This window comes from Bos javanicus, chromosome 11, assembly GCF_032452875.1.
Source record: "Bos javanicus breed banteng chromosome 11, ARS-OSU_banteng_1.0, whole genome shotgun sequence".
NCBI lineage: Eukaryota > Metazoa > Chordata > Mammalia > Artiodactyla > Bovidae > Bos > Bos javanicus.
The window spans coordinates 60,566,885-60,711,063 of record NC_083878.1 but is presented as its reverse complement, the minus strand read 5'-3'; the positions used below and the strand labels follow the sequence as shown (position 1 = coordinate 60,711,063).

Genomic DNA, 144,179 nt, shown 5'->3' with positions numbered 1-144,179 from the left:
CCTCCAAAGAGCTGCTCCAGATAAGGTTCACGCTTTCAAATGTCAAGGACACTGCTGGCCCAGGAGCTCCACAATTAAAATTCAGATTTTTTTTTTTTCCTGAGCTAAAAGTCACATTTCACTATGCTCTCAGTTTGAGAAATGTCATGAGTAGCAGCTGCTTGTCTCAGGAATTATGCTGAAAGAAAAAGGAATGCTTTGTCCCATCACCCTTGATACTACAATGTAAATGTAGGTGGGAAAGAGGGTAGGAAGGGCTGGGGGTGAGACTGATCAGTGGGCTTGAGGAGGAGCAGCACTGCCGGCCTGAATGTCTCCTGGGTCCTTCCTCCACCCCTCTCCCTCTCTTTGAACTCATGGTCTGTCCTGTACATTCCTTATTAAAGATCGTCTCAGGATGGAATTTAACAAGCACACTTGTGCTGAGTGGATGGGATTACCATAGTTTAAAATAAAGACTTTTTCAAGACCTAGGAGATCTTTGAGCACAGAACAAAGCCTCAAAGCAAAGCACTCATTTCTCCTCTTGATTTAAAGATCAGTGAGCAGACAGGAGAAGTGTTCTCAGAGGGGCATTTGGTATGCCTGAAATGGTCCTTCCCATCCCACCCACCAAGAGCTGGTCTCATTCTCACTTGCCCTTTCTATTCACAGGTTGCCTAGTTACATTACTGTAATTGAGTCTGTTAATAAAATCTTCTATTCCTCTAGGATTTTATTTATTTATTTTTGGCCTGCTTGATTCTTAGTATAAAGAAATGTTCTTAAATCTCTCACCATAATTATAAATCCAAATTTAGAGGATAAATTACTAGTTGCTCTACCATTATTCACTTAGATTTAGGTATACAAAGGCATAGACTTGCCAGGTGGCGCAGTAGTAAAGAATCTGCCTGCCAACGCAGGAGACACAGGAGATGTGGGTTTGATCCCTGGGTTGGGAAGATCCTCTGGAGAAGGACATGGCAACCCACTCCAGTACTCTTGCCTAAAAAATTCCATGGATGGAGGAGCCTGGTATGCTACAGTCCATGGGGTAGCAAAGAGTCAGACAGGACTGAGTGACTTCACTTTCCTTCTTTTTTTCTAGCGACTGAGTACACACAGAAGCACAGCAGGCTTATTTCTCACTGTTACTGTTCCCTCTCTTCTTCATCTTCCCCTATCCTGAGATGTTTGCTTTGATTCATTTGTTGCTTCAAAAAGGGCTCTTCATTTCAATAAACTGCTTAAATGATGCATGTGGGTGATATACTCTCTGCAGCCCATCATATCCACCCTAACAGGAAAGACTTGCCAGGTGAGGTTACAGAATTCTTAGGTCAAGGTCCTCTTCTTTCATTAGATGTTACTGATAGTCTTCTGATTTCCAGTGTTGCAGATGAAAAACTTGATGACAGTCTGGTTCTTTATTATAAGTGATTTATTCTTTCTTTCTGGAAGCTTATAGGGGGTTCTTTTTATCCTGGGAGTTGAAGAATTTTACAGGCTATTACTACATGTGTGCTTTTCCCCTCAATCCCAGCCTGGAGTTCACTGAGCCCTTTTCTTTTATTTATTTTTTATAATTCATTTATTTATTTTAATTGGAGGCTAATTACTTTACTTTTTGCCATACCTTCACATGAATCAGCCATGGATGTACATGTGTTCCCCATCCTGAACCCCCCTCCCACCTCCCTCCCCATCCCATCCCTCTAGGTCATCCCAGTGCACCAGCCCTGAGCACCCTGTCTTATGCATCTAACCTGGACTGGTGGTCTGTTTCACATAGGATAATATACATGTTTCAATTCTCTCAAATATTCTCTCAAATTATCCCACCCTCGCCTTCTCCCACAGAGTCCAAAAGTCTGTTCTTTACATGTGTCTCTTTTGCTGTCTCACATATAGGGTCATTGTTACCATCTTTCTAAATTCCGTATATATGCATTAATATACTGTATCGGTGTTTTCTTTCTGGCTTACTTCACTCTGTATAATAGGCTCCAGTTTAATCCACCTCATTAGAACTGATTCAAGTACATTCTTTTTAATGGCTGAGTAATATTCCATTGTGTATATGTACCACAGCTTTCTTATCCATTCATCTTCTGATGGATATCTAGGTTGCTTCTATGTCCTGGCTATTGTAAACAGTGCTGTGACGAACATTGGGGTACACGTGTCTCTTTTGATTCTAGTTTCCTCGGTGTGTATGCCCAGCAGTGGGATTGCTAGGTCATATGGCAGTTCTATTTCCAGTTGTTTAAGGAATCTCCACACTGTTCTCCATAGTGGTCACTGAGCCCTTTTAAATTGCAAATCTTTCTTAAACTCAGAAGCATTTCCCTGTATCATTAATTTAATGCCTACACCTCCTCCAACAATTCCTTTTCTCCCTCTTAAATTTCTTTTTCTCATATTCCTTTACCTTGAGTCCAAAATGAAAAAGGTATAGGCAGAGTCAGAGCCAGCTCACAAAGGAGAGGTATTATAACTGAGAAGCAAACCTTTCTTTTCGAAAGCCATGGCATTTCTGAGGTTGGTTGTTATCACAGCATTACCCAGCAAAAGCCTACTAATACTGGTGAAGGTTAATTTTTGTTCAAACATTACATGTATCCTTCAGCAGTTATACTTGGCTCAGAGCCATTTATTCTGAGTCCTCTCCTAGATTTCATTTTCCTGGTTGCTGGGTCTCTCTGAGTGTATTATTCTTATTTGCTTACATGGCTCTAGTCACCTTTAGGGCTCAGGTCCACCTGGCTAGGATTCCTTAGGTGTCGCACACTTGCAGTCTCCACTACCACTATCGACTGGTCATCCCCTGTCCAGGCAACAGGCTCTGACACTAAAGGTAGATTTTCTCTCCCTGTTCTTTTCTTCTGCAAAGGCCAGTGCTCACCCAGCCTCACAGGTAAGGAGGAGTCTGCTTCCTATTTAGCTTCACCCAACACAGAGCCAGATACCACCACCATCTCTTCCTCTGGATTCCAGTCAGTTGCATTTCAGAGCCTTTGATAGTGTCCCACAACTCTCTCTCTTTTTTTTAAAACAAACAGCTTTTTTTTAGCATTTTATTTTTTAATTTTCTTGGCTGCTGCATGCAGGACCTTAGTTTCCTGACCAGAGATCAAACCCACACGCCTTGCATTGGGAGCTCGAAGTCTTAACCACTGGATCACCAGAAATGTCACCCTTATGACTCTTCAATACTCTGTTTTTCACTCTTTATTCTGTGTTTCATTTTGGATAATTTCTACTGGTGTATATTCAAGTTCGCTGTTTCTGTCCTCAGCTATGCGGTGTACTTATCAGAGGCATTCTTTGGCATTCAGCTCGTTTTGGTTGCCTTGTGACCTTGGCTCTCTCTGGTGGATTCAGGAAGACTTATGATGTATAGACTTTTTCCTCATTGTTTGGGTAGGAGCTATGTTCTTTATTCTCTTACAGCTTTCTACATCCTAAGTAGAAACAGAACGTTTTCTGTTAGAATTTATGTGGGGCCTGGAAGGGAGGTAAGAAAAGGCTGTGTTTGGCTAGATTCCCAGCCAGGGGCTAAGTTCCTGGTGGACAAGTGATTATCTCTGGGGGTTGTGACTCTTTTGTTCTCCTTTTAATTTGGTTGTAATTTCCCAAATTGTTTTTACAGTGAGCCTACCTGACAAAAACCAGAACACTAAACTTTGAAGCAGTTCTTTTAAACAATTGTTTTAAATGACAGTGAAATAACTCCTGAGCGCTCCTTCCCTGGATTTACCAGAGAAAACAGTATACTCAGAGGCACCATGGGTTACTGTGCAGAAGGTACAGACACCAAGGGAATAGAGCTCTGCTGCTCAAGGACACAACTCCCTCAGCCCCCACCTAGGCTCAGAAGGCAACTCTGGGTATTTCCTTTCAGAGCCACCACTTCCTCGCAGCTGGGGAGGGGGCCAGGATGCCACCCCTGTTCCTTCGCTCCTACTCTGCCCAGTGGGAAAGGGCCAGATGCCAGCCCAGGGGGTAGGTGGTTGTTCCATGCTTTTCTAACACCCTAAGATGTTAGATGCCAAGATCTTAGTGATAAAACCACAGCACGGTGTAAGAACGCTACTCAGGGAGTCAAAGTCTTACTCTCTGCTCTGCCACTGAGCCTGTGACTTTGATTAGTCACTGAGCCACTCTGAGCCTGTTTCCTCACTTGTAAAATAAAGGTCACAATCACAACCACTTCACAGGACTTCATTTTAGGAGGATCACATGTGATGATGTTACCCAGAGCATTTTGTAAACTCTAAAGAACCATCATCATTCATTTTGTTAAGTAAATTAGGCCTGGGAGTAGAAGAGGGTGGGAGAAAATAGGCTCCCAGAGTCACTTGCAAATCTCACAGTCTGGGGCCAAATTTGGAGATACAAATAACCTCTCTCTGTTCTCTTGTCTCTTAACCACCTTCTCCCCACCCTCCTTCTGTGGACTCTCTCTGTGTGAGTGCGGTTGCAGCTGCAGGTACCCCTGTAATCACAATACTCAGGGGGCCTCCTTCCTTCCTGTCATCTCTACCCTGGTTCAGGGGTATGTGTGCTGCAGGAAAATCTTACGTATATAAGAGCGAGAGGAAATGATGAAGTATCCCACAAGTGCTTCTCTGCCGGCCCATCACTAATCCTTTAATTGAAAAGGAGGGTGGCCTTAGTAACAATGGTGTGACGGTGGTGTCTGTCTCTGCCATTGTGTGCAGTGAAGATGCTGCCTAGCTGATTTCTCTGGAAGGAGGGGGAGTTCCTCCCTCTCACACGAGGTGTGCTCCAGGCCCCAGGCCATAGAAACACCCTCCCTCTGCTGTTCAACCAAACATGGACTCCCAGATGGCACTGCCCAAGAGCAGGAGGAAGCACAGCCAGGTTATGCTGTGATGGGAGCTATCTGAGGGAGGGCTGAGCCAGAGATGGAGCTGACACTACTGGCTAGTGGATGATCGAGTACATTTTTTTTTAAGTATTTATTTCTTTTTACTTATTTGGTTCTGCCAGGTCTTCTTTGCAGCATGTGGAATTCTAGTTCCCTGATCAGGGATCAAACCCAGGTCCCCTGCATTGGGAGCTTGGTGTCTTACCAGTGGACCACCAGGCAAGTCCCGACAGAGCACATTTTAAAAGAAGCTTCCCTTTGGTTAATTTTTCTTGGTGTCATAGAGTCTGACCACTCGATCATTGGCAGATACTACCCTTTTTGTTTTTAACATTTGAAAAGGCTTTTTTTAATCTTAGTTTATTAATTCATTTCAAAACTATACATATTTTAACATCTGTAAACATGTCTCAACCCAAGATATAAAATATTAACAGTAAGTTACTTCACCTATATGTTTCTCTTTTGGGTTGTAGTTTCCTTGACTCATGAGGCCAAGATGGAATCATGAGGCCAGGAGGCAGGACCATGCTGCCCTTCAATGAAGAGGACCAGGCAGAAGTTTTACTGACACATCTGCCCAGCTATGGGTAGAAACAGAGTCAACAGTCCTGACACACGAGCCTAAGGTTTGGTCTAGTAGTGCAACATTCTGAAGATCAACACTGAAACTTCCCTTGCGGGAATTCCCCCTTCACAACCCAGAGAATAGAAGGAAGATGTCCTTATAAACATGTTTTCCGTGGAAGATAAGTTCACAGATAAAAATTACAAAACCTACAAGGAAGACCAACAATACTAAAGTCTTTAGACCCCCAAAACAAAATTTAATCTTGTATAATATCCCACTGTGAAAGTATCAGTTTATTTATCCATTTACCTGTCAGTGGGCATTCTAAGATATTTCTGGGTTTGTTTTTTATTATTATGTAAAGCCTGGAAAATCCCATGGATGGAGGAGCCTGGTGGGCTGCAGTCCATGGGGTCGCGAAGAGTCGGACACGACTGAGCGACTTCACTTTGACTTTTCACTCTCATGCATTGGAGAAGGAAATGGCAACTCACTCCAGTGTTCTTGCCTGGAGAATCTCAGGGACGGAGGAGCCTGGTGGGCTGCCGTCTATCGGTTCGCACAGAGTTGGACACGACTGAAGCGACTTAGCAGCAGCAGCAGCAAGGATCTATTAAGAATATTCTTTTACGTGTATCCTGATGTACACATTGACTCATGGAGAATGAATATTCAATTTTATAATATATTTAACCAGATCAAATTTATCAATCTTTCTTCTTTTTGGCTGGTTCTTTTTTGCACTTTATTAAAGAAATTACTTCTTTCTCTAGTGCAAAAAAAATAGTCATTTATCTTTTCTGCTAAGATGAGCTTATGAAGACATGCTTTGATGCTGTCCTTGATCCATTTAGAGTTGATTTCATGTATGTGGTGTTAGGTGGGTATCCTGTTGCAGTTTTATCCATGTGAATGTTTTTCTAGCTTCAGTTATTGAATAATTACTCTTTTCCCCACTGATACGACATAACTATTAATATTATATTTCATACTGATTCTTCACAAGAGAAATTTTTTACTCATAGTCTTAGGAAAACAGTATGTCAACATATTACCATTTTAAAAAGTGGTTGAAAAATTATAAGTTCCAGAAAATGTACTCCCCACTAGCTATGCTTCCGGTCCTTCCCTCACAGCATCAGGCAAGTGCCTGCTTGGTCCATCTCTCTTCAATGAGGTGCTGAGGGCATGAAGCCAGAAGAAGGTTCTGCTGTAGGGCGCAGGGGACTCTGGTTTGCCTGAACAGAGACGGAAACAATTTACAGGCCTGAGGGAACCAGGTCTGGGGACAGGAATGGGCTAGCTCTGAATAATTCTGAACAATAAGGCACTGTTATGAGCTGGGTTGAATTGTCTTCCCTCCAAAGATACGCCCTAGCCTCTGAACCTGTGGACAAGAGCCTATTTAGAAACAGCATCTTTGGCGATGTAATCAAGTTAAGATGCGGTCATACTGGATCAGGGTGGACCCTAATTCAGTGACTGGTGTCCTTACAGGAAGAGGGAAGTCTGAGTACAAACACACATGGGAGAAGACACGTGATGACGGAGTCTAAGACCAGTGATGAATCTACAAGCCAAGAAATGCCAGAGACTGCCAGCAACCATCAGAGAAGGCAATGGCACCCCACTCCAGTACTCTTGCCTGGAAAATCCCATGGACAGAGGAGCCTGGTAGGCTGCAGTCCATGGGGTCGCTAAGAGTCAGACATAACTGAGCAACTTCACTTTGACTTTTCACTTTCATGCATTGGAGAAGGAAATGGCAACCCACTCCAGTGTTCTTGCCTAGAGAATCCCAGGGATGGGGGAGCCTGGTGGGCTGCCGTCTATGGGGTTGCACAGAGTCGGACACGACTGAAGTGACTTAGCAGCAGCAGCAGCAGCCAGCAACCATGACGTGGGAGGAGGCAAGGGAGGATCCTCCCCTGGCGCCTTCAGACAGAACGTGGTCCTGTCAACACCTTGATTTCTGACACGTAGCCTCCAGAACTGTGAGGGAATCCATTTGTGTTGTTTTGAGGTGCCCAAAGCTTGTGGTACTTTGTTAGAGCAGTGCTAGGAAACGAACATAGGCACCTTGTCCCTTACCAAGCAAGGGCCAGGCAGTGTGAGGGGACACAAGGCTGACGGGTACCCAGCCTTTCCCATCCCCAGGAAAGGTGGCTCCATACCCCTCCGGCTCCTCTGGACCCCATCCTCCAAGGGAAGGAGCCCGGCTCTGCCAGCCATTCTTAACATAAAAATCCAGGGAAGGAAGGAAACAGCCAGGGGAGGATCTGAGAGCCAGGAAGAGGGCAGGGACACCTGCAGGGAGAGCAATGGGGGCAGGGCTGGGGGAAGTGAGAGAAGCTCTGTGGGTCTCTCATTTCATTTAGCCGTATAGGAGAAACGCAAGTGAAAGCCGAGTATAGGAGAAACGCAAGTGAAAGCTGAGTTATTTTTAAATGACTTTTCGTTTCATGACCTCTTGGCTGCGCTGGGGCCCTAGCATGGAGCTGAGCCCCACAGCAGAAGCTCTGGGAGCTTTGGGGCTGAAAGCTTGGTGGACACTCCTCTCTTGCTCCAGCAGCACTCTGAGGAGGGCGCTGAACTCCGTGATAAAACTGAGGCTGTGGAGCCTCTGCTCAATGGCCAAATTCAAACAGCTCAGATGGCCCTGTGCCTAGCTCAGACCTGGAAATGGCCAGGAGCCTTGGGGAAGCTCGAGGCCAGCCCTACCACTGGTCTGCACCCCCGGCACAGCCTTACGTCCTACAGTGATGGCAACTTGGTTTCCCTTGAGGAGACTGAATGACAGTGTGTTTCTGGCACTGAGGCTTGACCAGGCAAGACGTGCAGAGGTGGAGGCCACAAAAGGGGCTCTGGAGCCAAACTGCCAGGGTTCCCCCCAGCTCTGCCTCTTCCTAGCCATATGAGCATGTTATCCAACTGCCTGGGCCTCTGTTGCCTTATCTGTAAAATGGACATGATAATAGCTCTCACTTCAGGGAGACTAAGTTAATACAGCAAATGATGTGCTGGGAACAGTACTGGCACAGAATAAACACTTGATAAAATCCAGCTCTCCTAAGTGTTAAAAGCATGATGCTCTTGTCAGACTGACCAGACCTTAGCTACAAATAATATATATTATCAAGAAGAAGACTGATAGGTTGATTACATTCAGTGTAAGAATAAATTTCTCCCTAAGTATACATGTTATACCATAAATTGTACATATATATACATATATATATCTTAAATTGTACCTTAAAATATTAGCTAACTGTAACATTACATATATATTTAAAAATACAAATACTGACAAATCTCTCCAAGCCGGAGAATTCCAAATAATTTATGCAGATACTTCACCCTGGAGGGGAACATAACTCCTTAAAGAGTCTCTAAAGAGCTGCAAGTCGTGATTTCCTTCCAAAGAATACAGTATGGAAGAGACTGCAGGTAATTTCACAGTGGAAAACCTGCCCAGCACTGCCTCAAGCAGAGGTCAACCCAAGGTCAGCACCAACAGTGGTAAGTCATGTTGACGGATATACCCTCGACCTGATGTGATGAGGTAACACTTTACCTCTGTGTTCTTCTCCCCAGAATCCTAAACACCAGTTTTCAATGAGAAAAAGCTCAGACAAATCCCAGTTGAGGAACAGAAGCAATCTACAAAATACCTGCCCAGTACTCCTTGTAAATGCCAAGGTCATCGAAAACAAAGTCCGAGAAGCTGGCACAGTCGAGAGAAGCCCAAGGAGACACAACAACTAAATGTAATGTGGTGTCCAGATGAGACCCCAGAACGGAAAAAGGAAATTTGGTAAAAATCAAGGAACTATGAATAAAGTCTGCTGCTGCTGCTAAGTCGCTTCAGTCGTGTCCAACTCTGTGAGACCCCATAGACGGCAGCCCACCAGGCTCCACCGTCCCTGGGATTCTCCAGGCAAGAACACTCGAATGGGTTGCCATTTCCTTCTCCTATGCATGAAAGTGAAAAGTCAAAGTGAAGTCGCTCAGTTGTGTCCGACTCTTAGCGACCCCATGGACTGCAGCCTACCAGGCTCCTCTGTCCATGGGATTTTCCAGGCAAGAGTACTGGATTGGGTTGCCATTGCCTTCTCCAGAATAAAATATGAACTGTAGTTAATAGTAGTGTGTCAACATTGATTTGTTAATTGGGACAAATGTGTCATACTGAGGTAAGATGTTAGTAAAAAGGGAAACTTTTTTCCTTTTTCTTTTTTTTCAAACTTTTTTCCTTTTTCATATGGGAGTTTCATATGGGAACTCTCTGTGTGGTGCTGACAAAAATTCTATAAATCTAAAACTGCTCTGAAAACCAAAGTCTGTTTAATGAAAATACTGGGAACACATGCCTTTGATGATTGTTAGGACGTTTGAAAGTCTACACCACTCATTTGTAACCCACACTGCCGCATGGTCCCTCCTATGGTTTTGTCATGCCATTTAATGTGGGAAACCTAGCACAGAGATGGCTGTTTGGATCTGACTGTGCCATAGTCTGTACCTGTGTGACCTTGGGCATGTTCCTAATCCTGAACCTCCCCTTTTACCTGTGAAGTGAAGGAGGCATGCCAGACAACGATGATGATATGAACAATAATTAAAAATATTTACTCAGCGCTTTCTAGTGCCAGGTCCTGTTCAAAATGCTTCACCTGAATTAACTCATTGAATCCTTACAATGATCCTATGAGAAAGGTATTAGCAGGATCCCCATTTTTCAGAGGAGGAAATGGACTTCATTCCATGGAAAAGGACTTCATAAAGTCCTTCCAGCTCATATGAACCACAAGACTTCGGTCCCTTTCTCTGAAGGCATCTCTCAAGGCAAATCACATGAGCTCTGGAGAGTGGCCAGCACCAGCTGAGGGACAATCAGCACAGTCACCACCCCTCCAATCGCAGTTCCTGCTTCTGTTGATTGGGGACTGCATTCCACCTACATCTACAGAGATTTTGTGAGTGTGAGAATACAACACAGAACTCACAGCAGTTGATGAATACATTTACCTCCTTTGTTTAAAATGACCAAGCTCATATACCCCCAAAATAGGTGCAGGGGTGAGGAGACAACCAGTAAATGTGGAAGGAACAGGTGGCCTGAGTCCAAGGCCAGTCAGGAGAGGGTTACTGCCCACCAGCTGCATGGCAGTCTGGGATGACTATGGGGACATTGTGGCTGATTACTAACCAGCCTGCTAACCAAAGAGCTGGACCAACCCAGCTTTGCTGCAGTGGGTGGTGCACCAACAAACAAGTTTGACACCCGCTGGGTGTCCTACAATTCAACTCACTTCTGACACTATCTACCTGAAGACAGTGTCAGATCCTAGAGGTTAAGGACTCAGCCCCACAAGGCTGCCCTCATCCCCCCTCAACTTCAGATGCCAAATGCACACCCAGACTGTCACCTGTGCTTCTGACCAACTGGCTCTAGATTAGAGATTCAATGAAACCCCTCTTTGGGTTTGATTAATTTGCTAGAGTGATTCACAGAACTCAGAAAATCCATTTACTCACTTAGATTACAGGTTGGCTGCTGCTGCTGCTAAGTCGCTTCAGTCGTGTCCAACTCTGTGAGACCCCATAGATGGCAGCCCACCAGGCTTCCCCGTCCCTGGGATTCTCTAGGCAAGAACACTAGAGTGGGTTGCCATTTCCTTCTCCAATGCATGAAAGTGAAAAGTGAAAGTGAAGTTGCTTAGTCATGTCTGACTCTAGCGACCCCATGGACTGCAGCCTACCAGGCTCCTCCGTCCATGGGATTTTCCAGGCAAAAGTACTGGAGTGGGGTGCCGAGGATATAATTCAGGAACAGCCAGATGGAAGAGATGAACAGGGCAAGGTACAGGGAAGGGGCCCTCTCTGAGTGCCCACTCTCTTCAAATCTCCACATGTTCACCAGAAGTGCTCGGTTCATTTTTGTTGTTTGAGTTTCACAGCTAATGATGATTATAGGAAACATGAGATGGTAAAAATAGTAAACCTGGGAAGTTACAAAGTCCTCCCAGGCTGGGCCTTGACTTTCTATAAATAGGAAGTATCACTCCTGAAGACTGTGGCAACTCCCAGGATGTCTGCATTGAACATGAGACCCAAACACAGAGGAGTGGGTCACCGACAGAGAAATTTCAGCCCGTGCCAGCTGCCTGCAAGGAAAGACAGAAGGGAGGCAAATGGCTTCCACTCTTCACGAAGGACATGGAATGAATTCCATATTATAGAAATGCCCAAACCCTCTCAGTTCCTGGCTGAAGGCAGCCCAGGCAAATGGTGGTCTCAGGTACCTGGCCTCTTCCTCAAGGACAGCAGGCTGGACACCAAAGGAAGACTTATTGCCTAGTGCAAAGATGGGGGAGCAGAAAACTAAGCCAAGGAGTGCTGTGCTTAGTCACTCAGTCGTGTCTGACTCTTTGCAACCCCTGGACAACCTGCCAGGCTCCTCTGTCCATGGAGATTCTCCAGGCAAGAATACTGGAGTGGGTTGCCACACTCTCCTCCAGGGCATCTTCCCAACCCAGGGATCGAAGCCAGGTCTCCCACACTGCAGGAGGAGTCTTTACCATCTGTGCCACCAGGGAAGCCCAAGAATACTGGAGTGGGTAGCCTATCCCTTCTCCAGGGGCTCTTCCCAACCCAGGAATCAAACCCGGGTCTCCCTCATTGCAGGCAGCTTCTTTACCAGCTGAGCTACCAGTATCTTCCCCGAAAGTGTTTACTTGAAATATTCACCAAAATGAGTCACAAAAAGAAAACAGAGAAACCAGTGAGATGTGTAACCAGGCTGTCCTTTCTGTTCACGAACCAGGGACAAGTGATGGCAAGAATATCAGTGAGCAGAGCCTGCTCTGCAGAGGTCCTAGCTTGAGAAACCTGCGCGCCCCCACACTTCCGGCCTTGGACCAAGATTAAGAGGGGCAACCGAAACTGTGCACAGGCGGAAAAGCCCCCACGGAAACCAGCCATTGATCCAGATAACCACAGCTGCTGGCCGGCCAGTGCTCTCCTCCCTTGAAAGAGAACAGGCTTGTAGAGGCCACGTGTGTCCTGCTCCCTAATCCCAAATAAGAGGCCCTGACCTTTGACAGCATCAAATAACAGCACTTCCTGAGCATTCCCAGCTCATTTAATCCACCTCTCAAGGGAGTTAGATCCAGGGTGTTTGAAACTGAGGGTTAGAGACATGAAGTACCTAAATTTACATGACCAAGAAGTAGCTCAGATCCAACCTGAGACTTTAAACACCAAGTCCAGGATGTATCCTCTTGCGCTGCTACTGTTGAATCAGTAGCCAGTGGCTTTTTCAAGGGTTCTCACATCCGTGAGCTTATACATTCTGGGTGAGAAATACCAGGTGTGGATCACTCCCCCTCATCTCCCACATCACAGCTGAGAAAAGACCCTGCCGGGAGGTGGGACTGCAGCAGCTGCAGTCTGTGCAGTTAGGTTAGCCAGCCTCTGTGCGTGCGTGTGTGCTCAGTCGTGTCAGACTCTTTGCAACCCCAAGGACTGGAAACCGCCAGGCTCCTCCTCAGAGTGAGCTGCCAGTTCCTCCTCCAGGGGATCTTCCTGACCCAGGGATCAAACCCGAATCTCCCAAGTCTCCTGAATTGCAGGAGGATTCTTCACCAGTACGCCACCTTGGAAGCCCATCCAGCCTCTGACCGAGACTCAGATCCAGGGTTTCTTCCATGATACCAGCTGGCTGCCTCCTCCCCATCCCACCCATGCCCCCCACCAGTCCTTTCCCACCACCACATCTGGAAAATTGACTCAGGTGACAGTGGGCGCCTCATCCCCATGTTGGAAGATGCCACAGCATTTATGAGGCTCTTCAAAGTGGGAACACTTGCCCTGGCTTTTCCCCAGTCCTGTGTTAAGTAAAGGTCATGATGTTTATTAAAATGTGAGCACACGGGTGCCTGGCTCACAGGAAAGTGTTTCAGAGGCTGTGCCTGAGATAAGGCTGACTACTGGAGGCTTCGCCACAGATAGGCACAACTCCCCCAGACCCCCACCCCTTGTTAGAGAATAAGACTCAAAGCTCCTGCTCAGTCCTCCTGCTAGACTTTGGGGAGCCCTAAGTCTGACGGGTGGAGAAGGCGATGGCACCCTACTCCAGTACTCTTGCCTGGAAAATCCCATGGACGGAGGAGCCTGGTAGGCTGCAGTCCATGGGGTCGCACAGAGTTGGACACGACTGAGCAACTTAGCAGCAGCAGCAGCAAGTCTGACGGGACTGCCCCTTTTCTCACCCACCTGAGGTCTGTGCTACAGAACATTCCAACCACTTAAGAAAGGTAGGAACAATGAGGCGTTCAAGTGCAAAGATGGTTTCCAGTCTCCCTCTGGAAGAGCAGTTTTTCTGGCTATGAAGAAAGTTTTCAATCCATCTCCGCAGAGGATCCTAAAGTCGTTCCTCATTCTGTGAGGCTCTTGATTCCAGACCCAGGGTCCCAAGGATGCCTGAAGCCCTCACTTGGTCATTGCACTAAGACATGGCTCATGTATTTGCCCAGCACAGAGGTCAGAAGAGCTGCAGCAGCCTCTCCAAGGTAGTGACTGGAAATGATCCTCCCAACGACCCCCTCCCTCCACACCTGTCCCAGCAGGTGAAAATCATAGAGGCGCTAACAAATAGCGGGGAGTGAAGTGAGGCTGGAGCTTTAATTGGTCTTGAAACACCCACTGCTCCTGCCTTTCTTGAGTGGTTGGAATGTTCTACAGCACAGACCCCAGGTGGGTGAGAAAAGGGGCAGCCTTGTCAGACTGCTCACAGAAGCCAGGCAGGAAGGACCAAGCTGGGGTTCTGAGACTTGCTATCCAATAAGAAGTGGGGGTCCGGGGGAGTTGTGCCTGTCTGCAGAGAGGCTTCCAGAAGGCAGCCTTATCTCAGGCATGACCTCTGAAACTTTTTCCTGTAAGCCAGACACTAGGATGCTGAAAAACAAAAATAATTTTGTTAATTAAGGCATTTATTAAGAGCAATTTTAGGTTCACAGCAAAATTGAGGGGCAGATACAGAGATTTGCTATATATGCCCTGCCCCATACATGCATGGCCTTCCCTGTTATCAACAGCCCCCACCAGAGGGGTATGTTTGTCACAAATAACGGACCTACACAGATCTATTGTAATTACCCAAAGTCCACAGTTTACTTTAGGGTGCACTCTTGGTTTTGTCTAGTTTTAACCATGTCAAACAGCACTTGCAATCAACCAGACATAAGGCAAGCAGCCACAGTCGTTCTGGAGGAAACCCAGATAGGATGCTCTGTTCCAAGAAATGATAGGTCCTACTTGGGAACCCACATTGAGGATAGGAGCAGAACTGGCCCAGACAAATTAGACACATGTTTTAGTTTCCCTCTTTCCTTAAATACAGGTGTAGACTGCTCTATGGCTGAAAATAATTGTTGGTTCCTTGGAGATGTAGCTATTGAATTGTTCAGGATGTGTCTGTGGGAGATGAGGTGACCAGAGGATGGCAGACTGACCCTCTCCATATCCCACGAGAGAGAAAAGGCTGTGACAAGGCACTGGACAGAGACTGTTGCTTCTTGGACTGGCCTGTGGCTGAGACCAAGACCTTCAGACTGGAGACTATTATGGTTATCTTCTCTGAGCCAAGGAGATCAGGCCACACCTTTACCTAAGTGGTGGGAGGGGGCGGGACATGGGAATACTGCACTTACCATAACCTGTGTTCTCACCGTCATTCATCCTGTGGCAGGCAAGGGAGGATGCCTTAGGCTAGGGGAGGAAAGGATTTCCCCTCCTCTCCGTTTGGTAAGTGGGCTTGGAGACTGCTGTTGGTAGGCCCTTGTGGGTACCAGACACTCCTCTTCTAAGGCGGGTAGAAAGTACTCTCAGGAGCCTATTGTCAGAGAAGCTGTAGGGCTGAGAGCAGGGCCATGTCCTCTCCCCTAGGCCTGGCAGAGTCACCAAGGGACCAGTCTCATGAGCACCGAGGCAGAATCAAGGCAGCAAGGTGAGAAGGCTGGATGAGAAAGGTTTTGTGGAGCTCACGCCAGGCTGTGCCTCAGGAAACTCAGAAATCCTGGAGAAGGAAACTCGACGTTTTGAATGTAAGAAGGAAGTATAATTTCATTTTGGATACAGTGAAATTTAATGAAAGATGAACAGCGTAACACAACACACTCACTTCACAGATGGAGAAAGCAGGGGTCAAAGGGCCTGAGAGAGAGACTGAGAGAGTCTGCTGTCTGAGGAGAATGAATCAGTCTCCGACGGTAGCAATAACCCTGGAGTTCCTGGGATCCTGTGCGGCATTCTCGACAGTGGCATCTGCTTAGACTTTGGGTAAGAGTGTACAAGTGATGCCGGATAGCACAACCTCCTTCTAGTTCACTCATTTTAAAGTGATTGAAAAATAATTTGGGGGGAAAAAGCCAAACATTAATCAGAGTCAATCAAATATGGAAAATAGTACAACCTTATAAGACTGAAAATGTGTCAAGAGAAATGAAACAGAGAATTCTAGCATGGAATGTTAGTTGTCACTCTCCCTCCACACCCCTGGCACTGAATGAGAAGAGGAGGTTAGAGAATAAAACCCCAAGGAGTATCACCAGCACCTCATGATTTAGCACAGAGAGGGCTAAGAGGGTGAACAGCCAGCCTGGGGAAAGTTGACGAGAAATCCCAGGGAAAAACCCATCAGGGAGGCCAACAGGAGCTGGAGGAGCAGCTGCACTTGTTTTTTTTTTAAGGCTCTGTGCTGCCTTCCAGGAATGAGCCAAAGCCCCAGGAAGAGGCCACATCACTGCTAAGTAAAGAGGACCCTGGTGTGGGGCACTGAGCGCATTTCAGGAAAGAGAGCTGAGCCCAGATCTGTCATCCACCTGTCACTGTAACACTCAGACCTCAGTGAAGCAGGAAGTACTCTCATCCTCCAAACTCTAGGGTCAAAGGAATGACAGGTAGGTAGAAAGGTGTCATGAGGGCCCTCACACTTTCAGAGCATTGGATGGTCTGGCCAGACTTACTCATGCAAAATTAAAAGCAATGTTAGGGGAGCTAGGCCAACATGCAGGATGTTTTTAAGGAACAAAAAGAAGGCAGAGGAGGGGAAGAGAAAAAAAAAAGAAACAGAATATGAAAAGATAAACAAAGCAAGTCTAGAGGTAATCACAGTCCGAGTTATAGAAGAAAACTCCTGAGTGCTTCATACTATAGAACCAATATGAATATTTAATTATATTAATAGTTAATTACATTAATACAACATTTAATAAATTATATCCATTTAGTGTATAATTAAACATATTTGGTATGTTTTTGAAACAATAAAAAAGAGCCCAAGGATGAGTGGATAAATCAACTAAATAAAAAGGAAATTGAGAATGAAGGCAAAAAATTAAGGACAAAAACAAGAAATTTATAGATCTATTAGATAAGTTAGAAACATCAAAGAAGCTAACAAATTTTCTGGCTCAGAGGGAAAGCCTGAGATAATTACAGTGAAATGGAGGAAAATGACAAAGCAACTAAAGCAATTAAGAACATGTTGCTCTATGGAAGACAAGCAAAGCCATCCAACACAGGGATAACTGGTATTGAATTTAAGGTCAAATTGATGAGCACTAGTCCCCTACAGCCCTAACTTCCTATTGCAAATACATAGAAAAGCTTGATTTTAAAATACAAAAACACCATTTTAAAATGTTATTCCAAGCTCCAAGCAAGCAAGGCAAATCTTTAAGGACAGAGTAGGAATATTACCAAACGGAATCTGGATGTGCTTGTCTGACACATAGCAAAGCCAATCTACTGACAGCACGTTGTGGTGAAAGAAAGTACAGCTTTTATTATAGGGCACCAAGCAAGGAGAACTGGCAGCTCATGTTCAAAAGACCCAAACTCCCCAATCCCTTCCAGGGAAGGGTTTATAAAGACATTATGAAGAGTAGGCAGAGAAGGCAATGGCACCCCACTCCAGTACTCTTGCCTGGAAAATCCCATGGACGGAGGAGCCTGGTGGGTTGCAGTCCATGGGGTCGCTAAGAGTCGGACACAACTGAGCGACTTCACTTTGACTTTTCACTTTCATGCATTGGAGAAGGAAATGGCAACCCACTCCAGTGTTCTTGCCTGGAGAATCCCAAGGATGGGGGAGCCTGGTGGGCTGCCGTCTATGGGGTCACACAGAGTCCGACACGACTGAAGCGACTTAGCAGCAGCAGCAGCATGAAGAGTAGGGTTGTGGGGTGTGTGATCAGCCCAGGCACAATTCTCTGGTTGATGGTGATGCTTTGGGAATCTCAATTATCAGTTTTCTGGCTCTAACTAGTCTGGGGTCCATGTGATGATGGTCATCATGTAGTTAACTTTTTCCTCCTGGTGGGTGTTCTAGTATTTGCAAAAATATTCAAAGATATGGCTTAGGATATTATTTATAGCCCTTGAGGGGGAACTAAAGGTCCTTGACTTTGTTTTATGGCCAAACTATTATTTCATCTTGCTTGACTGTTCTTATTTGTTTCTGTATTTTCTCATGTCTCTAATTAAAATTGCTCTTTGTAACTCAAGCAAGGCCTAGGAGGATAAAGCTCTTCTACAAACAACAGGCAGGGGACCCAGGGGAAGGGGGTGGTCTGTCCCTGGGAAGGTCCCACAGGGTCATGCTCAGTGTCAGGGACAAAGATGTAAATAAGAGCTGAAGCAGCAAGACCCACAGGGGACTCAGACTGGGTGACTGCAGTTGTGGTTTCAGTGAGTCATGAGCCCCAGATGTAGCAGAATCTTGAGGTCAGGAGATAGGACCATACTGCCCTTCAGTGAAGAGGACCATTCAGTACAGCAGAGGCTGTACTGAGTACACCATCAGCCCAGCTATGGGTAGAAACAGTCCTGATCCACTAGCCTAAGGTTTGGTCCAGCAGTGCCACCCGTCGTGTCTGACTCTTCGTGACCCCATGGACCGCAGCCCACCAGGCTCCTCCATCCATAGGATTTTCCAGGCAAGAGTACTGGAGTGGAGTGCCATTGCCGTCTCCAGCTGGGAGGGGGCAGAGAGAAGTTATTGTCATTGTTTAAAGGGTAGTTACTGAGATATCTAGACATAACCTTCTTTGTGTTCTATAGGTATGTGAGTGCTTTTTATACACAAGCACTCACAAGTCCATACATAGAAGATTTGGAAGAATGTATACATCAAATTGTGAATAATGGTTAACTCTGAAAATGAACTGTGGTATTTTTAATTTTCTTCTTTTTGCCCATCTGTATCTTTTAACTTTTTTTTTTTTACAGTGAATGTGTAATATTTTATCAAAAGAAAAATCAATAAGGGAGATATTTTAATCTTAGATGGGGGAGGTTTGCAGGGCTTCTGAATCAGCCCATAATCATGAGTTAAACTGTGAGAAGTTAATACAATTGTATTATCACATGAAAACAGTTGAATAATTTCTGAGCAAATGTTTAGAGTATATTCAGTATTGTCTAACATTATTTATAGACTAAGTTTTATGTCCAAAATAATTCACTTCAAGGAGAAATAGGCAGGCATCTTCCAGAGTGGCTATAGCTGAGGTCCACTGAGAGGTTGGTATGACTGCAGAGAAGGGAGACCTCCCCTGTATTATCAGACCCTGTGGACAAAGAAAGCAAGTTTTGAGTGTGAGCCAAGCATCTAAAGTCACGAGAGCAGGTGCTCAGAATTCCGGGCACTGATTGGGGTTCAACCTGCTTTTCACATGGGGAAACTGATAACTTCTGGGTGAGGAGGAACAAAGATTATTCATTTAATGATGAAGGGTGAGTCTCCCTGAGCATCAGGTAAGGCCACCCATAGTAAATTTACATTATTTCAAGAACATGGCCTTTAAAGCAGCTTTTCTAACCCCAGAGCAGTATGTTCTCCCCAGACACAGAGTCCTAAGGGAATGGGTCACAGCTGCAGTGTGGCAGAAATATCTTTGACTCCAGTCCCCACTCTGTCCTTTCCCAGGCAGGACTTCGGTATCTTATCAACACCACCTCAGCCAATAAACCCTTTCTGTGCTTCTCTTTGGTGCCATTCTCCTCTCTGCTTCAGTGGGATTTGCTGGGGCTTTCGCCATGATTGCCAACCTAGCCATCACAAGGTCAATGACGTTGATTCCACATATCACTGCCAGTGTTGGCCATTAACCACACAGCTCCCAGGTTTCTGTTGTCATTGCCCAGTAAGGATGTCATCATCCTGTTCTCTGACCATGGCCACCACTACTCCATACTGTGCCCCTGGGCCACTTAGACCAGAAGATGCCCTTTCTCAAGATGTCCAGTCTCTTCCTCTACCAGGAACTGTCATAATTTCCTGATTTTGTTGGGATGCACACTTGACTGCCATTTGCTGTTAAGATTTGTCCGCAGTGTCCGTTACGTGAATGCGCTTCCTTCAGTGCAGCAGAGCACAGACTGCACAGCCTTCTGACTGCCCTGAGAAGAGTGGGTCACAGTATTCACAGCTTCTTTGTAGGACTCCAAAAGGAAAACCCCAGCTATATTCACTTACTTATGGCCTCCTGGCCTCTTCTACCCAGAGCTGGGTCAGAGGTCCTCAACCATCAACCATCCAAGGGTACATTCAAGAGAATCCTCCCCATCAAGTTCAAGCCAGAGCCTTCAACATCGAAGTGAACTCTGTCGATGTGGGCATACTCTTCAGAGGTCAAGGTCACTGTTATTTTTTCCCTAGAGATGTCAACCTGCTCTCCTAGGATCTAGCAGTTAAGACTTAAAGGTTCTTTTCATTTCTTTCAGCAGCCCTAGCAGGTTGCTAAGTCTATGCAAAGCAGAGACCTGAAATCCCACTTGGATATCCCACAAATACACCTTCCCTTGCATACAGCTATGGTCCCAGGGGATTCTGCCACACGATTGTGACTTGTCAGACATGCCCTGTGCTCAGCAGCCCAATCCTGAAAGGGTCCACTCCATATTATGGGGGCCCTGCTGTCTCTTTGTTTATTCACAACTCTTAACAACCAAAGCCATCCCAACCTACATTAAGGTATTTGAACTAAACTGAGAAGTCTCTCCCTCTAAATTTGCCCTGAGTTAGATTTCCTGGGAGGTGGACACCAGTCAGTGTTCACTGAGCATCCCTGTGAATTTAAAGCTCTGGGCTGGATACAGATGGGACTCTAAGATGGATAGACAAGGCTTCTTCATGGAAGAAGCTCCCAGTTTATGCATAGTCCCAGTATAATCAGTATTTGCATCCCCTTTCACTCTTAAAAATGTCACGGTTTGGAGGCTAAAAGTTTCACAGTCACCCTAGAGATGAAGCACAGTCATATGAAGAGAACTTAGAAATCCAGAGTGGAAATACCATCAAATGTTGAGTAAAGAGTTGTTATAGTTTCTGAGAAGGGAAACCGAGGCTCCGGGTATTTAAGTGGCTCCCCAGGACCATGAGGCCTTTGGGCATCACTGGAACTAGTATCTGAGGTTCCTTCCCTTACCAGCCCCATCACACATCTCTCCCCATGGGGAAAATGAGGCTTCCAAAGAGGGAGAGAGATACCCAGCAGTAGAGACAGCACATCCCAAGAAAGTCTACTTTCATTGCTCATCAGTTCAGTTCAGTTCAGTTGCTCAGTTGTGTCCGACTCTTTGCGACCCCATGAATTGCAGCACGCCAGGCCTCCCTGTCCATCGCCAACTCCCGGAGTTCACTGAGACTCACATCCATCGAGCAGTACTACCCAAAGTACAGTCTGTAGACCAATGTCAGTTCACAAACTTCATTACAAGTCCCCAACAAGGTGACTGTCAGATCAGATCAGTCACTCAGTTGTGTCCAACTCTTTGCGACCCCATGAATCGCAGCATGCCAGGCCTCCCTGTCCATCACCAACTCCTGGAGTTCACTCAGACTCACATCCATCGAGTCAGTGATGCCATCCAGCCATCTCATCCTCTGTCATCCCCTTTTCCTCCTGCCCCCAATCCCTCCCAGCATCAGAGTCTTTTCCAATGAGTCAACTCTTCGCATGAGGTGGCCAAAGTATTGGAGTTTCAGCTTTAGCATCATTCCCTCCAAAGAAATCCCAGGGCTGATCTCCTTCAGAATGGACTGGTTGGATCTCCTTGCAGTCCAAGGGACTCTCAAGAGTCTTCTCCAACACCACAGTTCAAAAGCATCAATTCTTTGGCACTCAGCCTTCTTCACAGTCCAACTTTCACATCCATACATGACCACTGGAAATACCATGACAAACAAAAGGTTCAAAAACATTTTAAGGGGGCACTAGGGAGAGTTATGGATTTTAGACTTGTGGAAACTACTTGGCATTTACACACACCACAGTTTCTGAATGTTGAATGGAAAAGAGTTCAGGGTCTGTGTGTGTGTGCTGCACAAGGGGAAGGGGCAAGAATGTGTCTAGCTGACTGCATTTTAGAGGCCCAAGTATATTATTAGAGGTTTTGTCTGGGGCCTTGGCCCTGCACTGGCCCTGCATCTCCCACACAGGCTCATTCCCAGGCTTGCCAAGCTCCTCCTGTACCCACGTTCCTGATTCTCCTTGTTGAGGAGGAAAAAGGTGAAGGCTCCCTTATCGTCAATGTCTTTTGCCTTTGTCTGAAGAAAGGAGCTAACTGAGGGACGTCTGGCTTGAGTGCCCATGTTTGGTTTAATTATTCACCCTTTGTGTGGTTAACCCCACCACCCACACCCGGAGATGTCCCAAAGCACCCTGCTGATCGGGGAGTTTTCTTCTGTCGAGTTTAAGTGCAGCCTGCAAGGGAGGGCAAAGCAGTGGGGCAAGCAGAACAGAGACCACTCTGAAACCCCAAGACTTTCCCCAGGCTTGACAGAGGGGGCAGAGAGGGAATCCCCACAGCCTGGGGGACTGACAAAGACAAGCCAGCAACATCCCAGTCACTGACATCTTTTTGCATCTTGTCAGAGAATAATTTTCAAAACATCAAAAACATGGTTCAACACAGATGACCCTTGAGAACATTATGCTAAGTGAAATAAGCCAGTCATAAGCGGACAAACACTGCAATGATTCCATTTAAGTGATGTGTCTGAAATAGTCAGATTCACAGATCTAGAAAGTAGAATGGTGGTTGCCAGGGGCTGCTGGGAGATGGCAGAGAGAAGTCATTGTTCAAGGGGCTGCTGGAGGGGGCAGAGAGAAGTTATTGTTTAAGGGGTATAAACTTTCAGTTCTGCAAGATGAAGGGGTTCCAGAGATCTGTTTTACAACGTAGATATCCTTAACGCTACTGAACTGTACGCTTAAAAATGCTTGAATTTGATGATTTTTTTTTCCAGTTTTAACCATCAACACAAACATACACAAAATCAAAAACATGACTGTAGGGATGGCACAGGGAGTGTCTCAGGGAGGATGAAACTGTTCTGTATCCTGATTGTGGTAGTGGTTTCACTCTTTAAATGGATTAAAGTGCATAGAACTGCATATGAAAAAATTACCATATACCAATTTCCTATATGGTAATTTTTTCATTAAAAATTTTATTATTTTTTTGTGTGTGTTACATTTTTGTTTATTAAAAACTGCTACAAACAAACAAAGCCTGTACAAAAAACTTGAACATTCTTCCCTGTGAAACAGTAAGCTCCAGCAACATTATTGCTTAGGACTTCTGCCTTGGTCTTAATCTTCCTCTGTCAGGTATCCGTCTTCCTGCCCCACTACTTTGAGATAGTAGTCTTGAGAGACATTATCGCCTAGGACCCCCTCTGCCTCTGCCTCGGCCTCGGCCACGTCCTCTTCCTCGGCCTCGGCCTCTTCCTGCAACAGCTTCCCTTTTCTCAGACTTCACCTTTGGTTCCACATCCACGAGTAGTGTATCCAGAGGTAAGCTGTCTGGCAGAATAAAATACCGAATGTTATTTCCTCGAATACTCAGTGTTTCCAGCTGTACAGGTTCTCTGTTCTTCAGGGTCATTTTCACTGCTTTAAGATGTGTGTTCATACTGACATCTACACCTGTGATTGTTCCGTGGACTTGTGTTCCATTCTTTAATTCAATGGTTACAGTTTCGTGACTCAATTTCATCAAAAATCTCACGAGCTTCATCCTAGAGGCGCCGTCACCCTTTCGGCCCGATAGGACACGAAATCCGACCACCGAGAGCCGAGGTTGGGCGTATGAATGGCCGTAAACACTTACTCTCCTTTTTTCATTAAAAATTTTAAAACATAGCTTTTATACAAATGTACCATGAACCTATAACAAAAATGTATTTCATTAATTAATGAAAGAACCAGAAGGAGGGTTCAAAATATGACAGGAGATACTGAAATATTTATAATAACTGAAAGGAAGAGTATTGAAATGATTGCTAAATTATGGTATATAAGATAAAACCTTGGTCACTTGATTAAAATATTATCTGCATCACTGTATAATAGTCCTGCATTGCTATTAGTTTTCTACACTTTCCTTATAAAGTTGTAAAATACCCTAATTAATAGTAAACACAAGTTAGACAAAGATCTGTGGTGGTGATTTAGTTACTAAAATCGTGTCCTCTTTGCAACCCCATGGACTATAGCCCACCAGGCTCCTCTGCCCATGGGATTTTGCAGACAATAATAAAGGTCTGCTCCCACAGACAACATTGTAACTCCGATGGTAAAGTATCTGACTGCAATGCAGGAGACCCATGTTCGATCCCTGAGTAGGGAAGATTCCCTGGAGTAGGAAATGGCAACCCACTCCAGTATTTTTGCCTGGGAAGTCCCATGGACAGAGGAGTCTGGCGGGCTACTGTCCACTGGGTTGCAGAGTCGCACACAGCTGAGCAACTGACAGTCTCACTTTGTTTCCCGTAGACAGCCAGATAACCCACCGAGGGCAGCACTGCTGGGTGACTCCCACATCCAGCGTGACTCCAGGGCTTGCAGGAATCCCTCTGGTCCCATCCGCTAGTCTTGGACAATTTTTCCTGTCTAGATGAAGGGAAGCAGGGGGCTATCAGGCCCAGAGCTGAGCCAGGGAGGAAAGAGTGAATGGTGCTATCAAAGAAGTGAGGGCCAGAGATACTGCCCCAGCTGGTCCTCGTCTTAGCCGAATATCAGTTTTCAGGAATATGGGCCTTGAGAGGAAGGACTATAGGAAAGAAAACCAGGAAGTGGTTGTTGGCTCCCAGAACCACCAGATCACCCTCAGACCCACCAGATGCATTCTTGCCCAGGATTCTAGACCCAAGACAGAGCGGCTTCTGCTTGGGCCTGGCCTCTCTCCCTCCAGGTTTCACAGGCACCATCTGATCTTGACTTCGGGTGGATCCCTCTACCTCCTTCCCCAGGCACTGGAAGTGGGACTGTTATGGGGCTTCCCTAACCCTAGCTGCTCAGAGGGCAATGCCAGAGTAAGGCCATAGCAGACCTGGGAGGATCTGGCCTCCCTGCTACACCTATGGCCGAATGGGGGTCAAGGTAGGAGGGGAGGGTGGTCTTCCCAGCCAGCCCCAAGCTGACAGGTGAGTGCAGGTGGACCCGGGAGACTCCATGGCCCCTGGTGGCTGCAGGGGCCTTCCTTTGCAGGGAAGGACAATGTGGAAAATGTGTGTGGCAAAGGTCAACTGGAGCCTGTAAACAAACGGCTTCAAGAAACCTGGGGCCTGGTGACAGGACTGCCTGGGCCAGGGTCCCTCCAGGCCAGCCAAATGCCCTTTTACAACTCTGGTCACAGTGGGGCCCTGGAAGCAGCTGACTTCTTCACCTCCCAGGAGACTGTGAATAGAGGTGATAAGCTCCCCTCAGCACTAGGGCCAGAGGCCTTTCTCCCAGGGCTTAATAATTCAGGCCTCTCAACCTAGCGGGCCCCGCCTACACCAAGGCTGTGAGCCGAGGCCGTGGTGTCCATTTCCCCAGATCTTCCTGCACACGATCCCAAAGCCAGCTTCCCTCACCTCTGAGGTTATGGGGGCAGGGGGAGGGGGCGGGGAAGTCTTAGGCCAACTCTGTCACTGATAAGACCCTCCTTAGCCCCATCCGCCAGCTCTAGTCATCCTGACCGACCTTCAGCCTTGGTCTCAGCTGCGGTCCACCAGGCCCTGGGGGCCATCCCAGGTCTGGTACTGTTCTCAGGCAGCCACTCAACCCTTCCCTTGGGAGGCTGGAATCACACCTCACTGGACACAGTTCAAAGAAGGAACGGTCTCATTACCCTTCCTCCCTGCCCTTCTCCTTGGCTCCCCACCCTGTTTTACTCCCCCCCACCCCACCCCACAGCCCCCACAAACCCCACGCACCCCCCACCCCTGCCTCATCCCAGCCCTGCCTCATCCCAGCGCTGCCTCATCCCAGCCCTTCTGTTGTCTCCAGACCTGAATTCACTGCTGTGGAGGAGGGCCTGCATAATGGCAGGTCTCTGGCCCTCCCCTCCCTTGAGCCCCCAGACTCTGTTCTGCTGCTGTCAAGAAAGCCCCAGACCACTGAGGGAGAGTGGGGGTGGGGTGACAGCTCTGTGGCCTGAGTGTGGGGCAGCAGGGAGGGATCCTATGAACGTCAATCCCTCGGGGAGGGCAGAGGAAGGGGTGGGTTCCTGGCATTCCTGTCAGGGGCCTGAGACAGGGAAAGTGGTCACTGAAACAGTGTCCACCGCAGACACAGGCTGGTGGGGGGTAGGGCCCATCACTGATCTGGGTGCTGGGTCTCCCCACCCCCACCCCCAAGCAGGGGTGTGAACAGATCAAAGAGAAAGGATCCCTGGGGGATGAAACTTTTCACAAGGAGCTGAACAGAGGTGTTGCTGTAGCAGCAACAAAAAACAGTCAGCTCACTCACGTGGATCAGGTAAGAAGCCTTCCGCCTTGGCACGTGCAGCTGCCAGCAGAGGTCCTGGCAGGGGCAGTTCAGGGCTTGTAGAGAGATTGGGAGGGACCTGGGTGGCAACCAGGAGAAATCTGGGAATGCAGAGAGGGGACGGGGTCCCTAGAGGACCCCCAGGGAGCCTCCTCTCTGGGAGAGCAGGAGCCGTCTGGGTGGGGCGGGGGCTGAAAGTTTCTGGGCCTCTTCAGTGAGAAAGAGCAGCGCGCTGCTTTGCTGACTTTGGCACCCAGACAGGGCCTGCTGAATGAGAGGCAGAGGAAACACCACTTACACAACCTTAGTTCACAGTTGAACTTTGGGAATGCCACAGCATGCCACCAATTCATAATAAGATCACTTTGATCTGAGGCTGCTCTATAGTTGATCTTCTCACTAAGCCTCCTTTTCACTACAGAGAGTCCCCACCCCTGACCAGCAGGGGTGCCAGGCCTGGGCTGGCGGTTCACATTCTCACTGCCCCTTGTGAAAGGGGGAATTAGCACCCTGAGACAAGGGAGGCTCAAGGTCAAGTTACAGTTCATATAATCTGTGCCCATCTTGAGTTTCTGCCAAGCATGTTTTGGACCCAGATATAGGTTGTCACATTTCTATTCCATTCATATGAAATGCCCAGAATAGGCAAATCTATAGAGACAGGAAGCGGATTAGTGGTTGCCTGGGGCTAGGGGAGGAATGAAAGGATGGGGCCCTAAAAGGCCCAGGATTTCTTTTTCGGATGAAAATGGTGTAAAGTCGATTGTGAAGATGGTTGCACAACTCTGTGACTATCATAAAAGCCATGAATTATATAGTTTAGATGGGTGAGTTGTATGGTATGTGAATGATATCTCAATAAGCTAGTTAGAAAAAAAATTAATCTTGGCAGATTTTGACTCAAAAGATGATCTGTCATTTGGCAATGGTACAAAGGGCTATTGTCCCTCACGCTCACCCTCCACCCTCTACTCATGACCCTCACAGGAGCCAAGCCTTGGCTGCAGCAGGGTCCCACGGAACCCCATCGATGATGCCATGTTTACTCAGGTGGAGAAGGTTACAAAGGCCCAAGGGGCTTCCAACCTGCCTGCGCTGCCTGTGAGTGTGGAAGAAAAGTGAGCTGTTTAGGTTAAGAACGTGATAGGAAGAGAGGATGAGAGGCTCCAGTTGGAGGGAGGACAAAACTATGGAAGATGCCCTTGTACCACCCCAGGCTCGGCACCCAGAGCTCTGGGCTCGCACTAGGCTGGTGGTAAACAAGGCCTTCCTTCATTTCCAAAGAGAAGTCAACAGAGGACCTCTCAGAGTTGCACCTGCTTCTGTCTCAGGGTGGGTGCAGGGCCTTTGCATGGTCTCCTTAGAGGATAATGAGCCTTAAGATACTGATTCCCTGGATTTCCCTGGTGGTACAGTGGATAAGAATTTGCCTGCCAATACAGAGGACACGGGTTTGATTTCTGGTCCCAGAAGATTCCACATTCCTCAGGGCAACTAAACCGGTGTGCCACAACTCTTGAAGCCCGCAAGCTACAACTACTGAAGCCCTTGCGCCCTAGAGCCCGTGCTCTGCAACAAGAAGCCGCCACACTGAGAAGCCTTCGTTCATGGCCACTAGAGAAAGCTTGGCGCAGCAAGGAAAACCCAGCTCAATGAAAAATAAAAAATTAAATTAAAAAAAAATTTTTTTTAAATATTGGCTGAGGCCTGGGATGGCCACAGCTCCTGGGCAGGTAACCTCAGGCTGTCAACACCCTGGGCCAGGGCTCCAAATTTCCTGCAGTTCACCCGAATGACTGAACCAGGTCGTGCCAAGAGGTAAAAATGGTTGGGTGAAATGGTTGTCTGGACCAGGGGTTCTCAAAGTGTTATTCCAGGACCAGCAGCATCAGCATCACATGGGGACTGAGGAATGCAAATTCTCAGCCATCCCAGACCTATCAAATTGGAAACTCCAGGGATGGGGCCTAGCGATCTGTGTTCTAACAAGCCATCCAGGGGAAGTCTGATGTGCATTAAAGTTTGAGAACCATGACATAGATTCCAAGGTTCATGAGGCAGAGGGACATGTGCCTTGTTCTGGAGTGTATCCTCAGCTCCTTACTAGGTCTACTGGCATAGAGTTAACAATCATGGACATTTTTACTGAATGAATGAATTGTTTTAGCTCCACTTGTCACTAACTGCTTCTCTCCAACCATGTGCCAACCAGGACATTTGCAAGCTGATAAAAAGAGAAGGGTGTGGGTATATCTGATAATTCACTCTACCTTCTTGTTATTTCAGTTTGGTCTTTGAATTATTAAGGAGGACTCGCAGCCCATTTCACGTTTTCTTTTTACAGATGAGGCCTTGGCTCTTTGACAGATTTTCTTTTTTTCCTCCCTCCTGATATCCAGAAACAAAAGCACTTTCCATTTGATTTCAGAACCAAGCTCTCCCTCTACATTATCCTGACTCTGAAGGAAAAGGAGGATATAGCCAGAAGGATGTTTTTACCTTTTCAAGTTAAAATGTACCCACATTATTATACATCTGGTCCCAGGAGAACCAAGAAATAGAGACCAAGTATTTCTTAGAAATCTTGGTGTGGGCAGGCTGCACACAAGGAGCCTATCTGCTTCATTTCAGTGCTCAGTATGTGGTCAGAGGCTGGGTGGGGTCTGTGCCTTCCCTCATCTGATTCCGAATCACCAGCCAACTTTCAAATTCTCTGCTACTGCAACCTCCTCCTATTGCCTCAAGGCCTGGATTTCTCTGGGCTCAGACCTCCTGAAACCACCCACTTTGTCACCCAATCCAGTTCCCTTTCACCTGTAACCACACATATTTCAACTGGCAAGACGCTGACCTCAGACCAGCCAGGCACAGTGCCAGGACACTGAGATGCTGTCTGTTTCCAGAGCTGTGGCTATCTGCCACTGGCCCTCCCCTTACCAGGTTACACCACACTTGACTGACACACACTGACCACTGTCTGGGCCATCCACTGGACATCCAGCACCTTCTCTGTTTTGTAAACAAGACCTCTGCAGCAGTGTGTAACAGCTGACCATGTTGAGAAACTAACTGGCCCTTGTTTTTGGCCAGCTCTAGGCTCTTAAGAAAAAAAGTCAAGTACCCTCCTTCCTCCTAATGGATAACCCGTGCTTAAGTCCTGGGCTCTGAGTTTCCCTTGCCCAGAGAGGTGAGTCTTTGCTCTTATTGAGTGGCTAATGAGCTGGTGGGAGGACTTACAAGGTAGCTGGGGAGGGGAACGGCCCATAGTGCAGAAGGGAAGAGGGGCCTGAGTCATCATCAGGTGCTCCTGACACATAGGCAGCAGCACCCCAGGAGAGGTGGTGCCTTGAGGATGAGAGAGGGTGGCACCAGGGGCAGTGGCCGGAGATCCTCCAACAAGCTGCGTCCTCAGAGTTCAAAAGATGGGGAGCCAAGAGCCCAGAGGAGATTGTGAGGGCTGTGGAAAGAGGGCACTTGGGGACGCCACCAATGTCAGCCTGAGACAGGGACTCTTCTCAGGCCTGTGCAAGCCTGTGGTTCCTCTGCACTCCCACAGGCTGGGTGGAGAATGGACGGTAGGGAGATGGAGTGGGAGGGAAAGGAGGGAACCCCAACAAAAGACAGAGACTGTCTTTCCTACCAAGCCTAGCAGGTGGGGCCAGGTGAGATGTTTATCATTTCTCACACTGGAGCGGGGGGATCTTGAAGAAAATTTCACCTCTCCAATAGACGATGAGCTCCTAGAGACAGGGGTCACTTAACACCACCGCAGTACTTAACAGTGACAGGCACCCATATTATCCAGCAATCCCACTCCTGGGCATATACCCAGGAGTATATATACTATACTTCAACTATAATTCAAAAAGATATACATACCCTTATGGTCACAGCAGCACTATTTACAATAGCCAAGACATGAAAGCAACCTAAATGCTCACTGAAGATGAATGGATAAAGAAGATACAGTGTGTGTATATATACACACACACACACACACACACACATATATACAATGAAATATTACTCAGCCATCAAAAAGAATGAAATAATGCCATTTGCAGCAACATGGATGAAACTAGAGATTATCATACTAAGTGATTAAGTCAGAAAAAGAAAAACAAATACTATATATATCACTTAGATTTGGATTCTAAAATACAACATGAAAAGAACCTTTTTTAAAAAAGTGGGTATGTGCATGTGTATAACTGATACTTTGCTGTACACCTGAGACTAACAGCATTGTAAATCAACTATACTCCAATAAAAATTTTTTTTAAATGCATACAAATGAACATATCTATAAAACAGAAACAAACTTATGGACACAGAGAACAGACTTATGGTTCCCAAAGCGGGTGGGGTGTAGGGGAGAAAAGGAATGGGAGTTTGAGATTAGCAGAGGCAAACCCTTACATATAGAATGGATAAACAGCAGGTCCGACTGTATAGCACAGGGAACTATATTCAATATCCTGTGACAAACCATAATGGAAAAGAGTACGAAAGAAAATATATATGTATAATATGTATAAGGGGTTACTGTGCTGTACAGAAGACATTAACACAACATTGTAAATTAACTATACTTCAAAAACCAAAAAACCAAAACACTGACAGGCACAAGGCAGGGATGAGAGAGCCGGGAGTATGGCACGTCTACGTGCTAGTTTTCTTCCTCCTTCTCCTTTGCTGTCCCCCTCCTCCCCTTCTTTGCTTCTTCCTCTTCTTCATTCCCCTTCTCTTCCCTTCGGTCCTCCTTTTTTCCTTTTCCTTCTTTTTGCTATTCCAAAGATCTCTCCTTTTCTTCCACTTCTCTTCAAAGCAACTTGTTAGGTGTAACTTACACACATTGAAATGTACCCTTTTTAGTGCACCATTCTATTGGGCTTTTTGGCTTATAAATATTTATTAAAATTGAAAGCTGAATTCCCTGGCGGTCCAGTGGCTAGGGCTCTGCGCTTCCACTGCTAGGGGCACAGATTCAGTCCCTGGTTGTGGAACTAAGATCCTATATAGTGCATGCAAAACAGACTTCTATGGATTTTTATAGACCCATCACAATCAAGTTACAGAACATTCCCATCATCCCCAAAGGTTCCCTTATGCCCCTTTGCAGTCAGTGCCTTCCCAAACATGCAGTATCGCTGTTTTTCTGACAGCTTATTGGAAAACATGTATGTATATGGTGGACTTTGGTTTCAGACCTGTTTCCAGCATTGGTGTAAACTATGAAGGATCCCAAAGTAACCAAAAGAACCTAAGACTTGCTGAATGGTCACATCAGTTTCTGTGCGTCCCCATAGGAAGGAAAAGAAAGGAACCATTCCAGGCAAACTATACAGAATTATTGTGTGGATGTCTCCAAATGAGAAATCTAACTGAAGGAAAGATGCCTTCTCTGTTTTGGAGGGCACGACCCACATCAGGCCCCAGGGTAGGCTGGAGTTCTGCGTAGACTCAGGGATGAGGACCCTTAGTCTCAGAACTTCTCCTCCATGGCAGCACCTAGCCCCACTGCTGAGACTCTCCCAGACCTGCCTCTGTTCCACCTGCCATCAGGAATCCTACCTTAGACTTGAATTTTCCCTCTATAATCAGGACCCACCTTTGATTCTTTTCCTTCTGATAATGTGCCCCTTAGCCAGGGCCAGAGGGATGTCTCCCACTCCAGGAGAGTCACACCTGGCCAAGTGGGGGAATCCTGCCAAGAATTCACCAGCCAAGGAGCCAACACCACGATAGTGGCTCTGCCTTCAAAGGGCTCCAAAGAGACCTCTGTACAGCCACATCCAGCCTTTATCCTGATTCTTTCATCCATTATTACACAAGCAACCCTTGTCATTACAAATAAATCAGAAATATGGAAAAACAAAAAGAAAGCAAACAAAATCCCACCAAGTGGCAAAGGACATAAACAGACATTTCTCTAAAGAAGATACACAAATGAACAAGTACATGAAAAGATTGTTCAACATCATTAGTCATTCAGGAAATGAAATTCAAAGCCACAATGAGGCATCACTTCATACCCATTAGTATGGTTATTACCAAAAAACAGACATTAACAAGTGTTGGGACTTCCCTGGTGGTCCGTGGTTAAGACTCCATGCTTCCACTGCAGGGGACATGGGTTTGACCCCTGGTTGGGGAAGATCCCCCATGCCTCATGAAGTGGCCCCCCCCCAAAAAAAAGGAAGAAAAAGAAAGAAAGAAATTACAAGTGTTGGTGAGGGTGTGAAGAAATGGAAACCTCATATATTGCTGGTGGAAATGTAAAATTATGCAACTGCTGTATAAAATAGTTTGACAGTTATTCCAAAAGTTAGATATAGAATTACCATTAAAAAAAGTGAACGTGTTAGCCATTCAGTTGTGTCTTGACTCTTTGTAATCCCGTGGACTGTAGCCCGCCAGGGTCCTCTGTCCATGGAATTCTCCAGGCAAGAAGACTTGTGGGTTGCCATGCCCTCCTCCAAGGGATCTCCCTGACCCAGGGATTAAACCCACGTCTCCTGCAGCTTCTGCATCGCAGGTGGATTCTTTAGCACTGAGCCACTGGGGAAGCCCCAGGGAAGCCCAGGAATTCCACTCCTTAGTACATAATCAAAAGAATTGAAAATAACTGTACACAGAATAATTTGACTCAAATATTCATAGCAACATTATTCATGATGGCCAAAAGGTAAAAACAATCCATATTTCCATCACTTGTCCAATAAACAAAATTTGGCATATCTGCACAACATAATCTTATTTGGCAATAGAAAGGAGTGAAGAATTGACACACTACAACAAGGCCAAAACTTGAAGATGTTATGCTAAGAAGCCAGACACAGAAGATCACCTATTGTTTCATTCCATTCATAGAAAATGTCCAGAATAGGCAAACCCATAGAAACGGAAAAGATTATTTGTTGCCAAGGGCTGGGGAGAGGAGTAACTGCTAATAGCTATAGGATTTCTTTTTCAGGTAATGAAAATGTTTTGGGATTAAACACTGGTGATGCACAACTCTGTGAGTATACTAAAAACTACTGAATTTGACACTTTAAAATGGTGAAGTTTTAAAGTGAATATTGAAGTTTATAGTATGTGAATTATATATCAATCAAAAGCACATTCTATCAAGTAACCATAAGCATTGAATACTTAGCTTTCCAGGTCTATATTACATATATATGTACTTTTCACAAAGAGATTATAATATTTACATTATTTGTTACCTTGCTTTTGTCACATAACATTTTTGGAATATCTGTCAATAAATTGTCTACTCTTATGGCAACATATATACTGTCATACAGTTAAAACAATTATTTAGCCAATCCCTTATTGTGAGATATTTAGGTTGTTGCCAGTTTTTAACTATGTATCAACAGCATCCTTGAATATACCTCTTGATTTAGATTTCTAATTATTCTCTTAAGATAAATTTCCAGAGGGAGGACCACTGGAATTTCAAGATGTTGAGAGAGTAACTTGCCACCCAGAATTTTGTGTGATTTGTGGGCCCACTCAGAAAGCCTTCAGATCTTCTTCAATGCTAGGCACTTTTATTCATGCATCTTTGCTTATTCATAGGTGGAGGAAAGTGGTACCACATTCCTATTGGATTTCTAACCACTTTTTGCTGCCTGCCCCTTTCTTTTGCACCAAGACAATTTGCTGCTAAGTTGTCACATTTCATTTTCTAGACCTCCAACCCTCCTAAGCCATCTTCTCTTTGGTGGAATATTTATCCAATATCTATATATTTATTGAATACCTTTTTACTGGATTTGTATTCTCTTTATTTTCTTATTTATTAGATATCTTTACACTCATTTTATTTTTTTAATATTCATATTTATTTATTTGGCTGCTGAGCATGCACACATGCACACATTTGGCTGCACCAAGTCTTGGTCACAATAGGTTGGATCTTTTTTTTTTAATTTTTAGCTACTTTATGTGAACTCTTAGTTGTGGCGTGTGGGATCTAGTTCCCAAACCAGGAACCAAACCTGGTCCTCCTACATTAGGAGCCTGGAGTTTTAGCCACAGGACCACCAGGGAAGCCTCTGTTCCCTTTGTTGTTGTTGTTGTTCAGTCAACAAGTCATATCCGACTATTTGTAACCCCTTGAACTGCAAGATGCCAGGCTTCCCTGTCCTTCACCATCTCCCTAAGTTTGCTCAAACTCATGTCCATTGAGTCAGTGATGCCATCCAACCATCTCATCCTCTGTTGCCCCTTCTCCTCCTGCCCTCCATCTTTCCCAGCATCAGGGTCAGCTCTTCACATCAGGTGGCCAAAGTATTGGAGTTTCAGCTTCAGCATCAGTCCTTCCAATGAATATTCAGGGTTGATTTCCTTTAGAATTGACTGGTTTGATCTCCTTGCTGTCCAAGGGACTCTTCTCCAGCACCACAATTTGAAAGCATCAATTCTTCAGCATTCAGCCTTCCCTATTCACTTTAATGTTGATCAAGTGTCTCTTTTGTTGTGTCCTAATTTACTCTTCACAACACCCTCGGATGTAGGTAGTACATCTCCTTCACAGATGACTGAGGCTCAGAAATCATTGACCCTACAAGTTACAGAGCTGAGATTCAAACCCACCACTGTCTCATTCATCCATGACTGTTTCATCTGCAACTCAGGACATGGGATCATGCCCACCCTTCCCTGACGGTCTTTGAAATCTTCCTAAGACTTAGAGTGTGTTGACTGTACACATGTCACATGCTCTTCCTGAGGATTCAAACAGTCCCAGCAACAATTCCCTTGATGTCCCCACATCTGAGAGGGCAGGAGACCCCACGCTCAGATGCCCAGGCCCTGAAAAAAGGCCTTATACCCTAAGTCCACCTTGATGATCATCATTGGAAGTCAATTTCCTCAAAGTATACAGCTCAGAGCTCAAAGCCTCACAGAAATTGAGCCCCAGGATACCCACAAAAACAAGAAGCATTTTTGTAAGAATGAGGTTTCATCTAAATGGTGCCCAAAATGTTGATACTTATGGTACAGTGGGCAGTTTTCCACAGCAACTCAATTCAAGACCAGTGTGTATTTTATAAGAACTTGGCTCCAAAGACACAGAGTTCCTGTAAGTGAAACAGGAGTCACTGCAGTCAGTTTGCAAAGCTCTGCAGAGCAGGTAGATGAGGAATCCATCTCAGGGTGAGGAGCGAACCATATGCCTAATTAAATCTGATCTTCTGACAACATGCTAAGTCAACTGGGGTCACTCACTGCAGTCCCACTCTATAGACTAAGAAATCAAGGATCCCAAATTAAATGTGACTTGGGATGTCAAGTAGAGCCTAGACAGTGGCAGGGCTTCAGCCCCCAGGTCCCAGACCTTCCCGGGACACCAGGAACTGAAGGATGCTATTAAACTACAGATCACTGATCCCTCGCCCAGTTCCTGGTCCTTGAATACCATCCCTGGGCTGTTCTATTCATCAGTTTATTTCTGGGCTCCGACCTTTGGGTTTAGAAACCTCCTCTAGCCTCTTGGCATATTTCACATCCTGATTACTTTTTGCTGCATAACAAATCATCCTGACCTAGCAACATAAAAACAACCTTTTTATTATGCTTCCAGATTCTGTGGGTTAGCATTCAGGTGTGGTTAGGGCACTGTTCGGCTGTCTTTTCTCCACACCATAATACCTGGAGTCTTAGCTAGGAAGACTCAAACAGGTAGGGGCAACTCCAAGGGCTGGTTACTGTAATCATTTGGAACTGCAGAGTCCAGTAGTAGCCACAGGTGACTACTCAAATGTACATTTACATTAAAATCCAATAAAATTTAAAATTCAGCTACTCAGCGGCACTAGCCACATTTTAAGGCTCAAAAGCTGCCTGTGGCTAGTGGCTACCATATTGACAGTATAAACAAAGAACACTTCCATTATCTTAGAAAGTTGGAAGCCTGCTCTGGAGGCACCTTCCCTTACATGCTTGGTGCCTGGGCTGGGATCTTTGAGTGGAGCATCTCCCTACATGAGACTTGGGCTTCTCACAGCATGGCTGCTGGTTTCCAAGTGGGCTGGTTTCCTTGAGGGGCAGCATCTGCAGAACAAGTATTCTAAGAGATCAAGGCAGAGGCTGCAAAGCTTCCTTCAGCCTAGCCTCGGAAGTCACATGCATCTTTCTGTCACATTCTATCGGTCCCGTGAGAGGAGGGTTGCCAGATAAAATACAAGTATGCATGGGACATAGTTATTTTTTTTTTAATCATTGTTTATCTGAAATTCAAATTTAATTGGGCATCTTGCTAAATCTGACAACCTTACATAGGAGTCACTAGGGTCAGCCAGATTCAAGGTGAGGAGAGTGAGACCCACTTCTTGATGAGGGAGTAGTTAGGTCACATTACAGAGAGCATGTGGGTTGGGAGATATTATCGTGGTCATCTCCAGAAAATTCAGTCTGTCATGTGCTTCCAGGTAGGTCCTCATAGAGTTCAGTTATGAGATTTTCATGGCTCTCCATCACCTAAAACATGATATTTAAGTTTCATGGCCTGGGTTGCTAGAACTGGGAGAAGGGATCCTCCTTCACCTGTTTTCCCTTACACTCTGAGCTTTGAGGACAGCTATCCTTAGGCAGTAGCTCCAAGTCTTATTGACAACAGGCATTGGTCTCTGCTGACATCATGATCAAAGTTACAAATAATGCTAACAGATACTCCACAGCACCACTGTAGACAATGTTTTTGCTAGAGCAAGGCCCCCTGAGGTGACAAGGTGCTGTGGACACATTGAGTAATCAGGGAATTTCGTTAGGGACAAATGGCTTTTCATTTGGAGCTCACAAAGGGTCGGCTCAGCAGAAGACAGTTTTCTGTCCTCACTTGCCTGTGGTCAACATAATGACACACTTGGTGAAGGTATGAGCAAAGCTCTGTGGAGATGGCGATTACCCCTCACACCAACACCAGCTCTGCCTGTTCCTTGCACAACAGTTGGTGCTATCGGGTCATATAGAAATACAGGTGTCCTGTGGAGGCCCGCAAGGATGAGGCCAGGACTTTCTAAGACGTAGGGGCACTCCCAGTGTTAAGCCCAAGTCTGTCTGAAGACTGTATTCTTGCTCTTTTTTTTTTTTCTTTCTCTCTCCCTAAGTGTCCTGATGTCCTGGGAGTCTGAGTGGGACCCCCATGTGGAGAACAGTTAGGAGCTAGGAAGGCAGGACCTTCCCAAATTAAAGGTGACTTTCATCTCATTAATCACTTTATGGAGACTCAACACATATCCTGTGCTTCTTTGCCTTTCATTTGGACATGTGTGGAGAGAGGCTGGGACCAAGAGGGGAACAGCAAGTTCATCATAAAAATATTAAGTGTTAAAAAACTGGAAATAGAACTGTCATACAACCCAGCGATTCCCACTGCTGGGCATACACACTGAGGAAAACAGAATTGAAAGAGACACGTGTACCCCAATGGTCATCACAGCACTGTTTACAATAGCTAGGACATGGAAGCAACCTAGATATCCTTTGGCAGACAAATGGATAAGAAAGTTGTGGTACATATACACAATGGAATATTACTCAGCTATTAAAAAGAACACACTTGAATTAGCTCTAATGAGGTGGATGAAACTGGAGCCTATTACACAGAGTGAAGTGAGTCAGAAAGAAAAACACCAATACAGTTTACTAACGCATATATATGGAATTTAGAAAGATGGTAATGATGACCCTATATGCGAGATAGCAAAAGAGACACAGATTTAAAGAATAGACTTTTGGACTTCGTGGGAGAAGGTGAGGGTGGGATGATTTGAAAGAATAGCATTGAAACATGTATATTACCATATGTGAAATAGATGACCAGCCCAAGTTCAATGCATGAAACAGGGCACTCAAAGCCGGTGCACTGGGACAACCCAGAGGGATGGGATGGGGAGGAAGGTGGGAGGGGGGTTCAGAATGGGGGACACATGTACACTGTGGCTGATTCATGTCAATGTATTCATGTCAAAAACCACCACAATACTGTAAAGTAATTGCCCTCCAATTAAAATAAATTAATTAATTAAAAAATGTTAAGTGTAAATAGGTAGGATTGTAAACTAAATTATCTACAATACAGTGTCAATTTTGTGTTTATATATACATATATATGCTGCTGCTGCTGCTAAGTCACTTCAGTCGTGTCCGACTCTGTGAGAACCCATAGACGGCAGCGCACCAGGCTCTCCGTCCCTGGGATTCTCCAGGCAAGAACACTGGAGTGGGTTGCCATTTCCCTCTCCAATGCATGTAAGTGAAAAGTGAAAGTGAAGTCGCTCAGTCGTGTCGACTCCTAGCGACCCCATGGACTGCAGCCTACCAGGCCTCTCCATCCATGGGATTTTCCAGGCAAGAGTACTGGAGTGGGTTGCCATTGCCTTCTCCAATAGAATACATAGAAGAAAATAAAAATCAATAGATGAGTCCATGGGGTCGCTAGGAGTCAGACACAACTGAGCGACTTCACTTTCACTTTTCACTTACATGCATTGGAGAGGGAAATGGCAACCCACTCCAGTGTTCTTGCCTGGAGAATCCCAGGGACGGAGAGCCTGGTGCGCTGCTGTCTATGGGGTCGCACAGAGTTGGATATGACTGAAGCGACTTAGCAGCAGCAGCATGTATTCTATATTTTCCTCAATGTGCAATCAGCATATAGTGTTTTTATAATAAGAAACACACAGGCATTATTTGTATAAAAGAAGAACAGACTGTTGGCAGAATTCCAATTTTAAAAAAACACTAACAAAAGAGCTATGAGTGGCAGTCAGAGATGATTGCTTACTCAGCTGCCCTTTCCTCTCCTTTCTTATTAACAAAAACTTCTTTTGATCCAGGGTAGGTATGCCCAATTGAAGAAGATTAATTATAATTGGTCCAAAGCTCTTCCTCTTTGTTAGTAATTGGCCTAAGGATGACTGGTACATAACCCAGTTCTGGTCAACAAAACATAAGTGGAAGTCTGTTATTATCTGTTAAGGAAGATTTTACTCTTTGGTTAAAAATAATAGAATCACAAGAAGGGAAAAAAACCCTATTTCTCCTTCTTAACCTTCCTGTTAAGATGCTATCATATGAAGACAATAGTTGGTGCTATGGCAGCTCTGGAGACACTGACCACACGTTGAGATGGCAGAAAGAAAAGAGAAGACTCTAGGTCTTCGATGACATCATTGAGCCACCAAATTTGCTCTGAAACTACCGACTGTCAGACTCGTTATGTAAAATCATTGTCTGTATTGTTGAAGCTATTTTAGTTAATATTCTACTACCTGCTACCAAATAAATCCTAAAAAATATTCACTATCAGGAGATAAGTTTAGAAACCAGGAGTTAAGGGTATATTCAGATGGCTAAAACTACTAGAAGAGCTAGGGAAAGGCCATGTTGAGTGGGACAGGTCAGAGATGATATTAAAAATATTTAATGAATAATTAAATATTAATATTTAATACATATTTGATTATTTAATAATAATTAAATAAAATATTTAATAACAGTTAATAACCATTTTTTTATGAACACAAAACAATCTGAAAGAACACTGGCCCAATCAGAATGGACACCAGCCATGAACAGTAGATACACCCAGGCCAACGTGTCCCAGGTGAATGTCAGTCCCAGAATAGTTACAAAGGGCAAATCAGGGGACTCAATCGGATCTATGCGGAGTGATGAATTTGCTTGGACCAGACTCTGCCCACAACGTGCCTCTTTTGAAAGTCCTGGCTCTACCTTCCGAAGCTAAGCCTTCAATCAGCTCAGAACGAATCAATGGCTAGTTCAGGTCCAAAGACGTGCTCAGAAGTTGTCAACTCATACATTGAAGTGCTATTAATGCTGCTGTGGTGATGGTGGTTTTGAACTGTTGGTTTTTTGGTAGTTGTTTGTTTTTAATTGAAAAAGTAACACATGATCTTGGTATCAGTTCAGTTCAGTCGCTCAGTCGTGTCCAACTCTTTGCAACCCCATGAATTGCAGCACACCAGGCCTCCCTGTCCATCACCGTCTCCCAGAGTTCATTCAAACTCATGTCCATTGAGTCAGTGATGCCATCCAGCCATCTCATCCTCTGTCGTCCCCTCTTCCTCCTGCCCCCAATCCCTCCCAGCATCAGAGTCTTTTCCAAAAAGAATACAAATTCATAATAATAATAAAAAGTGAGTTTCCTTCCTATCCTGGCACCCCCAGAGAGACATTATTAACAAATTGCTGCATACATTTGTATAAATCATACAAATATATATGTATGTATATATTTATGTCCATATATTTTTTAGCACAGATATGCACTTGCATTTTGTTATTCCCACTATCCCTTAGAGCTCGTTCCATATCTGCATATAAATCTACTTCCTTTTCACAACTGTGTAGAATCCATTGTATGGATGTTTCATAACTTACTTAATGAATGCTCAATTGAATAACATTTAGGGTGCTTGCCATTACAAACAATGCTGCAATAAACACTGTGTCAGCGTGGTTCAGGATGAAAGGAACAGAATACAGAACTAAAAGTAGCTTAAACCATAAGGATTTATTATTTTACATCACAAGAGATCTAGAGCTAAGTGGTCCCAGTGTGGCTTACGGCAGTGGCCCAACAATGCCATTAAGACACCAAATACCTTCCCTATTCCTCTTGCCATGCTCCGAGGATGGCATTTTGCCCTCCAGGTTTGGGAATAAGAGGGCTGCCACTGGCCCAGACAGCCTAGCATCATCCAACTCTGTTCAAAGAGAAGTTAATTTCTCCTTATACATCTCATTTTCTCCAGGAGAAAAACATGTCCCAGAAGCCCTTCTGCAGACTCCCCCTCACACATCATTGGCTAGAACATGCCCGTCTAAACAGTCACTGGGCAGGGACTTCCCTGGCTGTCCAGTGCTTAAGACTCTGCATTCCCAATACGGGGGGCATGAGTTCAGTCCCTGGTCAAGGACCTATAATCCCACATACCACAGAGCGTGGTCTAAAAAGCAAAGCAAGGAGAAGGAAACGGCAACCCACTCCAGTATTCATGCCTGGAAAATCCCATGGACCGAGGAGCCTGGTGGGTTACAATCCATGGGGTCACAGAGTCAGACACGACTGAGCGACTTCTGTGTTTTTGAAGCTCAAAGGAATATGGGCCACTGAAAAGGATATAACCAGGGCAGAATTTCTTAAAGAAGTAACAGATTAGTTAGTTACAACATCAAGATAAATGCAATTGAAAAGATGCTACCAAGAGAGTTGGGCAGTACTGCTTAAGTAATGCTCAAGAGTTTCTATTCTTAAATTGTTTCCTCTTGAGAGAAGATGAGCAGCACCGGGCCCACTCACCTCTGCCTTTTTCTGTTCCCCACTTTGGTTATGTGTTGTTCCTTTTGGAATTGCACTTTCTTCACCTTGTCACAGTAGCTGCCAAAGTGTGTTTTTATAAACATGGGGTTCTAGAGCGCTGGCTTCCGGGGGCAGAGGAAAGAAAGAAATGCGTGTTGTACAAAATAAGTACATTCATATGTTTAATAAAATAGTTCTATTATTGAAAAAAAATAAAAAATAAAAAGCAAAGCAAAAAACAATCATGAGTCCTTCCCTGGTGGTCCAGTGGTTAAGAATTCACCTGCTAATGCAGGGGATATAGTTCAATCCCTGCTCTGGGAAGATCCCACATGCCCCAGGGAAAGTAAGCCCATGTACCACAGTTACTGAGCTAGCATTCTAGAGCCAGAGATCTGCAACTACTGAAGCCTGTGTGCCCGAGAGCCTGTGCTTCACAACAAGAGAAGTCACCCGGGAGTAACGATGAAGACCCAGTACAGCCATAAATACATAAACAAAATATTAATAAGAATAATCACTGGAAAGGGGGAATAGAATTATTGGCTCTTATCAGTTGAGATTCATCCCCCAGTGCCATGGAAGGACATGCTTTCCCTGAGCACAATGTGGCCTGGAACCTGAACCAACTCAAGGTCCTACTAGCAAGTTTTTCTTTTTCTTTCTTAAGCCTTTTTTAGGCCAGAGGGTCCTTCACTAATACTCTGGTATATCCAACTATGTGTGTATATGCAAGTATATTCATGGGTCAAAGTCTTTGCAATAATCTTGTTGGGTCAAAAGAGTTTATTCATTGAAAATGTGGATAGACATTCGTAGATAAGTAGATAAACAAAATGCAGCATATATAAAAAATGGAATATTATTCAGCTTTGAAAGGGAGTGAAATTCTGAAACATACTATGACACAGACAGACCTTAAAGACATTATGTGACAAAAAGACAACTATTGTATTCCCCTTACCTGAGGTACCTAAAATAGCTTTGAAAGGGAGTGAAATTCTGCAACATACTATGACACAGACAGACCTTAAAGACATTATGTGACAAAAAAGACAACTATTGTATTCCCCTTACCTGAGGTACCTAAAATAGCCAAATTTACAGAGAAAGAAGGGCTTCCCAGGTGGCACTAGCAGTAAAGAACCTGCCTGGCAATGCAGGAAAAGTAAAAGATGCAGGTTCAGTCCCTGAGTTGAGAAGATCCCCTGGAGGAGGGCATGGCAACCCACTCTAGTGTTCTTGTCTGAAGAACCCCACGGACAGAGGAGCCTGCTGGGCTACAGTCCATACGGTTGCAAAGAATCACCCATGACTGAAGTGACTTAACATGCACACAGAGACAGAAAGGAGAATGCTGGCCTTGCCCGATGGTCTAGTGGTTAAGAATCCTCCTGTCAATGTAAGAGACACAGGTTCGATCCCTGGTCCAGGAAGACCTCACATGTCACTGAGCAGCTAAGACTCTGTGCCACAACTACTGAAGCCTCAGCGCCTGGAGCCCATCCTCAGCAACAAGAAAAGCCACCGCAGTAAAAAGCCTGCACAGCAATGAAGAGTAGACCCTGCTCGTCCCACCCGAAAAAGCCCGTGGGCAGCAATGAGGATCTAGCACAGCCAAAAATAAATAAATATTTTTTTAAAAGAAAGGAGAATGGTGATTACCAGAGTCTGGGGGAAGGGGGAAAGTTATTGTTGAAATTTCAGTGTTGAAAAAGTAAAAGAATGCTGGAGAAGGATAGTGGTAATGGTTGTACAACCATGTGACTGGACTTAGTAGCATTGAACTGTATACTTAAAACGGTTATGATGGTAAATTTTATATGTTATTACAATTTTTTAAAAAATGCGAGATAGTATCCAATTGTCTTCAAAGTGGCTTTAGCATTTAACTCCCCAATCCCTCATACATAGGGCAGTGCTGGGTTTGCCCATAATGGGTTGAGACCAGTGCTAGGTCAAGGGTTCCCAAGTGGTGGCACAGAAGGTCTCGGTGGATATATACAGACCAGCAGTACCTTTATAGGATCTGTAGCAGAAAGGTCTGATTTTAGAAACAGAAGGAGAATCCCCAGGAGGGAGGGCTAAATAGCCATTCCCGAGAAGGAAATGGCAACCCACTCCAGTATTCTTGCCTGGAGAATCCCATGGACGGAGGAGCCTGGAGGGCTACAGTCCACCGGGTCGCAAAGAGTTGGACACGACTGAGCAACTTCACTTTCACTTTCTTTCTTTCATCTTCCTGGAGTTTCAGCCACCTTGGGGCTTCCTGTCCTGTGTCAGTCACTTCAACCCCATCATCATGCCTCAGGACCCTGCCGCTCCCCTTCAGTTGTCTGACCTAAGTGAGGACAAAGGTCTAGGGCCCTGCTTCCCCTTAAGATGACCCAAAAATTGGAAATTCAGCAGAAAGTTTACTGTATGACCTTTCAAAACCACATGATTCTGTGTAACCACCTGCCTGTGAGTCATCTGATTTTTCTAAGGGATGTAACTTGTTTGACCTTCAATTTACAACTGATTAGGCCAGGCTCTGTGAAGTTCTACCTAGTGTGTAAAAGAATATGTTTTGCAAATAACCCTTTCCAGTAAAGATGTAAATGACATCTGTCTGGTAGAAAAGATAGGCCCAAAGTTTGACTACACTATGAGGACATTCACCTGCTTTGTATCTAACTCAGCCATCTTATTTTAGCATTTTTCTTTTCACTGGGTGTATATACTTCAGTTTATCCTCCTTTGAACTAGCTTTGCCATCACGCTGGTTTCCTCCTTCGTGAGCTAGATAAATATTCAACAAGGGCTCACCGTATGCTTGATGAAGAGCTATATTTCTAACTTTTTAAAAATCATACTTTGACATTCTTAGCCCCGCTGTAGCAGGCTTCCATGATGACTTTGCCAAACATGAAAGAAAGAAAATAAACAAGAAATTTAAGAAGTATAGTATCAAAACAACCTGGCTTCCGGTCTTAAATCTGCTTCATGATTTGTCTTGACCCCAAAGACAACAAGTGGTTGCTGCAACAGGCCACACTGACCCACCTGGGATGCCATCCCAGTTCCTCACCACCTGTACAGAAATGAACATCTGACCAGCTGCCAACTCCAACCCCTTTGGTAGCTCCAACATTAGACCACGAAGAGTGTCACAGTCTACCACTTAGGTTGGGACTCCATTTTGAGATCTGGGGCTCAACTCTTTCTTAGATGAGCAGGACTGTGAAGACTGATCCTGGCTGGGCCCTCCCTCCTCTGAATTCTGGCTGGGACTCTCCCAGCACCCAGCAGTAAAACCATATCCTCATACACCTGACTTAAACGTGGGCTAGGACATCTTCCACCTCAGGGAGTGGCCTCATCCTTAACCTTTGCATCTTGGTGGTTCACCCTATGCCTTCCCAGAGTTTTATTCCCTCTCCTGACCTCATTCCAGTTTCCTATTTCCACTGAACACCTTACGTCATGTGCCTGGTTGTCCCATTCTCTGGGTCCTACCCCTGGAACCCAGCTCCCTGTTGATTTCAAAGAGATATCACTTGCTCAAGGCAGCTGTATGCACCTGCATGCCTGCTAAGTCACTTCAGTTGTGTCTGACTCTTTGTGACCCTATGGATCATACCCCACCAGGCTCCTCTGTCCATGGGATCCTCCAGCCAAGAATACTGCAACCCAATACATGGGCTGACATGCCCACCTCCAGGGGATCTTCCCCACTCAGGGAGTGAACCCACGTTTCTTATGTCTCCTGCATTAGTAGGTGGGTTCTTTACCTCTAGTGCCACCTGGGAAGCTGTATGCACAGACCTTTATAAAGGCTGGGGAGGGGTCACCACATTCACATCTGCTAGTCGAGTTGGTGAGTATTCCTGAACTTTTGAGTGTTTTGCTGACTTTCGCTTCCCAGGCCTCACTCTGTGCTCTCTGGACATTAAGTCCTCCATTCTCCTTTATCTAAAACTCTCTGCCTTCCCTCCCTTCTCTTCCCTGCCCCTCAGCCCCTCCTCCAAGGCTGCCTTTAGGGATTCAAAGTCCTTTCCGCCCCACTGGGGAAGGCATGGCCCCACACATTGGGCCTGGACCTGAGTGAATGCCCACCATGAACACCAAGGCCATCCAGGGACTCACCCAGACTGAGAACCAATTCCCCCTCAGACGATAAGACATATTTCTCAAGAATGAGAAGGTGGTAGCAGTTGTTTCTTGTTCTAAAAAGCAAAATTTTTGTCTCCCACCACACAAACAGAAAAATGGAAGAAGGGAAGAAGAAATTTTTTCTGTCACCTGGCTCTCAGGGAAATTCCTCTTTAATTTGCCATATTTAGATATGCCAAGGAAATCCTAGGCCATTCATATCCTACCCCAGGCACATGGACTTTAGTCTTTAGCTGAACCAGGGGACCCTTATTCTGAGAAGCTGCTGAAGCAGTCAGTACCCTCACAGCCACGTGAAACCTGCTGAAACAGCAGAATATCCTGCCCTGGGTATGGCCTCATCATCTCCACATTTTAGCCAGCAAACATATCAAGGAACAATCAAGCAGCATGTTTCAATTTCCTAAAACTAATTCTGCATTTCATCAAGGCTTCATTTGCAATACAGGCATACCCCATTTTATTGTGTTTTACTTTATTGTACTTTGTAGATATTGTGTTGTTTACAAATTGAAGGTCTGTAGCAATCCTGCCTTCAGCAAGACTGTCTGATCCATATTTCCAACAGTGTTTTCTCACTTCCGTTCTCTATGTCACATTTTGATAATTCTGCCAATCTTTCAAACTTTTTCAGTTATTATGCTTGTTATAGTGATCTCTGATCAGTGGCCTTTGATGTTATTACTATCACTTCCTGAAGGCTCAGGTCATAGTTAGCATTTATTACTAATTAAGAATCTCTAAAACAACAAAATTCTGTAATGCAATTATCCTCCAATTAATAAATAAATAAAAATTTCTAAATTATGTACTTTTTAAAAGACATAATGCTATAGCACACTTAATAGATTACAGTATAGTTTAAATATAGTTTTATATGTTCTGGGAAATAAGAAAAATTCATGTGACTCTCTTTATTGTGGTGATTTGGAAACCAACCTAGAAAATCTCCAAGATATGCCTGTATTACACATATATTCTTTACTACTTACATTGTTAAATCTTTCAAAAAGGAGACTTACTTCCCTTGCATGGAGAGGCTGGCCTAAGAAAGCTCCATGTTAACCTTCCTGCTGATTTTAAATATGGGAGGAATCAGACCATATTAATTTACTTGGGCTCCATAACAGAATACCATAGGCTGGGTGACTTAAACAGAAATTTTTTTCTCACTATTCTGGAGGCTGGAAAGTTCAAGACCAAGGTGCTGGCAAGGTAGGGTTCATTCTGAGCTCCTTCTCTTGGCATGTCACTGGCCAAGATGTTCTCTCTTTTTGAATTTCTACCACTATGTTCTCTCTTCTTTTTGTGCACATAGGGAGAGGCAGTTCTCTGGTTTCTCTTACAAGGGCACTAATCCCATCATGAGGGCCCACCCTCATGACATCATCTAACCATAACCACCTCCTGAAGGCCCCATCTCTAAATATCATCAGGCTAGGGGAAAGGGCTTTAACCTATGAATTTGGTGGGGAGCACAATTCAGTCTATAGCAGGGTCTCAGCCTTTTAGGCAGTCTCTTCAATTCTCAATCACATGATATGAAATGACAACCAAGACCATGGGTTGCATTTTAAATTACATGATCAGAAATGGTACAGCATCTTAAATATTATTACCCTACTTTCCAAAGGTTTTTTTATAATTCTCTTAGGGTACTTCATTAGAATAATAGGTAGTAGTATTCCTTTGAATTTCAAAAGGTCTGCCAAATGGCCTTCTTCTGAGAAAAAGAAATTTATGCTAGCAACAGGAAGATGACAGTAAGTTCCTCTCTGTGATGATCTAAAAATATCACATAATGCTGCATGTTAACATGCACTAAAAAAGTACAATGACTTTCTTTTCACCCTTTTATATCTCCATTTATAGACTGTGATTCATAAGAATGCTCTGTCACTAGAAAAGTGTAAAAATCAAATTTCACTGTGACATTTTTTATGATCTTTACCAGGAAAATAGGTAAAGGTAAGACAGTGGGTGGTTCTTTATCTTTGGTCGGTTTTTTCTTTTGTTTGTGGTTACAATGTTGACTATACAAATCATTTACAGAATGAGTGAGTGAGTGAGTCGCTCAGTCGTATCCGACTCTTTGTAACCCCATGGACTATACAGTCCATGGCATTCTCTAGGCCAGAATACTTGACTGGGTAGGCTTTCCCTTCTCCAGGAGATCTTCCCAACCCAGGGATTGAACCCAGGTCTCCCACACTGCAGGCAGATTCTTTAGCAGCTGAGTCACAAGGGAAGCCCAAGAATACTGGAGTGGGTAGCCTATCCCTTCTCCAGAGGATCTTTCCAACCAAGGAATCAAACAGCGGTCTCCTGCATTGCAGGTGGATTCTTTATCAACTGAGCTATCAGAGAAGCACATTTATAATAAGAGTAAGTAATGATAGCTGACATTGATTAAATTATTATTAGCAACTTACCAAGTGTTTACATTCCCTATCTCTTCTCATCCTCACAATGCCTCCTGAGGTAAAGGGTATTATTATCTATTAAACCACACACAAAAAATTAAGTGTTAAGTATTCATAATTGCCTCCTTGTTCTTTGCCTTCTAAGAAGGTACATTATTTGGGTGCTGTTAGGAACAGGAAATAGAGAAGCCAAGAGAGAGGGCTAATTGGAATAAAAATATGGAGACTCTGAGAGGCTGTAGGGAGCTGAAGATTAAAGGGGGAAGGAGAAATTGAGAACAGCAATTAGGGGCTAGAAGAAGCCTGGCAGGGGCTGGTAGGTTGGAGAGATGGCAAGGAAACAAAAGAGGAAAGTATCAGGTCACTATCTACCGAGGGGAGGAGAATTTGGGGAAAGAATGGGATATTTGGAGAGGATTTCTCAAAGTTCTAGTACATGAATTATAACCTATTCCTTTTTCTATAGCTTCAGGAAAACCTCAGAATACAGAATCTTCCAGATTTCATCTAATCTAAGACACCATTGACTATCACATGTAATCAATGGCAAGATACATCATTCATGTGCTAAGAAGGAAGGAAGGAAAGCTATCAATTACAAGTTTCCATGTGTTGAAAACATGTCCCAATTTCTAAGAAAAGGGTAATTTATTCTTTAATCCTTTTACAGTCAGATTTAAGTGTTTTTTTCCCCTCTTTTTCTAATGTGCCATTATTTGATGAGGCCAGATCTGAGCTTCCCGGGAAGGCTTGGTTATATTTTCAGATCAGATCAGTCGCTCAGTTGTGTCCAACTCTTTGCGACCCCATGAATCGCAGCATGCCAGGCCTCCCTGTCCATCACCAACTCCCGGAGTTCACTCAGACTCATGTCCATCGAGTCAGTGATGCCATCCAGCCATCTCATCCTCTGTCGTCCCCTTCTCCTCCTGCCCCCAATCCCTCCCAGCATCAGAGTCTTTTCCAATGAGTCAACTCTTCGCATGAGGTGGCCAAAGTACTGGAGTTTCAGCTTTAGCATCATTCCTTCCAAAGAAATCCCAGGGCTCAGCTCCTTTAGAATGGACTGGTTGGATCTCCTTGCAGTCCAAGGGACTCTCAAGAGTCTTCTCCAACACCACAGTTCAAAAGCATCAATTCTTCTGTGCTCAGCCTTCTTTATAGTCCAACTCTCACATCCATACATGACCACAGGAAAAACCATGGCCTTGACTAGACGAACCTTTGTTGGCAAAGTAATGTCTCTGCTTTTGAATATGCCATCTAGGTTGGTCATAACTTTCCTTCCAAGGAGTAAGCGCATTTTAGATACATTTCTCAGATGAGAAAATTGAGCCTCAGAAAAGCTGAATTTACATACCCCCAAGTTCATGATTCATAAATGGGGGGCCAAGATTACAAGCCGAGTCAGCTTGCCTCTGAAAACTGTGCTCTCTGTTTTTCAAGAAACAGTCAATAGTTGGCCAGTATTTTATTAAATCTGTAGTTGTTGTTGTTCAGTCATTCAGTTGTGTCTAGTTCTTTGAGACCCCATGGACTGCAGCACACCAGGCTTCCCTGTTGCTCACCATCTCCCAGAGCTTGCTCAAACTCATGTCCATTGAGTTGGTGATGTTGACTCAAATCTGTAGTTAGTAACAAATTAACTTTTTAATGAAAAAATAACAACTTTATATAACATCTTTTGCAGGTTGCTGTGATTCATAACCTCCTGCCCCATCTGGAACAAATTTGAGAAACCATGATTTGGGTTTTGTGGCTCAAGAATTTCTTCTCTTTTCAAATTGTTGTTGTTTAGTTGCTAGTTCAGTTCAGTTCAGTTCAGTTGCTCAGTTGTGTCTGACTCTTTGCGACCCCATGAATCTCAGCACACCAGGTCTCCCTGTCCATCACCAACTCCCAGAGTTCACTCAGACTCACATCCATCGAGTTTGTGATGCCATCCAGCCATCTCATCCTCTGTTGTCCCCTTCTCCTCCTGCCCCCAATCCCTCCCAGCATCAGAGTCTTTTCCAATGAGTCAACTCTTTGCATGAGGTGGCCAAAGTACTGGAGTTTCAGCTTTAGCATCATTCCTTCCAAAGAAATCCCAGGGCTCAGCTCCTTCAGAATGGACTGGTTGGATCTCCTTGCAGTCCAAGGGACTCTCGAGAGTCTTCTCCAACACCACAGTTCAAAAGCATCAATTCTTCTGTGCTCAGCCTTCTTTATAGTCCAACTCTCACATCCATACATGACCACAGGAAAAACCATGGCCTTGACTAGACGGACCTTTGTTGGCAAAGTAATGTCTCTGCTTTTCAATATGCTGTCTAGGTTGGTCATAACTTTCCTTCCAAGGAGTAAGTGTCTTTTAATTTCATGGCTGCGGTCAACATCTGCAGTGATTTTGGAGCCCAAAAAAGTAAAGTCTGCCACTGTTTCCACTGTTTCCCCATCTATTTTCCATGAAGTGATGGGACCAGATGCCGTGATCTTAGTTTTCTGAATGTTGAGCTTTAAGCCAACTTTTTCACTCTCCACTTTCACTTTCATCAAGAGGCTTTTGAGTTCCTCTTCACTTTCTGCCATAAGGGTGGTGTCATCTGCATATCTGAGGTTATTGATATTTCTCCCAGCAATCTTGATTCCAGCTTGTGCTTCCTCCAGCCCAGTGTTTCTCATGATGTACTCTGCATAGAAGTTAAATAAGCAGGGTGACAATATACAGCCTTGACGAACTCCTTTTCCTATTTGGAACCAGTCTGTTGTTCCTTGTCCAGTTCTAACTGTTGCTTCCTGACCTGCATACAGGTTTCTCGCTAAGTCATGTCCAACTCTTTTGTCACTCCATGGACTGTACCCTGACAGGCTCCTCTGCCCATGGGATTTTCCCAAGCAAGAATACTGGAGTAGGTTGCCCTGCCCTCTTCCAAGGGGTCTTCCTGACCCAGGGAACAAACCCATGTCTCCAGCACTGGCAGGTGGATTCTTTACCACTGAGTCACCAAGGAAACCCCTCTTTTCAAATTATCTTGAATCAAATAAGAGTAGGTCAAATGTCCACATAGTCATCAGGAGGTTTGAAAATCAAGGCAGATTCGGTACCTCTACTATGCAAGCATTTTCTTTCCAAGACAATGAAAGGAAAGCCTTTGTGTGATTCACAGAAATGGAAGAACGTCAAGCTCTAGGGCTAAGATCTAAGGACGAGTTCTAAACATATAAAACATACAAAATGTCAGTAGATGAACAGACCATGAACGTGGGGAAAACTGTTCAACCACACCAACAATTACAAAAATCTTGGCCTCTCCATTTCCAAAGCAGGCACCTGACAACATGGTTTTCCAACATTAACTGATGCTTCTAGTAATCTGTGGATCTTTGCTCACCTTCATCTTCCATCCAAGCATGCAATACATCCTACTTATCAAAATCCTTGAACGTGGGATCAAAAGCTGCCATTTTTGTGAATCCCTCCCAAATTCTCCAACAAGATTGATGGCTCCTTTTAGAAACTCTTGTTGTGATTCTGATACTCTTTTTCTTTGTTTTACAGGGAGTTGATGAAAGACCTATCTCTCAAGTAGATTATTAACTCTCTGAAGGCAGGTCTCAGGCATCATTTGCGTGTTTGTTGGCATGTTTTTAATAATTTCATGTTTATAAAGCTTGAACACAGTGACTACTGAGTCATAGGGGAGCTGACTGAGGTACAGAGCAAGGGCCACTGTAAGAGACTACAAGAGTTCAGTTCAGTTGCTAAGTCGTGTCCGACTCTTTGTGACCCCGTGAATCACAGCACTCCAAGCCTCCCTGTCCATCACCAACTCCCAGAGTTCATTCAAACTCATGTCCATTGAATCGGTGATGCCATCCAGCCATCTCATCCTCTATTGTCCCCTTCCACTGCCCACAATCCCTCCCAGCATCAGCGCCTTTTCCAGTGAGTCAACTCTTCACATGAGGTGGCCAAAGTATTGGAGTTTCAGCTTCAGCATCAGTCCTTCCGATAAACACCCAGGACTGATCTCCTTTAGAATGGACTGGTTGGATCTCCTTGCAGTCCAAGGGACTCTCAAGAGTCTTCTCCAACACCACAGTTCAAATGCATCAATTCTTTGGCGCTCAGCTTTCTTCACAGTCCAACTCTCACATCCATACATGACCACTGGAAACACCATAGCCTTGACTAGATGGACCTTTGTTGGCAAAGTAATATCTCGGCTTTTCAATATGCTATCTAGGTTGGTCATAACTTTCCTTCCAAGGACTAAGCATCTTTTAATTTCATGGCTGCAGTCAACATCTGCAGTGATTTTAGAGCCCCCAAAAATAAAGTCTGACACTGTTTCCCCATCTATTTCCCATGAAGTGATGGGACCAGATGACATGATCTTAGTTTTCTGAATGTTGAGCTTTAAGCCAACTTTTTCACTCTCCTCTTTCACTTTCATCAAGAGGCTTTTTAGTTCCTCTTCACTTTCTGCCATAAGGGTGGTGTCATCTGCATATCTGAGGTTATTGATATTTCTCCCAGCAATCTTGATTCCAGCTTGTGCTTCTTCCAGCCCAGCATTTCTCATGATGTACTCTTCATATAAGTTAAATAAGCAGGGTGACAATATACAGCCTTGACATACTCCTTTTCCTATTTGGAACCAGTCTGTTGTTTCATGTCCAGTTCTAACTGTGGCTTCCTGACCTGCATACAGGTTTCTCAAGAGGCAGGTCAGGTGGTCTGGTATTCCTATCTCTTTCAGAATTTTCCACAGTTTATTGTGATCCACACAGTCAAAGGCTTTGAAGTGAAGAAGTGAAGTGAACTCGCTCAGTCGTGTCTGACTCTTTGTGACCCCGTGGACTGTAGCCGGCCAGGCTCCTCTGTCCATGGGATTCTCCAGGCAAGAATACTGGAGTGGGTTGCCATTTCCTTCTCCAGGGGATCTTCCCAACCATGGGATCGAACCCTGGTCTCCTGCATGGCAGGCAGATGCTTTATCCTCTGAGCTACCAGGGAATTCCAAAGGCTTTGTCATAGTCAATAAAGCAGAAATAGATGTTTTTCTGGAACTCTCTTGCTTTTTCCATGATCCAGCGATGTTGGCAATTTGATCTCTGGTTCCTCTGCCTTTTCTAAATCCAGCTTGAACATCTGGAAGTTCATGATTCACGTGTTGCTGAAGCCTGGCTTGGAGAATTTTGAGCATTACTTTACTAGCGTGTGAGATGAGTGCAATTGTGTGGTAGTTTGAGCATTCTTTGGCATTGCCTTTCTTTGGGATTGGAATGAAAACTGACCTTTTCCAGTCCTGTAGCCACTGCTGAGTTTTCCAAATTTGCTGGCATATTGAGTGCAGCACTTTCACAGCATCATCTTTCAGGATTTGAAATAGCTCCACTGGAATTCCATCACCTCCACTAGCTTTGTTCATAGTGATGCTTTCTAAGGCCCACTTGACTTCACATTCCAGGATGTCTGGCTCTAGGTCAGTGATCATACCATCGTGATTATCTGGGTCATGAAGATCTTTTTTGCACAGTTCTTCTGTGTATTCTTGCCACCTCTTCTTAATATCTTCTGCTTCTGTTAGGTCTATACCATTTCTGTCCTTTATCGAGCCCATCTTTGCATGAAATGTTCTCTTGGTATCTCTAATTTTCTTGAAGAGATCTCTAGTCTTTCCCATTCTGTTGTTTCCCTCTATTTCTTTGCATTGATCGCTGAGGAAGGCTTTTTTATCTCTCCTTGCTATTCTTTGGAACTCTGCATTCAGATGCTTATATCTTTCCTTTTCTCCTTTGCTTTTCGCTTCTCTTCTTTACACAGCTATTTGTAAGGCCTCCTCTACAGTCATTTTGCTTTTTGCATTTCTTTTCCATGGGGATGGTCTTGATCCCTGTCTCCTGTACAATGTCCTGAACCTCCATCCATAGTTCATCAGGCACTCTGTCTATCAGATCTAGTCCCTTAAATCTATTGCTTACTTCCACTGTATAATCATAAGGGATTTGATTTAGGTCATACCTGAATGGTCTAGTGGTTTTCCTCACTTTCTTCAGTTTAAGTCTGAATTTGGCAATAAGGAGTTCAAGATTTGAGCCACAGTCAGCTCCCAGTCTTGTTTTTGCTGACTGTATAGAGCTTCTCCATTTTTGGCTGCAAAGAATATAATCAATCTGATTTTGGTGTTGACCATCTGGTGATGTCCATGTGTAGAGTCTTGACAAGCTACCGTACGCCCAAGGTCAGGGGAGGCAGCCAAGAGGAGCAACCCTACATCCAAGGAGCGGTGGCTGCGTGGGAGCAGGAGGGCTGAGAGGAGCTACTCCATGTTCAAGGTCAGGAGGGCAGGCCATGAGGAGATACCCCTCGTCCAAGGTAAGGCACTGCAGCTGCGCTTTGCTGGAGCAGCTGTGAAGAGATACCCCATGTCCAAGGTAAGAGAAACCCAAGTAAGACGGTAGGTGTTGTGAGAGGGCATCAGAGGGCAGACATACTGAAACCATAATCACAGAAAATAGCCAATCTGATCACACGGACCACAGCCTTGTCTAACTCAATGAAACTAAGCCATACCGTGTGGGGCTACCCAGGACAGGAGGGTCATGGTGGAGAGGTCTACAGAATGTGGTCCACTGGAGAAGGGAATGGCAAACCACTTCAGTGTTCTTGCCTTGAGCACCCCATGAACAGTATGAAAAGGCAAAATGAGGGGAACTCCCCAGGTCAGTAAGTGCCCAATATGCTACTGGAGATCAGTGGAGAAGTAACTCCAAAAAGAATGAAGGTGTGGAACCAAAGCAAAAACAATACCCAGTTGTGGATGTGACTGGTGATAGAAGCAAGAAGCAAGGTCCGATGCTGTAAAGAGCAATATTGCATAGGAACCTGGAATGTTAGGTCCATGAATCAAGGCAAATTGGAAGTGGTCAAACAGGAGATGGCAAGAGTGAACGTCAAGATTCTAGGAATCAGCAAACTAAAATGGACTGGAATGGGTGAACTTAACTCAGATGACCATTATATCTACTACTGTGGGCAGGAATCCCTTAGAAGAAATGGAGTAGTCATCATGGTCAACAAAAGAGTCCAAAATGCAGTACTTGAATGCAATGTCAAAAATGAGAATGATCTCTGTTTGTTTCCAAGGCAAACTATTCAATATCACGGTAATCCAAGCCTATGCCCCAACCAGTAATGCTGAAGAAGCTGAAGTTGAATGGTTCTATGAAGACCTACAAGACCTTTTAGAACTAATACCCCCAAAAAGATGTCCTTTTCATTATAGGGGAGTGGAATGCAAAAGTAGGAAGTCAAGACACACCTGGAGTAACAGGCAAATTTGGCCTTGGAGTACGGAATGAAGCAGGGCAAAGGCTGATAGAGTTTTGCTAAGAGACTACAACATGCCACCCCAAATTATGCCTCTGTGGTTTAAGGATGATTTTTAGAAAAAGCAGACAGAAGAGAGCACTGAAAACAGAGTAGAAGTTACCCTTTCATAACAGAAATTAATGTCTATAAAGGAACTCTCTCCATTCATACAGGTGTCTTCCTCTCCGTAAAGAGGAAGAGGGTACCCTCCAGGAAAGAGGGTAGGCATAGATCACAGGACACTTATCTGTGAAGAAGGCACAGACTCACATCTGCATGAAAAACCTTACCCTTATTTATTTACCTTTCCTGGCCACTTCCCCGTAACTTGCTTCCTCCACAGTTTTATTCCTCTGTTTTAGCTTAAGATGGTGTTTAAGCTCAGGTTCTAGCCACCTCTTTGAGTTACTCTTTCCTGACTTACTCTTCCTATATATATGAGATACATGTTAAGAAACTTCTGTTTCTCTTGTTAATCTGTCTTTTGTAGCAGAGGCCCAGCTCAAAACCTAGAAGAGTAGAAGAAAAAGGTGTCCATCCCTGCCCACACCACCTAGTTAATGGTAGAATCAGCCAGAGCAGAGAACTGTTACCCCAGTCTTCCATGGGGCACCGACTCCAGATGCTGCCCCCTTGGGTGCTCCAAATAGCTATTCTTGCTAGCAGTCATGACAACAAATACATAAAACACCCCAAAACTTAGTACATGAGGAATAAAAGGAAACGAGAGGAGCAATACTCTAGTTCCTTTTTTTTCCAAAAATTTTTATTGAAATTATCAAGCTATTGGTTGATAATTGGTTGAAATGGATAATGGAATGAAATCAGTTGCTAACATTTTGCCCCTTTTTGGGAGGGGCTGAACAATTTGAAAATAAATTGCACATCAAAACACTCTGTCACTAATTATTTCATCATGCACCTCCTAAAAATAAGGACATTTGCCTGTATAACCATAATAATATTATCAATAATAATAGGGAGGGGATACCTATATAATTATGACTGATTCCCATTGTTGTATGCCAGAAACCAACACTATAAAGTAATTATACTCCAATTTTAAAAATTTTAAAGAAAGTTTGGTAATAATAGAAATAAATAATAATGATTTCTTAACATCATCTAACATCCAGTTCAAATTCGAATTTTCCCCAACTGTCCCTTAACCTGACTTTCACGGTTAGGTTTCGTTTCATTTTTTCCAACTAGGATCTAACCAAGGTTTATACCTTGCATTCGGTTCTTTAGCTTCTTTTAATATAGAATGATCTCCATTGTTTTATTACATGTGACACTGACTTTTTGAAAGGTCATGTGTCCTACAGAATGCCCCACTGTCTCTGTGTGAATGATGCGGTTTAACCTGTTCCTTTATCACCTCTGTTACCTATTAAATACAGGTTGAGTGACTTGGTTAAGCCATTTTTGGTAAAATTGTCTCACAGGTGCTGCTTTAGATTTCATAGAATCCATCAGAATGCAAATGTCAGGTGTCCCAGTCTTGGTGACTAGTTTGGAATGCAAGGCTGAGTGCTGATCAGCAGATACCTACCTTGTTTTGCAATGAATAAGTATCTTGTGGAGTGAGTGACACCTTGTTCTGCCTTGTTCATTTCCTGTGGTTATCAGTTCCTAGCACAGGCCCACACTCAGCAGATGGATGAGTTCTACCTTGGTCCTACAAACTACGGTTGAGCACAAGCACCCAGATCTCATCAAAGGCTTATTCTGGAGTAAAGGAGATCCTGCAGCCCTGTGAGAAGGCAGGAGAGAACTCTGGATCAGGTGCTGAGGGCTAACAAAGTTTCTTCTGCCAAGGCCTCGGGCTGGGTTCCCAGATCCAGCTAAGAGCGTGGGAGGAGCTGCCTTCTTTCAGAGACTGCTGGGGGAGGCCACCCAGAGCTTGGGAGAAGATGGAAAAACAAAGATCTAAAAGCTGTGATTTCAAAGCTGGGAACAGTTTTCTATCCGCAATAAGTAGACTTGGAATCTCCCCTTTTTCTTGGAAAACCACCTGCCTCAATCATTAATGTTATGCAAATATTAAGCAGGAAATGTTGGTGATAAATTGCTTATCATAATGTAAAAGGATGTCTCTGCTTTTGCAGAGTCAAATTTCTTCAGAGCTTGTTCCCTTAGGAGAAATACCATTTTGTTGTTGTTCTGGGGTGTGGGTGTGTGTGCCTCTGTGCTGTTGCCTAAGCATGGTCTGAAAATCCTCTGCATCTTAGGGTGAATCTTTCATTGTGGTGAACACATTATCCAAAAGTTTCTTGGTTCTTGGAATTCCTAAATACCTTAAACCTCTTAGCAATAAGGATGGGGAATGGCCCACTAGTCTCTACTTATCTTAACAACCATAAGTCCCTCCCCAAGTTCCCAGGGACAGACAATGGCTAAGGATTTGCCCTGTGTGGGGTCTGGGGAAGCATTGGGACTGATTCTGCATGGAAAGGTGTGGTTATAACTCAGGGCCCTAGACCTCAAAGTTTTGTTTCTCTTGTAATCTTTATTAATTAAATATTTTTGCCTTGAAAGATTATCTATTGCGAACTAAAATATTTACTGCCATATCAGTAAACAAAGTGGTTTGCAGCCATCAAGCCACTACAGTACAGCTGCACTTATGCTGAGCCCTAAAGGAACTCAGGTAGAAACCAGATGCCCACCATCCAGAGTCAACTGCTGAAGCCACCCCCTACCCCACCTGATGGTGCACCTGAGGAGACTCCGGAGGAGAAAGCACAGGATACTGGCCCCAGATAGCTAAGGTGAATGTCAAAGGAATGATTTCAGTGAGTTCAGACGCTTGCATCTTTCCATACATAGAAAAGCACTAAATTCCTTGAGATATCTGGTTTTGGGTTTTTTTCCCTTCTTTTTTAGCCTCACTCCAGGGCCTGTGGGATCATAGTTCTCCTGACCAGGGACTGAACCCACACTCCCTGCAGTAGAAACTTGGAGTTCTAACCACTGGACTACTAGGGAAGTCCCTCTGGTTTTAATTAAAAATAATCCTTTGATGTTCCAATTATCTGGTCTTCTGTTGCAAAAAATCCAATATATCCTGGCTCTCCCCCTCACTTCTTCGGAGCAGTCTCTCTGAATTATCTGAGATACTGTGTCCTAGACTTAAGTCCTCAATTTTGTCCACCAAATAAAACATAACTCTTAACTTCTAGGCTGTGCATTTTTTTCAGTCAACACTATTAAATAATCATATAGCTTTTTTGCTTGAATTTGTTAGTATGGTGACTTAAATTGACTCATTTTTCAAATTTTGAATCAATCTTGCAATGCTAGGATAAACCCTACCTGGTTGTAATTATCCTTTTCAGATACTGTTGGATTTCAATTTGTTAAAATTTTGTTTAGAATTTTTGTATCAATGATTAAGATAAATAGTGGTCTGTGGTCTTCTTGCAGTGTCTGCCCAGTTTTGATATTAGAACAATGCTGATCTTACAAAGTGAAATGGAAAATGCGCCTTCCTCTTCAATTTCCTTGAAGAGTTTATGTGGAACCAATATTATTTCTTCCTTAAATGTTTGGTAGAATTTACCAGTAAAGCCATTCAGCCCTGACTCTTTCTTTGTGGGAAGGGTTTTTAACTACAAATGCCATTTCTTAATAGAGAGCTTTTAGGGTCACCTATTTTTTTCTTGAGAGAACTTTTGTAGTTTGTGTCTTTCGAGGAATTTGTCCTTTTCATCTGACTTGTCAAACCTGTCGGCATAAACTTGTTCATAATGTTTTCTATGTTCCTGCTAATATCTGTGGAATCTAGTGATGTTATCTCTTTCATTTCTGATTGGTAATTTATGTTTTCTTTTATTTTCCTTATGGCCCGGTAGGATGTTTATCAGTTTTATGGATCTTCTCATATAACCAGGTTTTGGCTCATTAATTTTCTCTATTATTTTCTGTTTCATTAATTTCTGCATTGATCGTCATCATTTCCTGTTAGTTATTCTGGCTTGGTCTCCCTTTTCCAGTTTCTTACTGTGGAAGCTGGGGTCAGTGACCTGAGACCTTTTTTTCTGAAATGAGCATTTAGTGCTACAGATACTGCCCTCCCAAAGTGCTGCTTTCACAATAGCCCACACATTCTGATAGGCCACCTTTTCATTTTCATCCAATTCAAAGACTTTCTAATGTCCCTTTTGATTTCTTCTATTACCTATGTCTTATTTAGAAGTGTGCTATTAAGTACTGGGGGATTTTCCAGAGGTCTGATATTGATTTCCAATTTAATACCATTATGGCCAGTGAAGATACCTAGCATTTTTAAAAAATATCTATTTGGCTGCACCAGCTTTTAGCTGCTGCATGTGTGATCTTCGGTCTTCCTTGTGACAGGCAGGATCCCTTTTCAGCTGTGGCAAGTGGAATCTTTATTTGTGGCATGTGAACTCTTAGTTTCGACATGTGGGATCTAGTTCCCCAACCAGGGATTGAACCCAGGTCCCCTGCATTGCGAATTTGGAGTCTTAGTCACCAGACCACCAAGGATGTCTCGATACCTAGTATGAATCTTGTAAAACCTGAGACTTTTTTCATGGCCTAGAATATGGTCTATGTTGGTACATATGACATTATCACTTGAAAACGTATGTTCTGCTGTTGTTGAGCGGAATGTTTTATGTAAAATTGGTTGATAATGTTCAAATCATCTATATCCTTAATAATGTTCTATCTTCGTGTGTGTGCTTAGTCGCTCAGTTGTATCTGACTCTTTGTGACCTCATGGACTGTAGCCCGCCAGGCTCCTCTGTCCATGGGATTTTTCAGGCAAGAGTACTGGAGTCGGTTGGATCTTCTTGTCCAATCAATTATTGAAGGGAGAGTACTGAAACTTCCAACCATAACTGTGGATTTGTCTGTCTCTCTCTGCTGTTTTACCTGCTTTTGCTTCATGTATTTTAAAGATTTGTTAAGTACATAAATATTTAGAATTTTTATATCTTCTTGATGAATTGATCCCTTTGTCATCATGAAGTGACTTTACTTCTATGAAATCAACTTTGTCTAATATTAATATAGCCACTCCAGCTTTCTTTTGATTAGTGCATGCATGTATATCTTTTCCCATTCATTTTTACTTTTACCTTATTACCTAGATATTTAAGTGTGTTTCGTACAAGGCAGCAAAGAGTTCGATCTTGATAATGTGGTAAGATTGAACTGATAAAGTTTAACCTTTGAAAATCAATCTGACATCCTTTATCTTTCAATTGGGTGTGTTTAGACAATTTTCTCCTAAAGGAAATCAGTCCTGAATATTCATTGGAAGGACTGATGCTGAAGCTGAAACTCCAATACTTTGGCCACCTGATGAGAAGAGCTGACTCATTTGAAAAGACCCTGATGCTGGGAAAGATTGAGTGCATGAGGAGAAGGGGACAACAGACGATGAATTGGTTGGATGGCATCACTGACTTAATGGATATGAGTTTGAGTAAACTCCAGGAGTTGGTGATGGACAGGGGGCCCTGGTGTGCTGCAGTCCATGGGGACACGACTGAGCAACTGAACTGAACTGACTGAGACCATTTTCATTTAATGCGATTATTGACATAATTAGGCTCTAAGTCTATCATCTTGCCGTCTGTTTTCTATTGTTTCCTTTTTCTTCTTTTTCTGCCTACCTGTAAATTAATTGAGCATATTTTATTATTCCATTTTGTCTTCTTTATTGGCTTATTAGATATAATTCTGTTTCTTTAATGGTTACTTTAGGGTTTATTGTGCATGAGTACATGCTCCATTGCTCAGTCATGTCCAACTCTGTGCAATTCTATGAACTGTAGCCCGCCAGGCTCCTCCATCCATGAGATTTTTCAGGCAAGAACATTGGAGTGGGTTGCCATTTCCTTGTTGTTGATCAGTCACGCAGTCATGTCTGACTCTTTGCAACCCCACGGACTGCAGCATGCCAGTTTTCCCTGTCCTTCTCTATCTCCTGGAGTTTGCTCAAACTCAAGTCCATTGAGTCGATGATGCCATCCAACCATCTCATCCTCTTTCATCCTCTTCTCCTCCTGCCCTCAATCTTCCCTGGTATCAGGGCCCTTTCCAGTGAATCCGCTCTTCATATCAAGTGGCCAAAGTATTCGAGGTTCAGCATCAGTCCTTCCAATGAATATTCAGGGTTGATTTCCTTTAGGACAGACTGGTCTGATCTCCTTGCTGTCCAAGGGACTCTCAAGAGTCTTCTTGAGCACCACAATTTGAAAGCATCAGTTCTTCGGCACTCATCCTTCTTTATGGTCCAACTCTCACATTCATACATGATTACTGGAAAAACCATAGCTTTGACTATATGGACCTTTGTCAGCAAAGTGATGTCTCTGGTTTTTAATACACTGTCTTGGTTTGTCACAGCTTTTCTTCCAAGGAGCAAACAAGCATCTTTTAATTTCATAGTTGCCATTTCCTACTCCAGGGGATCTTCCTGACCCAGGGTCTATAGTATATATCTTTAACTTATCACAAGCTACCTTCAAGTGACATTATATCATCTCACATATCATATAAGAACTTTACAATAGTACACTCCTATTTCTCTGTTTCCAGGCTTTATGCAATGGTTTTCATGCATTTTACTCTTACATATGTATAAACCTACAACAGATTGATACTGTTTTTGTTTAGTGGATCATCTTTTGAGATGTTAAGGAATACAGCCCTGCCAAAAGGGACTTTCTCAGCCTGTGATCTGCAATCTATATTGGGACTGACAGTCAGGAAATGACTGAGGCCCCAAGCCTTTCTCAAGAGCTTCCTTTTGATATTTCTCAGACAACAAGAAAAGCTTGAGAGGCAGCATCATCAAAAAGATCAGATTAAGGACACTACCTTTCTCTTCAGTCTATTGTTTCTGATGGTCTCAAGTAGCTGCCTTTATGTTAAGGAAGAGAGATCTGCAGAGAAGATCAACAGGTAAATGAGATTTCAGAATTTTTAGCTGTATTTAAATGACGTGAGATATTTCACTGTGGTTACTTGCTCATATAGCTGACTTGAATTGCCACCCAGACCACAAGTCAGGCCTGCAAGCTGGTCTTGAACCAGGGGGATTCCATCTGATTCTCCCAAAGTCTGGCATTTCACCTTGTTTCCTTCAGCACTATCCCCTCCCCCAGGCCGGGCTTCTGATTTGCTTAGAGCCCAACATCTGTCATACTAACCTGCTTAGCCCTCCTCCTCACCAGTCTCCTATTCCAAAGCTCCAAATATCCCTCCACTACTCCTAACAAGGTCTTCTTGATACCATTCATGGGCCCAGAGGTCTACCTGCTGGACTAGACTTACAATAGGATCTGTGCCCGAGTCCACCCTGCCCCAAGGCCAAGTCCAATCTCCAGGTACCAGCTCCTCTAGTCAGGCCTGAACTGCCACCCTCAGCATCCAGGAGTTGAAAGAGGAGATTTCATGTGTCATGGAGTCCATCTTGCTTGTCCAGGTAGGGTCCTCAACATATGGTCAACTATTAGAAAGGTACTTCTCACAATTAACTGAAGTGTCTCTGAGTACAACTTCCACCTGAGATTCTGATTCTGCCATCTTCTCCGTTTGAAGAGAACTTTCCTATTTCCTACTCTACCTGACCACCTCGCTGACAGAAGATCCCTATCACCCATTCCTTTTGCCTGCTCTTCTCAAAACCAAAGCACTTTTAGATGAATTAAATTTAGAAAAAAAAAATATTGCCCTTCTAAGGATATGTAAGATACAGTTGGACTCAGAGTGGGGAGAGTAGAAAGAAAGAATTCCAATCTTTGCATCAAGAAATTCTCTGTTCTACTTGATGGGAATAGGAGTAAAAACTTTCTAAACCCTGAAGCTGCTGCAATTTTGTGACCATCTTAAAAGAAAGAACACAAAACATCAAATACACACACAAAAAGTTTCTTGAAATAAGAAAATTACAACAAATTTAAAAATTGTATATAGCTTAGAAATAAAAGGATCATAACATCCCCCCAAATTACATACTTTTATAAACTGCCTGAGATACCTCTAACATACTTTTCCCCTGTATTTATTGGTCTGTACACTCTGATCATATGTCACAGAATAATAATTTTGTGAAGTGACTTTTTATAGAGAGAACAGAAGGATAACTCAGTCTTTCTTAGCATGTTTGATGAAAACTTGTTTTACACTGATAGTTTACAAAAGTCTCTTTCAGCTTCACAGTTCATTATTTGTAATGCTATGTATATTGTTCAAACTTTTCCCAAATGTGGGGAAAATTATCAAATTCCTTTTATATAGGAGCTAAACTAATTCCAGGGACTTTCAAGTTTTCTTGTTCAGTGACTCATTTTATGCTTGGAATTGACTACATTCATCACCCATTTTGCCATCAATATCCTCATAGAGGCTCAATATGAGTTTCATGTTAATGTCAGTTTTTCATAGCAAGACAGCCAAAACTTAGAAGACTATATAGCTGTGTTTGGGAGAGGTCAGTTCAGGCTGAGGGAGGAGTATGAGCACAGGCAGGCCCAGCAAAGAGAAGTTCCATGGATCATGCAGAGGGATCAGGGATGATGTCAACGAGTGATAAGACTAGGGTGTTAGACCAGGTTGGAAGGTAGAAAATAGTATCAAATATAGCAAGTATCTGAAGGCAGATTCTCATGCCTTTAAGTTAAGAAATCAAGTCATTGATGAATCACTGAGAATATGAAAATCAACCTAGTCTAGCATTAAATCCATGAGATGAACCTCAGATTGAATCCTAACTCTGCCAAGCACCAGCCTGTGAAACCTTGCCAGCAACGTGACTCGACACAGAAGGGACTGCAAGTCACATACATGGACATCCCCAAGTCTCACGAAATGCATCTCCAAATCAAATTTCCCTTAGTCAATCCTCAAAACGTCCTCATTTACAGCCACACAGCCAGACTCAAGAGGAAGGCTGAAGTAGGAAGAAGCCCCAGCCCTAACTGATTGCTGTTAAAATACTTCCTAAACTTTACAAAAACATGACTATGTGAACACACAGCTAGCAGCAGTCCCAGGGCTTGTGCAAGTGAGGGGCCCACAAACTTAAATTTCACTAGCTTCCTAGTAAATTTATCTCTTGCTGGAGGGCGTTAAAACAAAACACAAACACAAAGTATTCGTTATCACCTGTAGAATAACAAATTACACCAAAGCTTTGTGCTTTCAGGTACACTTATTATCTTACAGTTACTGAGGGGGAGGAATCAAGGCTGCAACCAAAATGTGTTGGCCAGGGGTCTGTAGTCTTATATGGAGGCTCAGCTGGGGAAGGAGCCAGTTCTAAGCCCATGCATGTGGTTGTTGGCAGGATTCACTTCCGTGAGGGTTTTTAGACTAATGGCTCCATTTCCCAGTTGGCAGACAGGCCACTCTCAGTTTCTTGCCACATAGGCCTTTCCAACACGACAACTTGTTCCATTAAAGCTACCAAAAGGAGGACATCCTAGGGGTCCAGTGGTTAAGAATCTACCTGCCAATGCAGGGGACACGGGTTTGATGGTCCTGGAAGATCCTACATGCCAACGGGCAGCTAAGCCTGAGGGCCACAACTACTCAGCCCGCTCGCTGTAGCTCCTGAACCCGTGTGCCCTAGAGCCGTGCTCTGCAACAGGAGAAACCCACAGACTGCAACTAGAGAGCAGCCCCAACTCGCCGCAACTAGAGAAAGCTCGAGTGCGGCCACAAAGACCCACCGCAGCCAAACATTACTAAATAACTTAAAAATATATCTTTCCTTAGGAAAAAAAAAAGCTATTGAAAGGAAGGTTTGCTAACAGGAAATCATTTATAATCTAAGCATGAAAGTGACACCTCCATATCTTTGTCACAGTCTATTAGTTAGAAGCAAGTCACTAAGTTCAGACACTTGGAGGCACCAAGAAGCAGCTGGTCTCTGGAATAATTTTCTATCTCCCTCCACTGACAGGGACACTGGACAGGACACAGCATGGCTGGTTGGCCTACAGAGTGGGGCAAAAATTAGGAGTGTCTCATCCACTGTGACCATAGGCAGGGTTGGAGACTGAATGCCAGACCCCAGTCAAATGCCTCAGGCTAAGATTCAGGTCTCAAAATGAGTCATTAAATGCAGGACTGGGACAGATATCAAAGCTAAGAGCAGAGGCAAATGGGAGCTGGAGGACCGGGCAAGAAGTGATAAGGTAGTCGAGGTACGCGACTGGCACCTATGGCCAGGTGTTTATTACCTTCAGGTTATCCTTGTGCAGGCAGCTTGAGTCCGTGTAAGGGGCCAGGATGGGCCTCCTTGGTGGCTCAGATGGGACAGTAAAGAATCTGACTGCAGTGTGGGAGACCAGGGTTTGATCCTTGGGTCAGGAAGATCCCCTGGAGAAAGGAATGGCAACCCACTCCAGTATTCTTGCTTGGAGAATTCCATGGACAGAGAAGCCTGGTGGGCTGAAGTCCATGCGGTTGCAAAAACTCAGACAGGATTGAACAACTAACACCTCACTTTCAAGGGGCCAAGATAGGACAGACGGAAAGGACACAATAAAGAGTTAGCCAGAGGAGGAAGGAGTAGGGGAACGAGTGAAATAGGTGAGACAGATAGACAGATAAGAAGTACAAACTTCAAATTTAAAAAAAAATGAGTCATGGGGATGAAATGTATAGTGTGGGAATATAGTTCCTATGATGATGTAATATCTTTATCTGGTGAAAGATGGTAACTAGATTTATGTAATATATAGAAACAGCAAATTACTATGTTGTGCACCAGGAACAAATATAGTATTATAGTTCAATTATACTTCAAAAAACAAACGCACAAATAAACTCAGAAAAAGGGATCAAATTTGTGGTTACCAGAGGTAGGGGGTGGGGAAAGAGAGAGCTGGATGAGGTGGTCAAAAGATATAAACTTTGGGTTATAAGATAAATAAGTACAAGGGGTATAATGTACAACATTTTTATAATTAACTGCTGTATGTTATATATGAAAATTTTTAAGAGAGTAAATTCTAAGAGTTTTCATCACAAGGAAAAATATTTTTTTCTTTTTCTTTTTTATATATACGAGGTGATGAATATTCAGTAAACTTATTGTAGTAATCATTTCATGATGTATATAAGTCAAATCATTGTGCTGTACACCTTAAATTTATATGGTTGCTGCTGCTGCTGCTGCTGCTGCTGCTAAGTTGCTTTGGTTGTATCCGACTCTGTGCGACCCCATAGACAGCAGCCCACCAGGCTCTCCTGTCCCTGGGATTCTCCAGGCAAGAACACTGGAGTGGGTTGCCATTTCCTTCTCCAGTGCATAAAAGTGAAAAGTGAAAAGTGAAAGTGAAATTGCTCAGTCGTGTCCGACCCTCAGCGACCCCATGGACTGCAGCCTTCCAGGCTCCTCCATCCATGGGATTCTCCAGGCAAGAGTGCTGGAGTGGGGTGCCATTGCCTTATATGGTGCTGTATGTTAATTACAGGGCTTCCCTGACAGCTCAGTTGGTAAAGAATCTACCTGCAAGGCAGGAGACTCTGGTTCAATTCCTGGATCAGGAAGATCCCCTGGAGAAGGCATAGGCTACCCACTCCAGTATTCTTGGGCTTCCCTTGTGGCTCAGCTGGTAAAGAATCCGCCTGAAATGTGGGAGACCTGGGTTTGATCCCTGTGTTGGGAAGATCCCCTGGAGGAGGGAAAGGTACCCACTCCAGTATTCTGGCCTGGAGAATTCCATGGACTGTATAGACCATGAGGTCGCAAAGAGTCAGACACGACTGAGCGACTTTCACTATGTCAATTATAATCTCAACAAAACTGGGGAAAAGTCAAGTGCCACCCCCTCCCAAATAAAATAAAAAGTGAAGAGTCAGCAACTGTGTGGAAAGAGAAAGGGAAATACCACAAGACAGCTCTTATAATGTGGAATTTCAAATACGATGCAAATAAACTTTTTGGTAAAACAGTAACAGACTCACAGAGATAGAAAACAAATTCATAATTACCAAAGGGGAAAGAGGGTGGGGGTGATAAATCAGGAATTTAGGATTGGCAGATACAAACTCCTATACATTAAAATAAACAACAAAGTCCTACTTACAGCACAGGGAACTATATTCAGTATTGTGTAATAATCCACAATGGAAAAGAATATGAAAAAGAATAAAAGTATATATACGTGTGTATATTATGTATGTATATGTGCTGTGTGTGGTTAGTCACTCAGTTGTGTCCAACTCTTTGTGACCCCATGGACTGTAACCCACCAGCTTCCTCCGTCCATGGGAATTCTTCAGGCAAGAATACTGGAGTGGGTTGTCATGCCTTCCTCCAGGGGATCTTCCCAACCCGGGGATCAAACCCAGGTCTCCCACATTGCTGGTGGATTTTTTACTGTCTGAGCCACCAAGGAAGCCCAATATGTGTGTGTGTGTGTGTGTGTGTGTGTGTGTGTGTGTATAACTGAATCACTTTGTTGTACACCAGAAACTAATACAACATTGTAAATCAACTATATTTCAACTTTAAAAAATTTTGTTTAAAAAGTTAGCAACTGTGTGGAATAAACACTCCCCTATTCTTTCTTCCTTTCCTCTCTAGAGACTTTTTGCTTGTCTCACTACCTTTTCCTCCTTCAACAAATATTACCTGTTCATCTGTTCATTCATTCGACAACTCTCTATTAAGCTACTATTATGGATGGCATCACCGACTCGATGGACGTGAGTTTGAGTGAACTCCAGGAGTTGGTGATGGACAGGGAGGCCTGGTGTGCTGCGATTCACAGGGTCGCAAAGAGTTGGACACGACTGAGCGACTGAACTGAACTGATGGACAAGATACACAGGTAAACACAACAGAGATCTGTCTCATAGAACTTTGTACTTACTTTCACTAGAAAACTGAGGGGAAGAGAACAAAGATTGAACTCAAATCCATCAATCTGGTTAGTAAAAAAAAAACTTAGGAAAAACACTTGGGAAATCTGAAACTATTGCCTATTCACTCACATACATCTTCCTTCGGCAAATATTATTAGTTCGCATATTCATTCATTCAACATTCACCTCTTGAACTCCAGTCATGTGCAGGTTCAGAGGCAATTACGACGGACGCACCTCTATCCTGTGGGTGTGGATGGGAGACAATGTGCAGACAAAGAAACCAGTTCTCCAAAGTCAGTAAAGGGGAGGAACAGGACAGTAGGCACCTGAGACTCAAGGACAAACAAGATGGCACCAGCCTCCTCCTGGGTGAGCACCTAGTCTAACAGCAGGAAGGATGCGAGGTCAGCAAAGCAACTGAGCCCAGAGGCCGACAGCCTTTGCCCTGACTGTACCCCTGATTCCAAGCAACCAGCTCACGGAAAGACAGGGATCTCGTGGCCTCATGAAATCAGAACTATAGAATTTCAGGATCAGAAAAAGTCTTAGGCCTTTGTCTACAGAATTGGGAAGGAGTGTATGAAAACTGGGGTGCGTTTGCATGCTTAAGCCACTCAGTCATGTATGATTCTTAGAGACCCATTGGACTGTAGCCCACCAGACTCCTCTGTCTGTGGCATTTTTCAGGCAAGAGTATTGGAGTGGGTTGCCATTTCCTTCTCCCCAGTGGCTCAGTGGTAAAGAACCCGCCTGCAGTTTAGGAGCAGCAGGAGATGTGGGTTCAATCCATGGATCAGGAAGATCCCCTGGAGGAGGAAATGGCAACCCAGTCCAGTATTCTTGCCTAGAGTCACAAAGAGTTTAGATGTGACTAAGCATGCATAGGTGTTAAGAGCCCAGTGGATAAGTGGGCAGGAAGCATTAAAAGGACACACCTAATAGGCAGTAACTATCATAGAGTCTAACGTGTCCGATACTGGTATTGGGGAAACAGTCTGAATCAACTGATTTGCTCTGTTTTGGGGCAAGATTTGGAACCTTTTTTTTTTTTTTTTTGGAACCTTACCTTTTTTTCCCCTTAGATTTGGTGAAATTTAATTTTTTTTAGCAGCAACGCTATTGAGATATAACTCACATGCTACACAATTCACCTTTCTGAAGTGTGCAGTTCAGTGGTTTTAGCATATTCACTGAGTTGTGCAACCATCACCACAACGAATTTGACGGTTTTCATCTAAAGAAATCGTATACTCCTTAACAGTCACTGCCCGGTTCCCCGCTCCATCACCTCTAAGCCCCAGGCAGTCACTAACCTGTGCGGCCTTTAACTACCTATTTGAAATGAAAAGGTCACATGCTCTATGAGCCTCAGTTTTCTCACCAGCTAACACATCTTCATCAACAAACACTGTGGGTCTTCAAGTAGAGCCCCAGTATCTGCACAGTGGGACGCCAAGATGGGGCTGTGTCAGATCCTCAAATGACAAAACCTGATCACAGAGGCTGATGGAGGGGGAAAAAAATCTCTGGACAGAGGTGTTAAAGTTCAAAGGGCAAACAGAAGCTCTTCCAGGCTGGGGACCTAGACAGGGATGTCACAGTGCTGGTGGCATTTGCTGGGGACAGTGATAGCCTTATACACCCTCCTCTGGAAGGCCAAGGGAGACAGTCTCACAGCACAGTAAAGCCCTTACACTTTGAAGTCAGATACCCCAGGTATAAGTTCTGGGTCCTGAACTTGGGTTGACATAACTTCTTAAGCCTCACTTTCCTCATGAAGGAGGAAACCAGGACTCAGTGGAGGATCCATGGATCCATGGCTCAATGGGTTACATCCGACTCAATGGGCTCAAAGGATCATATCCCACAGACGCACTGAACTTCCCTCCCTACAGCCAGAATGCTCCCCACAAAACCAGACTCCTAACACTCCCTCCAGCAAGACCTGGAGGTCTCACCTCCCCACATCTGACAACACCAAGCATGCTTTCAAGAATGATCACGTCGATTGGAACGATCGATTATTCCAACCTCAGCAGCTGAGACTCTGCTCACTCGGGTCCCGGAAAGCCCCATGCAGTTTGGAGCACAGAACTTCCTAACGAGCGGCCACCCACCTTCTCCTCCCAGCTGGACCCAGCTGCTTGCTAACCCCTGTAGAGCTGCCAGGGTCTCCCTCTGTTGACTGAGATCCCGATATGGGAGGGACCTGCATCCGCGCCCTGGTTGTAGAGGCAGTAAGCACTTCCCCCTCAATCTTCTCCCAGCCCACCAGCATCTTCTCACAAGGAACTCAATTTTACACATGCAAACACACGTGCTTGCTCACACACATCTCTTCCTTTTATTTTTCTGGCTTTTCACATGTCACCAGACCTCTCACTTAAAAACTGAGCTGTTAAACTTGACCCTGAAAGAGAAGTTATAAACTGTCTCATCCAGGGATCTCCAGACTGATGCTGAACATATCCTGGGAGAAAAGAAAGATTACTTCCTATTCCCCACTGCCTGATTCCTAAATTTTTTCACCCGGATTCTTTGGCCTAAGACAAGGACATCAACTCCCACCCCCAGATGCCTCCTGGGAGCCATTGACTTGCAACTGGGAGGCATGGACTTGCCTTGGAGTAAGCACCTGGAGGCATCCACAGCTGGACTCAACCTAGAACTCAGGGAAGGAACTAGGCTTCACCGTTATCAACCTTGACCATGAAACCCAACTCCAGTGAGCTTGAGAAGAAAGGGAATGCACTGGCTCTCAGAGCCCGGGAGGCCAGTGGTGGATGCGCACCCATGGCTCAAAGTCGCCCGTGTGTCACCATCACTCCCTCCACACATCTTCCTGCTTCACACAAGTCACCCTTATCCTTTTCCTCTACTGATGGAAAGATTCCAGGGGAGTCAGGGAGCCAGCCAGGCAACTCCACTAGCCACGAAGAAGAACACCCTTCTCCCAGTCCAGGGAGGATGCCCACAGGCCCTGATTGGCCACGTGCTCAACACTCCAGTCCTGGGGCTCAGTCTACCTCCAAAAGGAGGAGAATGGAGGAAAGTGTGCTACAGACAAAAACAGTAGCTACAACGTCCTCCACATGACAGCTATTTTCAAACATGGAAACTTCATCTCTGCATCAAAATAGAGTTCAAGTGCTCTAAAGTAGGGGAAGAGTCTGGGAGGTCCAAAAGACTGCCAAGGAAAGCCATTCTGTACACAAAGCTGTGTGTGTTAGAAGGACAAGGAACTTCTGGGACAGCACTTTGTAGCAGGCAACCTTGAGCGCACTGGCATCTCCTGACCTTGGCCAAGGACTCCCTGCTCTCATCCAGTGGGAACCAGCATCGCTTTACTTGGGCGTCCTTGTCCCATGCAGGAAGGGAGGGTGGCTCAGGGCTCCCTCCAGCCCTGACCAGACCATCCACTCTGGGATGACCCTTGAAGATGTTTCAGTGCCGGGAGCAGGAGCTCCGCCCCTGGCAAAGGTCTTGAGGAAGGAGGCTCGGCATACCGGGATTGAGCCTCAGGAGTCCCCCTGGAAATTCTCGAGCATCTACCCCCAAAACCAGAATCTGCCTACTTTCTGCTTTGTGCTCTCACCTACACCTCTGACTTTAAGGGGGGCTGTCCCCCACTACCTCTCTCTGAAAAAGAATTAACTTACAGCTCCAGTTAATAATTCCTGGGTGTGACAGTGTTTCAACCTACAAACTCCTTTGGAAGTCCTCTAGCCTGCCTGAATAGGTTTTTCCGGCCACATGTGATTGTTCAGAGCCTCCCAACTGTGAGAGGCATGAGATGTTCTAAACTGTCTGAATACAGATTCCTTTGAGCAGTTAAAAGATTGATTAGAAATTGTATTGGTGAAGGGTTTTTCACTTCTTGGGCCAATGTTTGCTGCTAAGTTTCCATATCCCTTACCTACTGTGTCCCTGGCAGTGTATTGATTAATATAATTGGTGTAAGTAGTAGCTTTAATGTTTGTAATCTTGGACCCTTGAGTTAATTCTTTTTCTTGTTATAGCCCACCACACCTTTGTCCTATAGGAATGCAACTTTATCTAATGCTTTTGGAGGATGGCACCTGATTTTAGAATAATCACCTTTAGAGAAAAATAAGTTTCTTAAAATGTTAACAGGCCTCTGGGCCAGAAGATGATGCAAATCACCTAAACTTTTGCATATGATAAGTTTGCAGGAAGAAAGCCTGGCTTACTGCATGACTCTACCCCTTCCCCCATTATCCTCTTATGCATAATTTAAGGTATAAAAACTACTTTGGAAAATAAAGTGCGGGCCTTATTCACCGAAACTTGGTCTCCCCATGTCGTTGTTTCTCTCACCTTCTGGCTGAATTATTCAGCCTCTTTTCTCCACTGAATTTCCTCACTGAGCTATCCTTATTTCAGCCTCTTTTCTCCACTGAATTTCCTCACTGAGCTATCCTTATTTAACCACTCTTTATATCCTTAATTAACATTTAATTAAGCAATTGTTTCCCGATCCTCGCCGACGCCGTCCCCGCTTCGAATTCCCTGGATCCACCGGGGCTGGACCCTGGCAGCTCAGTGCAGCAACCCACTGCCTCACTGGAGTAAACTTCACTGACTTCTATAGCAGGAATTTGCTTCTAGCTCACTCCTACTTCAAGCCTCTGCCAGGTGGGCCCTCCATCATCCTGTCCCTCCAAGTCCACAAGGAGTGTGAGCGTGGGTCCTCGGGTTCTGGCCCAGACCTCTACCATGAGGGATATGGGCCAGCTGAGCACCCCCCAGCCAAGGCCACTTCTATAAGCACATATTATAGAATATTCTCTAAGTTCTGTAAGCACATCCCATAAAGAGAGACACACCCTACTGTTAGCAAGGCTTTCCCCTTGCCCTGGAGTAACAAGAGGCTCTTGCATCACCCCACCCCGCCAGCTCTTCCCTTCCACAGATATTTTGAGAGCCAGCCCCAGTGTGAAGAAGTAACCAGTGCGGGTTGGATCGGCAGGGGATGCAGAGGATAATGAAGGGAACAGTAAAGGTAGCCAAGACCAGAGGAAAACCAGGGACAGACCTGGGACAGAGGCAGCAATAATAGTGATGATGAAAAAAACAACAGCTATCTTCATTAAGCACTTACTACACACCAGGCTTTAAGTGCTTTACATGCACTAACTCAGATATTTGTTAGTTTTAAGTGTACAAACTTTTCAATGTACAAATGTCCTCCGAGTCATTTCTTAACTACAAAGATAAAGAACCTTACAGAGAAGAAATCCAGTGAACAAGGTTAAAATTGCCAGGAATGGGACATCTTGACACCAGGAGCCCCAGCAGGATGCTCTGAGGACGAAACATCACTTCTGTGGTGTTATTGCCAAAAATGCAAAACCTCACGCTAACCGTGAGTAAACAATCATGAGACACGTCCAAGCTGAAGGTCACTGTACAAATATCAAGTACTCTTCAAAAGGATTTAAGTCAGGAAAGGGAAGGAGAGGTTTAGAAACTAATAGATTGGAGAAGATCAAAGAAAAATAACAAAATGTAATGTGGGACCCTGATAGGACCCCAATGGACATTAGTGGAAACAACTGGTAAAGTTCCCATAAGGTCTGTAGCGTAGGAAATAGAATTAGAGCAGTGTGGATTTTCTGGTGTTGGCTGGCTCGGTGTTCATTTTGATCACTCTGATGTGGTCATGTCAGAAGCTGGGCTTCCCTGGTGGCTCACATGGTAAAGAATCTGCCTACAACGTGTGCGAGACCTGGGTTTGATCCCTGGGTCGGGAAAAACTCCTAGAGAAGGGAATGGCTACCCACTCCAGTATTACCTGAAGAACCCTCATGAACAGAGGAGCCTGGTGGGCTGCAGTCCATGGGGTCCCAAAGAGTCGGACACGACTGAGCAACTAACACACACACACACACACACCCCCAAGATGTTAACATGATGGAAAGTTGGGTGGAAATATACAAGTACTCTCTGCTCTACGTTTCTGTAAATAAAAAATTAATTCAAATTTTTATTTTTAAAATTATTTTTGAATCTCAAGTTTTCTAAGTGCAAGAGTCTCCAAACAAGTCAATCCCATCTCAGAAGAGTAACTTATGGGGTTGGTCTAGCAGCAATGAAAAATGCCCATGCTTTGAATAAAGCAGACAATATTTTATTTGCAATATTATTAAAAATCTGCCACAGCTGGGGTTTTTAGTGGCTCTAATAGGCCCTCTTTGTTGAACAAGCACTCAGTTGCACGGACCATGCCAGCTCATTCCACAGTTTCTGGAGGTGTGACCAGCAAGACAGAGCATGAAACGCCCCTCCCCGCCTCACAGGCCAATGGGCTCTCCACAGGGTTGTTCTGCATCTTCTGTTCATCTTGTTCTTCAATCTAGTAGGACTCAGTGAGAGAGAAGCTTCTCTAGCTTTTCTGACTGTGCATCACACCTCCTCCTTCTTCATTCCTTCCACAGTGACTCACTCTGGGAAGCTTTTGCAATCAAATAAATAAAGGCATTTCCCACCAACTTTAAATGCGACAACTCTACCCCTCAATACTCATGTTTCACATCCCACAAGAGGAAAGTCACACGTGAGATCACTGCTATTTAAGAGGTTCAGGTTTGTTCAGTTTCTTGGTTCTCTTCTCTTTGTGCCTCTCGGGGGTTCTCCCATCTCACTGGCCGGGAGGGTAGAGCAGATCTGAGGCTGGGGAATCTGGGGCTCTGGTCTGGCTGCTTGCCGCTCCAGGTATGCTGGGCCTCAAGGTTTCAACGGGCAGAACAGGCAGGACTTAAGCCTGGTCGCTCTGCTGGACCTCAGTACCTGTTGTCTGACCCTGCATTTCTGCACAGTGAAGTTCCTGCCAGGCCCCTCCAAGGCTCCCGGAGGCTAACTCATCAATGTGCCAACAAAGTTCTGTTTCCATTCTCTTTTCTAACCACAGACTGGAAAAAAAATCAACCAATGATTAGTTAACGTCTCATGACTGTATCCCATTTTGCAATGAGGTAGGACAAGTGGGAAAAGGCATTCTGAACCCAAGGCCTTAAACCTTTGAACAAGAGGAAGAGTTCAGAGTGCCACTGACGCAGAGGAGGTGAGGGCCAGGCCTTTGTCCAGGGAGATCTCGATTAGGGCCAGACTCTTGCCTGGAAAATCCATGGATGGAGGAGCCTTGTAGGCTACAGTCCATGGGGTCGCTAAGAGTCGGACACGACTGAGCAACTTCACCTTCACTTTCACGCATTGGAGAAGGAAATGACAACCCACTCCAGTGTCCTTGCCTGGAGAATCCCAGGGACGGGGAGCCTGGTGGGCTGCTGTCTATGGGGTTGCACAGAGTCGGACAGGACTGAAGCGACTTAGCAGCAGCAGCAGCAAGGTGGGGAAGGCCTAGCCACTTCTCCCCTACCCAGGGATTTCTGGCAGCTGAGGGGGTGCTGTCTGGGCAGGGTCGGGTGTCTGTGAACAGGTCCCCTTCCCCAGGCCACCCCCACCCCTTCTCCACCCCTCAGCAGCTTCAAGGGACAGCGTGGAGGACAGGGCAGGGGGAGACAGCTCTGTCCCAGGCCCTATCGGGCCAGTTCCAGTTGTGACCCTCAGGAGAATACAGACAAACGAGGGAGGGAAGGAGAGGCCTGACATGAAGGCAGTTGGGGGTGCTCTGAAGGGAGCACAGGGCGGATATCAACAAAGACAGGGCAAGGCAGCAAGTGCTTTGACCCCAACAACAAAGGAACTGACCTTCCATACTGATCTTCTTGATCCCAGGGGCATTCATTCACAAGTCTACCACACTCGTGGGCAACTGAAGGTCTGCTGCCCCAGAGGTAACAGCATTCAGAGAGACCAGAAGCCAAGGCACAGTCCTTTTAAATCTGGGGGATATTCTCCTTAGAAACCGTAAAATGGAATGCCTTCCATTTCATAAGGCCTCTTCCAGACCTGACAACACAGAGACCGCTTTCCCTAGGATGGCGGTGGGTGCCGGGAAGACATTTGTGGGGCCTGACTGTGACCCTAAGTGTTCAAAGTTGACAAGTGTGACCCCAAGAGTCTGTGCCAGGTCTCAAGGCAGATCTGTCCCTACAGGGAGAAACAAGGCATGCAGGTTCTGCAGAGGAAGAAGGAGCGAAGGAGAGGAGGGTGGCAGAGGAGAGGTGAGTGAGAAATGAACTTGGAAAGGTTTCCCACTGGTTTCTTCACTAGACTGAAAAATGGGGCTCAGTGATGGAAATACTGGGGAGGGGGACAGAAGGGAGGAGGCTGTGGGGGCAATATGGGTAGCTCAGAACCAGGGAGCTGGCAGGACTAAGGGGCAGGAGGATTTCATGATGGCACACACGGGTGAGGAGCGCCTGTCGCACAAGGCAGGAGGGACAGCGTGGAGTGAGATGCTGCAGAGGCTGGGGAGGGGAGGGACAGTCAGGGGACCCCGGTTCAGAACAGTGCACAGGCATAAGTGTTAGCCTCCTCCCACTACTAAAATCACCTTGAAATGACAATAAGGGAGACAAAAGGAAAGAAAGAAACCCCAGCAGCGAGGAAGAGAAAGTCTCTGAAAAATAGAAAATATGCAGAGTTGTATTAGTGAGCAAACCAGGAGAGCAGAGTCCAGAACATGAATGACAAAGGCCGCAGGGGATGTGTGGCCGGCCCTCCCAAGGGAGCCCCGCAGAAGCTCCCAGCATGGAGGAGGGAACGGGGGTGATCTGACTGAGGGCCTGGCTGTACAACAGCTGAATCAACATTGCCCCACAACCACAACCATAACCACACACACACAAGTTCGGTGAGCATGAGCTCAGCTTACAGGCTAGGAAAAGTTCCCTAAACTGAGCAGAGATGCAGGAAAGGCAGCTTCAGCATCTGAGGTCAAATCTTCCTGCTTCCCACCTGCTCAGTCCCTGAAAGGACATCAGCCTAAACCGGGACACACACTCATTATAGACCCTCACTCCAAATGCAGGGAAGTGGGCTTTTGGATGAACAGCCCTGAAAAAGACATCCTTCTCAGGAACTTATACAAGTGGTTCAGTCCTTCATTCATAAAAACGGCAAGTAATCACTTTACTATTCTCTTCATAACCAAGCCCTGAGAAAATCCATGAATTACCAAAAGTCTATTTTCTTATAAGAAGTCATAGCATCCATAAAGAACAGGCAGCTACAGGAAGATGAGTAATTAGAGAACAAGATACTGTTTTGGAAATTTAAGGAAAAGAAAAAATACAGAGCCAAAATTTAAAAATTCATTAATGGGCTAAGTAATAGAATGGTTACCACCGAAAACCTAACTGTTTCCATCACGGACCATGCTGATAGTTAGAGCACAACTCTACTCAAAATCATTGTACACTTGAACGTCTCAACAGAGCTGTTACCAAAAGACAGCCCAGCCCCTGCAAGCCTGAGAAGTGCTCCTTCAGAGGCAAGCTTTCTGGACTAGTCTTTAGAGATGCCCCAGGGACTTAACTCCAGTTCTGTAGTGCCAGTTGGCTTCACACACATTATTGTTGGCTGTCTGCCTTCCCAACATCACTTCACCGTGAACCATGCACCTACACTTCCCTAAACAACTTGAGCTGGAATCCTCCTAAGATCTGTTTCTGGAAGAGCCCCAGCCAAGAGCAGGATAATACTTTTTCATTTTGATAAAATTATTTTAAAAGAAGAGATGCTTGAAGTTGGTACCAGGATCAGGGTTACTGACGCCAACCTGGGGGAGGACTTGGATGATGAGACGGAAAGTGTCAGTTGAAGACAGGCTAGGGATGGGCTCTGTACACGATGGTAGGATTCGAGAGTCACGAGCAAGCCCATGCTGACACCGAGGAGGCAAGCTCCTGGTGCAGTCCGCTTTATCGCTTGTGTAAGATGAAAGAGCATTTCCCGATACAGGGCAGCTGTGGGGAAGCTGCAAGCACCATTGTTCAGCCGCCTGGCCCCTGACTTCAAAATAAGCCCTTGGATTACAATCAAATTAAAAACTCTACTTCTGCGGCTTCAGCACAATCAATACATCCCCTTTCACAATGCACAATGGACAGGAAGAAAACAACTGCCGAAGCTCAGAAGCCACTACTATGATTGCTTGGGTGAAAAATCCTAAACACAGATCAAAGTGAGAGAGGCAGGAAATAAACCTAAATGGGCTCCACCTTTCAAATAAACCTAAACAAGGCTCCATCTTTCAATTTAAGGGCACACACCACACCAATGCAGTACTTCAGTTATCCTAAAATGTAGTAGTTCACATTTTAACACCTCCCACAACTGAGGCATATCATACAATTGATACAAATCATATTGAGTTTTTTGCTGCTGCTAAGTCGTTTCAGTCATGTCTGACTCTGTGCGACCCCATAGGTGGCAGCCCACCAGGCTCCTCTGTCCCTGGGACTCTCCAGGCAAGAACACTGGAGTGGGCTGCCATTTCCTTCTCCAATGCATGAAAGTGAAAAGTGAAAGTGAAGTCGCTCAGTCGTGTCTGACTCTTAGCGACCCCATGGACTGCGGCCCACCAGGCTCCTCCATCCACGGGATTTTCCAGGCAAGAGTACTGGAGTGGGGTGCCATCGCCTTCTCCGATTTTCTAGTGGTGTATAAATAGTACTGTACCTTATAATTAATAAGTATGGAATTTCATATGTAATGTGAACAAATAAGATTTTAGGAACTCCTTAAAGACAAAAGGGCCTAATTTTTGGCCTCCAAGATGATATTAAGGGGGAAAAAACTTTCCTTTCAAATTACTTTGAGACCTGAATACATCAGGATAAATAATTTTTCAGATTTATTGTTAATGCTAATTAGGTAAAGTTCAGTTCAAAGTTATTTGGCAGGTGACCCAGGCATCAGAGAAGTAAAGCCAATACAGAATTAACATAAAGGAAAAATCAATGTATCCTATACTCTACACAGTCTAGCACACGAACTATTTATTTTCCTGGTCTAAACAAGAATTCTTACTTCATCTGACATATTTCTTAAGGCAAATCACAGAGAAGTTAACTTCTGGCCCAAATAAAGACTTCATTTCAGCTTTCCTGAAAGTGAAAATAAGCCATCCTTTACTTTAGTAAGGGCAGCCTTCCTTTCTGCATCTGAGAGAAAACAAGATAAGCCAGTACGTATCAGACATTCCAGACCATACCAATCAGGGGTAGAAAAGTAGGAGGTGGTCACACTTCGGGTGTCTTTATTTCTGAATTCAACTTCAAGTGTGACTCAAACATCCTGCCCTTCTTTTCCATTCTTCCCTCAACCAACTCAAGACAGGAAACCAGGGTCAGGGATAGAAATGAGCCATTCTGGTCTCCTTCATCCTTTTCCTCTTAAAGCCTGGTTGGGTTGATGAAAAGCCCAAACTTTGGCAATGCTCATTTAGCCTTTTTGACCTTCAAACTCAAAATCATCATGACTTGTGAATAACCATGAAAAAGGTTCAAACACCAGTTTCCATTGAGGCCAGTTATTGAATGTTTCTCTAAGAATGAATTAGATCTGATACTTACATCCGAGATGGACACTCAGGTAAGAATCTATCTCAAGGGCACCAAAAGTGCTTCCTGGGTTTAGGATCAGCCAGTACCAACGGTGAACCCAATACTTAGGATCCCTTTGCTGAAAAAGGGTCATCCCATGAGGTCAATGACCTGTGTTGTTGGCTCAGGTAACGACTGCATGAGAACCTCGGCCAAATAAAGAAGATCTGGAGAGCATCTCACCCACCAAACATCATCAGCACCCAGGACTGATGTTCAAACGAAGCTACATGTGATGAGGAGGCTCACCAAAGGCCCTCTGTGGCTTTTCAAAACATGGTTCAAAACTTGCTGCGTCTCTTCTATCTCTGCAGACTTGAAATCTCAGTGAAGGAGAATCCCTGTAAGAAAAAAAATTAAAAGACATCTTCCTCAGGAGAGAAATCTGCTTGAGAACACATGGTCAAGGAACCACATGCTTGTATATGGACACAAGCAATCTGTGAACCAACTGCATATCAATGTTCTGAGAGCTTCATTATTCTTCGCTAAACCTGACGTGGTGGTGTGCGCCACCACCCTTTACTCACAAGCACTGGAGCTGAGAGGTCAGACGCCAGCACATGAGCCCTTGAGAAGGACCAAACTTACAAGCCTGCAAACCCCACAGTGAGTGAGTATCTGTGTCCTCACATCCACTCACACGTATGGCCTCGGCATTCCCAGTAGGAGAGGACAGTGTGCTATGTGTTCTCACAATAAGCCTTCTGTTTTTTGAGTTCCATCCAATGCCTACTCGTTTTTAACTGGACGTTAGCAGTTTCTTCTCAGCACAAGTCCAGGAAAATGAGCGGTCAAGGCTGCTCTGTTTCATCACAGATGGAACATACATCTAAGTTTCACAGAAACACACAAATCCCAAAATGGATATGGCTTAGGATGATATAATCTTTAAGATGCTGCTCCATTTCCTAGTTAAATTCTTCATACTACCAGGAAGTGGAAGCATAAATAAATATTCATGCTCCTCTCTAAAGACATTACATGGGGAAGCACTTTAAAAAATATTAAATGCAAAGACAAATGACCCACGGAGACAGAGAAAAAGGTATAGCCCAATATTACTACTGCAGTCAATAGTTTCTGGGGGGAAAAAGGCAGCCTTTTTGGGAAAGGCCTTTTGGGGAAAAATGTAATTAAATACAGGAAATAGAAATTATAGATGACACGTTACACATGACAATTAAAAATATGGTGACTTTATTTCCCTCTTCTTACAGTTTCCACTATCACATCTGTAAGAATCTTCATCTCTACAACACAAAAATATCTCAAGAAAGCATGTCACAAGATAGTATATATAAGCAACAGTTTGGCAGAATCCTAGTTTATATTCCCCCAAAAGAGAACAGATTTTAAAATTCAAAAATAACCATTAGTTCTATTTAACATGTTACTTTACTATTTAAAATACCATGCTCTAGTTAAATAAGTCAACACTGTATACAAATAAAATATTACACAAAATATATTTAAGAAAATGTTTGGTATTTGATCTGAACAATAAATAAAAACACAGGCACTTCTACACTGAAACAGGAAAGCAGTCACTACTTCGGATAATAATTTTGTGTAAGTAACATGTAACCATATGGCAAGAATAGAATCCTGAAGTTTTAAACTGACAAATCATTCATGAAAAGGTCTGCAATTTCAATCTTTTCACTTAAAGTTCAAAAGTTACATATGCTTTCCTGGTCCACAATGAAAAATTATAAATACAATATGGTTGCCAGGGACAATTCAATCTTCAGTTTGAAGATTATGGAATCATACTCATTATTTTCAAATACTAAAAAAGAGAACTATCATGATACCACCCAGGAGACCAAATGCAAGATAGTTAAGCTTTCTCATGATGATCATAAGACCAAAACATGATAAACTGGATAAATGTCACCCAGCGATGCTCATTTTGCAAAACTGATTGATTAGGTTAACACGAGGAAATACTGTTGGGGTGGCAGGGCAATTCTGACAAAAGTCAATTTTTTCTAGATGATTTTAAAACTTCATCTAAATTTCATGAAAACAAATGTAATTGTATTTCACTAAAACTACTGAGTCATATAGAACAATGTCTCTTCTGCCAATAGGTTTATGAATACCTAAACTGATAATTTACTCATTATAATGGGAAATAGGATTATCATCATATGAGGGCAAAACAAAAATATGGTCAAATTCTAGAAACATGATTTCAAATGATGAGGGGAACAAGTTAGAAAATAATGACCACTGGCTAACAGGAAGAGTCAGAATCATTCATTTTGTCATATTCTACATCAAAAATTAGCATCTTCTGCTTTCCCTCTTCAGGAAGTACCACACTGAAGGGTTTGAGTGAATGAGTGAAGTCGCTCAGTCGTGTCCAACTCTTTGCGACCCCGTGGACTGTAGCCCCTCAGGCTCCTCCATCCATGGGATTCTCCAGGCAAGAATACTGGAGTGGGTTGTCATTTCCTTCTCCAGGGGATCTTCCCAACCCAGGGATCGAACCCAGGTCTCCCGCATTGCAGGCAGACGCTTTACGTCTGAACTGAAGGGTTTAGAGGCCGTCAAATGGACATGATCTATAAAGGCAATTTTGATGGTTTTACATAGAAATGACCTCTAATGGAAGAAAACACAAATGGGAACTATTTGAGATACATTTCTATGTAAAATATAGTTTGCACATAATTCAGCATTTTAAATGAGCACTCTGCAACCGAGACCAAATATCAATCATCTCTTGAGGTTTTCTACTATGTACCAACATCAAATCTACATAGGAACAAATGTTACTCCTGCTTTTCTCTTCTATATCAAATGTCCTGAAGCCTTTGTGTCTCTCTGGAGCAAGGCCGAGTTTCTGAAGGCACATTCCAGTATAAACATCATCAATGGGGTAGAGAAGGACCCGGTCAGTCACATTGTACAGTCTCAGGGCCAGGTGGCCGGAGTAGAGGAATCCGCCTCCTCCTGCATAAGGCGGGTAGACGCCAGTGTAAACAACTTCCGGGATGTAGTACTTGAGTTTCTTATCCCGATGAGGTCCAGCATTATGAATCACGTCACCAATAAACAAATCTTTGGCTTTGTTCCCGGATAAGCTATTCAAGTAATTCAGGAGATGATGGGTGTTCACAAAAACATCATCATCGCCCTTGAACACGAACTCGGCATTTGGGCAGGAAGTGCTCACCCACCTGAGAAAGAGTACTTCTTTCAGAGACAAGTTGAAGAATGTATCTCTGTAGTTCCACAAAAGAATGTCTTGGTGCTTCTCACTCTCAAATTTCAGCATATCTGAAAGGTCAGGATGGTTGTCCTCTGCAGGGGTCTGGCCCAGTAAGAAGACTCGCACCACTGTTTGGTTCCCCACATGGGTTTCTTTGCCCCAAGATTCCCGAATTGCTTGCCTTCTATCGAAATGTGAAGTTAGGGACTTAATCGCCAGCAATAAGAAGGGCTTCTTTGCACACTTATCTGGTTGGTCTATAAGCAGTGAATAATTTCGACATCTCAAATATAGCAGAAAATCTTTAAATCTGTCTGGCAAACTGTCGAAACCTGAAACCACTGACATGACCCTCAGGTCAGGTTCACAGTAATTGAGATGGCTTATATTGGAGAATCCGGATGCTTCTCCTGTCTGGTTGGCTAACGTGTTCAAAATGGGATTGAACCTCCTGTTCAGCTTTTCTTGTTCCTTGTTCCAATATGCCTGAGGAAGGTCAGATATCTTCCAGAACCTTTCTTTGGGTATTATTACTTCCCCCTTTCCATTTTTTTCTTGGCTACTGCTTTTGGAGACTTCCACGATCAAATAAATGAAGACATTTACCATCATCAAGATTCCCAACAACTTTATTCTTCGACGTCCAACACTCATTTCTCATATCTGAAATAAAAGAGAGAACCATGGTACTGATTAGATTATTATTCACTGCATTTGCTCACATGTCACTTATCTCTTTCATGTCCCCCAGAACAGTGGTTTAGAGCACAGATTCAAGACTTGCAGTACCTGGGTTCAAATCATGGCTCTACCATCCTCGATTTGAGCTCTCTGACCTCAGGCAAGTTGTATAACAACTGATGTCTAAGCAGCTTCTCCATTTATAAAATGGTGATAATAACCCACTTAAGTCAGGAAGCAATAGTTAGAACTGGACATGGAACAACAGACTGGTTCCAAATAGAAAAAGGAGTACATCAAGGCTGTATATTGTCACCCTGCTTATTTAACTTATATGAAGAGTACATCATGAGAAATGCTGGGCTGGAGGAAGCACAAGCTGGAATCAAGATTGCCGGGAGAAATATCAATAACCTCAGATATGCAGATGACACCACTCTCATGGCACAAAGTGAAGAGGAACTAAAGAGCCTCTTGATGAAAGTGAAAGAGGAGAGTGAAAAAGTTGGCTTAAAGCTCAACATTCAGAAAACGAAGATCATGGCATCCGGTCCCATCACTTCATGGCAAATTAGATGGGGAAACAGTGGAAACAGTGGCTGACTTTATTTTGGGGGGCTCCAAAATCACTGCAGATGGTGACTGCAGCCATGAAATTAAAAGACACTTACTCCTTGGAAGAAAGTTACGACCAACCTAGACAGTATATTAAAAAGCAGAGACATTACTTTGTCAACAAAGGTCCGTCTAGTCAAGGCCATGGTTTTTCCTGTGGTCATGTATGGATATGAGAGTTGGACTATAAAGAGGGCTGAGCGCAGAAGAATTGATGCTTTTGAACTGTGGTGTTGGAGAAGACTCTTGAGAGTCCCTTGGACTGCAAGGAGATCCAACCAGTCCATCCTAAAGGAGATCAGTCTCGGGTGTTCATTGGAAGGACTGATGTTGAAGCTGAAACTCCAATACTTTGGCCACCTGATGCGAAGAGCTGACTCATTGGAAAAGACCCTGATGCTGGGAAAGATTGAGCGCAGAAGAAGGGATGGTTGGATGAGATTCAAGATGAGATGGTTGGATGATATCACCGACTCAATGCACACGGGTTTGGTAAACTCCGGGAGTTGGTGATGGACAGGTAGGCCTGGCGTGCCGCAGTTCATGGGGTCGCAGAGTCGGATGCGACTTAACTGAACTGAATAGGAAAGTTTCGAGGGCTGTAAGCTTATGTTAGTAAGCTTTTAAAGTACTGGCTGGTCCACAGTGAGGTGTGAGTAAGTGACCCTTAACACTGTGGCTGTTTTAGACACCTGAGGGCAGAGATACACATTAACTAGACAACTCACAGGTGCTTCAACTTCCTTGCTTATACAAGGACATATACAAACTAGTGTGCTGCAAACAGATGTGCTCACAATTCAAAATAACAAACACAATTTATATTTGTTATTATGTACACACCTGTACACACATAACTATTTATATGTGGGCTGCAGCATGTGGAGTTCCATGTCATTCACCGTAATCACCTATTTTATTCTATTTCCTTTTTTTTTTAAATAAAAAAACGATGGCCACAACTTTGAACTATTTCCCAACCTAGCATTTCACAGATGAAGAAACCAATGTACAAAGATTAAGACACTTACCCAAGGCTGCAGGGCTAAGAGGAGACACTAACCACACCGAGTGTTCAGAGAGATAAAAAGACACACACCAGCTTCATCCGAATCGCCCACAACTGAGACCAACCCAAATGCCATCAAGAGAAGAATGGATTATGAAGCTGTGGTACATTCATACACTGGAACAACTCCCAGCTATACAAGGGAAAACTACTGCTAGAGCAGAAAGAGTATAGTGAGGGAGAGGACAGGCCTCATGCTCCCTCTATGTTAGTTCAAGAAGGCAAAAATTAATTTAGGCCCTAGAAATCTGAATGTGATAGGGGTGGGGGTTTTGAATGGAGAGGGTCGGGAGGGACTTTCTGGGGCACAGAAATGTACTTTGTATCTCTTAATCTAGATGATCATTTCATGCATGTATACATTTGTCAAAACTCAAACTGTATCCTTGAGAACTCTGCTATTTATAGCAAGAAGGAAAAGAGAAATGAAAATGACATGTTAGTGAAATATCAAAGGCCAAGAACAGACTTCAGGCTGTGGGCAACGCAACAAAGAAAGAGTACTGAGACAGTTTGCTGGTGCTGTAACTGCAGAGTTCTGACACTACTGAGATGGATGACCTACCCAAGAACCACCAGTTAGACAAGCCTGACATTAAAAGAGAATCCTCAAAAGTGGAATGGCAATACCCAGTAAAGAATTTTCTTATCAGGTTAATTCTACAGCGGAGAACTCATCCTTGAAAAGAGTCCTGAAGAAGGATTGCTTCTCAGGTGCCAGGGCGTTATCTTGCTACAGTGAACCTCTAAGGTAGATATTGTTACTTTTATTCCCATTTTACACTTGAGGAAACAGATTTAAAGAAGTAACTATGTTAAGAGCAGAGCTGGAACCCTTACCAAGGTGATGGGGTTTCAAGACCACCATGTCAAACGGGAGCACTCTTCTCTGACCTCTAGAACAAAGTGGTTTGGGCAGGGGGCGGGGCGGGTGGCGGGTTGCAGTTATTAAACATTGATTCTTCTAAAATTTCAATACGAAACGTGGAAGTTCAAAAAGAATGACGTAGGACTTCCCTGATGGTCCAGTGGTTGGGAGGCTGCCTGCCAATGAGAGGAAACACAGGTTCGATCCCTGGCCCGGGAGGATTCCGTAAGTCATGGGGCAACTAAGCCCGCATGCCACAACTACTGGCCCAGGGTCTACAGTCCATGTTCCGCAACAAGAGAGCCCACCACAGTGAGAAGCCACTCTCCACAACGAGAGAGCAGCCCCCGCTCGCCACAACTAGAGTAGCCCGCGCACAGCAACAAAGACCCAGCACAACCAAAACCAAAAACTTAAAAACTAAACTAGTAATAAAAAAGAAAGAATGGTGAAAGGAAACAAATTTGGTATTATTGGAGGAGCACTGGATTTTGTTTTTGTTTTTTTAACTGAAGCATAGTTGACTTATAACGTATTGGTTTCAGATATACAGCATAGTGATTTGATGTCTTTATAGATCATACTACATACAAAGTTACAATAAAATATTGACTATATTCCGTGTGCTGTCCATTACATCTTTGTAACTTATTATTTACTATATATTTTAATCAAGAGTAGTTTTTACTGTAAGATTTTAAAATTCCCTCATTCTAACAAATAGCCCCACGGTAGAAGAGGTATTTGTCATGCTGAGAATTTTGTGAAGTTATCAGTATATTGAACATCCCAGAAGAGATCGATGGGGATTCACAAACTTTTTGTGTCTCTTAAAATCTGTCCAGCAGATTCTAATCTAGTTGTTTGTATTTATTACTGCTGGATAGTTTTGGCTAAGGACATATAAGTGAAAGATGTTTTTATAAAGCCATCCCTACATCATACCTTCACTCCCCCAGAGCTTTTACACATCTAGAGAACATGGCAGATATAAAGATACGTGCGTGGTCTCAGCTCACCTGGTAAGCAGTGTCCCATCACCTCATTCTTCCCTCCCTTCTCAAGCACTACCCACCCTCCAGCCCTCAAGAATCCCACTACTGAGCTACCAAGGGCCTTCTTAAACTTCCTCCAAAGAAAGTGATTTAAAAAAAACCAAAAAACCCACAAGGTATTTCCTACTCCTTAATTATAGTTTCAAAGGGTGCCAAGTCACATACAACCTGGACAATTCAAAATATCCACACTAAGCCTAGGGTCCATGCCCTCCTCCTTAGGTCAGCTCCTTTCAAAGAGCCTTTGAACACACCTATGAGCAAACCTCCAATGGCACCCCACTCCAGTACTCTTGCCTGGAAAATCCCATGGACGGAGGAGCCTGGTAGGCTGCAGTCCATGAGGTCGCTAAGAGTCGGACACGACTGAGCGACTTCACTTTCACCTTTCACTTCATGCATTGGAGAAGGAATGGCAACCCGCTCCAGTGTTCTTGCCTGGAGAATCCCAGGGACGGTGGAGCCTGGTGGGCTGCCGTCTATGGGGTCGCACAGAGTCGGACTTGACTAGCAGCAGCAGCAGCAGCATGAGCAAACTGAAGGTCTCAGTCCCACACATCTTTGGCAACCTAAACCTCTTTGCTATGGGACTGACCTGCAAGGACAGGAGAGCGTGAATGTGTCTGTGTGGGTACCTGATACAGTTAAAGAATCAATCATCCTATTAGTAAATAAATCATGGTCTCATTCTTTTTTTTTTTTTTTGATCTCCAGATTCCAGACAATATGCTTTCTAGAAACAAACCATTCCTCTAAGTCAGGATAACTCTCCTAAAGTTAAAGTAGCACGTGACCCAGTATCTCTGATCTGGAGGGTTGCCCTTCACGTGGACAGGCTGAAAGGAGGACAAGGAAAGGTACGAGGGGGACAGAGAAAGCCTACAATGAGGAAGATCTGGGAGGAAAACAGCACATGCCACGAACAGCTAACTACTTGACAGAAATTTTCAACTCAGAAAAGGAATATGGATATTCCTGAAATTTCTAGAGTAGAAGAGGACAGCTTAAGGAAGAAAAAAAGAGAAGCACAGTACTTTTTGCACAGACTGTAAACCTCTAAGTTAATTTTCCTAGAAAAAGATTCAGGGTGAATAATATGACTCCAAATAAAAAAGTCAGTTATGCATCCTGACCTACAGATACCTGTAATTCAACTGGAACCATCTTTAGTGATGATGTGGGGTTTATCACAGAAAGTACCAATACTTCTTTTGGGAATACTCTGAGGAATACTGATCCTGGCCAAGGTTTCCAGCTTCACTGATGCAACTCAGGCTTTTCCATCTGTGATCAAGAACCAGGCAGGCAGGACGTCCTATCCCCTCAAGCCAAGACAGGGCTTCATGGCTCTCAAAGGAACACCATCCTCCCCTTGTTTCAAGGATTCCAGTCCTCGATTCAAGGATTCCAGAACATCTTCCTGTCCATTTCTCATTTGCTCTCCCTAAGAGAAGCTGAGAGGATACCACTTTACCAGGGAGAAAAGTGGAAGCTCAGAGAGGGTTAACTGGGCCAATGAGGGCTTCACAGGTGGTGAAGCAGTAAAGAATTCGCCTGCAAGGCGGGAGATATGGATTTGATTCCTGGGTCTAGAAGATTCCCTGGAGAAGGAAATGGCAGAACACTTTATTCTGACCTGAAAAATTCCATGAACAGAGGAGCCTGGCAGGCTACAGTACATGGGGTCATAGAGTCAGACATGACTGATCAACTGATCGCACAAATGTTACAGAGTTAGGTGATAAGGCTGAGAAGAAACAGTTTTCTGGCTCCCAGCCAGCGCTCTTTGGAGCTCCTCCTTTTTCTATAAGGCATGGCCACAGTATTGTAACCTGGTTCAGTTCAACAGTGAAGTCTCAAAGCCTGGTTCAAGACTGAAAAGACCCAAGGCACTGGATCATGGTACATTTGGTGGTTACCAAGACTTTCCAAAGAAAGGGAAATGGGAGGCTAGAAATGCCTGGCCCTGCTTCTGACAAGCGGCCAGCCTTCCTTTCCTAAATTCCCCAAAGTGCAGCTTGGGCCAATTCTTACCACTATTTCTAAAGGGCATTTATTCCAAACCAACCTGAGCAGGAAGGGTGGGAAAACCACCCAGATTCCCAATTTGACATTTCTATCAAGTTTAAATGTCATCTTTCATTTGTGACCAAGGCACAGTCCCTCACATGAGAACTAGACTGTTACAACAAACCAGAGTTCATGGAAAGGAGGAAAAAGCAGTGACCTCCATAAAAATATCTGTGGGAAAAAGCTCTCTGAATATCTGACTAAATATTCCCATTACAGACATAAAACCAATGTGTCCTTTTTTGAGCAGGAAGTTACACTGCTCACAAAGAATTTGAGTAAGAAAATCTACCCTGCAGCTAGGGAAGATGTTATACAACCCTCGCTGTGACACACAGAGTTTTTACTGTGAGTAACAGAAACAGAAAATCCCATGTGCAAACAAAGAACAACCTTAGCTTTCACCTTGTACTTTGGAGTAAATTCTCCCCAACAAAGACTGAACAGTCTTGAAATTTCTAAAACACTACAGCTGATTTTGTTTGGCAACAATTTCCTTCTTTGCTTCCCTTGTGGCTCAGCTGGTAAAGAATCTGCCTGCAATGTGGGAGATCTGGGTTCGATTCCTGGGTTGGGAAGGTCCCCTGGAGAAGGGAAAGGCTACCCAATCCAGTATTCTGGCCTGGAGAATTCCATGGACTGTATTAGTCCATGGGGTCACAAAGACTCAAACATGACTGAGCGACTTTCACTTCCACTTTCCTTTATTTTGCAATTAAAATATTTAGAAAGGTAGAGACACACACAAATTTATGTTAGCTGAAGATGGATTACAAAATAGTACAGATGCCATGCTTAAACTATGTGAAAATCCAGATAAAACACCACACAAAACCAAAACCAGTGTAATCAGGGTGGCAGGATTATAGGTTATTTAATTCTTTAATGCTGCCCCACCACCTTTTCCCTTCAACATCCTCTACTGCACACATCCAGACTGCTGGGATGGGGGTGGGGAACATGTCACACACAAATCCTAATGCAAGGTCCCCATTTCTGCAGCCCACATCACTAGCATGGGCCACGGTCCCACAGTCCCAGACACGCCAACCTTGTACTGGTCCCTGCAGTACTCAGCACAAGTTCTGTCACTACATCCACCCACAGATCATTGCACATCTTTCCCTGGGTCCATCCTCTCTGCCTGAAGCCATGTATTAGAGAGGACTCTTAAAAATAATAGCAAAATATGAACATATCGGCTTCATTTTAATAAATACTTAAGTACCACTGGCTATATGCTGGGCACCAATGATGTTATGAGGCAGATACTCAGAGAGGTGACTGAACTTGTCCAAGGTCACACAGCTGGCAGATGGCAGAACCAGGATTCAAATCTAAGCAGTTCAGCTCCATTGTTTGAGTTTTAAAGCATGATACAAGCGAACACTGTAGCACAGGCTTATGACGAAAGGGACTAAAAAGATGATGGTCTGGTTTTCAATGGTTTATCTTCTTAAAAAATTATTTTAAAATGTTAAAGCTTTATATGTATACATTTGAACCCTCAAGACTACCATCAAAGTCAGATATGGGAGGTAGGGTGAGGTCATAAGTAACCCTTACTGAATGATTATGCTATAGTCATTTTATTCCCCTATATGCAGTTTAAATAATCCCAGTGTTTCATTCCTGGATGCCAGACTGGCACCACAAAAGAGGATGATTCTCAAAGGTTCCCTCCAGTTCTGAAAGCAAAGCACTGGCCAGAAGACATTTTAATGTGGCCATCGCCAGCCACAAGGACTTATTCTCACAAAACTCTAAGTCAGGGACTCACTCACCCATCCCAAGGGGCTCAGGTATGTTAGGTAGATGGTCACCAATAGCTAGTCAGGGACAGAGCCAGCAACCACACTGAGACCAAATCCAAAACCTGTGTCTATGCTCTCCCATCCCTAGAACCAATGTTAAGGATAAAAGAAAGGCAGGACCTTCTTGTAATCATGAAATGAAATGACCAGCCATCCAATCCAGTCAGGCTGAGGCTTGGAGGCTGGAAATCCAAGTTGCTGATTCAGTCACAAGAGTTTGATCTAGCAGCCTCCCTGTCTAGGGAGGATCCTGCTTCCTGCTCATTCTCCTGCCCCAACAGGATACACAAATCCTTCAAGGATCTAGAGCCCAAGCCTGCTGCCATATCACACGGAGACAGGGCACTTGGACGTCAATTGGCCCGCCCAACCTCCTCTGTCCTCACTCCAGAAGCCGGACAAAAGTGGCTTTCCTAAATCCTTACCTCCCAGGCTGCTAACATCTGTTGCTTGGTCCTTGCCAGACCTTTTCAGAGAGAGGGATAGCTTGTAGCCAAGTGGTTCTGGGGGAGACAGGGAATACCTTCCAGTGCTCAGGGCAGATGGCTGAGTGGTAAGGGTGCAAGTGCAGCATCTTGGTGGGACCAGAAGAGTGGGGCTGTACCTAGAGCTTGTTCCTTAATGGGAGCAAGAAGCCTGGCTGCAGTTCTTGTCAGGACTGGAGCTGGGGAGCCCCAAGATGCCCTCAACAACCTCACCTGGAGAGGACGTATGTCTGACATTTTCTGGCCTGTAAGTCAGAACAACGATCAATTGAATTCAAGGAATTTGGTTCATAAGTCAGCAGTAGTACCTTCACGTTCAAAATTTAAAGGGAAAAGTATAAATGATGAATCTATTCACCTCTATGTCCCCACAGGCGACATTACACATCTAAGTGTCTGCAGGACATGCTCTGATCCCCACTTATTACAGTTCCCCCAAAGCCCAGTGTGGCTGATTTTCTCAAAATGGTGTGTATTTAGCCGCTCAGTAATGTCTGACTCTTTGTGACCCCATAGACCGTAGCCCATCAGGCTCCTCTGCCCATAGAATTCTCCAGGCAAAAGAACTGGAGTGGATAGCCATGCTCTTCTCCAGGGGATCTTCCTGACCTGGGGATCAAACCCAGGTCTTCCACATTGCAGGCAGATCCTTTCCATCTAAGCCACCAGGGAAGCTCCAGGGAAGTCTCAAGTGGTACTCACCACTTAAAATAAAATCAAACACTAAGATCATTCTTCACATAAACATGTTCAGATTTTCAGAAAAGGAGAAAGAAGAAAATTTAGTAAACAATGATAGGGATTAACCTTCCCAGAGGCCATCTTGCTCTTGCCTTTACTAAAACTGGTAAGGGTTTGAGATCTTCAGTGTATAAGATCGTGTCTTTATAAAACAAGGCTGGTAGATGTTTGAGGACAGGTATGTTCCAGACCCACCTGCACTTTGGAAAATTAGTATGGCACCTGGAGCCAAACAACCCAGAGTTAAATTCTGGTAATGCTACCCTACTACTAGCTGTGTGACCTCAAAGTTACTTGACTTGTCTGAGCCTCAGTCTCCTCACCTGTGAAGTGATGATATAACCCGCCACACCAGGGTGTTGCCTAGTGTACAACAGGCATTCAATAGTTTTCTTTGATGGGTTTAGTTCCTCCACCCAACACTGACCACATTTCTCAAGTTCTGTGGTTCACTGCCTCTTTATAAATATTCTCCGTCTAGAAACGCTTCTATCCATCACCTTAAATGTTACTCCAAAAGTAGGACCCCCCCAAAAAAAACCCCCAAACAAATAGGGCTTCCCTGGTGGCTCAGTGATAAAGAATCCGTCGACCAATGCAGGAGAGACACGGGTTCGACCCCTGATCCAGGAAGATCCCATGTTCCCTGGAGTGACTGAGCTTGTGTGCCACAACTACTGAAGCCTGTGCACCCCAGAGCCTGTGCTCCACAACAGGAGACCACTGCAGCGAGAGGCCCACATACCGCATGTGAGGAGCAGCCCCCACTCGCCACAACTAGAGAGAAGCCCGCACAGCAGCGAAGACCCAGCACAGCCAAAAGTAAACAAACAACAATGGCAGCAAAACAAGAAACCAAGGATCACAAGTTGAGCCAGCTAACTCCAGATATTCAATGTGTGTGGAGTCTCTCTTCCTGGGTCCTGCGTTCGCCATGGATCGACGGCCCACGTGCACTCCCCAGCAGCAGCGAGCTGCTTCTTCCTTTGCTCTCCACATCAGTGTTTCCACCTCAGTAATGTCACCGGCACCTCCTCCTCCTCAGCTCTCCTCTATTCCAATCAGGCTCTGCAGCTGGCGACTGTAGGAGCCCAAGGCCTTACTTCCTGCAGCTCCCAAATATCCCTGTTTCCCAATAGCTCAGCCTTCAGCCCTTGTACACACACCCCTGCTCGTGCTGTTCCTGGTGTGGTCACCACCACCACCATGGCACTGCTTCCCCACAGCCTAAATATAACTGTGTTGTCTTCTAAAACGCCTCTTTCCTCCACTCCCAGAGCTCAGGGCCTCATGGCCTCTGCCCCTCTTCTGTGAGACCTCTTGCCCAGGGATATGCCCCAGCCTCAACACCAGCCTCACCCTCCACCTTCTCACTCACATGCCCTCTAGTCCCTTTATGATGCTCTGTGCTTCCTCCGCAGCCCCTCTTGCCAGCATCCCCCACTGCCACACCGTGGACACTTTCACCTCCGACCACAGCAAACACAGTCTCTTCCAGACAGTCCCAGTTTCCCTCTGCCATCCGCAGAGTGCCCTCTGTCTGCCATGCCTTCCTGAAGAGCTTCTTCTACTCCTCAATTCGGTCAAGTGTCACTCCTGAAGCACCCAGGAACAAGGGTACCCTCTGTGGTCAAGGTCTTCACCCTGCAACACCAGTACCCCTGGCTGTAGCATCTGAGAGTTATTCCACATTTGTTGAACAAACAGGTATTTTGGTCATGTGGTTGAGTTCACTGAATATAGCTCTTTCAGTAGAAATTAGATTAAATAAATATACATGACCTTTCTCCAAAGAGATGACACTGGGAACTATATGTGTGCTGCTCAATGATCTATGTATTTAGAAACCTGTCTCACTTTTTAAAGTACTAGAGTAGAAAAAATGTAAAGGCTTTTCTAGGGTTATAGGCGATAAGACTATTAGTAGTGAGTCCATACTAGACCTGGGAGGGTAGGGGCTAGATCTGAAGAGGTAAATTGTGGTGAAAGCCCCACCCAGGCCCACAGGCAGCCCTGAACCACCTGAGTGGGAATGCAGGCATGTGGGATCCAGCAGAGCGTCTATGAAAGCTTCACCCCTCCACTAGCAGAGTATCCAGGCAATCCCCTCCATTCCAGTCCCAAACAGAGGGACCTCCACACTCCTTTCTGATAGGGGGGTGGACCTCCAGCAATTGCTAGTTCCGCCAAGGCCATAATAGCAGAGGGACAAGTGAACGTGCCTAAATAAAGGCCCCTGGTACAGACTGAAAGCTTGGGGGCACCTACTTACCCAGGCAGGAAACCATTAGAAAAGAAATGTTGCAATGCAGGCAGTCACTTCCTGGGGCGCTTAACATGTTTTGGAGTCCTTGTTAAGAGCCTGCACATGGGTATGGCTTGGGAAGTTCTTCCACATCAAGCTCTAGAACCTATGTACAAACCAGCACAGTCTGGCAGGCTCTCAACAAGTCCTCAGGGAAATTCCTAGACTTCTCTCTGGCTCATCCATCTGTTTGCTGAGTTGGGTTACATGGGATGTATTTCAGTCTGGGTCCAACCAAGAGGCAGAAACCACACCATAATTCAAGCAGGGGAAGTTTAAAAATATGATAATTGAGTAACTATAAAGACAGAACTATAAAATATTATAATTGAGAACTATAAAGGGCTTCCCTGGTGGCTCAGTGGTAACGAATCTCCTGCCAATGCAGGAGACGCAGAAGACAAGGGTTCAATCCCCAGGATGGGAAGATCCCCTGGAAGAGGGCATGGTAATCCACTCCAGTATTCTTGCCTGGAGAATCCCATGGACAGTGTAGCCTGATGGGCTATAGTCGATAAGGTTGCAAAAAGTCAGACATGATTTAGTGATTAAACAACAAAGATGGAATAGAACTCTAAAGGGTGCCCTATACTAGATGAAAGGTACCCCAAACAGGACAAACATGGAAGCAAGGTTTGTATCTTGTTGAAGAAGGTATAGGAGGCAGTTCCTGGATGCCCAAGATGGTCCAGTCACCAGAAAAGCAGGAATAACCCTCTAGGGTGCCGGTACAAAGCCTGAAATACAAGAATCCCCATGCGGAGGGAGACAGGAAGCAAACCTTGGAGACTGCTGGGAGCTAGGCGGAGAGAACAAGGGTGCAAAGGCAGTCATGTCCACACAGGAAGTCTGGCTACGACTGGACCCAGGAGCTAGAGAGACCTCACTCTTCAGGAGCTTAGCATGACAATGCATGGCCCGGACAGGAAGTGCTCAGGACAAACATACGTGGCCAGCTCTCTAGATGGTCAGGACCACCAGGCTCCCATATATACACGTGGGGACTGAGGAGAAGCAGCAACCTGGGCTGGGCTCAGGCTCCCCAGTCTATCACAGCCATGAGAGCTGCAGACAGGACAAGGCGGGCACACACTGGGGAAAGCTGCAGCCTGCAAGCCCACGGGAAAACCAGCAGGCTCTGTACGAGCCTGATTTTAGACTCTGGAAAGCAGGAAGGAAAACCTTCTTCTCCTGCAACATCCTCTTCAGAGCCCTCAACTTGAGAGAAGGCAAAGGAAAAATATTTGAAGAGCTCTGATCCATTTTCATAGATCAGACAACAAAGGGTGGACTGGGAGCTGACAGACAACACTTAAAAACTGGTACAAGTTAGAGATCTCCCTATCACCAACCTGAAGTCATTTCCAACCATGAACATCATTATTTGAGTCTGAAGTTAGGTGGAAAGTGTATAAAACATGGGTCCTGTACAGCGAACTCATAAATAAGTAAGAAATACGTGACAGTACATTTGTCACCAGCAGAGGATGAGGCAGGACCTGAGTGGAGCTTCAAACAGGGTAGATTTCAGAGAAGTGAGGAGAAGCAGGGCAGGCAAGCGGTGGGGTGGGGCTACAGAGTGTCTGCTTGCAGAGCAGCAGCCAGTCTGTGGCCAGATAGGTTCTGAGGCGACTGGAGAAAGCAGATAAGCCCAAGGACTCTCCATGGGATAAGCGTGCACCATGCCTATATCTAAGTAACAAGTGCTGTTTCCAAAGAGATAGCCACAATGTGCTTTCACAGCCCCTCTATTTAAAAAAAAAAAAAAACCTGACTAAATCACACAGGAATATGAAATAAGGGAAAAAATGAAGAACGGCTCCAAATCTGACCTCCAAGTTCATTACAAACACAATTGGCTATTGTGTTCAGAGATTTAATTTTTGTTAAGCAGATTTGGACCGGGGAAGGCAGCATGATCTGAGTGACTCACCTTCTATCACGCATGCATGCTCAGTTGCTTCAGTCATGTTCGACTCTTTGTGATCCCATGGACTGTAGCCTGCCAGGCTCCTGTGTCCATGGGATTCTCCAGGCAAGAATACTTGAGTGGGTTGCCATGCCCTCCTCCAGGGGATCTTCCCGACCTAGAGATTGAACCTGTATCTCCTGCACTGCAGGCGGATTCTTTACCCATTAAGCCACCAACAGATCTCTAAAGTACCTCTGACGGAGTACAGGCATTTGGCCTGTCTTCCCTGTAGCTCAAACGGTAAAGAATCTGCCTGCAACGCAGGAGACCCAGGTTCTATCCCTGGATCAGGAAGATTCTCTGGAGGAGGGCATGGAGATCCACTCCAGTCAGTATTCTTGCCTCGAGAATCCCATGGACACAGGAGCCTGGCAGGCTACAGTCCATGGGACTGCAAAGAGTCAGACACAACTGAGCGATTAACACTACTACTACCCAATCACTAACCCATGAGTTGTTTCTGACTTTACCTGCTGCTGCTGCTGCTGCTGCTGCTAAGTCGCTTCAGTCATGTCCGACTCTGTGCGACCCCATAGATGGCAGCCCACCAGGCTCCCCCGTCCCTGGGATTCTCCAGGTAAGAGTACTGGAGTGGGGTGCCATTGCCTTCTCTGGACTTTGCCTATAACTGGGGGGAAAAGAAATCTGATGAACAACCTTATTTGTGTGTCTTTGTACACTGTCTTATTATTCCCTTTGAAAAAATTACAAAGAGAACAATCAAGTTATTCCATGTCCTTCCTCATCAAAAAAAAAAAAAAAGCCAGACTGTACAACACCAGAGAGCACAGAGGTCTCCACACTGACTGTGGACCTTGTCCTTCTTTTAAATCTTCACACCAAAACAACCTCTGCATGTTTTAACTGACCCCTCGTCATTGCTGTACTTTCCTCCTGACTTCCCACTCCTCACACCTTTTGCCCATTTTTTACGTCAGGATATTCTCAACTAACCGTCTCAAGTTCAAAAACGTGAAACCATTAGCCTGAGTAGAGCTAATCTGAGTACAGCCAGGACTTGGACCTTGGACCCTGACCCTGAGTCTAAACTCTTACTTTTTCTACCACACAACCTTGTTGTTCAGAAGATTTCAAGAATCCTCAAATAAAGCTACAATTTAAAAAAAAAAAAAAAAGACTTAGGACGTGAAGTCACTGCATTTGTGGATACCCGGGAACATGCAGGTAGTTCCAAAGAAAGCCAGGCAGTCGAGTTTTTTGAGAAGCATGAGAAAGGAATAATGTAGATAAAATCTCCAGCTGGGAGCAGTCCCTGGTTGAAGGTGCCCAGAGATCCTGGTCTGCTCGGGCGGGCACCGCCCCTGCTGAGGGTGGAGTCCCTGCCGCCTGCGTGGCAGGTGTTAATCCACACTGAGGAATGAGAGCCTGGCAGCGCTTGCACTGGCCTAGTCTAACAAACCTGTTGGGCAAACCCTTCTGTCAAGAGCTTTTACAGGGGGAAGATGCTGCCTTTCCTCGCCTTTCCCTTCACTCTGGCACCACAGCCAGAAATGGCAGGGATTCTAGCCTGGTCCTCCCACTGGCCACCTTCCAGAGGTGAGCTCCCAGGTGTCCAGCAGCCCAGCTCCCCAGGCTCTGTGAGGAAGGGACACTAGTCTGCATCAAAAAAAAAAAAAAGGTAATGGAAGAGCAATGTTGGCCACAAACTGTACCCTCTCTCCAGAAGGTGCACATGGATTCTGCACACAGACCCTATCCTGAGTTTGTTGCCCACGGAAGCTATAAGCATTTCTTTTCCAGGGCCTTAGAGCTCAGGGACTCCAGCCTTCTCCTGTAGAGAAGAAGAAACCAAAGCACAGGAAGGCACACAGCCTCGCCCGAGGTCAGCATAGGGAGGAGGCGCACTGAGAATCACCATCACTGACAAAGTCCTCTCGCAGCTTTGATTCTGGGCTAGCAACATAAAAAACAAGGCCAGCACCACCTCCTGTGGCACCTTCCCTGAACAGAAACACCCCCACACCCCACGCTCCCCCTCCCCCTCCCCCCAGCCTGTGGTTTTCTTACTTCCTTTTTGTGTCTTAACACTAAATACACATTTATCTGACTTATCACACCTTGTGGGGAAGGAGTCTGACACACCTCACAGGGCACGTGGGCATTCAGAGCAGGAGCTGAGCCATTCCATTTCTGTCTCTCGAGTGTCTGGCTGAGGACAGTAAAACTTGAGGACAAGAAGGACATAACCAGGGAGGGGCAATAAAGGAACAAGGACTAAATAAAAGTTTTATTCTTTCACCGTTTTCCTCTTTTGCTCCACACAAAGCATTGTTGAGTCATTTCACACACAGGCCCTGTATCTCCAGGTCCCCCAGAGACCCTCCCTGGCCCCTGACTGTCTATGTGCCAGGCCAGGCCACTCTTCTTCACAACTATCATTCTGGGGTTTCCCTCCGTGCCTCGTCCACGAGGACAACATCACTGGGTGTCATCTCAACGCAGGACATCACCTAAAAATCCCAGGAGGACTCCCCTGGAAGGCCAGCCATTAGGAATCCACCTGCCAAGGCAGGGGACAGGGGTTCGATCCCTAGTCCAGGAAGATTCCATGTGCCATGGAGCAACTAAGCCCAAGTGCCACAATTACTGAGCCTGCGAGCCCTGGAGTTTGTGCTCTGCAATGAGAAGCCACCGCAATGAGAAGCCGCACACGCAACTAGAGAGTAGCCCCGGCTCACCCCAGCTAGAGAAAGGCCACACGTAGCGACAAAGACCCAATGTAGTCAAAAGTAAAGAAATAATAATTTTAAAATTGTTTTTAATTAAAAAAAAAAATCTCTGGAAACATTTGTCTCATATGATTAAACAAATCTGTAAACAAACACAGGTCCAAGGGATGGAAGATGGAAAAAAGGTAATTAAAAATTAATAAAAATACTGGACTGGAAACAAAGTTATCATTATTTAATATAAAGTATATAAACTAAGTTATCAATCTGACCTTGTGTAAGTGCTTCTGGAAACAAGCAGGCTGTTGTCAGCCATGGCCTGGTGATGTAGGTGGACAGAGATGGGGAGGGGAGGAGAGAATCCGGTGCTTGCTACGTGGGCTCCTGTCTACAGGTACGTATAGAGAAAAGCTGGTGAAATCAACTGAGAAAGAATATTTTCACCTATCACTGAAAAGAGATTATTGTCATTTTACGTAGTAAAATGCATGAAAAACTCAAAGACTAATTTAACAAAATCAAAAGTTGACTCTCCTCAAAGTTTCTGGACTGACTTTCAAAATCATATCATTCCTCACCACTTAATTTCATGGACAGTAATAAATGACCATAAAGTAAAACTTTTAGATTTTTAAGACAATCACTTTAATGTTAAGCATTTGAGCAGCCAAATTTAATCTAACCATCACAGAGATTCACCTATATCACTTCCAAAAGGTACTCTGTGCTGTGCTGTGCTTAGTCGCTCAGTCGCGTCTGACTTTTTGCAACCCCTAAGACTGCAGCCTCCCAGGCTCTTTGGTCCACTGGGATTCTCCAGGCAAGAATACTGGAGTGGGTTGCCATGCTCTCCCCCAGGCAAAAAGTACTCTACAAACTTTCAAATCAACCAATGCCCTTCCCAATTCTATTAAATTTGGTAATTCTTGCCCCCATGAATTGTAGGGTTTGAAAGCATCTCCATCAACTCTTGCAAAACCAAAGTTTACATCTGTGTACATTTATCTCCAAAATAAAAATATAATCTCCCAAAATAAATATTGTTTGAACATGCTGCAAGTTGGGACTGCATTAATACTAGTGATATTCACTGTGTTTAACTTAAGTAATTTAATAAATTGCCTTGGGAAGTCTCAATTTCTTGGCTGTTTGTATAAATGTTTCCCAGTGACAAATTTCCTTAAAGAGTATTTCCCCTTGGGTACAATGAAGGGGACACCAATGAGCATAAAGTACCATGCTTCAGGCTCCAGGACTCCCTGCTTAAACATTTGGAGTCTCTTAAAGCAGCAGCTTTGAGATAACTGCCTGAATCACTCAGAATTGTGATTGTCATGTAGTGAACAGTACGAGCTTGGACTCAGTAACACTGGTCCATTTGCCTGGAAGTGTGCCCAAGGCCCAAGAGTAAGACACAACTTTGCAACTAAACCACAACAAAAAGAATGTTGCCTATAGCCTGAAATATACAGGATAGCCCATTCTCAAAGCTCTAACCCTTAAAGGTATAACACTTCCTAATGATACAAAGATAAAAAGTTGCAGAACAGAGAATACATTTGTCTTGCTGAAGGTGTGCAGGAGCATCATGAACTTTAAGACATTTATGTGGACAGCTGCAAGAACAAAGGATTCTGACACCAAGAAGTCTGCAATAACCTACCACACCCTCTCCCCTTTTACTATGAAAGAAGCCCAAATTCTAACTTGGGTAAGATGATTCTCTGGGACACTAGTCCACCATCTTCTCTGCCGCTGACTTTCCATATAAAGTCACTACCCCTGCCTCAGCATCTTGCCTCTCAAGATGCCCTGTCATGTAGTGAACAGTACAAGCTTGGACTCAGTAACACTGGTCCATGTGCCTGGATGCGTGCCAAAGACCCAAGGGGGTATACGGTGGCTACTGAGGTATCCTTATTTTACAGATAAATGATCTGCTTCCAGAAACTTATTCAAGGTTCCCAAGATAGAGAGTGGAGGGGCGGGGCATGAACAGGGACCCCAGATGGGCTGCTCCCAGCCTGCAAGTCCACCTAAGCTACTGCCAAACTTGAATTCAGGCACAGAGCTGCAAGGTTGGCACAGCCAGGACAGAGGAGCGTGACGCACCCCTTCCTCCTTAAGCACTCTCACAAAGACCCCATCCGAGATCCAAGCATGCCATCCTCAAAACCTCCTGGGACACAGCACCCCTTAAAAATAATTGTGGTCCTCATCCACACCACAACTCATGCTGGCTTCCGGAAACATCCATTCTCTTACTTCTCAATCTTGCCCCCAGGCTTAAAGGTACAGGTTCAAATCCCACCCCCTCCTCCATGAGGACAGGCTCAGTTTCCCCAGTGAACTGTATTTAATCTACCCTCCTTCTAGCATTTGGGATTCCCCAAAATTAAAGCCCCCCAAATGGAGTACCAAGAGCTAGTTATCCAGAACCACCCCACCTAGAGCAACACGTCCCAACCTGAACAGTGCCAGATGAGCTGAGAGCCATTCTCCTCAACCCTGAGGGAGGCATGAACAAGAGGCTCCCCAACCTACAGGCTGTAACTGTGAGGTCAAAGCACCCCAAATGGTGAGTGCCAGGCTCTGTGGCTTGCACACAGCACATCCAATTAAAATGCAAGCCCCCTGGGATTCCACTTCTCCTGAGTCGGGGCAGTCTCGTCCCAGAAGACAACCTTTCTAGTGATAAGTGGCCCTGGGGTGGCAACTTCAGGACAGGATACCAAACAAGCAGAGTGGTTCCCCTCTCTTCGAGCCTCCATCTCCCAGATTTCTTTCCTGCCTCTTCTCCGTTTCTCAAATGTTGGTTAATTGTCAACAAGTTACTAACAGGTGCCTGAGGACTGTTTTTAGTTTTTTTTAAAATATCAAAATAAATCATATGGATTTAAAATATACATCCTCAAAACTGTGACATTTTGGCCTTTTGTCCAAATGTTCTATTAAAGGAAAAGCTGTTCAACCAAGACAATGTCTACATATTTAAAGAAGGGATGAAATAGTAACATTGCTTTCTCAGGCCACCTGCCAAGAAAAATTTGTGTTGCCAAAATAAAAAGAGAACATGTTGTTTGCTCAGTATATGAGCACACTGCTGAGCAGCTTAGAAATTGGGCCTCTTTAACCAAGCAGTTTAAATCACTCCATTTTGTTGTATTTCTATTGGAATATAGTCGATTTACAATGTTGTGTTAGTTTCGGGTGTACAGTGAGGAGAATCAGTTATACATATATCCACTCTTTTCTTATATTCTTTTCCCCTATAGGTCATCACAGAATGTCAAATAGAGCTCCCTGTGCTATACACAGTAGGTCCTTATTAGTTATCTATTTTGTATCTGCCGCTGCTGCTCAGTTGCTTCAGTCGTGTCCGACTCTATGCGACCCCATAAATGGCAGTCTACCAGGCTCCCCCATCCCTGGGATTCTCCAGGCAAGAACACTGGAGTGGGTTGCCGTTTCCTTCTAGTAGTATGTGTATTATTTCCCTGTAGCTCAAATGGTAAAGAATCTGCCTGTGATGCAGGAGATGAGGGTTCAATCCCTGGGTCAGGAAGATCCTCTGGAGAAGGGCATGGCAACCCACCCCAGTATTCTTGCCTGGAGAATTCCATGGACAGAGAAGCCTGGCAGGCTATGGTCCATGGGGTCGCAAAGAGTCAGACACAACTGAGCGACTACACACACACAGTGTGTACATGTCAATCCTGATCTCTCAGTTTATCCCTCCACCCCCTTACCCCTTGGGAAACATAAGTTTGTTTTCTTCAATCACCTAATCACCTAATTTTAAGTGTCTTTGTGAATGTCACCTTCATATACCATAGATTACCACCACCTCCTTGAAAACATCTTGGACACAGCAATCCAGCTATTTCTCAGTGCCATATGTACCCTCTGCTCACTCCTTTCTCCCTCGAGGTGTCCAGTCACTCCCAGAACGTCCACCATCTCTTCACGATGACTCCCAACTCCACCATCTCTACACTGATGGCTCCCACACCCACACCTGGAGGTCCACATGAGCCTGCTCTCTCACTCTCGGTGGTGCCCACACAGCATCTCAGTCGCCTATGGGGCAGGGACCAAAAAGGGGAGACCACCTTGCTGAAACCAGTGATGGCTCCCTGGGGCTTCATTACGTCACTCTCTGTATCTGCATTTGTTTAAAAATTTCTGTTATAAAGAGGCTTTTTTTTTTTTTAAAGAGGACCCATCAGAACCTTCAAAAAATTCAAAAGAGAGAAGCAGTCAGTTAAAAATAGGAGTATTCATGAGAGATATTTTAAGTTCATTTGAAGAAAAATAACTCCTTATGTCATGAAGGGAGAAGAAAAATTAAAGGGATGCATCTCATTTACTTTAAAGAATAAAACCTCCATTAAGTTCCTTATAAACAAGCATAAAATTTAGCCATAAAATAAAAAATGTAAAATACATGTTATTAGTTCCAAATGTTAAATAATATAGAGAGGATGGTATTTGTAACAAACCCACTTTGACCCTTTCATTGTTAGGTACATAGACTTGATCCTGAAAACAACACCAGGCTTCCCACCGAACAATCTACACCCAGACATGAAGCTGGTTTTTGTTTTGCTTTTTTTAAAAAACAACTGTGTTACTTCCTGATCAGGATTCAAAAAAACAAGAAGCACTTTAAGAAGCATTTGGATGTTAAGTGCTTTTCAAAGAAAATAAACAACAACAGAATTCTGAAGCACAAATTATAAGCCTTAGTGAGTTTATGGTCCATGGAAATAACCTTACTGGAGTGTTAACACTTTCATATTGGTGGCTGCATAGGATTCAAACAATCCACACATAAGCCTGGTTGCGCAGGTTTTCTCCTATTATGCAGGAGGTGGGGATGAGGAGGGAACAAGCTAAGTGGGTTGCCATGGATACAAAGATACTTAATATCAGCTCAGGGACCGAAACCTACTTCTAGTTCTCCACATGGACCAGTCTCCCTTTTCAGTAAGTCACTCCCCAGCCCCCACAAGACCACCCTCCCCTGAGACAGCCCTTGCTGCTGCCTGAGCTCCTGTATCAGTGACAATCTCCACTTCATCCCCCACCTCAACGTGCTCCCTCTCCAGTGGCTCCAGGCACAGGCTGCGCTTTCCCTTCTCCATCAACTTCCGGAAAATGTTCTCTGCCTCACCACACCCCTTTTTTGTGCCTTGACTTTCCCATCCCCTTCACTCTCAAGAAACTTCAGAGTCCACAGCCTCTCCTGACTTCCCAGAGCACCTAAAACTGCTGGCCACCACCCCTACCCCACCACAAGTTCAAGACCATCTCCTATCCCCAATTCTCTAATGGTTCTTGCGCATCTTGGCAGCCTCTGATCCTGACCCCATCGCCCCAAGTGGGCCCTCTCCACAGTTCTGGGCTCAAGCCTACACTGGGTCTTCCTTCACCTTACACTCCTGCCCTCCAGACCCTCTGCCACACACTACTGCCTCCAGTGTCCCGCTAAGAAACGTCCAGATATACTCGGGTGTGCAGCCCACTTCCTTCACACCTGCCTTCCAAATCTCTAGCAATCTACTATGAGAATCTTTTTCTTTCTCACTTTCAAATAAATCTCTCTCTCACACACACACACACTTTAATACTGCACCATCCCTGACCTGGTTTGGGCCCTCAGTTTTCCCCCAGCAGGACTGATGAAGTGACCTAATTCAACACATATCAAGCACCTACTTAAACCAAGCAATGTTTCAAACAGACCAAGAAGAATGAAGTTATGTGGCTGATTATCACAAGGTTGATAATGCTTAGACGAAATAGAAGGCACAGTACAGGGGAAAGGAAGGAAAGGGTTAGAGATAGCCTCTCTTTTCAGAGAGTAGGTTGCGGGGCAGGAGCGAGGGGAGGCAATTCCAAGAAGAGGGGACAGCCGATGTAAAGGCCAGAGACAGGACAGCCCGAAGGCCAGCATGGCTGCAGAGACTTGAGTGGGGGGAGAGCTAATGTCACCAGGTCCAAGCTTGTTCTCCTCGCCACTACAAAGGCCAATAAATCCAAGAGACGAGGTGTTGGGCCAAGGAACACGACTTTATTCAGAGAGCCGGCTGACCAAGAAGATGGCAGACTAAAGTCTCAAATAACCATCTTGTCAGTTTGGATGCCAGGTTCTTTTATGGATCAGAGATGGGGGCCGGGAGGGGAGGAAACAAAGTAGAAAGGCAAATATCTTCTAGAATGGCAAGCCTCGGACAGGGGTATGTGTTAATTTCTTTCTTCCCGCCATCTCCAGGAGGACAGGGTTCTGAACAAAGGCACTTTAGCTTAACAGTCAGGCAGAAGGGCAGGATTCTCTGAGACAGGCCATCATGTATGATTACAATAACAAAAGCAATGGAAAGCAAGTCAAAGAAACAGTTTCAACGTGGAGTCAGAATTGACTTCCAGCTGCAACACTAGAAGAGGAGGTGAACTGAACCAAGGGCCCAACAGATGGCAGAGAGTGTTGGCTTTACTCTGAGGGAGACTTGGGGCCACCGGAGGGTTCCAAGTAAAGAGGTTATGTAATGCAGTTTCCGTTTTTAAAGATGCCCCCAGCTTCTTCCTGAGAACAGACTGTTGTGGGGCAAACAGGAAGCAGGGAGCCCCATTAGGAGACCATGAAATGACCTGGGCCCACAATCACAACTCCCTCACACCCACCTCTCTGGCTAAAGCTCATCTTCCTGATAAATGCAAGCCTGACCATAACATGTCATTATGTCCTCTCCGCAAGGACTTTCCATGGCTCCCCACGACCTTCCTGACCAGGCACCACTTCTTCACACAGTCATCAAGGCTGCATGGTGTCCTATAACCTCTCCCCTAAAGGACCCTGCCCTCCAAACCCACGGGATCACCCGCTACTTCCCTGAAAAAGGGCCACAAGCCTGCGATCCCCACCGCCTCTGCCCTCCTTTCTCTGCCCCTAAGTTATTTATTCATCCATCAAGGCTAAGCCCAAACTCAACTTCCTCCGGAGCCTTTCTTGGCTGCCCACAACTCTGCACTCTTCTTGCACCCCTCTCTATCAGAGTACTCCTTCACCAGTTTCTGGTTAGAGTTCCAACCAGATTGCTAACTCCTTAATGGCAAGGACTGTGCCTGGCCCATTGAGGAATACACAAGGAGCCAAGCATCATGCTAGACATCCACTAAGTGCTCACTCACTGCATGCTGGCTAAGTGAACCAAGTGACCCTTTCGTTATAAATCATCTTGAGATCTTGGGTGGTAGGTGGTGACAGGTTTTCCCCCTTGGCCACTGTAATCTGGAGGCCAGGGGTCTCCATGATGGAGCCTCTGGGGACTGCATGGTCCAGACACAAGTAGGGCCAGAGTGAGGATGGACCTGAATCCAGGCCTTCAAAACCTTCTGTCCTCTCAGCCAGGCACCACTAGCAAGACCCATACAATCTGCTTTATATTTGACTAAAGCATTGGCAACGGGCTTTTCCTAGTCTCATTCTGCAAGTATACAGATGTAGAAAAAAAGCAACTAGAAGGATCTCAACCAATTAACAGCAATCACAGTATTAAGAGATGGAATTAACTTTATTCTCTTCACTTGATCTTGATTGCTTCCCTAAATAAACATAACAAAAAGTCTTTAAGAAAGAATGCCATAGTACCATCAAGATACACTTAAAAAACGGTTCCAAAAATACAAAGTATATATATATTTTTAATAAGCACAAACACTGGCAACATTAGATCACTGAATACACAATATCATTTATAAAGGAAGACTATAAAACTTGAAACTGTTTCAAATGGGTTGTCTGAAGCATGCAATTAACAACGGGCCCTGTGCTTTCACTCTGAAATAATTATTTTACAAAACATAAGGCAGTAGAATATTGTTCTGGATACCCTGGGCACTTAATGATGTCTCTTATCTAAATCAAACTCTTCCATGGGTTTCATAGACATGTGTGAACCAGCTGTCATCACTGCATCTTAGCTCACATCACACAGGTGACTAATCAGCTCTAAAAGGAACATTTCAAAGACTGTTATTTTATGACTTACAGAGGAAATATCAAAAATGATAGGTGATCAACTATCAACAAATAATAGGTCCTATTTAAGCTGAATGCTACAACAGCAAAGTGTTGACTCGACAAAGATCTGGCTTCTAACTTTCAATAGAAGACCTACACAGCTTTTATTTAGTGAAACAGTATATTAAAACACAGACGATATAGTTGCTTTAGTTACCATCTTTTTAAAGAAATAAAAGGAGGACAAAGAAAACTGTATGTCAGGCACAGTGCTAGGTATCTTAGGTGTATCATCAAATTAATTTTCTTAGCCAATCTGAGATAATCTCCGCTATATCTCTGATGAGGAAACTGAGGCTTAGAGTAATTATCACACAGTAATCACATCAGAGTAAGTGGCAAAAATGAAACTCAAATCCAGGTCTGTCTCACAAGACTACACACTGTATGAGTCTGGAAATGCCACTTAAATGGAGTTTAGCTAAGCTAAGTCGCTTCAGTCATGTCCAACTCTGTGTGACCCCAGAGACGGCAGCCCACCAGGCTCCCCTGTCCCTGGGATTCTCCAAGCAAGAACACTGGAGTGGGTTGCCATTTCCTTCTCCAATGCATGAAAGTGAAAAGTGAAAGTGAAGTCGCTCAGTCATGTCAGACTTAGCGACCCCACGGATGGCAGCCTACCAGGCTCCTCCGTCCATGGGATATTCCAGGCAAGAGTACTGGAGTGGGGTGCCATCGCCTTCTCCCAAAATGGAGTTTAAGAACAGGCAAAACCAACATATGATGATATGCATCACACCTAAGATGATGTAAGTCAGAATAATGGTTCCCTCTAGGGGCTGGAGACTGACTAGAAAGTGGCACAGGGACCTTCTAGGCTACTGAAATAATTTTCTTGATTTAGCAGTGGACACCCATAAGCTGCACACTTAATGTTAGAGCACTTTACATACTTTAAGGGTTTCCCAGGTGGCTCAGCAGTAAAGAATCCATCTGTCAATTCAGGAGACATGGGTTCAATCCCTGAGTGGGGAAGATCCCCTGGAGACAGAAATGGCAATCCATTCCAGTATTCTTGTCTGGGAAATCCCATGGACAGAGGAGCCTGGAGGGCTACAGTCCATGGGGTCCCAGAAAGTTGCACATGACTTAGCAACTAAACATCACCACCACCTCCAAGTTCATGCTCTTTAACCACTAAATATCACACAACCACTCGACAGAACTGACCACACTCTAGAATTGACTCCCTTGGACAGTCGGTTTTTCAAAACATTTTGGTAAATGAAGTACATCCTAATTCCACCAGAGTGGAGGCATTAGAACAATAAATCTATTTTTAAATGTTACAGAATGAAAAGTATAAAGTATCAATTTCCTTACTACTGGTAATTTCCCCTCTATAGCCACATCAGAATGAATATAATTTTAAACCTTGCTCTAAAGGAATGTTCATAGATGCAGAGAAAGTAATTTGTAACAAAATCCTTAGAGTTATCTATGGAAGTACCTAAATAAAACTACACAAAATATTTCAAGACATATGTTGTAACTTTATCAACAGTGCTGACCCCCGCCCCCCCAAGAGAAGTTTGGATTTTGCTACAAAAACTAAGGCAAGGCAAGAAGACAAAGTTGGTGGGCAAAGAGCATAAAACTCACAGTAGCGGCATTAAGGCAGTGAGTGTAAAATCTCAATGCAAGTTGTAACAGAAAACTCAAACAACTTTTCCCAGCAGTAAAGTCATTGTGCCGCATATGGCCGATTAATAAACTCTCCATCAAGTAACAAGTTCTTCCCACCAAAGCTTTGTTCAGACCAGCAAAATCTCATCACCTGGTGATGATGAAATTGTTACATCAATTTGCTCCAAGCCTTACCCCACACATCCGTGTTCCTCTTCAGTCAAGAGGTAATTGCCTCTCCTGAGAGAGGAATTTATTCACCCACAATTTGGAGACAGTTTGGCAAGCGTCTAGTTACAGTTACCCCAGCTTGGGGGAAGTGGTGAGGGGCAGCTGACTCCATACGTGCTGGGTGCATGTCTTTACTAGGTGCCGTGGGTTATGCGAGCCAGGAAACCCAACCTTCAAACTCAGAGCCCAGTTTAATTCATGTTTTAACAACCTGTACACACCAAAAAGGCCAGGCAATTGACTGAAATGATTTTAATTCCTCCTGAGTATTTGCAAATAAGACCAAAAGGACTTTATGAGAATTTTCCAGCATTGGTAACTCATGCACCACTGTTGGGCATGCTGCAAGATTACATAACCCAATATTATCCCAGATGCAAGAGTTGCAACATTTCTAAAAGTAACCATTTAAATGTATTAATTTTTAAAGTCTTTAAGAACCTGCCTAATAAAACTGTTAAAAAAAAGAAAAAAAAAACCTAAGTAGAGTCAAATATGGCCAATTAAGCCTGGGTTCGATGCCTGGGTTGGGAGGATACCCTGGAAGAGGGTAAGTCAACCCACAAAGATGGCAAGGCAACCCATTCCAGTATTCTACCTGGACAATCCCTGGGACAGAGGAGTCTGGAGGGATGCAGTTCATGGGGTCACGGAGAGTTGGAAACTGAGCAACTAAGCACAGCCAACAGGCCAGCTATATTGAATGGAAAGCACTGACCCAGTATGTTATGAACAGGGTGCACCTTAAATACATTCACAGCCCTGGTTCAGCATTCCTAAATTATGCAGTTCATGGGGTCCCAAAGAGTCGGACATGACTGAGCGACTGAACTGAAATTATGATTGGGGGGAAAACCCCTCAAAAACAGCATTGTCAGAAAACATTAAAACTTTGAAGTTTTGAAGGGGAACAGAATATGCCACCCTTAAATGTGTCAGTTTGAAAAAAAAAAAAAAAGTCAGTTTGACACAATGATTATTTTGAATTAATTCCTAGTTACTTCAGAGACCAGCCAGTATAATGACACTCTGACTCCCTCTGTTCCCTTGAAAGCAGATCAATCTTCCATAAGAAGGTATCCTCCCTGCACCAGGAGGGCAGAAGGCATCCTTATCACCAGAGATAGGGAATTCAGGGCTGAGAAGGTTGCACAAACAAACCTTGTTACTCCTTTGCTGATTAGTTACCCTAAACCCAAACCACTTTGTTTTGTCAATTCTTCACAAATTTGTTTCCTTGTCGAAAAGGTATGAAAAAGCTGTGGTCACTGCTTTGGGTTGCATGTTTTTAATCCCCGTACATAGAAATTTTTTTCTCCAATTAATCTGTCTGAGATCAATTTAATTATTAGATCAGCCAAAGAACTTAGAAAGGAAAAAAAATTTTCCTCTCCTACAGTTTCAAAGTTTGTGAAACAAAGGATTCACTTTTTCGCTTAACCCTGCATCAGCTGAAAAAGTCCCACACACTTCTACCCAGAACATCTTAGTTTTATACCAACAATGCATCAGGTGAGATAAAGCAAAATAATATTAACTTTCTTGGATTCTCATTCATTTCCTAGTGTAACCTTTAAAAAAAAAAAAAGCCACACATCTGAGTAAATTGTACAATGAAAAATCAACCATGAATTATCAGTTTCACTTTCTTATTTTTAGCAAACCTTTAGTATCTCAGAGAAATCTAAATTGTGGGCTTTAAAAAGCAAAAAACAAGGAAATCTTCAAAATTACAAGCCACCTATATACACTCAACTCTCCATCAGAAACCCAGAAAAAAATTTATAACTTTTACAAGCATATTATGCTTATTTTCCTCAAAAGATTACCTCATTCCCTGGATTTCAAAAACTATCTGCCATCTGCCAAATTTGGCTGATTTCAGTCTCCAACAAATCTAAATGGTTACTGTTTTTGTTAAGGGGAAGTTGCCGCCTGGAGAAACTTCTGTACTGATTATACAATGACCACCATTTACTAAGCATTTCTTAACCCCCCCCATGATGGGTTTCCCAAGTGGCTCAGTGATAAAAGAATCCGTCTGCCAATGCAGAAGCCACAGGAGACATAAGTTAGATCTCTGGGTTGGGAGGATCACTTGGAGAAGAAAATGGCAACCCAATCCAGTATTCTTGCTGGGACAATCCCAGGGACAGAGGAGCCTGGTGGGCTACACGCAGTCCATGGCTTCCATTGACTCTCACAAAGAATCAGACAACACTGGGCAATTGACAACCCCCCATGATGAGGGGAGTCTGGCAAACATCATCCTGTTGTTGTTTAGTTGCTAAATTGTGTGGGACTCTTCCCTGGTCTTAAAATCTAATCTGGTTTAAGAGCCCTCCCAAATTCCACCAAAGGTGGCTTCCCTGGTGGCTCAGATGGTAAAGAATCTGCCGGCAATTCAAAAGAAACAGGAGGGAACTAGGACTGAGGGAAGAAGTGACGGCCCAGCCCTACCCTCCCTCTGGGTCAGCTGTCAGATCCAAGGGGAGAAACCAGGAGACGGCTCCCGGTTGAGAGCCTCAGGGCTGAGCTGGGCTGGGTCTCCGCCTTTCCAGTTGGTCCAGGCCCTGTCGGCCACTTCTTTAACTATCCCCTTACCTCCCGGGGCTACATTACACTGGAAGGATTTGTTATAACAAGTAGAAGCCCATATTCACCAATTGGCTTTACAATCTGAAATTTTACAGCAAGGCTACAACGAGAGCAGCAGGTGACTGGTAGAATTGCTCCAAACTACCATTCTGCGAAGTTAGGGAGGTTCAGGAGGCCATGGGTGGAGAGCAGGGGAGAAAAGACAAATCATCCCTCTATTTTAAGGAGAAGGAGCCTCCTCTTCAGTCCAGGTTTAAAATATATACATTATTTTCAGAGATCTGCTTTCATGCCGTGACACTCGTGCTGAGTATCTCGGCCGCTCCTCCTCACTTGATGGGGAGACAGTGGGTTCTGGGGCTCCCCAGCCCTGAGTGGAAAATACCGTGGCCTGGAAATTAAGGTGACTCGATTATACAGGCTCCGGAAGGGTCCGCCTGGCGTCGCGGGGCAGCCTCCAGGACCTGCGGTCGCGGCCTTGGCAGAGTCTGCACCCCTCCACGCCCACACCCCCACGCAAGGTGGTTCGCAGAGGCCGGCTAGACCCGCTCCCGCAGCACCCACCCTTCCCCCCCATCCCAGGTTTCGGTCAAGTAGCCTGGTTAATCATTCAACGCCGGCGGCGTGGAATATTTCTGTAGAGGTCAACGCGAAAGGTTTCTCCTAAGTTTCACAGAAACCAGCCTTTAGGGACCCAGAGGTTGGCCGTGGCGGGTGGATGGGGGTGGGGAGCGACTGCTCGCGGCTCTCGGAACACCTGATCTCCCCATGCGGCACCGGAGGCAGCGCAGTACGAGGGTGGGGTGCGGGGGTGCAGCGTGAGATCAAGCAGGGCCCCCTCCCCAAAACACCTGTGCAACCCAGATGAGGACGCCAGGGCCTCTGACGCCCCCCTTTCCCAACGCCTGCATCACCCCGGCAAGGGCTCCCCCGGAAGTTGGGGTGCAGCGGGGAGGAGGGGGGATGTTCCCGAGTCCTAGGAGAGGAGGAGTGGAATGGGGCAAGAGGCTCGAAAGACACGCTACCGCGGGTTTCGTTAACCTCTTCCTCTAGGACCAGGAAGGTAGCGGGAGAGGTGGGGGCGAGGGGGAGGACGGGGACGCCAAGATGCGGCAGGAAGACACCTAGAGTCTGATTCCTCCGCTGGGGCGCCGGTACGAAGCCGGCACCCTCGAGGAAGCGGATGGTGGAGGGAGAGAGGAGGGTCCCGTGGCTGGGAAGCCGGGGACCACAGAGAGAGGAGGGCGCGGGGCCGGCCTGCGGAGGTGAGGCGTGCACACCCGCCCGGCCATACCTTGTCCGGGAGCAGCTCCTGCTCGGCGGGGCGGGGGCGGGAGATCGCGGCTGCATCCACGTCCCGGCCGCTCCGCGCGGCTCAGCCCGGCGACCACCGCCGCTCTCGCTCCATGCGTGGCGCCCGCTATGGGGCAGCCCAGCGGCGTCGGCGGCGGGGTGGCTCCGCCTCGGCTCGGCTTGGCCCCAGCCTCGGCTCAGCGCCGGCACTTGTTGCCTCCTCAGCCGCTGCCTGGCTCCCGGCTCTGGCTCCGGCTCCCGGCTCCGTCGCCGCCGCTGCGGAGCTCTCCTGGCCCCACCCCCACCCGACGCACCAATCAGGCCCGGCACCGCCCCTCACGTCGCCGCCCCGCCCGGCCCGAGGCCCGGCGCCCAGAGTTTGGGTAAGGCTCAGCTCCAGCCTGTCTAGCTGTGCGCGCCCACGGTCAGCCGGAGTTCGGCGTTCCTGCTGATTTCCGGGGAACCTCGGCGCCCTCACCTGGAAAGCAGTCTTAAGCTGGGGGGAAGGAGACTCCCCCCAACCCCGCCAAGAACTAGACCCTCAGTGGGGAAAGGGCAGCTCTCAGTTCAAAAGAACTATTTTCCGACTCCAATCTAACCCAAATCCCTCGTGTTGTCGCCCCTCTTGTAATACATCCGGTGTTGGGAAACTAAGCGCCTGAACGAGGACTCCAGTGGTGTCTTCTGGCCGGAGTCAGTTCGCGACAGGTCCTAGACCGAACCCCGGCGGCCCAAACGCCTGGGCTGAACTTGGGGTTCCACTATGGAAGATGGGGGTAGGGAGAAACAAGGCCAAAAGGGGACTTGACAATTGCTCTCTGCCCATCCAGTACCTGCCACCATCTCTTAGGTGCCCGAATGACGCCTACTTGGCACCAGCACCGGATCTTCGGTTTTATGAAAGCGGCCCAGGACGTGGGGAGAGGAGTTTTGGTGGTTCCTCCAGGTCCCATGGGAGACTCGGGAAGCCAGAACACAAGATGTCCAGACGCTGGGCCTCGAACCCGCGCCGCGGCCCCAGGGGGCAGGGCGGACACCTAGGTGCAGCCTTAATGGCTGAACTGTGACACATATCCCTCCGGCAAGATGGGGTCTTGGCGCTAACCACAAGCACCCGCCGGAATTCCGGGGACCACTGACCCACCCTCCTATCCAGCGCCCCCGCCGGCTTGCCAGCGCACTGCATTCTTACGTGAGTCTAAGTTTTTGTTGACAGAAGTTTGAGGGCGCCAGATAAACCCGGCGCGACCGGATGGAGAGGTTGCGCTGGTTTGAAAGGGCCAGCGCAGGCAACTCGTCCCCTTGCACACCGCCGGGAGGTAAGCCTGGCCAGAGGCGCACCTGAAAGCCCCCTCCTCCCCCAGGTATTTATCTCTCCAGGAAGAAAGCAACCCCTCTTAGATAATCAGACTAAGAAATTAAGAACACCACACCCGCAATTATGCGCATTTTTCAGGAGACCTTCAGAAGCTAAATTACCTGAAAGTGAAGGAATTGCGAAAGTAGTCATTTCAAGAACCTTTGAGCTCGGCCAGCTCAACTGTGGGCCCTTACTCTTAATCCAAACTCAAGAGCAAAAGGGCACCTGGTTGCTGCTGGATGCACAGAGGCTCACCACATGGGTGCGGTCCTCCACAAACAGGAATTCTGAGTCAGATCTGGGAAAGCTTTGATTTGTAGCCTTCAGTCCTTTTTGCTTTTACGTTGATCACATGATTCTCCTAAGACTGGGACATAAAGTCCAAACAGTCAGACTTTTGATAATTCATAGAAAAACATCTGGAAGCATGCAGACGAGCAGTCAACCACCATTACTCCAGATGTGGGGTTGGGGTGTCAGAAGGAAGGGAGATGAGTTCTATAACCTTACTGACTCTGAATTTTTTTTTTTCCAGTTATATTAACTTTCATGGGGCTTCCTTGGTGGTAAAGAATCTGCCTTCATTGTGGAAGACCCAGGTTCGATCCCTGAGTGGGGAAGATCCCCTGGAGAAGGAAATGGCAACCCACTCCAGTTTTCTTATGTGGAGAATCTCATGGAGAGAGGAGCCTGGTGGACTACAGTCCACAGGGTTGAAATGAGTCGGGCATGACTGAGGCACTAACACACATATTAACTTTCATAATTTAGAAAACTAATAAAACATTTTTAAAGAATTCAAGATATTAGAGAAAATTTTAAGAGCTCTACAGAATATATAAATTAATAAACAAATGAGCCTGTGCATTTCATTCTGTGTCAAAATACTTAATTCCAAGTCCATGTTCCTGGGAAAGAAATATGTCAAGACTGTCTATTGTCACCCTGTTTATTTAACTTCTATGCAGAGTACATCATGTGAAATGCTGGGCTGGATGACTCACAAGCTGGAATCAAGATATCCCAGAGAAATATCAACTACCTCAGATATGCAGATACTGCTTTAATGGCAGAAACTGAATTGGAACTAAAGAGCCACTTGATGAAAGTGAAAGAGGAGAGGGGAAAAGCAGGCTTAAAACTTAACATTCAAAAAACTAAGCTCATGGCATCTAGTCCCATCACTTCATGGCAAATAGATGGGGGGAAAGTGGAAACTGTGATAAATTTTATTTTCTTGGGCTCCAAAATCACTGTGGATGATGACTGCAGCCATGAAATTAAAAGACACTTGCTCCTTGGAAGAAAAGCTATGACAAACCTATAGAAGAAAACCTATGACAAACCTAGAGAGCATATTAAAAAGCAGAGACTTCACTTTGCTGACAAAGGCCTATAGTCAAAGCTCAAAGCTATGGTTTTTCCAGTAGTCATGTATGGATGTGAGAAGTAGACCATAAAGAAGGCTGAGCACCAAAGAATTGATGCTTTTTGTGGTGTTGGAGAAGACTCCTGAGAGTCCCTTAGACAGCAAGGAGATCAAACCAGTCAGTCCTAAAGGAAATCAGCCCTGCATTCATTGGAAGGACTGATGCTGAAGCTGAAACTCCAATACTTTGGCCATCTGATGTGAAGAGCTGACTCATTGGAAGAGACCCTGATGCTGGGAAAGATTAAGGGCAGAAGGAGAAGAGGGCAGCAGAGGATGAAATGGCTGGATGGTATCACTAACTCAATGCACATGAGTTTGAGCAAACTCCAGGGGATAGTGAAGGATAGGGAAGCCTGGTGTTCTGCAGTTCATGTAGTCGCAAAGAGTCAGACACACAAAGTTAGCGACTGAACCATGTTTATGGTTTAAATAAAAATATCTCTACGCTGCTTTTCTGATCTTTAAAGGCTGTGATGGGACAAGACTGACATCTGAAGATTTTTTTCTGCCATCAGATCATTATATTGTTTCTACACATATGCCTTCCCTTTAAATCCACTCTTAGTAGTCACAAACGTATTTCCAGAGACTGTCAGCCAAGGGGTTTTAGTAAAGGAGCTACTACAGTGTCAGCTGGCAACCAACAGGAAATTAAGCAGTATCCTTTGCAGCTGCCAAAAGCTGCCCAGGCCCTGAAATTTAAAAAATAAGCACATTCTCTCCATAGTGCCATTAATTAACGCAGCTGGGAGTGTATCTGTAACTATTATAGTGTGTCTTGGGGGAAATTACTCAATGCTGAATTCCACTCTTCCGCTAAATTACTCAATGCTAAATGCCCATTTGGCTGCAGTCTCTGCCCTAGGGTTGGGGCTTGGGTCCATCATGAGTAGGTAAATATGTATTATTCATTTATTTAACAAATATGAGCTGACCACCTACCAGGTGCATGACACAGGGCTAGTCACTGTGTGACTAGCAGAACACAGACACTTCCCTTTTGGAGCTCACAGTCTAGCAGGAGAAAGAGGAACTTAACAATTAAATGCACTACCAGTTGTATGATTACAGTGGTGATATTGGTCAAAGGGAGTGCAAGGTGGAGGGACCACTTGTCTGGGGAACCCAAAAGGAGGTAACATTTGAGTTGAGCTCTGAAGGGTGAGCTGGATTTACTCAGGCAAAGAGGAAAAGAGAGTGGAGAAGAGTTCCTGGCAGGTTCAGGCTACATAAGGGGTGTGGTTGAGGAGGAGGCTGGAGAAGTAAGCAGAGACCGGTAGACAGATCATCCATGGTCTACTATACCATTTTCAGTGGGATCACTCTGACTTAGATGTGAAGAAGAAGCAGGGAAGAGGGAGAAGTTCTGTGGAGGAACAGTTTAGGGGCTGCTGCTATAAAGCAAAGGGCTGTTTGTCTTTGCCGGAGAACAAATAGAAAGAAGTAGATAACAGACAAGACCACAAGACGTGGCAACTGCTCAGCTAGGGAAGAAGCAAGAAGTTCCAGGTCTCTGCTTCTTCAAACAGATGGGTGGTGGTGCCATGTTCTGAGTTGGGGGACCTTCAGGAAAGGAGGATTGAGAAAACCTTCCAAAGGTTCACATTTGGTCAAGGTGGGTTTGAGGTGCCTATAAGATGTCCAAGTGGAGATGTTGAGTAGGTGGTTGGCTGTACGGTCTGGTTCTCTGTGGAGAGGCTGGGGATGTAATGGCTGTTAGAGAGGTGGCAGTGAAGTCCCAAGAGTGAGATGGCATCCTGGAAATGTGTAGAGCCTACCAGAAGAGGACCTACAACTGAGCCTGAGAAACCCTTATCTAAAGGCTCGTGCGCATGCTCAGTCGTTAAGTCATGTCTTTGCAACTCCTTGCAGCTCCATAGACTGTAGCCTGCCAGGCTCCTCTGTCCGTGGGATTTTCCAGGCAAGAATACTGGAGTGGGTTGCCATTTCCTCCTCCAGGGGATCTTCCCAACCCAGGGATCAAACCCACGTCTCCTGCATTAGCAGGTGGATTCTTTACCGCTGAGCCACCAGGGCTTCCCTATCTAAAGGCTGGCCAGAGGCAAACTATCTAGCAGAGGTGGAGGAGCATCCAGAGAGGCAGGGGAAAAAAAAAATAGGAGTTTGCAGAAGTGGGGCCATGGAGCCCAAGGAAAGAATGTGTCATAAAGAGGCAGTAGCCAGCAACACTCAAAATGGATGAGAGACCCAAGGAAGTGAAACCTGAATATATCCACTGGACTGAGTGTCCTTGGTGTCATTGGGACTTTTACAAGCATTATCTGGTGGGGTGAAGGGATGAGAAATAAACTGGAGTGGATTGAGAAGTGAGTGAGAGGTGAAGAAATGGAGAAAGGGGCTAACTACAGGCAAATCTTCAAAGGTTTGACTGTGAAGGTTCAGAGATGGAAATAGCTAGGGAAGAATGTTATGCCAACAATGGGTTTATTTTAGTTTATTTTAAGGTAGAGTAAATTGAATGTGTTTAAATGCTGATGGGAAAGACCTTATAGAGAAGAAGAAGATGAAGGTACAGCAGAGAAAGGACAATGAATAAAGGTGGTCCCTGTGCCCATGGGAGAGGGTGAAACAGAGTCTGAGTGGAAAGGCTGACCTCATGCAGTAGGCTGCCTCCTCTATTATAACAGGAGCGGGGAGGTTGGAGACCAACTGGACCAGCAGGTTTGGTATATGATGATGCATCTTTCCACCACATACCTTTCTCTCAGTTTGGGGAGGAGGTTGGGAGCAGGGCAAGGAGGGATCTGAAGAGAGTGGAAAACATGACATTGTCAGTGCAGAAGGTGGGAGGGCTGAGGTGACCAGAGATACCGCTGGATGGCAAGGAGCATGGCAACCCTCCTAAGATTGGTGGTTTGAACTTGTGAGGCACCCTTTGGCCCTCCTCTGTGATTTCCTCCAGCAGAGCTCAGCTGTCTGCTCTGGTGCAGGCTCACGTGAAGGAACTGCTAGCGCAGAGGAGCAAATTCTTTTTGCCAAGGAATTGAGAACCTTGGCAAAAGTAGGGCTGACATGATGTGTGACCAGAGAGAAAGGACAGAAGTGCATGGGCTGGAAGGACCAAAGCGGCCAAGGCTCAGTCATGCTGGAAGGAGAGGGGATGGAGTCAGAGTTTTGGATGCTTAGGTTTGTGGTTCAGAAGGTGGAGAAGTTTAGGATGATGACAAAGCCAGGATGTGATGGGGGAGAGTAGAGGAGAAAGTCGCTGGAGAATATAAGGTCAAGAGATTGGGGTGCATCCTCTGGGCGGTTAGTGAAGCCATCCAGGAAGCTGTTGGCAAGAACTGGGGTCAGGGTCGTGGTGTGAAAGGCCACGGAGCCAGAGTTCAAGTCTTAAGAGAGTGAGGAAGAAGGAGTAACCAGTTCAGAAGATGGGAAACTTCCAGAAACGGGAGGGCACTGTGGGTTGATGGCAGCATAGAGGATCTGGGGGTAGGGCTGGGTGGCGTGGGGCGGGGGTGGGGGGATGGTGGGGGGAGATGGGGGGCATGAAAGCAAACACAGTGGGTCCAGTGGGGTTGCCCTAGTTGTCTCTATGGAGCCTGTCAGAGGAGCCCTGCAAGCCAGGGCCACATCCCCTCATGTCTTTCTCCTCCCCGAGATTCCCATCAGGGAGAAAGGCCTGTGGAGGCCTCCCTTTCTTCTCCCCCTCTTCTCCACTGGGGGCTTTTTTGTCCAGCAAAAGAACCCCTATGAGGCACTGGCTGTAAATCAGGAATCCCAGGCTTGCCTCACCTCTGCTACTCATGTTCTCTCTTCTTCAGGGCAATTGTAAGGAATCGAGGAGACAACTTTCTAAATTGCAAAGTGCTGTAGGAATGTTTTCACTCCTTCAGAAGCCCCTTATGAGCACCCATACCTCTCCCAGGAGCTCTCTCCCAAAGATTGTGAGTCCCTGCCCCAGAGGAAGCCGTAATCTTGCCCCGGAGACAGGACAAACACACCCAAAACAATTAGAGAGGAATGCACAGCTGTGTCTGATTAAGTGCTGAACTGTAGGGTGCAGACAAGAAGAGCTCCGAGCTCAGACAAGGGAACAATTAACCAGAGTTGGGGGAAGTCTGGGAGCCTTCCTGGAGAAGGTGGGGTGGAAGGGGCTCAGACTGTTCATTTATCCTGAGGAGAATAGTTGCAAATATGTCCATTCCTTTGTGGCTGCAAAGTTGTCAGTCTGACATGGGTCTACAGAAAGTTTCCAGGTCGAGAGTTCTCTCTTGGCACCCCTGCTTCTGTTATCACCCCTGTCATTCATAAGTCCCAGGCTCCCTCCAGCTGGCTGGGTAGCCTGGGGACTACACAGTGGATCCTATGCTTTGCCCTAGGCCTCTCATGTTTGGGTCTCTCATGTCACCCATTTCCTGGTGAAGAAACAGTGGTTGATCTTCAGCAAGTTTCCCGTGCCCTTTGGTGCCAGCACACACGTGGTACTTTTGCCCAGCCAGACTGTAGGCTTTTGACCATAGAGTCCTGGGTGCCCCTCCTTCTGCCATCTGCCTAGGACACCTGCATGTCCATAAACAAAAGCCTTGAGGCCATTCCCACACCTGCCTCCTTTGCTCTTTACTGCCCTTACCTATCATGCCCCAGAAGCATTCAGACACCTGCTGTTCAGATACAGGCCCCATGAAACTGCCCAAGAATCCAAAACCTGCAGCCCCAGGGCTGGCTTCCACCCACGTCGTTATACGGAAGCCAACTCCTGCAGCTCTGTGGACACTGTTCATAATGAGGGCGTTCTTGTTTGGTGGCTAGCCCCCATGGCCTGGTTGGTGCCTCTGTCCTGGGCCTCCCTCCTCCCTTCACTGCAGGCCTGGAAAAGATCCCTTCATGCCACAGAGCCAAGCACACATGTGTAGCATCAGAAGCAGAAATCCCCAGATCTCATATATGCTCTGGACAAAGGTTTCTTCAGAAAGACAGCAGTGAGTTGCTAGCCTGTTAATCAGTTCCAGCTGGGACCATGAAAACAATAGCCACCTCCTGTCAATAGCTAAAAATATGAATTCCTGATGGCAAGTGTAAAGTTCTTAGAATTCTAGTCCAAACTGCTTGGAACTTACAGCTGAGAAAATGAAGGTCCCAGAAGTAGTTTTCTAGAGGCCAAACACCTGATACTAGAGATAATATCTTGAATGTTGACAATTAAGTCACATGTTAAAAATCACCTGACTCCTAAAGCAGACCCTCTCTCCCAAGGTTACTTTGACTTTGCAACAGCAGAAAAACATAAAGCCTCTTTATCGGATGCAGATGCTAGAAACCAATGTCATGATCCCCAGGGGATTTGTTCCATAGCCCACAAGAGCCCTGATGCTGGAAGAACTCTGAATTCCCAGGTGAGTAAGTCTAGTTTGTTCATGACATTGTGGTGAGGTATAAGGTCAGCAGTTTGAAAGGGCATGAACAATCATCTCTATTAGGGTCACCGTGTTGCTTTAGGGACTAGAACTCTTGTTACAGAGAAATGCAAAATCATATTCTCAATTATTATCAAGCTCCAAAATTACATTTAAGAGGAGAGGCCCATAATTGCAGCATCAAGCATGAGACAGTGCCATTAATACAATTATCAGGGCATAAGCTTATTAGAGGACTTAATGCCTCTTTGCTGGCATCATCCTTTCTAAAGCTTCCCTGGATCTGGAAACCATCTCAATTGGAAACACAGCTGTTACACAACAGTGATTTCCAAGGGACATAACAAAGATATGCTGGCCTTTACCAAAGGTCAGAGCTGCCTGGCTAAGAAGAGCTGAGAACACTTTCAAAAAGGAAGACTCACCTGCATATTCTAGTGGGCATTACTGAGAAAGGAAGTACATCCAGCCCTGAGTCCTCCCCATCCCTGCAGCAAACCAGTCATGGCCAAAACTGTCCCTGGTGATATGCATGCGCCACCTTAAATGGACACAAGAACTTACATTTTGGCTGCTGCTGGTGAAAAATGATATGGAGTCCTGCAAACCCAGGTTCAAGACCTACATTCAGATTTAGACCTGTGCATCCTCGTGAGTATAGTAAGACCTATCTCAAAGAGTTCCCAGGAAGGGAAGTTAAGGTCACTTATGACCAAGTGCCTTTAGGCACATGATGCTTAATAAATGTTCATTTTTCCCATGGCCTTGGCAGTGGTAATAAGGTCACGACTCACTAGCTCGAAATTCAGGTAGTATCTTGGCATAGAATCCTGGGAATTATCAACCTTTGTCCTGGGAGCCCACAGAAGGAGTTGTTGTCTGTTCTCACTTCAAAGAATTCAGACATCAGCTGTCATTATCTCCACATAGCATGGAAAGATTAATTGACTGTCCCTGGAAGAAACCACCTGCTTGGTCTTCAGGAACCAGTGACTTACGAAACTCACTTGGCAAACTGTCTCACAATAAAACCACCACCAGTATGGGTAGGATCTCCTCCTTAAACATGATAGAGAAATCCAAGAGCAGTGGACGCCATGTAAAAAGTGAAAGCATTAGTCACTCAGTTGTGTCGAACTCTTTGCAACCCCATGGACTGTAGCCCACAAGGCTCCTCTGTCCATGGGATTCTCCAGGCAAGAATACTGGAGTGGGTTGCCATTCCCTTCTCCAGGGGATCTTCCGGAACCTGGGTGTCCCACATTGCAGGCAGATTCTTTACCATCTGAGCCACGAGGGAAGCCCAATGGACCCCATGGATAGTCTCTAAAAGGGAAGCAAGATACATGCAACAATGTGGGTGAATCTCAAAACCACATCTTTCATGTTGAATGAAAGAAGTCATACACCAAAGAATATATATACATGAAGTACAAGAAGACGTGAAGACTAACCTATAGTGACAGAAGTCAGAATACTTATTGCCTTGGGGATAAGGAGACAAATAACTGGAAAGACGCTTGAGGGAAACTTCTGAGATGAGAAAAATATTCCATCTGTTGATTGGAATAATGATTACATACCATTGTCAAAACTCATCACACTGTATACTTTGCATTTGTGCACTTCATTGGTTATAGATTAAACCTCAACTAGCAAAAAAAAAAAAAGGGGGAAGCAGCAGATTTTAAGCAGAGGCTTTCTTGGTGGCTCAGTTGGTGAAGAACCTGCCTGCAATGCAGGAGACCCAGGTTCAATCCCTGGGTGGAGAAGATCCCCTGGAGAAGTGAATGTCAACCCACTCTGGTATTCTTGCCTGGGAAATCCCATGGACAGAGGAACCTGGAGAGCTGTAGTTCATGGGGTCATAAAGAGTTAGACACGACTGAGCAACTAACATTTTTTCAGAGTTTAGGCAGAGGGGAGTACAGGCAAGTGGGAGAAAGGAGGAGGCTCCCCACCATCAGTCCCACTACTGTGGGTAATTTCTCCAGCACCAAACTCTAGGGCAGCTATGAACTGACTTGTCAAAATAAACTACAGATCAGAGAGGATACACTTTACTAAAAATGAATACCCTATTCTGAGCCAAAAGTTCAAGCCATTAGGTTCAAGCCCTCGCTCCTCTACAATTTGAAAATCTTTCTATCACTATTTCCTACTTTTCTCATCAAAAGTCATCCCAGGACATAGATTTCTAGACTCAGCTTCCTTTAGAGGTCACCCTCTCTCCACCCCTAGCTGCACATACACATTAATGCATAACATTATAACATTAACTCTATAAACCCCAAGCCCATAATGCCATAGAAAAAAAGAGGCAGAATTTAATTAATCAACCAAAGTCAAATTACTGATCACCAGAAGTCAGGAAAAAAGAGAGTTTAGGTTATCAAGAAACGTCCAAGAGAAAGAATCCTGACAAATATTTCAAAAAGCAAAATCCTCAAAGGGTGGGAAAATGGAATCAGACAACTGGAACAAAAATCACAGATTGTAGAGCCAACTCCATCATTAAGTTCTTGTGTGACAAATCCCTCCTATTCTGTCAACGGGGATTTATCACAGATGACAACAAGATCCTAAGCAGGGTGGCCTCTTCTTCAGTTTGATTTCTCTGTTATTTTCTTGGCTCCACCTTCTTCCCAACTCTGTTCTTTTCTACAAGCATCTCATTCAGACAGAAAACGGTCTCTTCTTCTCCTTGTCTCTTTTATGATTCAAGAAGACTTTACCAGGAGATTCCCCTTTCCAACTCGTTTGCTGGGATGGAGTTCTACGCCAATCACTGGCTAAGTAAATGGAACCACCTTGACTAGTTTAAATTAATTATGGTTTACTGCTGAATCTTCACAAGAAGAACAGTCACTGCTACCAACCAGGACAAAGCAGGTGTTACAGGTAGGGTTTCCCTGGCCCTGCATGTAGGAGGTTTACTGGGGAGTACTCTCAGCATCAACAACTGGGAGAAGTGAAGTAAGCAGGAATGCACAAAGGGAGAAGTTGAGCTACAATTGAAATCACCAATAAAAACCTTAGCTGATCCTTCAGGGGAAGGGATAGTTTGGGTTCAACATGTCCACACTGCTATATTTAAAATGGACAATCAACAAGGCCTACTGTATAGCACAGGGAACTCTGCTCAATGTTATGTGGCAGCCTGGATAGGAGGGGAGTTTGGGAGAGAATGGGTACATGTATATATATGGCTGAGCCCCCTTACTGTACACCTGAAACTATTACAAGATTATTAATCAGCTATACTCCCATATAAAACTAAAAGTTAAAAAAAAGTTTCCAAAAATAAAGGGAGAGATTAATTTACTAAAAAAAATAAATCATTTGGAAAAATTAAAAACAAACCTTAGCTGATCTTTTAGACAGCTTTGGGGCTGGGATGGCTCAGAGTTGTCTCAACTGAGGTAAGGGAGCTGGATCTTTTTACTCCTGCACAGATCAGACATTAGATGTGGGCTGCCTCTGGGAAGGGAGCACTACCATGGACAAGGTGACTGTTTTCAGCCTCAGAAAAATCTCAGCTGATAATTGCTGCTGTCATCCCTCCCAGGAGATGGGGAAATGAGTGCTTCAGTCTTGGAGTGGGGATCTGGGTGGCTCCATGTGTTAGCCACTGTAGGAATGATGGATGTTGCAATACCTCAGGCCCTCTAGAAACCAACGAGGAGTCCACACTCATGTCTAGAGAAAGCCTTATATGTCAGCCTTTACCTGAATCATCTCTGGAACCCAATTACCTCATTACCCTTCCACTTCCTTAGGCAGAGGTGACAGAGGAGCCTCCAACTGTCAGCTACCATCCTGGTTTTAAGAGGAGGACAGCAGGGACATGGCTATGGGCACTGAGTCTGGGTGGGACCTAAGCCCTCAGACTTGAGGAGCTTGATGCCCACAAGAATGAAAATCCACAGGAACAGCCTTGAACAAGCTGGGAGCCTGCTAAGCCCTGGCATCCGCTGAACTTCCCAAATTACACACATTAAGCTGTTCAGCTCCACATTTCCATAGTGTGCTTCCTGCCAAGCTTCGTAGCACCATCTACACAATGGGAAAATCAAAACGAACAGTTAGGCCAATTACGGATATGACAGGTCAAACAAATAAGCCTTTATCTAGGACTTAAGCAGACATAGTCAACAGGGGTCTAATCCAAAAATTGAGATTTGGACAAAGAAAGGCTTTATAAAACAAAGAGGGAGGTGTGGTGAGAGCGGAGATATTTGCATGAATTTTTCCTCTGTCTCAGGGAAAATACTAAAATAACATTTTATCCTGCCTTTCCATGCTGCCCTGTGCCCCCACCCCCACCCCTAGCCTCTTGAATATTCTCTGGGTCTGTTTCTGATCTGGCTTTAGAGCCAACCCACAGAAAAGTTTTAAACTAGGGTGTGAAAACAGCTGTCATTGAATTGAAAGGAGCCGGAGAATTTACTTCGTTAATTATTATGTATCTAGTTAAATGCCCAAGAATTAAAGTCAATCACAGGTATGATTGTGTATATGTGCAGGAAGTATAGACTGTGTATTACAGAAACCCCAAGCATTTCAGCTAAGTGAGAAACTCTAGGTGGAGTGAGGGACTTGCATCTGATAATGCCACTATTACAGTAGAGGGCCAGATATGATAGAACTTTATTATCTTATTACTTTAACAAGAAAAACTGTTTACAAGTTTCTGGTCACTTTCATTCTAGCAGGAAAGACCTCAAGTCTTATGGATACTCATTGTTCTATGGAAAGGAAAATGCAGAATAGTTTTCTTTATCCTTTTTCCCCCTCTGGACTAACAAAGGCCACTCCTTTTCATACAGGCCCATAATCTTCTTTGCAATTCTGAAATCCATAAAGCTTTGGAAAAAGAAAAAAAAAATTGTCATAGTGGTGTTACAAATAACTTGGTTAGTTTGGCAGCAAAACCTGACTGGAATTTATAGGCAGGGGTAGTTATAGTTTTCATTTTTTCCCATATTTCACCACAAATATGTTAATGTGTTTGATCACAGGCGCTGCCCCAGGCATATTAATATATCGGAATGAAGACACATATTTCAGGGAATTATCGGCATACAGATGGTATCTGAAGTCATGGGAATGGTTGAAATGGTCCAGGGAATGAAAAGAAACTGAGAAGTGAAGAAGGCTGAGGACCGAATTTAGTGAATGGGCCCGAAGGAGGATCAGGAAGCCAGGAAGAAGTGAGAGAGAATGTGTAAGCAGCTCCTTTGCCCCTATTCTATTTGCCTATTTCTGTTTCCCTCAAACTGTAAAAACTCAGTACAGATGTGAGATTACTAGGCAATATTTAACCTAACCCCTATAGCATGTACTCCATGCCTCACTAATCAGATAGTTTTGTAATCCCTGATCACACAATGTCTTGCCTAAAACATGTAGATTCTTTTCTTAAAGATGTAGAGATGAAGAATAAGTAATTAACAGATAACTACATCTTTCCCCCAGCTCCCCCTGCACTAATCCCATGAGCAAACTCTGTGAACAAGGTAGAGTCTAAAGAAAGGTCACAAAGAATCAACAAGTCTGCACATAGTGAAAGATGATGAAGACAATGACCCCCTCCTCAAATGATTAACTGAGACTAGCTAAGAGTCGGACACAACTGAGCGACTTCACTTTCACTTTTCACTTTCATGCATTGGAGAAGGAAATGGCAACCCACTCCAGTGTTCTTGCCTGGAGAATCCCAGGGGTGGGGGAGCCTGGTGGGCTGACGTCTATGGGGTCGCACAGAGTCGGACACGACTGAAGTGACTTGGCGGCAGCAGCATCAGCTTCTTTTTTTGCCCTTTAAAAACTCGCATGGCCAAGCAGAATGTTTGGAATTGGTTCTGGGACATGAGTCCACCTTCTCCTTAGGTTGCCAGCCTCCCAGATAAATAATCTTTCCTTTTCCAACCCATACTTGTCTCTTGAGTACTGGCTTTTGGGAGTACGCAGTTTGGAAACAGAAGGCAGAAAACAGGATGTGGAGATGCAGCAGCCCAGGGAAGAGAAGGTTTCAGCATGACAGGTGGCCATCAGTGTTGGCTGCATGGAAGTCAGCAGTAGACCAGAACACAGCAAAGGGCTTTGCAGCCTCAGAGGTCTTGTCTCCTGGGAGGCTGAGGCTGAGGCTATCTTAAACCTATTTTGTGTTTTTAAGAGTGCCAAACTCTGCTGCGTTCATTGTAGGTGTATATTAAAGACTTGTTAATTAACTGAATATGTCAATTAAAACCATTGATTAGAGGGGCAAGCCTGCTTTTGTGAGGTCTCACTGGAATAAAAGGCTGGGAACACAACAGATGTATTGGGTGGGGGACAGTTTATTCTCTTTTCTAAATGGTATTTATTACTTTCATAATCAGAACACATTCCTTAAAAAAAAAAAAAAAACTTTTTTCAGTGAGAGTGGACAGTTGGGGAGAAAGCATTAGGGTGAAAAAAGCTTCTTGCCAGTGTGACCAGCAACCTCTTAGAACCAAGCTGTGCCAGAAGAAAACAAGGCAGGGCTCAAGGGAAACAAATTTTATTTCTCTTCCCTCTTATTCTCTTTTGGTTTGATTTGCAGGTAAACTATGGCGCAAGTCAGCAACTTGCATAGGGAAGACTATGAATGTGTTTTCTTGACTTGGTGAGACAGGAGATAAGTTACAGGAGCGAAAGGGGAAGAAAATAGACACCGGATAGTGGAAAGAGCTGTGACTTTGGGGGGACCATTTCAGCGAAATAGTACGTGAACGTCTGTTACAAGCAAGACCAAGGAGGATGAAACATGGTCCTTGCCCTTAAAATGTGTGACTGTTTGCTGCTCTTTCCTTCAACCACCAGTACTGATGGTCCTGATGGACAAAGGGGGCTCAATCAACCTCCTATGAATGAGGGAACCAGATATCCACTCATGAAAAGATGTGGCGCATCCTTCAGGTGGAGAAAAAAAATTCCATTCCTTGATTTTTTTTGGATTCACTAGTCCCAGCAGGTACCCTCTGCTTCAAGATGTCAGGAAAACCAGGCCTTAGGGTACTATAGGGCCAACATTTCTCCCTCTCTTGGATTTCAACACTGCCTGGCTGGCTATTCATTTTTTGCCAGCTTCCCCTTAGAGTTGCAGATATTGGGAGAAGACCCAGACCCTAGCAGAGTCTGCTCCAAGGCTGCCAAGTCCTCATGACATTCTGGCCCCAAGGAGACCCCAGAGACAGTTTTTCCTCATTTAGTGGCAAGATCCAGGCCTGGCTGATGTGCTGTGATATTGGGGTCCAAAAGCTGTTCCTCTTTTGCTTCCAAAAGTCACTTTCGGATGCCAGAAAAAGAGAAGTTTTAATCTCTAAAGCCTGGAACACAACATTCCAAAACAGCTGGAAAGGCCTTGGAAATTTCTCAGATGAAGTTAATTAAAACCTTCCTCTGCCCTAAGGGTCAAATTCTGTTGTTCATGGATAACCTTCAAGTTGTTGTCCAGCTTAGTTTCCGGATGAGCTAGTCTCCTGAGGACTTCAGTATTTGGTCTGGAAAGCTGTGTCCTGTAGAAAGGGCCAGCTGTTTCTGCGAGGGAAACAGTTGTTTTCTGCCTCAGAGGTTCTCAGCCAGAAATGTAAGGGGAGCCCAAAGACATTTCTGCTAGCAGTTTCTAGTATGGTTCATACCCCATTTTTCAGCCAAAAGAAATCTATTCCTCATATCCACCCAGGAGGAAAATACCCCACGATACACAACGTTGAGGCTGAGAAATTGAATATTCCCTACCATGTCAGTAAACAAGGATGTCACAGTCATCAGGAACTGCAGCCCTCCAACGTGAGGTGGTGAGTCCTAAGGGCACTCAGGAAGGAGAAGAATACTTGCTATCTAGCAGCCATCTGACTGCTGCAGTCACTCCCTACAGTGAGCCCCAAGGAAGCTCAGGGTGTGAAAAACACAGGATACTAGCCCCATGGTTGAGATGCATATGAAAGGAATGATTTAAGTTAGCCCAAACTCTTGCAGCTCCCCATACATAGAAAAGTACTAAATTCCTTAACTTGGGATATCTAGTTTTCTTTCTTTTCTTAAAATTCATTTATTTGGCTATGCCAGGTCTTAGTTGCAGCATGTGGGATCTAGTTCCCTGACCAGGGATCGAATTCAGGGCCCCTGCATTGGGAGCATGGAGTCCTAACCATTGGATCACCAGGGAATCCCAGGATATCTGGTTTTCTTTAATTAGCAATAATAATTTGATGTTCAGACTACCTGCCCTTTGTTGCAAAATTTCTATAGAACCTGGTTCCTCCCCTTGCCTCCATGGAGCAATTCTCTCAGGGCTATTTGAGATGCTGCCTCCCGGGCTTGAGTCCTAAAAATTTCCACTGAATAAAACATAACTCTCAACTTTTGTGCTCAGTCGCTCATTTGTGTCCAACTCTTTGTAACGCCATGGACTGCAGCCTGCCAGGCACCTCTGTCAATGGAATTTTCCAGGCAAGAATACTGGAGTGGGTTGCTATTTCCAATTCCAGGGGATCTTCCTCACTCAGGGATTGAACCCCCGTCTCCTCTGTCTCCTGCACTGGCAGGCAGATTCTTTACCACCAAGCCACCTGGGAAGCCCTCTCAACTTTTAGGTTGTGACTATTTTTTAAGTTGACAAGGCCCATGCTCACCATCAGAAAGGCCATCTTTGCTCTGGGAAGAACTGATGGTGTCTGTCTCTCTGCACAGGGTCAATAACTTGTATCACTGAAACGAAATAAGAGGATTACCATAGCAGGAAAGCAGTGCCTCACTTTCTCTCCTGCTGCTGTGAGAAACTTAGTGCAAGAAACTGAGCCTAGCCCTGGCTTGGCCACACACAGCTGGCAGGCATTTCAGGAAAAAGGGAGCCATTGTCCCCAACAGGATACATGCTTTGCCAGCATGTCTTTTCATCAGCCCAACACAGGTCACCTTCTCTGCCTGTGGATCAACAAAGTCCTTCTCAACAAATATCAAATGTCTTTGTGTGTTAAAAGATCTCCACGAACAGATGTGATTGAGGTATCCAATTGTTAAGTCAAGGGTTATTTTTTGCTCAGTCTGATTCAGTAAATATTGACTAAGAAGCTGACTTAAAAGAAACGATGCCATGGGCTACTGGAAAACCAATGTAAGACCCAGGTCCCTGACCTTGGATCTCCAGGAACTTTTCATATGAGGCTTATCTGCTGTGGGTTCTACCACACTCAATATCTCCTATAGAGGGGGAGCCTCCCCCAGCCAGAGCCCCCTGCTCAGAAAAATAGCACCAACTGTTCTATGTCCAATAATGGTCACTAATTGCCCAGGACCATGGCCTAGCCCAAGGACCACGCAGATAGCAAGGCAGTGGCCTGGAGTGAACTGGCATGGAAAGACCGCAAAATCTATAGAAGCTGGTGTATGTGGAGGAAGCAGAGTACACAGTTGGAGGTAGAACCTCGGTCCTTAAAGACCAGGTCCTGGAGTGAAGCTCCTTTGACTCAGCTTTACCACTATTCCTCCCTTTCCTGATGTCCAACTCTTTTCCTTTTTCTGGGCTCCTCTGTATATGTACCTTTCAATACCCACACCTTAGCACACACACCTACACATACATACTCTTGTTACCACCACTACTTGTAGTAACAAGAGAATTTCTATTCCTGACCAAGAGGGAAGAGGAGAAAGAGAAGTCATGCAGTCACCATGGTAGGAATTGGAGGGCTTGTGTGACCTCAGACCTTTAATAATGGAGATGATGTAGTTTGAAGCTTGCCCAGGCCTGACACAGCCACAGGGATCATAAGCTCCAGAAGGGCTGCCTTGTTTGCTGCTGTATCTCCTAGCTCTGTACCTGCACAAAGCTGGTGATCAGTAATGCTGGCTGAATGAATGATTGAAAAGACTGGGAACCAGAGAGATTAATGAAGGCTTAGCCTTGGTTGTCTTTCATGTCACAGTCTCTCTTCCCATGCTCCATACCTGGGAGGCTGACCAGTACTGACTACATTCAAACACTTCCTTATTCCCTGACTTCCAGTCGGGTTCAGCCAAATGGGGAACCCTAGCCAGAGATCAGAGACAAGGAGGCAAGTGATACCAAGGAATACATACCGCCATGAGGGCTACATTCTTATAAGGAGGCCCCTCCATACCATTGCTTTGCTTCCCAATTCTCTCTCTTCTTCAGGCCTTAGACCTGTAATGACTCCCAACCCAATGTTACCATCCCCAGGTAACACCAATCCTTTATGGTTCCCCCACCAACCCTTGTAAATAATGCCTTTATTAAACATTCCTCAAAGCACCCAGTTTGAATGTAGCATCTATTTCCTGCTGAGACTGCAAACGATAGAGGTTCCAAAGATCAAGTACACCCTTTTTGTTATCTTGTTTTCTCCACGTTCTAGTACATTCTGCTCAGCTCTATCAGCAAACATTCATTGCTTTACAGAGGCAAGCTGGTTGGGAGGGTGTTTGCTCAGAGTGACCCAGTATGAGCTGAGGGGGTGGGTGGAAGAGGGAAAGCAACAGAGGGTCCTGCCTCAAGGCTAGTAAATATACTGCATAAACACTTAGTGAGGAAGACACCTATCTTTGCGGCAGGAAGTTAGAGTCAGACCTTCCATTCAGGAAGAAAGTTTTCCTTCTCTAATAACATTAGTTTCTTTGGCTAAAAATGTTTTGTTTTGAGATATATTTTACTGTACAACCATATAATAATAATCCAAAAGGTTCTTTTGAGGAGAAGGATATTGCTCAGCTCTAACCACATAGTTGATTAACCCAAAGTAATGCACTGGAAGCAGAGTGGGGGTGGAATCATCTTTTCTGTGTCATTTATGCCTTTTTAATATTGATAAGTTCTCAAAAAGCAAGGGTTATTGAGCATATCAAGCTGTGCCCCTCTTTCAGCCTTTAGAGTGGAGTTAGGGAGAGTGGGTGGAGGCAATAGGGATATTTTCGTTTTATGATAATGTGCCCTCTCTGAACATACCAAGAGAGAAAAGTACATTTAAAATTTTCTGAGGAGATTAACAGGGTCTCATGTGATCTGAAGCTTTCTCTCACCTCTAAAAAAAACTACCTTTCCATGGTTCTCTGATGTATATTATCTCATCTACTTGGGATCTACTATTAAAGCAGGTTTCCTACCAGGCAGATTCAACAGCAGTTTAAGATGCCCAATTTCCTACCTAAAATGCAAATGGAAAAACACAGCCTCTAAATATACTTGTTCTGTTTTTTTCCCCCTCCTCCTCACCTCTTTTAAAAGAAGGATATATTGGTTTCTTCAGTCCTCAGTCTTTTGGCAGCAGCCATTTAAAAGAAAGAATCATGCGGTAATTATTAATTTTGCATGGGATCAACTCTGTCCTCAGCTTTCATTTGAGATGCAGTTACATGAAAAACAGACTGCGTTAATTTCATCCTCTCTGGGGTTGCTTAGCAACAAGGCCTTGTTCCAGATCATTTCTTCTTCTTGGCCCAGAGTGCTCTCTTTGGGGCATCGCTCATGCTAAGGCAATCATCATCCTGTTGCTGTCCCTTCTGAATGTGTCCCTGTGGTCCTGATGGCCCACGGGTTTGGTGGCTTTGCTCCAGTTACACTGGCTGGGGTCTGTAAAAGCCCTGAGCTTGTCATCACAGAGAATGAACTATGCTTGGGGAACTGGGGATTTAAATAGAGGTTAGACAGGAAAGTGAGCGAGGAAGCAAGAAGTATGTCTAAAGTGATGCTGGAAGACAGTGGGGGCAAAGATGAGATAAATACTGAAGTCCTTTTCAATTAAAAAAATAGCATTACTATGTTCTAATTTGAAAATCTTTCTAAGCTATATTGTTAAATGATAAATGTGAGGTCCAGAACAGTATGCATAGAATACTGTTTTTGGACGGGAAAGAGAAGAAGAGGAGATATGAAAATATTTTGATTACTTTTGCTCAAAGAAACATACAGATGGGAATTCTCTGGCGGTCCAGTGGCTAGCACTTCACACTTTCACTGTCCAGGACCTGGGTTCAATCCCTGGTCAGGGAACTAAGATCCCACAAGCTGTGTAGCACAACCAAAAAAAAAAGAAAAAAATACAGATGATTATGAGTGTTTGTGAGGGGTGAGACTGATGCAGTAGAATGGCAGGGGCAAAAATGAGATTTTCCACCTATGTACCTCTTTATATTGTTTTACTTTATAAACTAAAAGAATATATTACCTAGTCCAAAAATTTTTTTTAGTAAACATTAAAAGGAGTTAGCAATCCAATGTAAGTTGTTAACCTTTGGGACAGTTGGGAAAGTTGGGTGAAGGGTATCTGGAGTTTTGTTAACTGTTTTTGCAACTTTTTTTTGGTGAATCTGGAATTTTTTAAAAATTAAAGTTAAAAGAAATTTTAAAAAATATCAGCAACCCCAACAAATTTTCTAGTTTTTCCTTCCTGTTTAAATACCGTTATTGTTATCCTTTAAAGGCAGTCAGTCTACCCATGCTGAACATTTTGAGTGACTTGGTAGGAGATGCGGATATCTCTGAGCATTCTGAGCATCAGAGAAAAAGACCTCAGGTGGGAACGTTAGCTTTAATCAGAGTGTGGTTCCATCCCTGCCCCAAATGGCTTTAGCTGTTGTCCCTAAAGATTGACAAGAAATAAGTGCCAGCCTCCTTAGGAACTGGTTTCTCTGAATATGAAACTCCCATGATAAAAGCATCACTCTCCAGTTCATATAGATCCTCAACTGTGCCTGCGTGGTTTCCCTGGACATCCTTCAGTGTTTTTCATCTCTGCAGCCATCTCATCTTTTAAATCACTCTATATGTAGCTTTCTCCACGAATCTCCCTGAGGCTATGAGAATGACTGAGTCATTCTCACACACAACTCGTCTGGCAGAGCATACTTTTTTCCTTATGTTTTTATTTAAAATAAAAACTTGAAATAATTATGGATTCACAGGAAACTACAAAAGAATATACAAAGAAATTATAAGTGCCTCTCTTTAAAAAGAAAAATCTTAAATCAATAACCTAACTTTTCACCCAAAGTAACTAGAAAAAGAAGAACAAACTAGATTCAAAGCAAGTGAAGGAAGGGAGAAAAAAAGATTATAAAGGAAATAAACAGACTAGAAAAACAATAGAGAAAATCAACAAAACCAAAAGTTGGTTCATTGTCAAGATCAATAAAACTGACAAACATTTAGCTAGACTGATAAAAGAAGACTCAAAATGACTAAAATCAACAATGAAAGAGTAAACATTATTAACCTTGCAAAAATAAAAAGGACTATAAGGGGAAATTATGAATAATTATATGCCAACAAATTAGATAACATAGATGGAATAGACAGATTCCTAGGAAGACAAAGGCTACTGAAACTGAGTCAATAAGAAATAGAAAATCAAAACCACAATAAGATATCAGTTTACACCCACTTGAATGGCTATCATCAAAGAGACAGACAATAATGTGTTAGTGAGGATGTGGGAAAACTGAAACTTTCATACACTGATGGTGGGAAAGTAAAATGGCAAAGCATCTTAAAATTCCACTTGTAGGTATGTCTTCAAGAAAATGAAAAATGTATGTTTTAAAAAAAGATTATACATAAATATTCATAGCAGCATTATTCATAATAGTCAAAAAGTAGAAACAATCTATATGCTGATCAATGAATGAATAAATAAACAAACTGTGGCGTATCTATATAATGGAATATTATTCAACCACAGAAAGGAATAAAGTACTGATACATGCTCCAAGATGGATGATTCTGGAAAACATGCTAGACAAAAGGAGATAGACACAAAAGAATACATATTGTATGATTCCACATATATGAAATATCAAGAATAAGCAAATCTACAGATGCAGAATGTAGATTAATAGTTTCTAGAGGATGGGGTGGAGAATGGGGAGCAACTACTAATGGATATGGGGTTTCTTTTGGAGAAATGAAAGTGTTCTGGAATTAATGGTGATAGTTACAAACACTAAGAACCATTGAATTGTAAGCTTTAAATGGTGAGTTTTCTAGTATAAAAATTATATGTCAATTTTTTAAAAAGGATGAGTAAAACCAATAGTTATTGCCTTTATAAAATGTAATGAGAGAGACTTCCCTGGTAGTCAAATGGTTGAGAGTCCACCTTCCAATGCAGGGAATGCAGGTTTGATCTCTGATCTGGGAACAAGATCCCATATGCTGCAGAGCAACTAAGCCCGTACGCTGCAAACTACAGAATCCACTTGCTCCAGAGCCCGTGCTCCACAGCAAAGAGCCCGCATGCTGCAACTAAGACTGGATGCAGCCAAAAATTAATAAATAAAAATAAATATAGTTTTGAAAATGTAATGAGAGATTCTATTTGCCTTTTACTCATTTACTCTTGACCCATTTACCCCAGTGGTAACATCTTGCATGACTTTAGTACCATATCACAACCAGGAAGATGACCTTACAACAACCCACAAAGCTTATTCCAATTTCATTAGGCTAACATGCACGTGTGCATATGTGCGTGCACACACATGGATGTAGTATTAATTCTGTGAAATTTTATCACATGTATGTTCATGTAACTACGACCACAGTCAAGATACAGAATTGTTTCATTATCACAAGGATTCCAGCTCCCTGTTGGCACTCATGCTCTTCCTTGCTCTCCATCTCTAGAACCTGCTGCTGCTGCTGCTAAGTTGCTTCAGTCGTGTCCAACTCTGTGCGACCCCATAGACCTACCAGGCTCCCCCATCCCTGGGATTCTCCAGGCAAGAACACTGGAGTGGGTTGCCATTTCCTTCTCCAATGCATGAAAGTGAAAAGTGAAAGTGACGTCGTTCAGTCGTGCCCGACGCTTAGTGACCCCATGGACTGCAGCCCACCAGGCTCCTCCGTCCATTCCTCCTCATCCGGATTTTCCAGGCAAGAGTACCTAGCAAACATCAATTTATGCTCCATCTCTATAATTTTGTTATTAAAAATTTTTAATATAAATTGCTATATGTCATACAAAATGCTACGTAAATGTAATATTTTGAGTTTGACTTTTTCCACTCAACATAATTTGAGATCTATCCAAATTGTTGGGTATATCAATAGTTAATTCCTTTTATCTTTATTTATTTATGTTCAAAATAATTAATATAAAAGAACATTTACAATATTGATAGAACTTAATCTAAGAGAAGTTCAACTCACTTTTTTTACATGTCAATACTGGGTATTAAAAGAAGACAGAGTGAAAATAATTGTGGTATATATATATACCTACATATAATATAATATATGCCTACATATAACTAAGTTTGGAGTATAAAGTTTTTTGGCTGCAAGAAAGAACACGTGTTTTACTTCACCAAGAGGGATATCTCTTAATACTGGGGTGACTTCTCTTGGTATTTGTTCTGCTGTGATTTTTAGCATGTGAAAGTGAAAGCGAAGTTGCTCAGTCATGTCCAACTCTTTGCCAACCCCATGGACTGTAGCCTACCAGGCTCCTCAGTCCATGGAATTTTCCAGGCCAGAGTACTGGAGTGGGTTGCTATTTCCTTCTCCAGGGATCTTCCCGACCCAGGGATTGAACCCAGGTCTCCCGCATTGCAGGAAGACGCTTTACCATCTAAGCCACCAGGGAATAGTTATCTGTAATTGTATGAGCTCCAGATAAGAGCACATAGCTAGTTACTGTAGCTCCTTACTATAGAAATAGGAAGTGGACAGATAATGTAACTGTCCAATGTTTTTGAGGCCAAAAGCTTAAGCCTGAGAAGTTTAGCCAAGATTCAGAAATAAAAGCCCGCAGGAGATAAGAGTGTGAAGCCAAATTGGGAACTTAACAATAAAGCCATAAATTGCTTTATCTGGCAAAGATGACGGTGAATTTTCCACCATTTTCCCAGTGGCTTTAGGCAGTCTCAGAACTGAATCCTCTGCACAAGCACTGCAGAGGGAAAGGGGAAAGAGAAAAAACTGAAGCAGAGACCAAGAGGTGATGTTGCACCCAGCCTGGGCACAGGTGCACTGGGACCTTCTCCAGGGTGGCACAAGAACCACACCAGTTCCTGTTATTTTATTTTTAGAACAGTTTTAAATGTACAGAATTATTATGAAAATAGTACAGAGTTCTCATACAGTCCATGTCCTATTTCCCCTATCATTAGCATTTCACAATTAAGGGCCAATCTTGACACTTTCTTATTAACTAAAGCTCATACTTGGTATTTCCTCATTTTACCCTAATGTCCCTTTTGTGTATCAAGATCCCATCTGGGATACCCTGTGGCTCAGAAGGTAAAAGAATCTGCCTGCAATGCAGGAGACCCAGATTCTATCCCTGGGTCAGGAAGATCCCCTGCAGAAGGGAATGGAATGGCATCCCACTCAAGTATCCTTGCCTGGATAATTCCATGGACAGAGGAGCCTGGTGGGTTACAGTTCATGGGGTTGTAAAGAGTTGGACACAACTGAGTGGCTAACACTTTCACTCTGTATTCACAGCATATCTCCTTAGATTCCTCTTGGCTGTGACTGTTTCTTGGACTTTTCTTTTTTTGCTGTTGTTATCGTTCTTGTTTTCTGATGACCCATAAGAGTTTTAAGGGGTCCTGGTCTAATATTTAGGACTTCCTGGTCTAATATTTTGCAGGGTATCTGTTAGTTGTGGTTTGTCCCATGTTTTCCTCACAGTGAGACTGGTGTAATGTGTTTTGGGGAGGAAGACCACAGTGGTAAAGTGCTGCCCTCATCACATCTAGTATGGACTGGAACATACTAACAGTATGATTTATCACTGCTGATGTTACCTTTGCTCACCTGGTTGAGACAATGTTTGTCAGGTTTTTCTTCTATAAAACTAGGGACTTCCCTCCCTAGTGGCTCAGATGGTAAAGAATCCATCAGCAATGCAGGAGACCTGGGTTCAATCCCTGGGTTGGGAAGATCCCCTGGAGAAGGAAATGGCAATACACTCCAGAATTCTTACCTGGAGAATCCCATGGACAGAGGAACCTGTGGGGTTACAGTCCATGGGGTCACAAAGAGTCAGACATGAATAACACTTTCACTCTCTACTGTAAAGCTACTCTTTTTTTTCTCTATTTCCATACTATACTCTTTGGAAGAAAGTTACCACGTACAAACCATATTTAAGGAGTGGAAAACTATATTCCATCCTCTTAAAGGCAGACAACCTACATCAGTTACTTGCATGGGAGATATATCTGGTCTCCCCAGTTTATTTATTTATTCCATCATTTATTGATACCAGATGGAATCATGAAAATTTATTTTATGCTATGGCTGATACAATACTGCAATACTTTATTAATTTTGTTGCTCAGATTGTTCCAGCTTTGGCCATTAAGATGGAACAATGGAACTCTATTCCATTGGCTCCAATATTCCTTTGACATATGACCATCACTGTGGGGTTTTTTGATTTTTGTTTTTGTGAGAGTGATGGATGTTCATATGCAAAAAAATGAACCTAGACACAGACCTTACACCTTATATAAAAAGTAACCCAAAATGGACCATAGACCTAAGTGTAAAATGCAAAACTACAAAACTTCTTGAAGAAAAAATAGGAGAAAATCTGTATGACCTTGGGTCTGATAATGAGTTTTTCAATATAAAATCAACAGCATGATGCAGGAAAGAAACATTAACAAGTTTGATCTTATTAAAATTAAATTTCTTTTTAAAAGACATCATTAAAATATGAAAAGACAAGTCAAAGACTTGGAGAAAACATTTGCAGAACATATATCTGACACAGTACTTGTATATAATATACAAAGTCTCAGAACTCAACAATAAGATAATAAACTACCCAATTTAAAAATGCACAAAAGATCTGAATACATACTTCACCAAAGAAGATCTGCAAATGGTTATTAAGCACATGAAAAGACGCACTGTATCATTTGTCATTAGGGAACTGCAAATTACAACAATGTGATACCACTACATACCTATGAGAATGAAAAAAAAACCAATAAACCCTAAATACAAACTGCGGGGGAGGACAAGGATGCTCTTTATCATTCTGAGGACGTTTCCCTCTATTTCCAGTTTGCTGAGTTTTGTTTTGTTTTGTTTTAATATGAATGGTTTCTGAAATTTTATTAAGTGTGGATTCACATGCCGTTGTAAGAAAGAATATAGAGAGATCTATATACTGTTCACCCAATTTCCCCAAATGCTGCATGCTTGCTCAGTTGTGTCTGACTCTTTGTGACCCCACGGACTGTAGCCTGCCAGGCTCCTCTGTCCATGGAATTTTCAGGCAAGAAATACTGCAGCAGGTTGCCATTTCCTACTCCAGGATATCTTCCCAACCCAGGGATCAAACCCATGTCTTTTGCATCTCTGGCACTGGCAGATGGATTCTTTACCACTGGGCCACCTGGGAAGCCTCCCCTCCCAATGCCTCCTTATGCTAACAGTTCTCAAAACACTAAAACAGGGCTTCCCTGGTGGCTCAGGGGTAAAGAATTTGCCCACCAATGCAGGAGACTCGAGTTCCATCCCTGACCCAGGAAGATCGCACATGCCACGGAGCAACTCCACCTGCTGGCCACAGCTGTTGAGCCTGTGCCCTAGAGCCTGGGAGCCACAACTACTGAGCCCATGTGCCGCAACTACTGAAGCTCAGTGGGCTTGAGCCTGTGCTCCACAACAAAAGAAGCCACTGAAATAAGAAGCCTGTGCAATGTAATGAAGAGTAGCCCCGGCTCACTGCAACTAGAGGAAAGCCTGAGCAGCAACAAAGACCCAGCATAGCCAAAAATAAATAAGTTAAAAAATACACAAAAAACCACTAATACAACTAGAATACTGGCATTAGTATAATCCACCTAGTCTGTTTATATTTTAGTTTAACTTGTACTCATGTATGTGTTTACACAATTTAATCACAATTAGGTTTGTATATCCACCATCCCAATCAAAATACAGAACAATTACATAACCACAGGATCTCTCTAGTTGCCTTTCATAACTGCATCCATCATCCTGCTCCTTCTCCTTATAATCCTAATCCCAGACAACCACTAATCTGTTCTCCATTTCTAAAGTTTTGCTATTTTATGAATGTTCTATAAATGGAATCATACGATGTATCTTCTTGAATGGGCTTTTAAAAAAAATCAATAGCTCATTCCTTTTAATTGCTGTATAGTATACTATGGTATAGAAGTACCAAAGTTTGGGGAATTTCCCAATTGAGGAAATTGGGGAATTTCCTGGTGGTCCAGTGCTTAGGACTCTGGGCTTCCACTGCAGGGCACACAGGTTCAATCCTGGGCAGAGGAACTAAGATCACACATGCCACACAGCATGGCCAATAAATAAGTAAATAAATAGAAGTACCAAAATTTAGCCATTCACCTACTGTTGAAGAACATCTAGGTTATTTTTGCTTTTTGGCTATTATGAATAAAACTGCTATAAACATTCATGAATAGGTTTCTGTGTGAGCATAGGATTTTATTACTGTAGGATAAATATCCAAGGAATGAAACTGCTGGGTCATTTGTTAAGTGCATGTTAGGTTTGTAAAAAACTGTCAAACTGCTTTCCAGAGTGGCTGTCCCATCACATTCTTATCAGCAGTGTATGAGTGATCCGGTTTTTCTGCACCCTTGCTAGCATTTGGTATTGTTTCTAATTTTGCTTTAGCCATTCTAATAGACGTGTACATACTGTCTTTAAGAAAGCTAATAAACACCTTAAAACATTCGAGCCGATACTAACTAGTTACGTCTATATGCCTGGCTCCAAGCTAGGCTCTCTGAATGTGGAGGAGACTCAGCTCCTACAAATGAGAAACTGTGGAAGCAAGATGAGAGCATGAGAGGAAGTCAGTTCCTCCAAAGTTAATCCTATGAGCCACCAGTAATAGGCTCACCAGTAATTATGTGTGAACACAGAAACCCGTGTCAGGGAAATCCCTGTTTTGTGTTCAGAGGGGAAAAAAACTCCATAACTCTGTGGAAGAGTTAGAGGAAGTCACTGTTTGGATCCAGCAGAGGCTCAAAGTTGGCTGCTTGAAACTCCAGGTGAAAGAAATGGCGTTTATTCTCTGGATCTCCAAAAAGGGCTTCAGATTCTGCCTGTGCTTTGCAAAGAAACAGGACAAAGTTAACAAAAATTCCTACCTGATTTTCAACCTGAGAGAGCACCTTATCCTCTTCTAGTAGATTCTGTTAAGGAAGATTTCTGTATTATCGTCCCAGTTCAAGTCTCTCATTTTCCTCAACTTCTGTCCACTGCATGGAGGTTGGGAACATGGATAAAATTACACAGTAACATAGTTACTGTTACAGTTACTGGATCTCAGTTATCTAAGGAGTAGAGGGCCTTGATGTACCAAAAATGTTTGGTTTTAAAAACTCTTTAAACAAAGGTCAGTTTTGTCTGGACTGACATAGAACACTGTGCTCAGGACCTCATAGAGGCATAACGCTATCAGGGGACTTTCTGTCCTTGCTGGCATACCTGTCTCCACCCTGCCCTTCCTGACTTTCATCCCAGGGGACATCTATTGTCCACACTTTGTTCTGATTTTTCAAAAAAGTATTTATTTATACCCCACCCTATGCCGAATAGGCTTTGAAGAAATTTTAAATTTAAAATATTTTATGTAAAACAGAATAACAAAAAGGAAAACAGAACTAAAATTAGTTAAAAGGAAAAATAGATGTGGCCAAATTAGTATTTATCATCCACAATGACTATGTCTTGCTTTTAAGAATGCTTTTAGCTTCTAAGACCCAAATGCAATAACATTCTTTTAGAAAGCCATCATTCAGCTTTTCCCATTTGCTTCAAAAGTTTTAGGTTCACTTTATTCACCCGTATTTTCCATTTCACTATTTTGCTCTTCAATGACTGAGCTTTTAGTGGCTTATCCACTTAAATAAATACTTTAAGAAGGATTTTCTCTATAGCCTCTGACTCCAGCTGATGGTTAGTAACCCTTCTATTAATAGAAAACTCAACAGACAACCCTCCAGTTGCTCTTACTGACTTCAACTTGAAAACTTTCTGATGATAACAAGCAAAGATGTGGTAAAGCCAATTTCTCAACAGAGAAAAATAAGCTGTTGAATAAACATTATTGTTAATATATGATGTCTGAGATTAGAGGTCTAGTCTCTCTTGTCCACTAGTATGCCTCATGCAGTGCCTGAGGGAGCTGAGATTCAAATATTTACTGAAAACTGTTGCGTGCCCTCTCAGAGCAGGATACACTTTTCAGACATTCCAGGAAAATGCAGAAATAAAGGATTCAGGGGTTCATGACCAGCACCCTCCCATGTACCCACTCTAGGCCCATCGTGATATATAGAAAGTAAAGAAGAACTAAAGAGCCTCTTGATGAAAGTGAAAGAGGAGAGTGAAAAAGTTGGCTTAAAGCTCAACATTTAGAAAACTAAGATCATGGTACCCAGTCCCATCACTTCATGGCAAATAGATAAACAGTGGAAACAGCTACTGTTTTCCCTAAACAGTGGAAACAGTGGCTGACTTTATTTTTGGGGGCTCCAAAATCACTGCAGATGGTGACTGCAGCCATGAAATTAAAGACACTTACTCCTTAGAAGGAAAGTTATGACCAACCTAGACAGCATATTAAAAAGCAGAGACATTACTTTGTCAACAAAGGTCCAGGGTTTTTCCAGTGGTCATGTATGGATGTGAGAGTTGGACTTTATAGAGGGCTGAGCAGAGAATTGATGCTTTTGAACTGTGGTGTTGAAGACTCTTGAGAGTCCCTTGGACTCTCAAGGAGAGCCATCCTAAGGGAAATCAGTCCTGGGTGTTCATTGGAAGGACTGATGTTGAAGCTGAAACTCCAGTATTTTGGCCACCTGATGCGAAGAGCTGACTCATTGGAAAAGACCCTGATGCTGGGAAAGATTGAAGGCAGGAGGAGAAGGGGACGACAGAGGATGAGATGGTTGGATGGCATCACCAACTCAATGGACATGAGTTTGGGTAAACTCCGGGAGTTGGTGATGGACAGGGAGGCCCGGTATGCTGCAGTTCATGGGGTTGCAAAGAGTCAGACAAGACTGAGTGACTGAACTGAACTGAACTGATACATACATATATACGTACATATGTGTATGTATATATATATATATATATATATATATATATATATATGTATGTAATGGTGGATGAAAGCTTCAGCTTTCTGAGCAAAGGTCTTTTAGAGGACCCAAGATTCCCTTTGTGGTTCCCATCTTCTCTAGAGACCATGGAAACCCTGCACAGGTCCCTCATGTGGCACTGGGAGGTCACATCCACTGACAAGTTGGATGCCAAGATATCCTAGCACGCAGTCACCCTGACAACCCCAACCTCTTGGAATGGCCACAGTGACAGCATTTCATGAGGGAACCAAAGTAGCAAGAAGTCATGTATGAAATGACCTCTCGGGTCCTTTAAGCCCTATGGCTGTGGTTTATCCCAGTGCCACGATAAGGCGGCCTCAACCTGGGACCAGACTTCCCAATCCACCAGCTTTACTGTCCCCTGGGCCTTGTTAATGCTGCCACTTGACTCCCCAGTTATGCCCCATCGTCTTTTCCAAATCCTTAAGTGCCCATTCGTTTACAGTGTTGCTCAGAT

At 44.5% G+C, this 144,179-nt stretch overlaps 2 protein-coding genes across 3 annotated transcripts; both read right to left on the bottom strand.

Annotated features, from left to right (window-relative positions):
• Positions 1 to 22,966: 22,966 nt before the first annotated feature.
• On the bottom strand, positions 22,967 to 23,628 carry LOC133257196 (small nuclear ribonucleoprotein Sm D1-like). Its single transcript, XM_061432755.1, has one exon. It carries the CDS (start codon positions 23,535 to 23,537, stop codon positions 23,178 to 23,180), a length of 360 nt encoding a protein of 119 aa, XP_061288739.1. The 5' UTR covers positions 23,538 to 23,628; the 3' UTR covers positions 22,967 to 23,177.
• A 57,509-nt stretch (positions 23,629 to 81,137) lies between these two features.
• Positions 81,138 to 141,844, bottom strand: B3GNT2 (UDP-GlcNAc:betaGal beta-1,3-N-acetylglucosaminyltransferase 2). 2 transcript variants are annotated; one of them, XM_061432753.1, is made up of 2 exons: positions 141,698 to 141,844; positions 81,138 to 83,840 (listed from the first exon to the last, which is right to left on the bottom strand). In XM_061432753.1, the coding sequence occupies exon 2, from the start codon at positions 83,829 to 83,831 to the stop codon at positions 82,638 to 82,640; it is 1,194 nt and encodes a 397-aa protein (XP_061288737.1). In that variant the 5' UTR covers positions 83,832 to 83,840; positions 141,698 to 141,844; the 3' UTR covers positions 81,138 to 82,637. The 2 variants fall into 2 exon arrangements, with proteins under 2 accessions (XP_061288737.1, XP_061288738.1); XM_061432754.1 differs by lacking the exon at positions 141,698 to 141,844 and adding an exon at positions 113,378 to 113,469.
• Between the last annotated feature and the right edge of the window lie 2,335 nt (positions 141,845 to 144,179).

What these genes read in the sequence shown, in the direction of transcription:
- LOC133257196 (XM_061432755.1), bottom strand. Translation starts at nt 23,537, where the DNA reads ATGAAGCTCGTGAGATTTTTGATGAAATTGAGTCACGAAACTGTAACC.
- B3GNT2 (XM_061432753.1), bottom strand. Translation starts at nt 83,831, where the DNA reads ATGAGTGTTGGACGTCGAAGAATAAAGTTGTTGGGAATCTTGATGATG.